Below are 116,046 nucleotides of genomic sequence, written 5' to 3'. Positions count from 1 at the left end.
GAATGTTCCCACTTGTTAACAAATCTAAAGCATCTGAAATGGGAGATTCAAGATAAGCAAGTCTAAGAGGTAGCAGCATAAAAATTAATAGATCAGGTTTAATGATGGTAGCGTTATGAAAATCAGTGTGTTTTCAGTTGTGAACCATTTGTGTGATTTCGTGTTAAATAAGATCCAGCAGGAGTATGTACATCAGCTGCACAGTTGATGGGGGAAAAAAAGATTAAAATGAATATGTTCTGTGAGTACCAAAATGGGTAAGAGTTGAAAGAAATGTGGATTAAGGATATGCATTTGAAGACTTGAGATGGAGAGAATGAATTATCTTCTCATCGAGCAGGGATACATTTGGCTTTGGAAGATGGAGCTCAGCTGTAATTGTGTGTTTCTGACCAAGATGTTACAGCCAATTTCTCTGTTTATTTAAGGAGGGACTGTTGATTTAAGTTAAGCTGTAGTTTCTGTCTTGTTATAGAAAAGAAATGGAAATATTGGGTAATGTACAGAAAATGAGGACTGATACATAGGTCAAAAGAAACTCCAACGGTTGCTTAGATTTATTTAATCTTTTTTTGTTGTTCTATTTTCATCATCACATATGTGCAAACAGAAGAGAAAAGATGTAATATTGTCAGAGTGATTTCTCTAACTGAACCTAAAGAAAAAAATACGAACAGAATGAGGTAACATGAACAAATAGATCCCATATTAACCATGCCATTTCCAACCACATTAAAGCATTTTTCTCAGTAGGGATAAATGTATATCTGTTATTAATAAGAATCATGGCTAGCAGCTCACTAATACATAGATGAAATGTCTGATATATAGCAAAGTACATACAGGCAGATGAGTAAAATATTGAGCACTTTAAAAAAGAGGAGGCACATCAGTTAAGAATAGAAATGATTATTACATTTCAGAGTTCTTTAAAATTTTGGAATATCTTACATCATTCTACAGCAGTAGGATTAGGATAAAACAACACTGTACAGAGTTACATTGAGTACATTTTTTAATGTTTACGAGTGGTAATTAATCAAAAGGAAATATCACATGGCTAAAACCAGAGGTTTGTCACTTGTGGACACTAATACTCAAAAATTTACGTTATTTGTACAACTCCAATTTAATAAAAAGAGGTGTTCGGATTTTTTTCCTTTTCCCTTTTTTTAATTAAAAGAGCCAACCAGGTAATTTGAGAAATGTACAGTGGTGTTTTATATTTAACATACTGCTACTGCTGTCATAAAATCTCATGGTCCCCTGCTCGCTCAGGGTATGATAATCCAAAACCTGTACTGCTTTAACCCTGCTATTTATCTGTGAAGATGGATGATACCAGGAGTAAGCTTTCTGGGGAGTTTTATTGGCCAGATATTGCTAGCTCAAATTGCAGATCAGCTTGTGCAAAACAGCTGTGAAGACCCGCATCTACAGGTCAGAAGACCTGCATCTCTTTTGATACACGAGGGCATATTATGTAAAAATTTGCTTTCAACACAAAAAAGAGATTCTGAAGCCAAATTCCTGTCTGCTAGAATGGGAAGGGCATGCTGGAAAATGGCATTACAAAGCATATAGTCAGAGAAATGGAAACAAAACTGCAGTGTCCTAGACGTCAGAACACTCCAGATACCGTCAGTGAAAGGACAAGATCGGCGCAGTGATATGCATCCCAGAAATGCAGGACAACAGCCCCACTGTAGCTTATTTCTATGAATACAGAGAACTAACACAGTAACAGTCCGTACCAGAAGGCAATAGTGCTGTGTTAGTGGCTTTAGGACAATATTAAATCTTCCAAAACATACAAAAATCTCCCTGCAAAGCAGGCTGACTTTAAACAGACTGCTAGTGGAGGATAATTCTATGATAAGGAAGACTGGCTTGTGATCCTTCTCAGGAAACCTGTTCAAAAAACTATCTACAGAGTTCTCATCATTAGAGAAATATGCAATACCTAACACTGGTTTGTGGCAGCCCCATAAGCCACCACAGAGAGAGATGATCACTTACTGACACAGGACAACTGTTGTGCAGCTCTTCACTCAACGCATTTATTACATGGAATTTTTCACACTATATATTGCAAGAGTATCCTATCCTAGTATCCTTAAATTAGCCTCAGCATTCTTAGCGTCATGTAACAGAGGATCCAACACTCCACCTCCCAGCAGCAGCAAAGGGCCACCCCAACCTCCATGTCAGGGCATGATCCTGCACTGCAGTGCAAATAGTCTTCTCACAAAGTTGTAACAACAGCTTAAACAGATAAACCCTCCCGAATAAAGATCTCCATACGTGTTAAATCTCCTACCGGCATGTACTTTTCTTTCATTTACCATTTGTAGAGGTAGAGCACTTAACATATGATAAAGTGCAGAGAGCTCCTGCAAGATGAGACCAAACTGAATACACTTGTGATTTATACAATTATACAATTGTGCTTTAGGCAAAATAGTACCATATCCAGCACTCTGTAAAGGGCTATCCAGGTCCTATCTTGGTTTGCCTATAAACAACAGATTCACTATATAATTTTTATGGTTTTTTTTTTTTCTTTTTCCAAAGCACTGAGCTGACCCTTTTGAAATTTCTGTAGAACACCCCTCTTAAGCAAACAGGGCACCAAGCTGAAGTTCAGTCTTTGCTTACATACACAAATTGAAAGAGCTAATGGTGTAACAAGGGTGCTGCAAACTCCCTTCTGTGCCTTGGAGGAATCTTACACTAGAGTGATAAGGATTTTATTTGACCCTTCAATTTAAAGTCTTTCCTGATTGTGATGAGTGACAGTATTTTCAACATGAGAGTTCGTTACAGGAAATTTTAGTGAAGGGCTCTTTTGTTCTGCCTTTACTATTCTTAAAGTATTGTCATATTGAATGCATGTATCTGTCAATTTATTTTAATGCTCTGACTGAGAGTTGTACCTGGTGATGAAACTAAGGTCCTGAGCTTTGTGTCTTTTTGAAGTATGAAGTGATGGGTTTGTCCACGTACAGAAAAAAAGGGATGTGTTGGAATAGCCAATTTTGCATTTATCCAAGGCTGGATTTAGCCTTAAGGTCTGGAAAAAAATTCAGTGTTTTCACCCTGGATTTTAATACTCTAATATTTCAGTTTCATTAATATTTGGGTACATTTATTTTACTGTCCTTATGGTGTCATTTCGCTGCATATGTCTTGTCATTCTTTAGATTGTAGCATTTACTATGAAGACTTTCTTTCTACTCTCAATATCTTGTTCTTTATGAGACTTATGTTATTTAACTACGTGTATATTTAGACTTATTTTAGCCCTTAAGTAACTTGACATGCCTCCCACAAAGTTGAAGGCACTTGTGTCTATTTACGGAAAACCAAATTTGACCCATAGTTTTCTTTGTAAATAAGGAATAAGGAACAACAAGGAGCTTAGGTCATTAGTTACAAACCAAGTCATTAATCGTACAAATTCATTGCAACTATTCCTTTGCTTATATTACATAGATACTTCAAAGCCTTCACGTCAATTAGCTGCTTAGCAACTCAAGCTTCTTGAATTTCCTTGATAAGACTCCTCTGTGCTCAGATTTTTTTGCTGGATGGATGGTACTGAATCAGAACCTGAAAACCTCAAATTACCAGCCTGATTGCTGTCTCTGACTTTATAGTTCTCTCATTAGTAACAATTGTGCATTGTGGAAGTATAAAAAAGGTGATAATGTTTGGATTTTTAAGAGTTGAGAGATCAGTAGACTTAAAAATGCTGTTTTATTATCAGTATAAGATAAAATGCTCCTCTTCTTTCATTCTTGTTGAAAATTTGTCATTTTAAAATGAAACTATCCATTCTCCCCAATTCATTTAGGTATTTTTTATGCTTTCCCAAAGTATTCACTCATATCCACTTATTTGATAATCTGCACAGTTCTGCTATAGTTTTGTATTTTAAGAGCAAGCGTTCTGTTTGCTAAAAGGAAGAAAGTTCAATAAAAGGGGAGAATTACATAAACAAGGAGAAGCTACCACATTTGTGTGAATTCATACACTACAGTATATTAGAACATGCAATTACTTTCAAATTAGATGTTGAAATTAGACTCGACATGGAAAATCAGTGTCATCTGATCGGTCAGAAAATCCAACTTTCCATTACCAGTTTTAATTTCCATAAATAGAAAATCTCACATATAGTGGAAATTGCATCTCAATTTTCCTAATTTCCTATGCGTTGTTCAGAGTAATAAAACCAAGAAAGCATTTGTAATGTCTCTCATCACTGCCAGAGATTTATTAGTGCAGCAGTATTAGGAAAAATAGAAATTACAGAGCCTAAGGTCACCAAAGGTTTGAGAGACTGCAGCCACTGATGCACATGTATATGAGAAGAAAATAATCTGATCAGTGAGATGTCGGAATGCTTTGGCTTGCTATGCTTGGCTGCTTCCTAAATGCTTCTGAGAAGGTCATCAGATCTTCCTGAGTTTAAGCAGAGAGAAAGGAAAAAATGTTAGTAACCCTTAAGAAAATCTTAAGAGTGGCCTTACAACCTGCTGGGTACCATGTGATACTTCATAATCTGTCTAAAAGGGAAAAAAAGACTTTTGAAGATTCTACAGCAAATGGTTTAACTCACTTTACATTTTTTATCCTTGCAGATTGCTTATTAAGCTTTTAGCAAATACGACAGGTGCCAGTATTACCAAATTAGCAAATACTTGTGCAATAATTCACTTGAGCTAATATAAATAAAGTACACAGAAGTAGGAAATGAACAATGAACTGACTAATGCAATGCACCCTTATCCTCAAAAAAGGCACCATGTAGGCATTTAGCACTGTACAGATTTACCTGACATGACAGACAAGAATTACAGTCATTTTGCAGGTACAGGAGATCAGCCTATTTGGATCTCTTAAGTATTCAGCTGAACACAATGCTGTGAATAGAAATGTAAGTGCAGAACTTGGATAAGCCAGATGATCTTGAAAGTGAGGAGATATTTTTGCCAATGCAGAAGTGACAAAGATATCTTTGAGGCAGATGCGCACATCTAGTATCCAAGTTTTTTAATGATGGCTTCACACAGTGGTATGCATTTTCTGCTGTATATCCAGAAAATGTCTGAAAATGTGTTGGTAGTGATTGACTCAATATAGAAGAAAGTAATGTAATAATTTATTTTAAGTAAATGGAAGCAAACTGGACCTAGGAATATCCTTGGTGCATTTTGTGAGTCTGGTCAAGTAAAGAAAATAAAATTGGAAGAATTCAAGTAGCATGGTGAATCAGCCTGGAAATTGAGGGTTGGTGAGCAGAGGAGACAAGAGGTCAATCTGGGCACACATACTGAGAGCAAATCCCTGAGATTCCCAAACCTCTGCAGACATCGAAGTGCTTTGAAAGGCACAAGCATTGTCCCTGATGAACCTGTGGACACAGAGGATAATGAACTCTCAGAAACTGAATTAGCAGTAAACAAATATAACCTTGTTCATGAACTACACAGGAGTTGGCATAGAACTGAATACTTGTTCTCTCAATTTGTTTTTTATTTTATTTTATTTTTTTTTGTGCAGGAAGTTACATAACAAAACCTCTTTTCTACAAGAGCATTGTTACAAAATAGTGTCCATGAATCCTTCTCCTGGCCCCTTCACACATGGACTTGTGAAATGACACTTGACTTTAGGCTTAAATAAAAGACATAGCTGAACCTAGGGTCCTAGTCTCATTTGCTGCTGAAGCTGGAAGGAATTACATGAGATCACAGAGTGCATCACAGAAAACACAGTTATGTGTTTAAGGTTGCTAATACTGATGAGCTTCATAGGATTAGGTCTCTGCTTCTACTACGTGATATGCCTTAGTAAAATAGGACTTTCCAGAAGTGGAGTGTTCCTTATTTTTAAGGCATCTAGGCAAATTATGAGGTGGTTAAATCAGTCATATTTATTCTTGTGAATTATTCACATTCCACTTTTATGAACATGAAAACAATAACAAAAACCCAGAGAATAAACCCTCACCAAAAGCAAGCAAACAAAACAAAACAGAACCCAAAGCACAAATAAATAAATAAAACAAAAACCTAAGAAAACTACTGATTTGGTCTCCCTACCAGGGTTCAGAATATCTTTTTTTTTTTTTTTCTGGTGGTTAAAATAGTGGCTTATTGAAATTAAGTTAATAATTTAAGGAAATGTATCAGTATCATGCAAAGGAAATAATTTTTGTAGTTCACTCTGAATATGAAATAGGATAAATACAATCATGTTTTAAACAAGTCATTTACTAAGTTGGTCAGAAGAGTTTTCTCCATAAAAGACCTTCAGTTGTAAGGACGGAAGAATTAAAGTCTCTTGTAAACGTAAGCAAAGAAAATGTTTCTTGTTTAACTCCTACTGAGTTCAGCAAAATACAAATTAATGACTGTCATTCTTTCTAAATGAAAGCAATTGTATTAACAAAATGTTTGATTCCCTCACCGGACTCCACTTGTAAAGGGAACATCCGCAAGACCTCAAGTTGACTGATCTCTGACATGAAAACAGGCCACCCACTGAAAAATGAATACGAAACAAAACATTGAATAGTTGTTCATCAAGAGGCATTACTTACTGTGTACTCTGACCAAACTAGGCTTTCTGGGTGTGAAAAACAGTATCAAGTTTGTATAACAACTATCATAATACAGATACAAAGCATGAAAGTAACTGTTTTGGTAGTAGTCTTTATTCTGTCAATTATTTCTTAATTTTCAAATGCTGGATTTTGCCACTTTAAAGATGCTGGTTTTTTTTCCAATTCTATGCTTATAGAATTCTATTTCGTGTCAGGAATACTGTATTCTATGTATCAGGAGTAGGATTACTACGTAAACTGAGATCAGCACACAATGCATTGCCCTCAGAAACCTCCCATTTATAGAAAGAGACATTAGAAAAACATTTGTTAACTCAAATAGATGATACTTCAAAGGGAGAAACTAAACTATTGTATTCAAAAACTATTCCTTTGTGCTTCTAACTATATTAAAATTAGAATGACTGAGATCTGCAAAACAGCACTAAGAAAATGAAAAAACAAAACTCTTCAATTTTAATTAGTTAAATTCCGAGTTAGTCAAAGTATTTTAGCCACATATTCTATTTCACTAAAGAAAAAAATGTATTTAATGGAAACATATCTATTTCCATAGCACTTTCCTGTGGACATTTTTGTGGGCATTTCTGACCAGAGAGAGAAAGAGTGGGGGTGAGAGATGCTGACATCTTCAAACAGGAGTGAGCAACAATGTATAATCGTATTTTAACCAGATAAAATGCATGTATGGGACAGGGAAAGTTCATTACATCACTACTGACCTAACAACTCACTACAATTTCGTTTTGTTTCAGAATAGGGTATGAGGAATTCATGATGACCAAAATTCTGATCCCGAACCATGGAAAGAAGACACAATGGAAGTTACATTTGCATATATCCATTGATTAACTTTAATTTTAGGTAAAGTTACGTAAATTCCAGAGCGATTAGTAAACACAGATATTTCTAGAACTGTAAAATTCCCATCCAGGAGAGCTCCCAAGCTCATTTCCTCTCCTGCAAGATAGTACACAAAAACTAATAGGTTTAACTGTGATTGAAGTCAAGGAAACTTTTGCATGTATGTACAGTTGTACATATGGTTCTGTGATTTATGGGCACAAATTCTGTTTGCCGCTAGCTAGAGCTGAATAACAGATAAAGATCTTTTTGTAATCCTAGATCTAGTAAGAAGTACCTAAAATACAAAGATTAATTACGACAACACTGGTTGGAGAGGAAGAAATAAATTCAGGTCCTTTTATAAACAATAATATGTATGAACTTACACAGTAATTAATTCAATATTTTTTGTGTTTCCTTTCCTCACATGTAGGTAAAAGAAATATCATTTGTTTTTAGACAAAGAAATTAGTCGGATAAAATGATCTAGTACAGTAAACATCCAACTAAACTTCATGAGGAAGTTTCAGAGTACACCCTTCTGGATATATCTAGACTAAAAGGGCCATATTTAGAAGAACAATATCATGAAATATGAATTGTAGGGAACCATAACAAGTCAAAAATAGAAGTTTACATTCATGTAGCTTACACTGTAGAATCAGAAGAAGATGCAAGTTCTGCCAACTTGGACTCTCCTTTAAATTTGGTCCACTAATCGAAATGATTATAAATAAAATAAAGACAAGAATTTTCTTCACTTTACTTAAGAACAAGCCAGTGTTCTATTTTTATAAAACATGGTTTGATTTTTGGATGGTTTTGTGTAGAATGCTGAATTGGACTCAGTGATCTTTTTGAGTCCGTTCCAACTCGAGAATGGTTCTACCTATCTACCACCATGAAGTTAAGCTCTCTACTGTGAGTAAGCCAGCAATCACATCAGGCTTATACTGAAATACATTTATAATGGTGATATCCAATTTGAAATAATACCAAACATTGGAGCATAATATATCTGTGATTAGGGCGAGACAGAATATTTAGTATTCAAAGAAAATAGGTGTCAATTTAGAAGCAATTTTTATAATATGTAGTGCAAGTTAGAGTATTAGCCCACAACAAGATCATTCTAAAGGCTAAATAATTCTTTGGATAGTCCAATATTTTGTCACACAGTTCTTTATGTAGTTAGGCTTGCATAGGAATCGTCAGGGTAAAGCCTCAAAAAAGTTACTGAGCATGTAATGAAAAGAGCAGACTGAAGATTCATAGTCATCCATTCAAACTGCACAGAATGAAAAAAAAAAAAATTACATGAAAAACAATGCACTACAGAAATGCTTTTGGTAAGCAGTACATGAAGGCTCAAAATGCATGCAACCTTCAATCTTGCTATCTGTTACGGAAATTTCAATAGAAGTCTTAAAATGATGGCTACCTTTGCATTAACTTCATTTAATGATCTCCACCACAGGTTCTCTGAGGGATTAATAGTGTTTGCTTTCTTCATGCTCATTTTCAGGCATCCTCTGTAGGAGACTGCCAAAAGCTATTACTAATGCAAATGAGAAGAAGCAGCTCTTCCTTAAACAGTTAAAAGCCTCACTCCCAATGCAGAATTTTGTATTATGTACACGGTCATATATTAAAAATAAAAATGAAGATGTTTTGCCCCCAAGATTTCTTTCCTTCTGAAGCCGGGACAGACAATTTGTATCTTACTCAGATATCAGTTTGGTGCCTGATAACCATGCTTAAGGCTGTTATAACTTGTGTTGTTGTGACACATCCATCCCAAGGATATGACAAGAATGCAAGTGTCCCTTGTCTTGCACATCTTCTCTAAGCATGGATTTGACTATACAGGAAAAACTACTGAGAGGTTACCTCTAGGGAAATAAAGAGTAGCAAAATAATTATTCTTACATGATTTACTTTAAGTACAAAGCATTCTAAATTGAGAAATACTTAAAAATATTTCTAAGCAAGTGATATCAGAAGAAGCTTAATCATATAAAGATTCAATTAACCAAAACAAAAATTAAGGCTTACTGTGCCTTTCTTGCACTGTATGAAAGATTTCTAAGTCTTCTAGTCATTCCATAAAACACAGACTAGAAAAAGAAGCATCTCTGGTGTCAGTAACAAATTTTTTTAATCACTGTTTTTTCTGATGAAATTATTCATGAACTCCAATAAACCACATTCAGTGCCTGAGGAGTGTAAGATATTTTCTGGCAGGTATCTTGCTTGTAAAAAGCTGCTCTTTTGCCAGCCACTATACACATCTTGGGAGCAGCTTTTCTCCCTGGATTTGAAAACATTTGAGAATAAAAGTTATTATTTCCAGTGCTTATTTGTGCAGTCTATTGAGTTTGCAACCACAAATTGTGTCAAGATAACCAAAGTAAGTTTTCTGTCTGAATAGGCTGCCTTGGAAGTCTTATTTATCTGAAGGATCTAGTCAGCGATTATCCTTTTCTATGCAGAATAAGCAACAGCATAAGACAAACAGGGCTTTCTACATTGGAAATAGCATTGCCTTTCTTTAATTTTTATTAAGTTGGCTAGATAAACACTAATTAATTTATGGTTAAATTCAGTAATACTGTGCCTATATTGCTAGCGGTGAAGAGTTACAGGATTTCATGTCCAGTCTGTCTCTCAGGAATGAGCCATTACCAGAACTGAGGTGACTGTCAAGAGACAAGAGTCTTTCTCTTCTGAGCACACCTCACTTCCATGAAGAAGTTCTCTCTTGACCTATGTTATCACATATCCACCTAGCTCTTGCCAGCAGTTCACTTTAAATATCCCATCTAAGTTGCAGATGCATGATTGGTGCTGGCTGATCCAAGGTAGATCTTTCTCCTTGAAGAAGCATATTCTCTCTCCTCTCTGGCCACCTACCCTTTCTGCTTTTTCAGCCAAGGCCAGTGCTTATAATGGATGGACCAGCAAGCTGAACCAGGTGAAAATGAAGCCAATTTTTGGATTTTGTGTATGTGTGTTTGCTGGATTACCTTTCAGATGAATCCATTCCATGATTCAACTGCCCACATGGCTGCTTGCGTGCCTACACTAGGAAATAGGAAGCAGCAGGGTTGGGTGCTGTTATGACTTTCTCAGTGTAAGTTCAGTTTTAGGTTAGTTAACTCTGACTATGACACCACACCCCTTGTCTCTGGAGAAATGGAGCCTCACAGAACCATATGGTTTAATAAACAACAGTCTAACCAGTACACAGCAAGTACAGATTAATCCAAGAAAGGCTCACCAGCTGCTTTCAAGGAGGTCAAGCAAGTTGCATGTCTGTTTACTGCTTCACTAAACATTCATTTTTTAACTGCTGATTGATAAATTCATAGACATCGATATCTAGAAAGCTCCCTTTTCTCTCCCTCAAAGAAAAAAAATAGTTCAAAATACTGCCATGTTGACAGGAGACTGCAGTGCACATTGTTTAATTGGTTGCCTGTGTAGAGGCCCAGTTTGCATAAATCACTGCAGAGAAATGGAGGTTTGGATTTTTTTTTATTACACAACCAAGTTTTCTAAAGATATCCTAATTTATTGTTCAGGAAATGGCACCATTGTTTACTTGAAACAGATACGTTGATTAAGTGGCCTGAGGGAATTTTGTTTTAAAGAGACAGGCTAGCCATTAATGTGAGTAAGAGTGTTGCATTCTTCACAACAATGGCAATTAGGAAGATATTTGGATTTGAAGATGGTTAGCAAAAATGATGAAAATCTTTTCCAAAAACTGATATTTCCACATGTTGAAAGCTGAAAATGGTCCAGCTGTTGGGACAGAACTCAGATTTCTCAAAAGTATTGCTTAATATCAGTAAGAAATTATCTAAGGAGAATCTCTGTAATTTCCATGGTATTAACTGCAATGCATTTAATATACAAATTAGGAGACCTGACAGGGTGCTATGTCAACATCTTAAATCCCTCAAGTTTAATTATCCTGTACTCAGATTAGCAGGATGTTGGTGAGCAGAAACTTCTCTCAGTTCCTTTCTCCATGAAACATCCCCACTGAATCCTTCCATTTTCTTTATCTTAACAATATCCATAATACTTCCACTCTCTCACCCTTCTTTCCAGGTTTCAGTCTTCCCACCTCCTCGAAACCCCTACGGACATATCTTCCCTTCCTTTTCCAAACCCTCCTGGCTTTCCTCATTGCACTTAGCTACCAAGAATCCCAACATCCTACAGGGGCTAAATTAAATTCTGCTATTCCAAAACTAATCTATTTTCAAATTAGGTCTAATTTCGTGCGTTACTGAAAGGGCAAGTATAATAAACCAGTTTAAGAGGAGAAAGATAAATCCAAAACATTTTACAACTGTACTACAATACTCAACACATAACACCAAAGAACTCTGCCTTGAACAAGGTCATGTTCCCATGCTTTCTGTATCTAAACAAATAAATGCTTTAACCTACTGTGGTGCAGAACTGACCTGTTCCACCATAGCACGACAGTGTGTGTTGTTATACAGTAGCTCAAAATCTCTGCTGTATGCAGATGTTGCTGTTTGCAAGATTGGAGAAGTGAGAGGCTTGTTAAGCAGCTAGTTGTGGTTCCAGATTGTCCAGCTAATTCATTGCTTGTCTGGACAGCTCTAAACTATACCAGCTGCTAACAGTCTCCCTTGGGATAATTTTCTAATTGCAGATTACCAGACACAGCAGGGCATCCCTTTCTTCTCCAGGGGTAATCCTTGTGCTGGGATGGAGGGAAGGAGATTTATGAACCAAGTATGCAAGCCTCAGCTTAGAACTGTCTGCATAGTGGAGACGACTAATAAGCTGGTGAATACTTGAGTGACTTCTGGTGCTTTTGTTCTTTGTCATATGGGGAAAATAACGTTTGCCAGGCTAAGAAGCAGCCTGTTAATTCAGTACAGTGGGTGTTGTATTCCAGAAGGGCTTTATCACAGCTTATTCCGGTGATTGGTATCTGGGTTTATACTAACTCAGGACTGAGAAGTTGTACCAAGTTCGTGTTTCTATGTCATCACTTGTACTGAATTCACCCATCTGATCCTCCTCACTTGAGAAAGACTTTATCTCATGTCTTTTCCCACACCACAGATCTGATCGTGAGGTTCTTGTTGCTACCTAGACTCAGACTCAAAGAACCTGAAGCTCCAGTCTGTAAGCCTAGGACATTATTTCAGATGGGAAAGTTTTAAAAGCAGCAGCAACCCTTAAAAAAAAAAAATCTTGTTAGTGGCTTCTTTTATTTCTCACCAAAAATATTTTGAAGCTTCCATTATAGTGTGGGACACTATTTTTTCTTACCAGTGTTTGGAAAGTGATGAAATCCTGTATGACAGATGACAAAACACTGAGCAAGATTTCAAAAGCCAGGATTTGTTTTGTGACTGGCTCTCAAAAACCACAAAGCTTCCAGAAATTTTACTGCTGACACCCATCCTAAGTGTATTTCTGTTGTGTGTCCACAGAGCATGAAAAGTTTTTCCTACCTGTTGCTTCTGGCAGGATTTTCTTAACCTGTCACTAGAGGGCAACACAGCCACTCATATGGTTACACTACTTCCATCTACTTCCAAGTAACTGCTGAAATTCACAGGTGAGAATTTCACTTCAAAAATTGTATTTTCTTCCTACAATACTCACGGTCAGGTGTTAGTCTTAATAGCTGCTTGTCAAATGCATTTCATTGGATGACCCTGAATGTTTCTGAGAGGAGAGCAGTCAATGCTGTTTACAGCAATAGAGCTTCATTTACCTTTCTTCATCATAGGGATCATTTTCCACTGCAGTGCTGGGAATGATATTGCAGTCAGTTTCAGCCTTGACACATGGTACCTGATTTTGACAATAGGAGATTCATCACTGACAGTTTTACACAGTATTTGGTCTTTAACTCTGACTTTTAAGAACAACCTTGTAAACTGGTATATCATTTGCCAAGTTTGGATTAAACTTACTTTCTGAAGAGTGATTCAGGAGCAACAGGTATCCTCAAGCTTTGTACTTCCTATTACAGTGCAGGCTTAAAACAATCACATAAACAAACAAAAAAGGCTTCTGTTACACGTAACTCATATTAACACCCCAAAGGATGACTTGTCTTATCTTGCAAGCACCTAGAATGGAAGCAATCTATCATTTTGAAGTGTTTTTGAAATTCCTTAAAACTGCAGTGCTCTCGTTTAACCATGACTCTCTTGGCTACAGTAAAGAGTGGTGTGATTTCAAAAGGAGATAATGCTGTGCAATTATCAAAGGTGTTTTTACTCATTTCACTGAGATTAATTTTTACAGCCCCCTGTCATTTCACAATGCTGCCAACACCCTACACAGAGTCATAGTTCTCTGATTTCACGTGATTACCGTGGGATAGTTTCCAAGTGTGTATATGTGGAATTACCAGTGAAATTATTTTCTTTCCTGCTTACTCAAATGGTGTCACCAGATCATTTTTCAAGGTGCCTGTATATATATATATATACACACACACACATTCAGGTCTCACATGTTGAAATGTGAGACCCATGTACTTGACTTCTGCCTCCTGCTTCTCCGAACACATTCAGTGTAACCCAACAGCTTCTCTCCCGTGCCATGTAGCAAATGCAAGTAACTGCAACCAACTATTAACATCCTTTAAGTAAATAATACAAAGATACCCATATTTATATGTCTTGTAAGAATGTTGTTTGACAAAAGGTGAGGAAAAGTCTTGTAAACTTTTGAGTGTTAGAAAATAGTGGAGTTTGAGTGTGGAACAAGGGTTATGGGGCTGCCACCTCCTGCAAAAGTCCATGCTAGAAGGAACATCATTCAACAGAAGTCTAATGGTGTGTACTCTGTTAAATCAAGTAGCTTTAAACACTGCATCCCTTGTCATATGGCACAAGGTAGTTCTTCCCATGAACTAAGGCTACTTAAGATGTCTGAACACAGATCTCTTACCACCATTTTTAGATGTTTATGCTTTTGGTACATTGGGATATAGATGCTTGCACCAAAATACACTGATGTTTTTCTTAAAGCTTCTAGGTTAAAAAGTAATAACAAGAACAAACTTTTTATTTATCAGAGCCTTCTATCCAGAATACAGGATATGTTATTTTGGATTGGATCATACACTGATTTGCTTTTCTAAAATCGGAAGGCAGCAGAGAGCATCCTGCTATGACTTGTAAAGAAAACTGTCCTTTGACTTGCTCACACAAGCTCTCCAGAACATACGAACATTTGTATTCCAGCTCATAGCTATAGCTACATTGTATTTTAAAAGAAATCTTGATGCCATCCCATCTTTTGGTGCAGGAACTCAACTTCATTTTTTTCTTTCAGCCTTTTTCAATACTAAAGAAGACAATAAAAGGTGATGAAAATGTGTCTGTGGTGAATCCCAACAACGGGATATCCCTAAAGCAACGTGGTTAGCACAAAAAACAAGAGAAGCACTTTATTTCGTAGATATAATCCAAGTGAATTTAAGCCTATTAAAAACTGATACTAAAGAAAAGCTGCCAAGCAGAGATTTTGTCAGATTTGGACACCCATATTCTCTTAGGAGTCGCTCTGCACACAACAGGCGTGGTTCAGCCCCTCCGAAACCTCAGGGGGAGAAAAACGAGGGGTAAAACCGCGCGGGGACACGGTGTTCCCTCAGGAGGAGCCCCGCCTGAGCCAGCAGCAGCGACAGCCGGCGGTGTGCTACAGCCCTTTTCTCCCCGGCAACCTACGTGGAGGGTCGTGAAAGGGAGGATGAGGAGCGAGGCGGCAACTTCACGACGGAGGGAGGCCACGCCACCCCCGCGCTGACGGGAGCGGCCCGCCGCTCAGGTGAGAGCCGCCGGCGGGGCGGGTGAGGGAGCTCCCCCTTCCCCTCCTCCCGTCCTCCCTCGGCCCCTGGGCGGGCCGGGGGGACCTGAGTGGATGGAGCCGGCGTCAGTCAGGGGCAGGGCGAGGCCGGGCGGCGGGGATGGCGGCCCCCGCCCGGAGCTGGGGCTGCAGTTGCGAGGAGCAGTGGCAGCATGCGGACGGGAGCTGGGGTAGGAGCGCTGGGAGAGTCACTTGCTCCTCGGAGGGGCGGCGGGCGGGCTGTGCCAGAGCCGGGCACCGACGAGCCCTCCGACCGCCTTCCCTCAGCGGGGTCACGGGTTTTTGGTTCGTCTGCTTCTTTCTAGGAGGCGGTGGGCGTCCTCTGCCTGGTCTCTCTGGTGTCCGCGCTGGACTACAAGTACCACCACAGCGAGGAGCTGGAGGCGTACCTGAAGGAGGTGCACGCCGCCCACCCGGCTCTCACCCACCTGCACAGCATCGGCCGCTCGGTGGAAGGTGGGTGCGGCGGGGAAGCGCCGGCTGGTTTTGCTGTATTGGGGATGAAGCAGCGTTCCCCTGCCGAGGAGGGGCCGCGGGGGTCCTGCGCTAACCGCGGGCGCCGGGTGCTCTCTGCTTCGGTCTCTCCTGAGTTTCCTCCGCCTCTTGCTTGAGCGTGAGTAACCAGCTCTGATGTCACCATGGCGCTGCAGCTTGGGTGGAAGTCCTCCCGACACCTATCTCTGTTCCGAGTAGAAAATACCGAGTGGCAATTTCAGAAGCAGGGCTGTTGCTCAGGAGCTTAAAACGCGTTTTTCCTGTAGGCTAAGTGCTCGTCCCAGGTGGGCTGTGAGGGAGTGTGTGTCTTCTAACCTGTCTTTTTGAACCATGTTCAAAACACCCACCCTCTCCTAGCCTTATCTGTTACCTGAGTAAATTGGGACAGAAAAGAAAAAGGATATCAAATACCATATAGAACAGAGGTTGTAAGTGAAGATTTAGGATTTCAGTCTCGACCCATATAGGAGAAATCTCACTCAGTAACCACCTTTCTGATCTTACGTGTTAAAACTTTTTTTTTTCCTCTATGATTGGTGCTTCATTGCAATGCTTTATTTAGGGGGTAAAGCTTTATGTGTTCTTTAAATGTTAACCTTTCTAATATCTTTATTAACATACTTAATGAACACTTGCCTAACTTTGAGGGAAAAGGGGGGGAAAAAAAAGGATGAGGAGATCTATTCAGAAAACAAATGTGAGGTATGAAACCAGATCATTATTTGGAAACATCTCTTCCTCTAATCCTACTTCATATTACTACAATTAAAGTACTTGAAGCTTGTTTTGTTTCAAATCTATATTATTCTAGGTAGATAACAGTGAAGAACACTAGCAGTTTATTTCTCCACATCCTTCCTTGTGTTATTGTAACTTCTGGTTGAAAAGAGTCTGGTCTATTTCAGCAGGGTAGCAAACAGCTGTCAGGTAGCTATGGACATGTGATCTCGTCTCTGTGCATGTCTACGCTCATTTCCAAGGAAGCCTTTTTATGGGAAGGCTCAAACTAGACAAGGAATCTTGAAGTTAGTTACACTGAGGTGTCCTTGCTTTCATCAAAGGCAGAATCATAGTGGATTATGTTTTTCACTCACACAAGAAGTCTGTACAGTTCCTCATGTACAAACTAATTATCCACATCTTTGTACCCCTACCTTGAGGGAACTTAGGTAATTTTTTATGATTTTTTTTAATGATAGAACTTGATTCTGACTTCTCTGACACAACCTCTGTTGGCTTATCTTTCTGCTGCTGGGACAAAAATCCTCGTTCAACCTGAGCCTGAAATTTTGGCTCTTTCATATCTAGACATCTGAAAGCAGATAACATGAAGTGTTCAACTTGTCTGACTTTAATTAGCATGAAAACAAACTGGAAATACATCACCTCTTGACTGTGAATGAGTAGTGCCCTGAAACTTTATTCAGACTTCAGTATTGCCTTCTGCTTTGTCAAACTGTGGGAAGGAAGAGAATTATGTGGGCTCTTGCTTGCTCTGTCAGCATATCTTCATGATTCCCAAAAAGATTACCAGTTACTCTTTATGTGCTTCTTGCACACCTGCTGTATTCCTCCAAATGGAATAGATGGACAGTAGAAACATTATCTGTATCAGGTAAAGCAGAGCGACAGTGGAAAAAAATAAAAATAAATGAGGGGGAAAAAAATTAGAAAAGTACTGAACTTTTTTAAGCATTAAAAAGATTTCTTAAGAAATTTGCATTTAGAGTCCTGTGAAATATGGTAGAGGATGGAACTGAATTAGGATCTTTCACTTCACCTGCTTGTACTAAGAGGAAAATGTTGTGACAGCAATGGTTATATAATTTTGGTTAAAATGAAACTTCAAATGTTGGTCAATGAGGTGAAGTTCCAGTCTCCCCTTCCCTGCTAAGCTGATGAAATGTGCAAGAATGCATATATGTATACACATGTTGTATGGATATAATACTGTTGTCAATTAGCTAAATTATGAGGGCAAAATCATGGATAAGAAACAGAATTTAAATATTAGAAAATTCAGAATGTGGTATAATAAGTCTCTTGTTATGGATGATTAAAATAAAATATTATGAATTGGAGTGGTGACGATAAAGCCACTAGATGTAATTTTACTGTTGCCGTGAATGGCTATTATTTTCAGATTGCTACTTATTAAATAACGTCATTAAATAAGGCATAGATTAATCTAGTATTACATACTGCCATTAAGATTTGAATTATGCCAAACGTGAAGTGAGAACTTGGGTTTTTTAATTTATTTTTTTTTATTATTTATCTTTGACTTGAGTGGACCTGGAGCTCTGCAAGGGTTTAGGATCTGACCTTGAAGCCCAGATGTGGAGGGCAGTATCACCATTTCAAGAGATGACTGCAGGTAGTTCAACAGAAATAGCAGAGAGCTCTTTATGCCAGAAGTCACACATGCTCCAGACATATTTAGGTCTTGAGCCCTTGTGGGCTAGAGTAATTTAGGTCTTGAGCCCTTGTGGGCTAACTTAAAGTTATGATGCTCAGGGCATCCTCCATTCGAATTATGACCATCTACCAGGATAGAGATTCTATAGAATCTCTGAGTACCTGACCCAGTGCTTAACTACCTTTGCTGTAAAATAACTTTTCTACCATCTAATTCGTATTTGCTTTGTTGTGTCTTTTTGCCATGCACCAGTAAGAAGGATCTGGCTTCATCTTCTCTATAATCATAGAATGGCTTGGGTTGGAAGTTAAAAATAATCTAATTGCCTGCCATGGGCATAAAAGGCCACCAGCTTAGACTCAGATCACCTTCTTGTCTTGCACGTGCCTTAAAATAGCTTCCAGGAGGATCTGCTCCAGGATCTTCCCAGGCACTGAGGTGAGGCTCAGCAGTCTGTGGTTCCCTGGATCTTCCTTTCTCCCTTTTTAAAAATGAGAGTCCTTTAAAAATGAGAGTGTTTTCCTTTTTCCAGTTACCAGAGACTTTGACTTTTCAAATAGTGGATTGGCAACCAAATCAGCGTTTCTCATAACTCTGGGATGCATGTCATCCAGTCCCATGGACTTGCACGCATTCAGTCTCATGAGGGGGTCTCTTACTTTCACTTCTCTTACACTAGGATAGATGTTGCTCCCCCAGTCTCCACCTAGAAGTTCAGAGACATTAATATATCTTCCTTTAGGTAGTGGAAAATTGTAGCTGTAACATCATCCAGGTCAAACAAGCCAACCTTCAGTCAGCTTCTCCTCAGACATTGTTCAGTGTTCTAATCATCTCAGTGGCTCTCTATTGGACTTTCTTTGGTCTAACAGTATCCCTCTTGCACTGAGAGCCTATAACTGGATATGGTAGATATAAATTCACTAGTGCTGACGGGGAGAATTTTCATTTCCCTCATGCTGCTAGCTTATGTTCTTGCTGATGCAGCCCAGCACAGAAGTTACCTTTCTGCTGCAAGAGCACTCTGCTGGTTCACATTTGCCTTATTGTCCCTGTGGATATCCCTCCAGCTCCCTGCAACTCATAGCTTGCAGACCTGAAACCTAGGTAGTCAATTTGCAGCCTGTGCAAACACGGAGTTATTGGATTGATAATCCTAATATGAAGTAGTTCTGTTCCAGGAGGAGGACTTTGTATTTACTTTTGTCAAACTTCATGATCCTTCGGTTGAGAAATTCCTTCAGCTTGTCAAGGCCCCTTTGAATGGCAACTCTGGCCCTGCTAACAATGTTAAACAGTATCAGCCTCAGTACTGGCCCCTGAGGAATGCTGTTAATGACTTGCTGTCGCTTGAACCACAAATTGCTTGGTCTCACAATTCAGCCTCTTTTTGACCTTGCTGTAGCCTACTGATCTAGTCCCCAAGTTTGCAAAGATACTTGGAGGGGTAGTTCTGACAGCCTCACTACGGTCAAAGTTAAAGAAATCCAGTATTCATGTCTCTCCCACTGAGCCAGTCAGTTCTTCGTGACAGCTAAGCAGTCAAGTGTGATTTACCATGGATAAATATGAGGGGAGATTTAGAAAATGTGTTCATTTGACATCCTTACACGTAAATGGCAAAGTACACAACAAAACCAGTACCAAGAACCTTATTGAAAAACAATGTAAAAGATGTTCAGTCTGTTTGCAGTGATTTACATCAACACATGGAAATTCACAGCTCCTCTGCCAGGTTACTAGGAAGAATGTATTCTAGATTAGCAACGGCCTGTTCAGTCTTCATTCTGTACGCTGGAAGAGATGATGTTCACTTAACTCATTTCACCTTGCAAGCTATTATCATGGAGTATGAGGAGAGGGATATGTAAATGCAGTCAAAAAACTTAAACAGGGGTATCAAAAGCAATAAATGAAACCTCAGTACCTGGCATGGATATCTGGCTTATGCAGGTGGAGCGTTGGGTACTGTATTCTGGGCTATCTCTACGTATGACTAATGATAGCTTGTGAAAGAGAAGGCTGAAAGAAAAAAAATCTCCCCAAACCTATTGATGGAGCAGATTAGTCAATGGCAGATGACAATTCCCATAAATGCTACAAAGAATCCATTTATTATGCAATTAAATTCTAAGAAGTGCAGTTCCTCCCTTCTCGGAGACCCATCTGTACAGCAGTGACAGGCACGTATCTGCCAAAAAGAACTTTGCTTTCCTCATGAAGTTACTTAAGGTCAAACTGTGCAAATGTGTGGTGGCTTAGGACTTGGTTTCTGATATGTTGCTTGAATAAGCTTGTAGAAGACCTTTGGCAGGAGCTGTGTTTTCTAAATCTGCACTGTATTCAACCTCAGTACAGCATGTATGCTCTATAATAATAGAGAAGACTGCACAGCTGTGTCAGTCTAGAGAATGGGATGCATTGTGGTCATAATTAACCTTGCCTGCCTAATGGCAACCTAGTGGAAAACAAAGACTGACTCTGTAGCTGATGAATTTTATGGTGTCTTACTTAAAAAAGATGACATTTCAGTGCATGTATTATCCATAGCTTTTTGTTGTTAGAAGTAATGTGCATTTATTTTATTTTTTAGAAGCAGATGGAGGGGGAGGGTGGGATAGCAAACTTAAGGATGATAATTAAGTAGTCCTGATGATGATCTTATTTGGAGAGGTTAAGCAACATCGAAACAGCTGAGTGGCTTTTGTAGTAGATTCATGCTTATTAAAATCTTTTTGGATACACTCTGGATTCAGATGAAGTTGATAGCATAGCAATTTCTTCTTGTTTTAGATCTATATTTTCTGGAGGCTAGTGTGCATTTGTAGATTTCTAGTCCAATTGGAATAGTTGTAAACATCTTCCTTAGGCCACTGAGCAAAGAAGGTTGCATTTGGTTCATGTTCCTTCTACTTTTACACAATGAAGATCTGACTTAGAAGGCTAACTCTTCTTTGGCCAATTCTATCATCAGAGAAACAAAAAGGAACATAAACTGGCCAGGTTTTATTCTAGTTTCACAAGAAAATTTCAGAAATAGGACAGCTTTGTTGCAAGTAGATAAAAGTTGGTATGTGCTTTTTTTTTTAAGGGCAGAACTATGTGATTTAATCATCCTGCTTACTATTAAATTGCTGTTTGTTGCTTTTGAATTGGCACATTCCATCCATCGATCTTGAGCACATCTCCAACTCTTAATAGTAAACAAAAAAAAAATATCTCATTTATTAACATTCTGCTATCCCTGCTCTATCATCAGAAGCTGATACATGCAGGCTATTCTTGCTTGGCTGTGCGTGTACATATGCATACATGTGTCTACAGTGAAGATGTAGTTGTCAGGGCTGCCAGCAGACCAGGTTTCTTGCTGGTTCAGAGGAGGTGCCTGTTGAAGCTCACCACATCACCTTCCAGCCCACATTCATGTGTTTCCCTCTTCAGAAAATAGAAGAGAATGCCACATGCCCAGGTCTGCATCTCATAAGCAGCTGTCACTCAGCTGAAGAGCACACTTGTAATGAGTCAGGGCTATGTAGTGCAGAAGGAAGTGTGTGCCTACCTTGTAATATAGTTGGAGAACCTAGACAGCTGCTCCAGATGTCATTCTGTACAGATGTCAGTGGGACTTATGCCTGAGATGTTTGAGGAGTTGATGCTGATCTGATAAGTGTGCTGATATTGTGTGATTAATGCCTGTAGGTGTTCAGGGGAGACTATTTAACAGAGAAGCACAAAATTCTGGATTATTTTCACTGGAATGCAACATCTTAATAATAAAAGATTGACTACTGTGTGTAGTCTATATATTGATAGAATTTGAGTGAAACCCATACAGACTACCTGGGGGCAAAATAGGAAGGCATTTTCAGGCTTTTCTCATAGTATAGTATAGTATGGTATAGTATGTAAGGAGCCTGGTCACTGCCATCAATACTACCATGAGCTGTAAATGTATTACATTTTTATCAGAAACACTTTAGGTTCCGAATGCTTTTAAGTACTAGAAAACAAGTTTTACTGCTGGAGGAAACAAGAACAATTCCAGTAGAGCACAAAGATTTTGTAGATATCTATTTTGGTTTCTTCTGGTTAGTTTCTGGGGTACTGGCACTGTGCTAAAAGAGAATGAGAAAGCTCCACCTAACCCAGTATACCTTGAGGTGAGTTTCTCAGTGCTACCCACTGATGTTTGTACAAACCATTGTGAGAACCAGTGCATCTAAAAAGAGGGAGGAAACATAAACGTAATAAAGATAGCTGTTAATTTTCAAGACAAAAAAAGAAACTGCCTAGAGGAATATCCACAGAGAATATGATATCTTTAAAGAGAATACTGTGGGGCTTTTTGTGCATTTACATTGTGAAAGAGGTGTTTATGTATACAAGAATATTACTGTTTCTTCCATTTGAGTGACTGCTGCAAATGTCCTTCCTTCTGTCTCCAGTCCTTGATAATGTCTCCTCTTCTCTTCCCCCTGCTTGACTTCCACCCCACAGATTTCCTCAGTCCTATGAATCACAGGCTCATCATGCAAGCATGGCGTGTGTAGATAATATAAGCATTGAGATTTTCAATGTTCATTTTAAGAAACAAGAACGAATGGGATGTTTCCCACTCTATGGGCCCCATTTAGAACACGCTAAAGTCATCTGCTGAAGTCATCTGCGCAAGTCTAGAGTTTCATTTAAAAACAGGCATTCTAAAACTTATCGTGATTGCTACTTTTACCCATTCTTGCTTCTTTTCTATTTTTTCCTCTGAGTGCTTCTTCTAGCAGTTTAGTTAGCAGAGTTGATTTAACTGCATGTGTTTTACATGTCTGACTATAGCAGAAGAGCCGCAGTACTTCCACCTTCTACAGTATTTTGACTACTGAAATGCGACATCGGTTGTTTGGATGCAATTAATCTTCTATAGCCAAACATTACACTTTTTTTTTTTTTTTTTGCCTGATAAAATGACCCCACACTGTCAGCAATGCTTTGACAGACTGCCTACACTTGCTACACAATTTTGAAAGAGTACTTAGCTTGAGCCAGTGTTGCACTGGCTTTGTGCTTGGAAGACGATTAAGACGTTAAATAAGTCAATCTTAGAGGTGTAGAAACTGACTGTAAGCATGTTCCAATTCTCTTGCAATGAAGGACAAATAACTTGCTTAAATCTCTTTCCTTACCTTTCCTATGAATTGGTCAGTCCTCTTTCTTCTATGTGGTCTCCTTCACCTAAAAAATAATGATTGAAGTGTGTGTGCATGCAAATGCAACTCAAACACAATTCTTATAGAAAATATTATCAATATTGAAATAGAAATGTTTTTTTCCCTGTGAAATTTACCAGATCAGAAATACTTCCTAGGAGAGGAAAATAAGGGGAGGAAGGAGAAAAAGACAACAACTGCTTGAAGGAAACCTGTCTTAGCAACATAGTCCAAATGCTTTTTGTATAAAAACTTTTCTTGTACTGGAATCATTCTGTTATAACTTTGGAAAGGAAATGTGATCTACTTATAAATAGTACATAGTTACTGTGAGCAGAGTTTATCTATAACCTGAGCTGTGGGAAAAATCACAGCTTTCCTGCCTTCTGTCTGCTTCTGGACAACTAGAAAGCAGGGAGCAGAATGTATTTGTTAAGCTCTTCTTCCTTTATTTAGAGTAGTAAAGGTCATAAATGTAGCTATCCTGTTTTTCCCTCAGAAAGGCTCTGCATGTTTCCACGTTTCCTTAGAAGTAGACAGAAGTGATGACTGGGTGTGATTATCACCAGTAGCAGTGCTGGCAGACTTCTGTGACTTGAAAGTACCAAGTGCAGCTGGTGGGCATAGTTTGATTCACGTCTGGTTACATATCCCTTAACAGGTGTTGGGAAAGTAAGTAGGTAGAAGATGTAAAGTCAAACATACGCTCCCTAACCCTCCACCTCCCAAAAAAGGGCAAAACACAGAGCTCAGTACTCTAAGAGCTTCAGTTACACAAAAGGCAGTTAGTTTACCTTTTTTTTCCCCCTCTTTACTTTCTGGAGGCTTCTGCTTTTTGGAGCTGTGTGTGTGTATATATATATATGTGCATGCGTGTGTATACATTTCCAACCATACAGATGAGAGGGGAGACCTTCACAGAATCGCAGAAGGGCTTGGGCTGGAAGGCATATTAATGATCATCCAGTTCCAGCCCCATACTGTGGGTAGGGATGCCAACTGGTAGGTCACACTGCCCAGGGCCCCTCCAGGGTCAGGAACATCCACAACCTCTCTGGGCAGCCTGCTCCAATGCCTCACCACCCTCTGAGTAAAGACTTCCACCTAACATCAAACTTAAATTTGCCCTCTCTTAGTTTAAAACCGTTCCTCCCTGTCCTATCGCTATCAGACTGTGTCAAAAGTCTGTCTGTATTTCCCTGAAAATAATGAAAATAGGGTGAATGTTGATGTTACCTCAGCGATGCGAGCTGAACTGCGACTTACAGTACAATGTCTTAGATTTTAAAACAAATTCTAGTCTCAGGCTTCCTTGGAAAGAGAAAAGATTGCTCTCTGATGCCTATACTTTTCCCAGATGATCAACCATTTTCCTCTTGTTTGCAAGGGGAGCGCAGTAATGCATCCCTCCTCCCCTACTCCAGGTGATGCAGCTTTGCAGGATAAGAGCAGTACACCTTGCCTCCTTCCTGTCCAGGCCTGAGCTAACAGGCACCTAGGGCTAACAGTGTTGCTGATTCTCAGTGTTTCCTAATTAAAGCTTTACTATATGTACTTCTGGTATTGTGTCCAGCTAGTTCAGTGAGTACAAATATAAACATACTTATATGTAGGCAAGATGCAACTTCTAACCCTGAAGCATTGCTTCCTTAGACTGTTCTTCTACATTTGGTCATGCACTGAAGAGATCTAGATTCTTTTTTATAAAGCTGGATTTTCCCTTGTGAATGGAAGTTGGATGTATGCAGTTGCTATTTCTGCTTTTTTCAACTTCTTATGAATTAGGTAGTTAATTGAAAGGAGAGAAAAATGTGTAGGTGTGGTTGTAGCTCTCTTTTCCCTCCCAGTGAAGAGGCTGCCCTGCTGGTAAACGGTTCCACTTTGGACACAGAAACTGCTATCATCTATGCAGTAATTCAGGCATGAGGGAGCTTAGATTATGCTTTAAGAAGAAAGTTCTGCAGCTTGATGCCCAGGACTTACTTGCAAATTCTTCTTGTTATGGAGAAGTTTCGTCTGTGGCAGTTGAAGTTATTTAACTGAATGATTGTAGGGGCTGTGTTACATGCTGAGTTCACAGTGGAATTAGGGCAGTTGAGTTATATTTCCTGTTTGTTCCTAGTACGTATTTTCTGCATCCAAGGGTCTCCAGTTACCTGAAACATTTGAGCAGGGAGAGCTTGTAGAGATCTGAAAAAGTAAAATTTGTGCTGAGGATAAAATAAAGAAAACGCTGTTTTCAGTAAAAAATAGAGTCCTACTGTGTCATTCAAAAGTCCAGTCTGGTTCAGTATTCTTTTCTTCATGAACAGCTAGAGAAAATTCTAGGAATATGTTAAGCACAGAATACTTCCCCAGAACAAATCAGGTGTTTCTGACAAAGCACATTTCCTAATTGTGATGACTTGAACTAGATTACAATACAAATCTTGCTTTGAAGCACAGTTGCATTAGGCTGGTCTTAAAATCCAGGAGGAAGCAAAGACCACCAGAACACACTCCCTTGACAAGAGAAAGGACTAAATTGCTTCATTTGCTGTTGGTAGTCACACTGCCTGGATTTTATGTTCCAGGGATGTTTGTTAAAATGGATTGCCTTTCCTAAAAGGCAGTCACTAATATTCCTAGAGAGATTTTTTTTTTTTAACCCATTATGAGAGAATCTAGAAGCAACTGGTTGAACTAAGGTAACTTATTAACTAAACCAGGAGCAAAGGTGATGATGATAACAATTGTATTGTTTAAAATAAATTAATTGATCTTGCATTTTTTCCTGTCCAAACTGTTTGATTAAAAAAAAAAAAAGTGACAAATACAATGTCTAGAGTATACAAAGGATGCTTAAGTAGATATGCTTAGCACGTTTCTTGGCAAGGTACCTCAACACACTGAGGCCCTCCATGTATACTAGTGGCTTTCGAGCCTTGTAGGAGGAACAGCCTATAGTGTCCTCCTGGTTTTCTTTTCCTTCTCTTGGCTTTGAGTGGTCTCCTCTGCCTTTGGCATTTAAAAAAACAAACAAAAACAAACAAACAAAAAACCTAGGCCAAATAAAACCATTTAATCAGGATAAATTACACTGAAACCATCCTCCTTCTTGTAGCTGGCTTGCATTATAAGCAATCACTTTGCTTGTGATAATCCAGTGGTATTACTGTGAATTGATAGTATTTCTTTTTTTTGTGGACACGGTTGCTTTTCTGAAAACTGCTAGAGTATACCAGTTTTACACTTCTCTCAGAAAATAATATAAATTACACGTCTGTAAATTTGGTTTTAAAATCTTGTGCTAATAGAAGCAAGAGTTGGTGAAGAGGATAAATGGTTGGTTTGGTTTCTGGGAGTGAATATGAAAGCAGGCAGTGTAAATAACAGAGAATGCCTGTTTAGGGTAATTCTATGTGTCCATGGAGTTTTCCCCTCAGCATTGAATAAGACTAGTGTATGTGAATTTAAAAAGTGTTCTCTTCTGGATTGTTTTTGTTTGGGTGTTTTAAAAATTTATTTCTATTTCTTGTGTGCAAATACAAGTGCTATTGTAGAAACTGCTCTGTGTTGGCAATTTTCCATGTTTTTATATATAATGAGTAGGATCAGCTTGATTATGAGAACTGGAAATGGTACTGCATGGTGAGCCTCCTTATCGATGATTTTCACTCTCGACTGCAACCTTATTAGGAACAGTGTGTCTAGAATATTTCTTCTGAAGTGTGATCTCTTTTACAGCTTCTCTATCAAGCAGGGTACTTGGGAAAGCAAAACAAGTAGTAAGACCTTTGGTCCCTTTCCCAGGATAAGAAGTGCTATTTTTTGGGGTATGGGCTGGGCACAGTAATCTGATGTTATCTGAGGATCTTTTGGGTTTGTTCTGCTTACCTATGCACCATGCTGAACACTGTTAGACTTGCACAATTAATGTATGTGACTGATCTGTCTTTAACACTTCAAAATACCTTGAAGAGTTTCTTATGTTAGAAGTGTCCTAGCTTCTCTTGGGATATCAGTTTTGTCATTCATTACTAATGGAAATCCAGTCCAAGTGTTTAGATAATCCTTTCCGTCAGTAGACCATGAGAATATGGTACACTGACAGCAAGGATAAACTGATGTCCTACAGTTGCTTATACATCTGTCTGACCCTCGCTTCAGGTATGTAGGTTGTCCAGAGTATAAACTGTACATCTAGAATGTCTATTTCCTGAGCAAACACAGCTGCCTTCTACTGGTTGATAATTTACGAAGTTTATATCCATGAAGGATACTTTTTTTTTTTTTTAATTTACTGTAGTCTAGAAGATGCTTTATACAACAGTCTGGCTGGCTTAAACTTGCATATTTGCTCATGTCTATAATGCTACTTCTGCAGTGCTACCTAATTCTAATTATTTATGTAACCAAAATCATTCAGCATGCTGCTAACTCTCAACTTCTGCTGGAATCTGAATCAAGTCGTGTGTGCTGTCAGGCAATCCTCTTGCAGAGATAAATTTTAAAATAGCTTTAGATTTTCCAGCTTGGATTGGTGATGGCAAATCTGAGTAGTTAAAGTCTCAGAAAAGAGATGTCCCACGCTGTTTGTAAGATACCCTGACACAGTTCCGCAATAAAAAGAAAACTGTCAAGATCAATTAGTATCTTCCATGGTAATAATTTGGACTTACACTAGTGTTGCATTCTAGGATGGAGTACCCAAAGACGTAGCTGAAGGTTGCCAAATACAGTTAAGGAAATGTTTCTAATATTAGTATGCACTGCTAAATGGATTAAGGAGTGTTTGAGGGATTGTGTGGGAACTGTGATACATCTACAGAAGAACTTACCAAGGAGCAACTCATACCATCCTGTCTCCCCGCAGTGTTTTGTATAAGTAATACACATGGCAGTTATTTGCATCATTCCTCTTTCTTCTGTCAAGCCATAATTATAGTAGTGGCTGCTTTTGCAGTGGAAGCTGTTACATCAGCTGGTATGTTTATTTCACTGCTGTTCTCATCGTGGAATCTAGGCTGAAGCTCTTCTGCTTATACTGGAATTGAGTATGATTGATACAATACAAGCTATGCCTAAGGTGTAACCACCTCTCTATTATGTTCTCATAGATCAAAACCCTGTTTATTTAGCCCCCTTCTTATCTTGCACTGCTTTGATCGCATGTTTTAGAGGACAGAAACATATATTTAAGCAATTTGTGTGGTGCACGATAGAATGAAGCCCTGATAGGTTAAGTTGTCAAGATTGCTGAAATACCAGTAGTGCATAGCAATCTGAAGAATTACAACAAAGTGGTTTATACTTTTTAACTGCTCTATACATGCTAAGATGGCTGTCCCCGGAGTTTAGAAACACATGTTTATGGATAAGCCACCCTGATGGTTTGCTACTTCTTGTCAAACATGAGGGAAAACTTACTACTTCTGCTTAAGAAAGAGGATATGAAATAGAAAGACATGTAAATTGTTGTGGCTTATTTAACATCTCAAGAGTATTGCTTGAGGTCCTTACTTTGATTTATGTAATGACTGGTATCATATTGTCTTCTTTCATAAGCTTGCATCATGTTTTTTTATAGGCAACGGAAATGGATCCACATAGATTCATACCTGAGCCTTTGATTTAGACATCTAAAAATTCAACTCTCCAGTCAAAGTCAGAACAAGTTTTGCATGACCTATGTTCAGTGCTGTACTACTCAAATTAGTTTTTAGTCAGATTTGGAGCCAGCATGAACTGGTTTTGGACTTTGTCTTCTAATTAGCATTGGTCTTTCTCTTCTCCCTGACTTGTGCCTTTTAGGAAGGGATTGCCTCATGGATAGGATCTGCAGAGATGCTGATCTGTGCTGAGGTGATGTGTAGCATCTATATGGTCAGCTTGGGAGAACTGTAGTTGGCATACTGCTTTTCATTAGTTAAATAGACCTCCATGCAAACATTTAAGCTGGTTGGCTGGGTCTGTGGGGTTTGGACAGCACATTGTCTAGTTAGTTCACTTCACTTCTGAGCCACAACTGCCTTTGAAATAACAACTCCGTTTTGTACATGGAACTATAAAGAACAATGAGAAGAGAAGCAGAAGTAAACTTCAGAACAAAACAAGGAGTGTAACCCAGTCTCCAAGGCCTACAAATAATCTGATTTCTTTCTCACTTGATCTGGAAATCAGTTTCAATTCTCTGTTTTAATTCCCAGTTTTTGTGGGTCTGTTTAGAATATTGATATCGTGTCATGAATATTGCCATGGCAAAGGTAGAAAACTCATCAATTAATCTGCTCACTCTACCAGAAGCTGTATAATAGGGCTTTGCTACAATGCAATTACAAGCACAAGTTTGTCTTGATTACTTGCAATATAGTTCAGTGATTAGCTGAAATAATTTCTGGTTTGGCAGTGAGGAATGCTTTCTCAGTGTATGTTCCGTTGATGCAAAGCATGGGAGGTGGCTTAGCTGTTCAACTATGAAAACAGAGTTATCTAGTGTTTACTGATTAAAGGAAACTTTATCTACTGAATCTTCTTATATGCAGTAAATTACTGCTATATGGAAAGAATCTTACAACATCCCTTGTAGGTACACTATCCAGTACTGCAGGCTGAGCAGACCCAGGAATTTATTTTAATTGTTAATGGTAAGCTTAATGCTTCTCACAAGCTGGAAGTGCTAGAAAATAATTGATGTCTCAGTTCATGGGAGTGTTTATCACTATGATGGCCCTCACGCACACAAACTGTGAACAGTCTAAACATTCATGCTGGAAAGACCAATTTAGATCAGTACTTAATGCTAGTCTACACTTAGCTCTTCCATGTGCTTCCCATGAGGACCATGAGGATGATCAGAGGGTTGGAGCACCTCTCTTATGAAGACAGACTGAGGGAGCTGGGCTTATTCAGCCTGAAGAAGAGAAGGCTGTGGGGAGACCTCATCGTAGCCTTTCAATACTTACAGGGAGCCTACAGGAAAGCTGGGAAAGAACACTTTGTCAGGGAGTGCAGTGATAGGACAAGATGTAACAGTTTTAAACTAAAAGAGGGTAGATTTAGGTATGTCAGGAGGAAATCCTTTATTCAGAGGGTGGTGAGGCGCTGCAACAAGTTTCCCAGAGAAGCTGTGGATGCCCCATCCCTGGAAGGCCAGGTTAGGCTGGATGGGGCTTTGAGCAATGTGATCATGTGGGAGGTGTCCCTGCTCTCAGCAGGGGCTGGAACCTGAATGGTCTTTAAGGCCTCTCCCAGCCCAAACCATTCTGTGATTCTAAGGCATTGGAAATGTTGTGGGCTTTTAAAAGATTATTGTTTTTGTTTGTTTTAAATCAGAATATATTTCATTTGCAAAAAGCCTTAAGTGACACAGAAATAGCTTGTAGCATTGACGGGTTCTTGTTGCTTTAGAACTACAGTGCTAATGCTGCTAAAAATATGGTGCTGTTCTACATTAGCTTGTAAGATACCCTGAAAAACCTATATGCAATGGATGTGCATGTCAGTCATCCTTAGTCAGATTTGAGATAGCTCTTGAGCAGCAGAGGCAAATCTCAATGTCTGATTATTGGTGAGAAGATCCTCCCTTTCTAGGGACTGCAGTACAGCTTGTCTATTGTAACTGGTTGGGTATTTTATATGCTACGTAATTAGATATAGGAAAGTAATGCAAACATAGTTAATGTATTGGTTGACTTGAAATCCTGATCCCACTTTCAACTGCTTCACTGTTTAGGTTACTGCTTTGTGTTTTTCATTTCCCATACAAATGATTTGAGGAAACTAATGCTTTTCGTTGACACGTATTTCATTTCCTCTGAGAGGGCTTTTGACACGTAATACACTCAACCTGTTGGCTCTAAGCTATTTCAAAGACTTGCCTGTGTGCTTGGTGCTCACTCTGATAACAGTCCTGGAGTTGGATGAATCTGTAACCTTATAGAAAGTGTATGCCTCCTCTGTAGGAAATAAGTGATCTACAGCTTAACCGTATTCACCTCCATCTAGAAGAGAGAGCTGGGGTACATCTCTTGTATAGGTCTTCTGCTGCCTCAATCTTATAGTTTCACCATAATCTTGTAGGTGCTGGATATGCTTTTTGGCACTGCTGCTTCACCTGACCATTGGTTGCCATTCCCTGGCCAGGGAAGCTGCATGTGGTAGGCTGCAGGTTTGAGCCTGTGATTTGAGCTGGGGTGGAAAGGCTGCAGTCAGAAGCAGGTAGGTAGCTCCCCGGGCAGCAGCCTGCGTGGCAACTGAGAAGCCAAACATTCGGGAGGAATGTCTGTTTTGTTGTTTTTTTTTTTAAGTTTATTTTCTTTTATTTTTCCAATAGAAGGAAGGAGAGCATGGCTTAGAGTGAAAGACTTTCTTGGTAGCTCACTATAGGTTACCTCTGGATGCAACCACGGAGAGGATAATAGACGCGGAAATTAGGTTCAGACTCTCATGCATGCTGGATTATGAATAAAAGCAGCATGTTTTCTTCCAGTACTGCTGTTTTTTTCTAGTTCCAAACATACTTCTGCAGTAAGACTTGTCTTGTTTCCACAGAATTGCACAATGGCTGGGGTTGGGAGGGACCTCTGGGTTTTGGAGGAGAAAAAGGCCAGGGTTCTGGGGGCTGGTGCTTCCTTTCTCTATGTGCATAAAAGCTAGTATCTGGCTTCTCCACTCTGTTGCTTGTCTAGACTTACAGAAGTTGAGCTTTTATTATTGTTATTAATGAAACAGTAGCTCTGCACACAACAAAGCTGAATAGCTTCCTCACCAAAGCACTGCGGACTCATTTCTGGATGTTCTGGATGGCTGCTTGCTCGCGTTGTCCTTTGTAGTGGATGTCAGTGGTGGCATCTCTCAGCCTTATGTATGCAAGGATTGAATAACAACTTCTTTGGAGTGACTGTGGACAACTAGGGAATGCTGACAGCACTCCTTGTTCAATCTGTCTGCTGGCATTGCAGTCTCATTGCTTCCTGATCCTAATTAACCTGAGATTCCAACTCAACCTGTGAAGTGAGCTTAGCTTGGCAACCACTGACTTCAGTTTTAGTCATCTCACAGTTATTTCAGTACATCTTGTAGTGCTTCTGGTTCTCTTCAACATGTCTCCTGTTTGCTAAGATACTACAATTGGTGCAGCACTCCTGTTTTCTTTCTAGCCATGTAACTGCCTCCTTGCAGTTGGACCACGAGGGTTATGGGATCTACCTGTGGGAAACTGTTGTCTTCCAGAGTTTCCTACAGACTTGATGATCCACAGTAGTGTAGGAAGTAATGCTCTGTATAGCTATTCTTGCTGATAAATAATAACAGCTGGACTCCTCCCATGTAGCTCGTGGGTCCCACTGAGCAGTGTGTGAGAGCTGGGGACAGGCAATATGCATGGAAGGTTTGGCCATCATCAGCCCATAGGCTGTGACCGCTGCCATCGAGGAACTGATCCGTTTCTTTGCTGCCATCTGCTGAAAGCAGAGCTGGCCCACCTCAGAGACCAGCATAGTGGGAAGCACAGTTGTGTAGAAGAGCTCTGAAATGCCACAATATCGCTACTAACAGTAACAACAACAAAAATGCCCTCTCTCATTTTCAATTCCAAAATATATACTTATTTTATTACTTAAATAAAGCTCAGCTTCCTGTGCATCTTTGATGATCTTAACTAATGCTCTTCCTGTTGCTGCTAATTCTTACATTGCGAATTTTTGGGACGTGTTTCTGTGCATGCCATCTCCTTTTTATTTTTTCCCTGAGCAGTAATTCGTGTATGTGTTCAGCTTTTCTACCTTGTCTTTAATTAGGGGGGAAAAAAAGAAAAAAGTTTGTTCTTTGTGACAAGTATCATATATAAATACTATACATTTGCTTGGTTAATTTGATTGACAATCTTCACTGTAAAATTTGATTAGAAAAATATATATATTTTTTTTCCCCAAGTCTATTTTCTACCACTGTTTAAATGTTCTTGACATTTCAGGATTCACCGCACGCTTTCAGTTGGAAGACAGAACAGTGGCTCCTATGACTAATTTAACAAGTATTCCTATAAATAAATCTACTTGAAGACACTATTATAGGATTGTCTGTGCAGTTATGAAATATGGGAACTTGTTGGTCTTCTTGATGATCAACTCTTGTGTACTTTTTTTGTTCTTTTAGTCTTGTATCATTTTATACTTTGTTTAAAAAATTGTCTTTTCCCCTTCCCCTCTTAAAGGTAGAGACCTGTGGGTTCTTGTTCTGGGAAGGTTTCCAACCCAACATAAGATTGGCATTCCAGAATTCAAGTATGTTGCTAATATGCATGGGGATGAGGTACGTTTCAACTTTTGCAATGTCACTTATCTCAAATATATTTACTAGAAGTTTAAGGTGAACTGCTCCCAGGTGTGCGCTGCGTATTATCAAAGTATACACATATTAGATCTTCGTCAAGATAGAGCTTCAAAGAATTTCAAGAAAAATGTTACCTTGCTACGGCAGAACAGAACTTATCAAACAGATAGAGCTTTGTCTTCTCCATAAGAGTAAACCCAAAGGCTTTAATTTTACTGGCAATGAATCAGATGTAATGGTCTGCTTGTTACCAGCTGGGCATGAAGTATGACTGATGGAACTCTTCAAATCCATCCAATAATTCTTGTGAACCACAAAATAAATTGTTTTTAGGAAGGCAAATTCTATTAACCTTAAGCTAGGAATAAATACATTTATCTAAGATAACATCTTATATGTTATATATAAGTGAATATAAAAAGCAAAGCAACTTCAGGTTTAATTTGCCTTGGAAAGAATGCTCATTTATTAATGATAAAGAAGAAGAATGGTGATTGTGAGATTTCCAGGTGTAATACGTAAATGTGAAATAAACCTCAAGCTTCACTCTTCTCTCTGATCTTTTCTTGCCTTCTATTTCCCTTATTCTTTAGCTTTCCCTGTTCTTATTAGATATGTTTTGGATAAAATTGAACTACGCCATATATTTCTATGTAGACTTTAATTTTAACGATAAAGAATTCAACAGAGAAGTGGCAAAAACTCTCTTTATACGCTAGACTGAATTCCTTACTTAGCTACTTTCCTTGGTTTTGGATGTGTATCCAGTGTAAAGTATTACTGATCACAAGCTATTTCTATTATCAATACTGTGTCTGAGCACTTGCATGCCTAGAGGCACTTGTGACATTCCATGCCAAGAATTTTCCCTGAGTTTGACTAATTTCACCTGGTTTAACAGTGGTCATGCTCAAAGTGCTGCTGGGAGTCTGACTGCTTTGGGATTTAACTCTTGTGTGGGAGGAAGCTGATTCACAGCCTCAAATGGATACATGGTACTGGATGCCCAAAACTGCAGTCTGCAGCTTGTGAAACCTGTTGTGTGTCAGCAGGGGAGTGCAGGGTGCTTAGGGATTGCAGCTGTGTGGGACAGTCCCTACAGACTGCTGGAGAAAGCTTCAAGACTGTGGCTACAGATGAGCCAGCTTTGGTGGAAAAGAGTTGGAGGGGAGAATGCCATCTTGTCCAGAATGGCCTGCCTCTTCAAATCTGCTGGAACTGGACAGAAGGGCAGACTCCTGCTGCTACTCCTTTTGAAGCATTCACAATGGGGCACTCCTGCTGCTCTTGCTACCTACAGAGATGTGCATAAGAAACTTTGGCTGTGGAGAGGCTCAGTGTTTACGTGCTTACATGGTTAGGTGTTGCTAGAGAGCGGGCAACCTGGCTTGCTATCTAGGATCTAGATTTTTAAGTTAACTTTATAACGAATGAAGAAAACATCTAAGTGCTGTTCACAAGCTTGTCTGAGAAGAGTCGTTCCTTGAGCTAACAGCACTGGAGCATTAGGTGCTGTATTATGTGACTCTCTAATGAGCTACGTTCTGGCTTGTTCATCAGACCAACCACGCACCTAGGAAAGATTCCAGAATTAAGGCTGATCCTCCTTGTCAGGCCCCCAACCTTTGCCTTTCTTTCTGCGTGGATATCATACTCAGTTGGTGTTTGTTTTTTCTATCTAACCATAAATGTGTTTCATATGGCAGGAAATGAATTCCTCATATAGAGCCGCATTGGAGAATTTGAATATTTATTCCCATAATCTAAGATTCTGCTGGACTAGTCACTGGGGAAGGATTCAACTTCCCCTATAATAGATTAAGCAGATAAGTTTTTCATTAACTGTATGACAAGCTCCGACTTGTGCTCCACAGACTTTCATAACTTCAGATTGCAGGGTTACAGCCTCATTGATCTCTGAATTCCTTTTGTGCTTCAGTGATGCTTTCCATAAGTGGTACACAGCGAGGAAATTCAGTTCTCTTCTATTGCTGATGCTCCCCTTTAAGCTGTCACAATAATACAGACAGCATTTACCTTTGATTCAGTCAGTAGGCTTCTCCTAAAAGCATTGGGAAGCCTGAACTGTGTGTGTGCAGGCTGTTCTCATGTGCTGCTGGAGGGAAACCTGGGTTACCTGGGGGACTACCAAAGAGGGAAGCTCCATTAGAGTACATAATGCTAGGAAGAGAGCACTTTTTTCAGAATTGGGGAGATTACGTTTAGAGTAGGTTAAGGTTTTTTTTTTTTTATATACCATAAAAATGGCTGGCCAAAGCTGAATGACTTTGTCTTGTGACAGCCATTGCCAAACAGAGCGAACTTTTGCCCTACATCCCCGGAGGTGCAACAGGAGACTTTTCCCATAGTTTCCGTGCTTGAATGAAGTTGGACATCATTTTTAGCAGTACTTATTTAGCCCACGCCAAACTAAAACTGATGATTAGCGATCGTTCTGTCACTTTGAACTGTGCTGGACTTGAGTCAAACTGGCACTAATAGGCTGCACAAAAGCCATAGGCCTGCCAAATGTCGATGAAGTTTGCACTAAAGATGAGGGAGGTTGCCTGCTGCTCTGGGGCCTGTTCATTACAGTGGTAGTCCCTGTGTTTGAATCAAAGCACTGATTCGGGACTTCAAACAGCTCAAAACAAATTAGAGGTTTGTCTGGTTTGGTTTTCAGCTGTTCCTCTCTGTAGGGAGCAGTGATGTGACTTACTGTGTTTTTGGTTATTCTTTTTTTTTAGTTGCAGCTCATTGTGAATTAGGCAGCAGCTCTCTCCTGTCCCAGGGCTGTGCTCTCGTTGAAAGAGTTTCTGTTCTACTTATATAGTTGCACATTCCTCTTTGGGGAAAAACTCATTCCTTGTCACACTGACCAATGCCAAATCCCCTGATGCTTTTAGGCGAGCAGCTTTTGACCAGCAGTACTGCTGACTGCACAGCTAAGCTGCAGGATTTCATTAATAGGCTCTTTCTAAACCATTTATATTTAGAAGAACTCTAAGGGAAAGTGTATTCCAAACAGAGTGTAAACTATCTGTGTGTCACTGCTTGTTTTCTGTAGTGTATTACAAAGATGTGTAGCTAGAGCAGCACGCTTATAACAAGCAGTAGCACCAGTCATCACAGAGCTCATCCCTTTTCCAGGGTCATAGTACTCATATCATCCTTCTCTGAAACCATCCCCTTCTAATAACTTAGTGCAACAGTATTTTGTCTCATTTTCATTGTATACTGGTGGGCCTGGACTAGACTACATAGAAGGAAAGAGTGTTTCTATTACTGGCATGCCTCATGATTTAAGTTCATGCAGCCATATCCTATGTTGTTATGGACATAACCATCTCCACAGAAGGGTTTCCAGATTAGAGTAGCTGTACTGTGATAATTGGAGCTCTCAAAACTACAGGTGAAAAAAAAAAATAGTGAATCTTTTGTAGAGGGTTGTGACTTTATTTCCAAAAGTGAATGGGAGCTGCATTTGTGCTATCAAAATATCCCCATATGATAAGACATTTTTTTTAATCACAAGGTTGGGCAAAAGGTTGCATTCATTTACTATAAAATCTGCTATAATGAAGTCTCAGGACATATTCTGCTGTCATTTCTATGTATTTTACAAGACATACTGTATGTGTTTATGTTTAATATATAGGGAGCTACTTTCTACCTGCTTTCAGTATCAGCAGATGCTATATAAAGAAGGTTGGAGGCACGAGGCATTTCAGGATTCCCAGCAACCAGATCTATTTTTTTAACCTCACTTTAAGGAAGTGTGACACTGCTGAGATCTCTTTCAACACTGGTAGGGCTGCTGCCTGCCCTCAGTTACCTTTCTGATCTCAACTCTCACCCTCCTGAATGGGAAAAGCAGTGACCCGTGTCTCAGCCAGGTGAAAGCTGTGCAGATCAGAATTTGTCCAGGCAGAAACAACTCACACCAGCTGCTAGTTCAAAAGCAGGCTGGTGTTGTGCTGCTACTTTCTTCAGTTGTAAAACAAACTGCAGTCCCCACACACGTGGTATTTCCATGGTGATCACTGGTGTAGAAAGAAATGGGTGTTTGCCAAATGGCGTTTGCATGAACGGTGCCTTTAAGACTGGTGGATTCTAGTAAAGTAGGACAAACACAATGGGGTGTGTCACAGCTGTGCATAATAATTAATGCTCTACAAGTGTTAAAAAAGAATGTCTTACATGTGTGGCATCTCAGCGATAAGCCTGAGGGCTGCTGGTTTCTCTGCTGTAACGTTGCTCCCTTACGTGAGTCTGTATGGGAGTTGGGGCTGGAGCAAGGAGAGTGGCAGGGCTGTGCTGTTCCAAAACAGGTCCTACCTGATGGATTGGATCTCTTTCAACATAGTTCAACTGAAAAAAAAAAAACCACAACAACAAAAAAAAAACCAACAGGCCATGGTTAAGGAAAGAATTTTGATCTTTAAAAAATGGGCAGAGTCTATCCACCCATAGTGCCCTGGCATTAGGTCTGTACCATGGAGTAATAAAAATGTTTCAAAACCAGAGGTGATGGAGTGAAGCGTTAGGGCGCAGGTACAGTCACAGCTAACCTTAATCTTTTAACAAGCTGCAGCTCAGGCTTCTCTAAATGCTTCAGCACCTGAGCTGGGCGATGATCCAGCCGTGCCAGAAGTGACTGTCAGTAGGCTTAAGGTGTGTGTTTACAGGAAGGGCTGTCACACCCTGCAGATCTATGTCCAGCACACATATGGCTCAGCCTTCAGGACTTCTCCTGGGGATCACTGAAAGCCTTTTCTGATGACTCTCTCCCTCTGGGGCACGCAAAGAAACTTGGACAGCTGAAAGTGCAGTGAATCTTAACACCAAACTGTCCCTAGAGGTGGGAAAAAGGGCTCATCTGAGCTATGGCAAAACAGTACACCTGGATGAGAGCCCATTGCCCTTGAGATGATGCAGTTAAAACCAAAGGCATGAAATCTTTGTTATGCTCCCCACATCTGTGTATTAGATGAGAGGCATGTTGAGGTGTCTGTCCTTCATGTTACTGTCAGCAGCCTGCCTCCAGCATATCGAGATTTATTTGAAGCCCTTACGTTTGTTTTGTTTTTTTTTAACCTGCTTGGTTCCACAGGTACAGCTGAACTTCCCAGAGTCAGGGTAAATGTTAGCTGGGCACTAAGTGCTCTCTGAGTGCTTGATCAAAATTGGACCCACACTTTCTCAAACTAAGACTCCCTTCCCCTTCCTTCAAACACCTCCACATGTGCCTGGTTAAGAAATCTACTGGGAGTTCTGGAGGTACTCTGGACCAAAGCAATACTCTTCTGTTGTTCTACCAAAATGGAGTGGTAATACACACAGAGCTCAGAGTACCCTCTGTGGCAGGTGGTAGCCCTATGCAAGGGATCCTATAAAATAGGATTGTTTAGTGCTCTATGTATAAACAAGCCTGGTCTTAACTCTAAGCTACCATTAACATCATCTATTAAGCAATGCTGAACTGCCATTATTTATGAACGTTATCCTTTTTCAGCCACCTTCTCTTTCTGCATCTTTCCCTTTCTTTTTCTGCTTCTCTACTTTTTTTTTTTTTTTTTTTTAAATCTTGAGAGTACTTTTCTTACCAGACACTGAGGAGACGTACTGTAGGACCAGGTGTTCTTTCCCACTCCCTCCACGGAGCAGCCCAGTCTTGCCTGCAGTTCAGCTCCCTGTGTGGTAGGGCTGTTCTTGTTTCTCTGAGTGCTTGCTTTATCTCTGATGCCCAGGGCCATGCTCTGGCTGACATCTCTCCCCTCCTTTCTTCCCCCCTGCCCTGCCTGCTTCCCAAGATGTCTATCACCCAGCACTGGAGCTGAGCTGCTTCTACAAGACAGGTTCTGTTGCATACCTTCTTACACCTCGCAAAGTAAATTTAGCAGACCTGTGGAGTGGTCTGGCTCCCATGTGCTGATTTATAAGCTGCCAGGAACAGGAGAAGTTAGGTATCTGTATCCCTCCATCCAAGTCCGTTTGCTGTAGAGTCCAGAAAAAGAACCACTAGCTACTGGAACAGTCAATGCATTTGTTAGTGCTGCTTCCCCCAGCAGATTAGTGGATGGGGCCTGCAGAAGACCTTCAGGAACTGACAGGTAATAATCAAATTAGGAACAAATCTACTCAGGGCAGGGTGAGAAAAGTCATTTTTCCTTATACAAGCAGGATTGCAGAATTGCTCAAGTACTGGCTCAGAGACAGTCATCTTTAAGTGTGATGCTTCTAGTGGTGTAAGCTGCAGCTTAGCAGAGCAGTTTGGAACTGCTGCTCTTCCATCCTCCTCCTGGGATAAATGTCAGCTGCTGAATAACTGAGACCCAGTTTGGTCCCACCCTAAGTAGTGGTGCAACTGTACCAACCTGTCTTCTTGCAGGCAGAGCTCCTGCTGGATAGTGTCTGTGTTCCCACTCATGTCTACAGCTGAAGCAGGATTTGTCACTTAAAGTAAAAACTGAACAAGATCTTAGTACAGCAAACAGCTGTGGACAACGTTTCTTTTCCTCTGATTTCACCTTCATTTATTTACCTTACCTTGTACCGGTTTGCAAGCAAGATGATGTTGATCAGTTTCCTTCAGTAATGTAACACCACATTTCTCAGTTTAGGAGGAGGGAAAGAATCATTTGTGGTACTTCAGTCTTAGTGGTGCAGGACTCATTCTAAAAAGATACTGAGACTCTGTAGCCTGGAATTAGAGCTTGCAGTAATTTACCAGACTCAATTCCTGGAGAAGAGTGGAGATAAACCATCTACGGAGCACATCCAGTTGCAAGTCATGATTTGTTCCCATTCCAGCTTGAGATCAGGAACATTGCAGCTCCCTTGAGGCATGGGTCATGTTGCTATAGAAAGAGCTCCCGGAAAGCGTGGTGCAGCGAGCGTGCCGTGCTGGTGGATGCTGGCACAGAACAACATCGATCTTAACTCTCTGAAATCTGCCAGAGCAGACCAAAGGGGGTGATGTCCCAACAGTTTCCATGACTTACCAAAGTTTATGTGAACAAAAATGGGTATTTAGCTTCCTTCTGCCACTGCCCTTTGAAACCTGACCTTTGAAAGGTTGCACCAAAAAGGCTCTTCCATCTTTGCCAAAGGATTTGTATGTACCCATTCCATTTTCCCTGTGCCAGTGTTTATGACAATAAAATGCCTTGTAACAATGGACAACAAAAGTGTCTGTGGCGTCTCTCTATTCCCTGTACTGGGAGTCAGCCTCTCTTGAGCCTGTATTAAAGCTGACTTCGCAGAAAAGGAGATGAACAAGGAGAAAATCTGGCTCTGTAGCACTCTGATAGATGGAAGGAGTCTCCTTCCTTCCCCCTCAGCTATTGCTGCCATGTGGTGATGCACAGCACCAGTGCTCATGTGCAGGACCCAGAGACCCTCGGGCTTTGGCACAGAGCTGACTCTGCAGAGCCTCTGAGATAATGCAGTGCTGCGTTTCCAGGCCCCAACAGGCAGCCTCTGCAGTTTTAGGTTTTGATAAGGCTGTGCCTTATCTATACAGGATTTAAGTAGTGTAGCTGACACAGTCAGTTTCTCATCACAGAAAAAGTTCTGGTTGATCCAGGTTTAAAATCCTTGTGAAAACCTTCTAGTGACTCCTTTAATCTTTTAAATTATCTTAAATGTAATTGGAGCGGGAGCATGGAACAAAACAGTGTTGACCAGAAGGCTCTTTCATGCCTATGTAATCCAGTTAAAACTGGAAACCATAGAAAAGCTCCAACTATTTATGTACAAGGTGGTGGGGTTTGGAATGTTTTGATTTTTTTCCTTCTTTCTACGGCAGACTTAAAAGAAAACTTATGCTTCTTTTACAGACTGTTGGGAGAGAAATCCTGCTCCATTTGATAGACCACCTGGTGACCAGCTATGGACGTGACCCAGCGATTACCCGGCTACTCAATAATACCCGGATTCACATCATGCCAACGATGAACCCCGATGGGTTTGAAGCTACAGTGGTGCCCGATTGTTATTACTCACGAGGAAGGTATGGGTGGCTTAGGTGGGTGGGAGTGGGTAAGGGAAATGGGTGTGGGGTAATAATTGGAGTTAGCCAAGAGTCTGAATCACACCGAGCGGAGAGAATAGCCCAGTGGATGTATTAGGGCTAAGTTTGGCCTCTGCTGTTCAGAAGAGTCACTGTTACAGGACAGTTTTTGGAAGAGTGAGTCACGCAGATGTTTGTATGTGGTGTGGTCAGAGAAAATTAGTCAGAAGGATATAACGACCTGACCTTCTGGGCAGGAGACCCAGGCTGTGAATAGAAGCACAATGACCTCTTTAGACCTTTAGAGTACTACAAAAAACAAATTGTCCGCCCACAGAGATCTTTTCCAGTTGGAGAACTATGTAACCCCTCTTCGTGTTTGCAGTTCATATTGAATGCAGATCCACTTAGTAAGAGGGAAAACTACAAAAAACATAGTTTGCTTTAATAGATGCTATGGAAAATAAAAAACCTCACATGGGAAAATGTAACCTAGATCTTGTACTACTTCTGCATTTTTTAACATAAATTGCAGTGACCAAAAAGGAGAGGAAAAGTTTAACTGGCTAGAAGAAGGGGAAGAAGAGGAGAGAGTGAGAGAATTGGAAGAAACGTCAAAGGAATGAAGTTGGAATGTGAAGAAAGAGCAAACTCATGAGCTAGTAGTTCTCTTGGACCTTTGACATCAGGAGCAAGGGAAACGGTGCTCTAGGTAGAAAGAATCCTGAGTTATCCAGGTGGCTAGTGCTTACAGAAAGCATACTGAAGTCTATTTTCTGAATGCTTGAGGAGATAAATTTCAATGGCCATCTTGCTTGCTCGCTGAAGGCACCAGCGTGCCCCAGTTTTCAAGTTTTGGGCTGGTGCTGTTGAGATGTGTATGGGCAAAATGGTAACAGGAGTGCCTTCTCTCTTTCCTAAGGTACAATAAGAATGGAGAAGATCTGAACAGAAATTTTCCCGATGCCTTTGAAAATAACAACAATATCATTCAGCCAGAGACTCAAGCAGTGATAAACTGGATAAAAAATGAAACATTTGTTCTTTCAGCAAACCTGCATGGGGGTGCCCTGGTTGCCAGTTACACATTCGATAATGGTAACTCAGGTAAGCCTGGAACAAGTCCTTTTTTCCACAGTTGATTCATTTTAGGAATTTTTGCTCTACCAAAGCAAAATGTTTAAGGTTTTCTGCAAGGTATTTTTCAACTTTTAAGTTGGGATGGGTGAGTTTTGGTAAACATCAAGGACAAAATAGGATATTAAAATTCACTGCATGCTTTGACTTATCTGGGAAGTTCTTATCCTGTGTATAAGACGGTGCCGTATGTTTTATCAGTAAAGAGAATCACACAATGGCTGTTCTCATTCTGCAGTTACTGGCACATCAAATGGTTACAGCAGGTCTCCAGATGATGATGTTTTTGTTCACCTGGCAAAAACCTATTCTTTCAACCATGCCAGCATGTACAAAGGGACTGGGTGTGACAGCAGACAGACCTTCCCAGATGGCATTACCAATGGATACTCCTGGTACCAGCTGGAAGGTAAGAATGTCCATGCTACTTTTTCAGCTACCTCAGATTCCCTCTTGCTTCTGCTACCTGATGATAAGGGCAATGACTGCGAGGATCAATTGGAGTAGCTAGTGAGAAATGAGTAAGCCAACCCCAACAGGAATTATCTGAGCAGAACACAGGTTAGCAGACTCCTCATCAGCAGTGACAAGAGTGAAATGAGACAGTTTCTGCTCTGGCTTTATCTGTATCCTTTCTCAGGGCATATATTGCACACATATATTGCCTGCTGCTCTGGACCAAGTTGAGAACCTCTCTTCTCCTTTCAGAAAGAAAACAAATGTTTGGCACTTATATTACTCTTAAAAAAAAAAAAAAAAAAAGATTACTGAAATAAATCTTTTTCATTTCTGTTTACACATGGCCAAATAGAATATGGGTCTTGTGAACTCTGGCCCTGAATGTTACTTTGGCATATTAAAGGGCTCCTGGGACAGCTCAGATCAGAGAGGCAGACTCAATGCCAACCCCTGAATCGATCCATCTCCGTTGGGTTGGGAGAGCTTGAAAAGCCTCGAGTTTTTGAGTCAAAGACCTACCCTTCTTCAACATTAAATGTCATCATTTCCAAGACACCACTATGCTTTAAAAAACAAGTAACTCTGTAAGTATTTGTGGAGTTATTAAGCTAATTTTCCAGAGGAAGCAGTAAATACAGGTGTGGCACTAAGGGATAATTTGTCTGTTTTATGTGCTGATTTTCTTACAGGTGTGATGCAATTAGCAACACTTTTCACTCCCCTTTTTCATCTTGCTTGACCTTTGGTGCTTCTTTGCAGTTGAACACTTTGCTTTATTTTCCTTTTAAGGTGGAATGCAAGATTACAACTATGTCTGGGGACAGTGTTTTGAAATCACACTGGAACTGTCATGCTGTAAATATCCTCCAGCAGAACAGCTGGAGAAATTCTGGAGAGACAACAAAGTTGCTCTGGTTGAATATATAAAGCAAGTACACCTAGGTGGGTACCAAATGGAGCAGGAGATAAGGCTGAGGCCGGGCTGGCGGGCAGAGTAGGAATGTTTCAGCAGCTGGGGCCGGTAGTGGGGCTCTTGGCTATGGCACAAACCTTGGGAGCTCCTGCATTCAGGGAAAGACCTGAATGATGAGCGCTGCAAGGCCAGGGCTGGTATGAGAGGACAGCTTATGGCTGTGCTGGGTGTGGGGCAGCAGGCGCTCCTACAGTGCTGCTTGGGTTGAATGTGTGCCTGGGCAGGAGTAAGGGATGGGCCTTTCAGGGAGCTGCCCTGGGGCAGTCCAAAGGTCTCTAAATGCATACATGCAGGCACTCATTGTTTCAAGGATCTTCGCTGTTTGGATTTTGTATTTTTAAGGCCTTTTTAAGTTGGGTCTGCACTTCACAGCTGAAACAGAGAAAATCTGCTTATTGAATCGGTGATATTTTGCAGTGAGTTAAAGGGTTTCCATAAATCTGTTGCTGATGTCACATTTCATTGCCATGAATGTCCAACTGTTTTGCTTATTGACAGTGCTCACTTTAGGGTAGTTTGTGAGAGTGCATCCAACAAGTACGTACGGTGCTTTCAGCAAATGAGACTTAGAAGCAAAGATTACTGGAACAGGTTGCCCAAGGAGGCTGTGGATGCCCCATCCCTGGAGCATTCAAGGCCAGGCTGGATGTGGCTCTGGGCAGCCTGGTCTGGTGGTTGGTGACCCTGCACATAACAGGGGGTTGAAACTAGATCATCATTGTGGTCCTTTTCAACCCACGCCATTCAACAATTCTATGATTACAGCGCTGTTTTCTAAAGTCAGAGGAAGCTACTAATGGCAACAGAAAGGAATTTGTTTTAGTTCCCTCCAGTAAGATTTAAGTACTGGTGATATTATTAGATGTACTTGAAATCATTGAAGTGGCCTTTAAGTACATCAAACAGCAAAGTCTGACTTTGCCAAAGAGGGCGCCTTGTCATATGTACACACTGTTATCTTTCATCTTCCTCTTTCATAGGAGTCAAAGGTCAGGTTACTGATAAAAACGGGAATCCTATTCCCAATGCAATTGTGGAAGCCAAAGGGAGGCCTCACATCTGCCCCTACAGAACAAATGAGCACGGCGAGTACTTTCTTCTCCTTTTGCCTGGGAAGTACGTGATCAACGTAAGTGTGCTGCCTGCTGGAGTTATTCTAATTGTGCTTTGAATCCTTGAGCACAGTGAGGGTTTTGAGTAAGCTGGACTTGCTTGAGTCAAATATAGGAGTTGTCAAGACTCACTGGCAGATTTTTCTTTTAAAATAATCTTAAAATTTGAGTCAGCAGTAAGAAGGTGTTTAGATGTGGTAAGATTTCCTGTCCCTGGGATGTCCAGAAATAACCACTCCACCAACTGGATGGTGGAGCCAGCTGAGTTGCTGAATTGTGCTGGGGCTGGCCTGAAGTGTTAGAGCTCTGAGGAAGCAGAGGCTGGGATCCACATAGCCCCAGGCAGCAGCAGGCTGACAATGCCATTGGTGACAGCTGTTCCCCTGAGGGTGGTGTCCGGAGACATTAGAGGGCATTTGTACAACGCAGTCTCTGGCAGGTGCCAGCCCAGGATCTGTCCTCCAGTGTGACTGCAGGATTCCCTCTTCTGTACTGCCTGTGGTGCTCCCGTGGTCTTTGAGCCAAAAAAAAAATCCAAACAGCAAAAAACCCTCAGCTGGTTTGCAATGAGAATCCTCCTCTGTCCCAGGAGGACTTCCCTCCACTCAAACATCAATCTAGTAAATTCCTCCTGGGCTTGAACATCACCTGAGAGCCTCCTCCATGCACTTGACTTCCTGTCCCCTTCACTGCAGCCTGCAAAAGGAGTATGGCAGCAGTCCTTCACTCACCCCCAGAGGCAAGCAGTCTCCATCAACAGCAACACCCCAACCCAGAACATCGTTACGAAGCAATATGGTCAGTTCAGTTCATCCACTGGGAGGCACTGACCCAAATAAAGCAAAATTAGCAGAGCCATGGGAACCGTAGGGAGAAAAAAAAGTGTTCTGTTAACATTCCAAGCTTTTGTTGTTTCCTCTTGTTTACCTCAACTTACGCTTAGAACATTTTTCCTATACCCTGAAACTGTAAACAAGTTTCAGAGTGGAACTCTGTGTTTAAAACCAAGTAAGAAATCTTTTGTGCTCGTTCCCAGGCTACGGTACCAGGATTTAAATCGATGCTGAAGACAGTGGACGTACCAGACAACACCGCTAACTTCAGCGCTCTGAAACAAGACTTCTCATTCCCAGAGGTCTCTGTCAAACCGAGACCCGCTTCGTGCCCCAGAACCCCCCTGTACCAGGAGCTCGAACGCTCGTCAGCTGCAGTAAAACCAACACTACATATGTTGGTTTTAGTGATGGTTACAATTTCCATTTTCAAATGAAGTCGGGAATTACGTGACGTGGCAAAACCCTCCTGCACAAATACGGCTTCTGAAACAAAGATTGTATGTAAGAGAATGTTTTTGTAAAGCTGCGAATTTGGTTTATAATCATGTTTATTTCATTTTGTAAAATAGTGCCTTGACAATCAAATGTTATACTTTAATTTGACTGTCCCTTTTCTACAATGATACTTTACTTCAAAGAAATACTGTACAGCCTATGGAGATGGTAACCATAAGTGTTTGCTGCACACTTTAAAGAACTTGCCAGAGGTTCCAAAACAAGTTTGGGATTGTGCTGCAAATGTTTCCCAGTGGTGCTCTGTTGGACCAGCAGTTTGTGTGCCCACACACGTGTAAGCAATTTCTCATAATAATTTCTCATAATAAAGCCACTACTATAAATGAAGAATGACACTTTTAACTGTGCTCTTTCCTGTCTAGACAAATGAGACTGATCAGGACTGAAATAACATCAGTAACACCCGTTCTAAGAAAGGATGCAGAGAGGAAGCAGTGGGAGGTATGTGCCGAAGGGCTGTGTGCTAAAGGCTTGGTGCCAGCCTGTGCCACCAGGCAGGGCTCAGAGGGAACAGTTTTCAACAGTTCTGGCTAAAGTCTCTGAAAAATATAGAAGTAGCCTTCTACAATTGTAGAACAATTTATTTTTTTTTTTAAACTGAATTTGATCTGGAGCAGAACCATAATTCAGAATGCTTCAATATGAATGGCTGCAGTAACAGCATAGTTGTGATTTGGTTTGCTTATTTAAGAGCATGTTTCATGGCCCTGTTCCCTTGCTCCTCAGCCCCTGTATGCCATACAGCAATAGCTGGAAGGTTCAGCTCTGCCAGGAGCAAGCCTTGTGCACAGGCACTGAGGGCTGTGCTACCAGCATGGCACAGTGTGCACTGCATGCACCACTCGCAGATTCCTTTTGCTTCAGCAGCTGCAAATAATTTCCAGGCTGCTTTGAAGCTGTCCAACATTTATCAGGTTAGTTAGTACCACTTCACATGTTTATTTTAAAACTTTATCTGCCCTTTTCTTAAGCAATTTCAAGTAGTCACAAGAGATTATGTTTGGAGATGCCTGTATTTTCCTGTACAGTCAATGAGATAGGTAGGAACACAGCTGTCCATTGATGCAAGTACAGCTCTGTAAACACACCACTGTTAGTAACCTGCACTCTTATCTCTCCCACTAAGATACTGAGATACAGCTGTCGCTTCTGTGCTGAAGTGTAAGTGCACATTGCTACAGGAACCCCAGTACAGATTCAGATTGACACGGATATATTTAAGACAGCAGACTCTCAGAGCCCTTGTTTGCCATACCTCTTGGTTGTCCACTTTTAAAAGCCGCAGAGCATTCCTAAGTCAGAGGACAGTACCAGTGCACAGCCTTGCTTCTAATTTTGTCACTTATGGTAGGAGGAACAGGAGTGTGCTGAAGTTAACCATCTCAAAACACGTGATACAGGAGGAGACTACTCACCCCAGGAACATGCACTGCTGTTCCACAATTAAAAAGATGCATGAAAATCAAGTAGCACTTAAAAACCATCAAATCAGAGACATGAAAAGAGCACTGCGAGGATATAAACATTTTTATTTCAAGCTTTTAAACAGATAAAATTTACATTTCCCCAGGAAAGGAAAAACTTGAAACACAAATGTAGTACATGTTGGAAATTCTTCTCGTAAATGTAACTATACTCTGTGCAATGTGAGTGGAGAGCTGTACCTTACTGAATGATCAGACAGAAGTACACCCAGTAAGTCAAGGGGGCAGCCTACACAAGTGGCAAAATTGCATAGTTTGTAAATTCACACTCAGCTGTCTACTTAGTAGTGATTTCAGCTCTGCAAAGTCAGACAACAAAGTAAGACTCTGCTTTGGGAAATGCCATTTGATATTTTAGGTGTTATGTCATCGGGATGGTGACTGCCATTAATTTAGCTCAAAAACAAAAACTGCCCCCTGAAAGCAACATCTAGCGAAACAGGAGACAACACTTCCTAAAGTGTCAACAACAACTTTTACACATACAATATAAGCCACAGAAAGACATTCTCTTTTTCAGTGCACCTGTGGTAAGCAAGTATACGTTAGTTGGAAGCAAGACTGCAAGACGCAACCCTCAAATATTCCCCCAAGAGCCCCCATGCACCCCTGCCTGCACTGTGAGTAACAAAGACAGTGAGCAGAGCTGGAGGCAGGCAGGAGCTGTGCTGCCCTGCAGGTCACTTACAAGTGCATGTGCTCAAACCTCTTTTCCACTGTCACATGACACAGCATCACCTGCCCTTCCTTTAGGCTGTGATGCACAGCAAAGCATCTCCTCTGCCTGGGATAAACACAACAGCAACTTCTGGTTAAGACGAGAAAGAATGTTTCAACCCAACCCTGATTCATTTATTCACCTCACTTTGTTGTTTCGTTATGCTTCTAATAATTTTCTACTCTCCCTCCTGTAAGAACATGGTTTACTGAAAATTATTCTTGTTGGTGCTTTCTCTAAGAATGAGGAACTGCTTTTTGTCCTCACGTTGGTCTTGTAGGGGAAAAAAGGAGACTTAAGACCTCCCTCCATGTAGTTTCACATGCATACAGAAATAATTTCAGAGTGACATCTAAACAAACATAAGGGAATTGGAACTCAGTGACAAAGTTGTTCCAGGCTGTTAGAAATAAATGCAACACCTCACCAGTTACGTTTTGTAGCATCTTCACCCTCTGTAAATCAGCCTCCTCACTGCAGCTACAGCCAGAGACTCAGCGTGGCAGAGATCACACTGCTCAGTGCCACAAACGGACAACACTCCATAGGAGCTGCTCTACAAAGCCAACCTTTGCAGCACAAACACTCGCTACCACCAGCAACCCAGCTACCTGCTTCACTCCCACACACTTCTAACAGATAAAGGCAACGGACTTCTGTTGTAATAGAGCTGAAGATCCAGCATTAAAGGTTCTCAGTTAATTTACCACTCACCAGCCCCAGCATTTCTCAGTATCAGATGCTGAACCAAAGCAGCTTTGGCAGCTGCTTCAGTATTTCACTACACACTTAGCATTCTTAGCTAAAGGGAAAAAAGCACCTAATCCAAAAATGGTTTTCTTGCACTCTATTTAAAAAAAAAAAAAACAAAAAACCAACAACAACTGTGAGTTCTTGCAGCAGTTGTACCCAGTTTCTGCCTACTTGAAGCCCAGAGACAGTGACCAGAACCGGGCCCTTCTCAGTTCTGTTGGTTCCCTCGTCTCCCTTGGTGACCTTCCCAAATGTGAGAGCAAGCACTGCCCACCAGAGACATTCACTACAACTGATCAGTTCTGGCCACCTTCCAGACCTGCCCTCCGACGTTAACAGCACCACAGAGCAGTGTGTGGCTGCAGTGGGAGACAAAAGCATTCCTACAGAAACCACCACCCAAGCAGTTTCCCTGTGCTCATGTCGCATCAGCTTTCCTCTCTACTCAGTGAGCATTTTACAGTTTCAACACTGAGATGGTTTTAAGGGAAGGAAAAATGAAAACAAAGGCATACGTCTTCCATCTCTCCACCTGAATATAGTCTGCATCTCTGTTTTAATGCTACAATTCCCTAAATATCCTTCTTGTAGCTGTGACTTACTAAGCATGTGTTTATCTGTACAGGTACCAACAGACCAATCCAATAAATTAAAGCTCACAACACTAACTATAAGCACAAGAATATTTACAAACTGCAATAAATTAATGATTAAAATGTGTACAATATTAAATAATGATCTCAAAGACCTCACCAAGTAAGAACAAGAGTCCACTTTCATGCCACAACGTTGCCAACTTTTGCACCGCTACACGAGGACGGGCAATGGTTATCTGCCACAAAGAGGAGAGCAGCCGACAGCTTACAGTCAGCGCAGAGTGACTGCATGGTGACAAACCCAAAGGTTCCAGCACATCAGACCAAACGTTGCTCTCAGCTGGGTCTTGGTCTGCCCCACACTGCACGTGTCCCCAGCAGCTGCTCCAATAGGAAATGAGACAGATGCCAATACCCCATCACTCCGCTCCCTTATTTGTAAGGCACACTTTTAAAAAAGAAAGCAAAAGACAAGAACAAACAAACAACAAACCTCCCTGGCTGTTAAAAATAACATTAAGCCAGAAAACAGAATTCAAAAATAAAAATTTACTCTGAGAGTGCAATATGGCCAAGAGTGCAGGCCCCCGAATTACCCATCTCCTTGGTACTGTATGGAGCAGCGAGTGTTTCCAGGGCTGCTCTGCACAAAAGAATATGTGCTAAGGAAGAAAAACTTTAGATCGCAAACGGAGAAGTCAGCTGTGCTGTATGCTCACGTTTTACCTTTTGCCAAGGCAGATTTAATAGGAGAATTAAACTGTTTCTGAAGGAAAATCCCAAAAGTGAGTGCTTGCAAACAGCAACATCATTGCTGTGACTAATCAGACATTTTTAAGAGCTGTTTTTTTTTTTTTTTCTTCAATATGGAGATCACACAAGGCAGCTGGAAAAGAATGCCCAGAGCAGGACAGCACAATTTGTCCCAGCAGGAACTGGGTTAGTGACAGCTGTTCCCCACAGCCAGGGTTCTACAGCAATCACAATGACTGCAGAGAAGGTATCAAACCGAAAAAGACATGAAATATTCATCCATTGCAGTGTCTCTTAAGTACGCTCCCCAGTTCATCAGCGCTTCTCCCAACTACACAAGTTGGGAATTCTCTGCCAGCTGCACACTGCAGACCAATGGGACTGCTGATCAGTTCTGACTGTAGCAGCACTTAACAGTCTCTGCAAGCTTCACTGTGCTTCAATTTAGCAAATACAAACGCAGAGAAATGAAGAGGAAGCAGTATTAATGGAGATAGGATCTGCACATAAAGCAATTCTTTCTTTGAAGAAACACACAACTGAGTTTTCTGTTTAGTTCAAATGAACAACAGTGAAGCTTCAGAGCTATCGCTATCTTTTTGCAGCAGCTTTCAGCAGTTAGCTCAACTGTACAACCAAACACCACTGACTCGGGTAATTTGGGAATTTCTTTGCAGATACACGTGTTTACCAAGTTTCTACTGTACACTTTTTATTTTCCACAAGGAAGTAACTAGGAAAATTAGTAGGTACTTCCCTGTATTCCTAGTGTTTCCAGTCCTGGTTTCCAGGCATTTATACTGGAATAAATATTTCAGGTTTCTGAGGTGAAAGCAACTGTAACACCACAGGCCTTTGTGCTGGCACAGAGGCACAGTTTTGTACTGGCGCTGTGTAGCTAAGGAAGCCACTCCCCCGAGGGTTGTGAGATGGTAAAGCACAGCACAACTTCTGCATTTAGATTTTATCTCCATTCTTGGAGGTTTCCTGACTCTAAGACTATTTGTTGGCCCCTGCAGGAAACAGCTGAACTGTGACTACCTGTCAAATTAACAAGCTGAGAACATCCAAATCCTTAGGATCATCCAAAGGAACAGACAGAAGCCACTTGTGCAGGAACCCTCCATCTGAAGATCAGATCAGATGAGAAATCTAACTACATTTTTAGACACTTTAGCTTACAGAGATACACTCATGCTATCTCCTTTGAATGCACTGCAGACCAAAGTCAATTAGCAGACTTCTTCATAAAGAAACTGATACATTTCACGAGGGTTTTGTGGAAGTACACTGAGGACATAAGAGCTAAAAGAGGGACGGATCCAGCTGGTACAAATTCTTATCTGGCCAAAAACTTTGCAGCAGGTTTTCAAAATCCTTGTGATACAGAAAAAAAGAGAATGGCAGAAGTTAGAAAAGCTGCTGAACTTAACAAACTGGGCGAAATAAAATGACAGAGCTTCTCTCTCTCTGCAGGTGCAGGTAGACTTTTTTTCTTACTATATTTAAGCAAGTGCAGAAAAAAAAAAAACAACCTATAAGCATCCCCTGCTGTTGCTGATTTGCCTTAAGTTTTAGCTAAGTTCCTCATTTATCTTTCCTGTTCACATCTTTCACACTCTGCTAAGATAATGAGGACAGTACAGACTACCACATCTGCACCGTGTTTCAAAAGTCTCTTTCTCAGGATATTTAAGAGGTAACCTTAAGACTGTAATTGGTCAGCGACTTCTCACAGTGTACCCAGACAGCCCTGAAGTTTACAAAGTACATTACAGAAACAAAACACACTGTACCCTCTCCAATTTCCAAAATCTTGAATGTTACTTTCTACCACAGCTTCCCTGGTTTCCCAACAGGCATCCAAAAAATCTCCTTCTCGAAGCGATTTAATTTTTCAGGAGTGAGGGAAACAAGGCTCTATTTTGTTCTTTTATTGACTTACTCAGATGGTTCTGATTCTGCCTGGTGCTTTCGCTAGGCAACAGATTGTGGAATGTAATCTTCTTTCTTCTTAACTGATTTTAAATGAACTCTTCAAATGTCCCTCCTCTGATCATCGCCGAACAGGGGCTTGTGATATTTGTAGTCAATACCATAATTGAAACATTACTGACTTTTATGCACAGTAAAACACCTGGAAAGTCAGACACTGACCGGTAGGAATTGGTTACTTCTACTGAGAGGGATTTAAGATGTTCAACGTTAAATTAACTAGCAAATATCAGGCTAAACTTTACAATTCCAGTGCATTTACTTCAGCAATGACTTTTCATAACAAACGTGAAGACACCCAAAATATTCATCTGCAATAAGCATATAAAAATAATTTCTTACTCTCTTATTTGCTATACCAGTTCATGAGTTCCTTTTGTTGCTTTCCATCGCCCTAGCCAAAATAAGTGAGAACAATCATTTGGATGGGCTGCCTGCACACCGGGCAGGGTTTGTTCCTCTTCTTCAGTTTTCTTGCACACGTAAAACACGACATGAGATGCCCTGTTTTGCCATGTACTATGCAGCCATTTTTTGGCCTGCTTTGGCATATGACACAGGGCTCTATGCTGCTAACAGGCAGACTGGACTCCATACCTTCCTCTCTGTCTTTCATTTCTTTCTTCTCAGGTTCCTTGAAGTCCTCCTGGCTGCTGCAAAACACGCTGCTAGACGTAGATGGCTGAGAATAATCTTCGCTTTCCTGGGACTCAGATATCTGTACTGCTTTATCTTCGTTCTCCTCCACAGCAGGTTCTTTATCTTCATTCGTTTTCACTTTCTTACAGTCAGGAACATCAAAACCTTCGTCAGATTCCAGGTGGAAAGAACCTTCTAATTTGCTCTTCACCAATTTATCGCTCTTCTCATCAGGAAGCCAGTCCTCGCGGAGGGCCCAACATCTGTGGCAATGTCGTGGAAGTGGAGGATTCATTTCACTACATTCAGGGCACTTCCAATAGTCCTTTAGTAAATTAAAGGATGAAACAGCTTTAGCCACTGAGAATGCTCATTACCGAAATATTCTGAGATCACTAAGAATTCATTACTGCTAAAATAATAGCAGTTTGGAGTTACCAACAGTTTTAAATAAGAATTCCACTCAGTGCCCAACTCCATTTTATAGTCCTGGATTAAAATAGCCTCACTGTCTATTTTCTTCCTTCTTACAGTAGATTTACGAAATAGAAGTGTAATAATACTGACTTACTATTTCTTAGCCAAAATTTGAGAAATTTCTTTCTGGCAAAATGGCCGTTATTCCTATGACTTTCAGCAAGTGGAAAACGGTGGAGATTGGAGGGACGCTGACCCTGGGACGCTGAGCTGCTGGTGTGCAGAGCGGCCAGATGAGGGCACTCCGACACAGCCGGGCGTCGCTCACAGCGGCACCAAACATCAGCCATTAAAGAAGAGTCGCATCACTGCGTCTCAGAGCTTCCTCCGTACCATTCCAAAAATAAGCCACCATCTCATTAAAGACACCCTTTGCTTGTAAGGACAAATACCCTCCTTAGAATCAGTGCAGAAGGGGAGAGAATTAAAAAGCTTCTTATTTGGAACTCCTGAAATGCTTTGTGCTTTGAGCTCTGAATAGCATCAGCAAAATCAAAAGCCTAAGAGACCAATCCCTAAAAACAGAGTACAGGTATCCTTCTACACATAAGCAGTGCTACATTTTCAGATAGCTAGCCCTGTGTTTTACACATGCAAAGTCCCCAGTCTACAGACCATCAAGGAACAAACATTTCAGGCAATTCTTCAAAATAGCATTCTTCAAACTTCAACTATAAAGAGCAACAAATGAAGATGCTTTTGAATTACAGCACGTATTTTCTTCATGCCTGTATATTTTGCTCCAAAATCCTGAACTTCCTCCCCCACTACAGGAACCTTCTCACAAAACAAAAGCCATCTCATCATTTTACAGTACTGTTCTGCAAACAGGTGTGCATTCACATCTTCATGCTACAGATTGGCTGACTCAGGCTGGACAATAAAACTAGACATTATGACTTAAAGGAATAGCATTTTTATAATATGTTATGACTTAATGATTTTTTTCCCCTTTCTTTGTTTTGTTTTTCCATTTTGTATACAAAGCTCAAAATAATTTCCCCCCTCTAAGAGAGTGAAACTGTAAGTTAGTATTTTTCTTAATGCACCAGGGAAGTTACTGAAACATTTTTCAACAACATTCATGTTTTGGATTCATCTACATGCCTCCACCTACTGTTAGTTCACCCAACTGATGCTGCTTTGCCAGTCAAGATTTTACTCACAGCTAGAGAAATCTCTGGATCTTCATTGAATGAATCAGAATCACTATCTTCATCTTGATATATAGTCAGCTGATACACCTATTAAGAATACAAAAGCACTGATGTAACTGACACTTGGCATTCAACTAAAAATCTGGTTTCTGATAGACTACTTTTAATAAAATGCAATAACAAGAAATGATGCACATACTCTCTACTATAAAGTACCTCCACAAAATTTGATGACGAGTTTGGGGATGAGGAAGAATCTTTCACATTAGGAATGCATTTTGAAGAAAAACGTACAGCATCCAGACAGGAAGAACCACTCCTAGAGAAGTGGTTCTACTCAATGCTGGTAGGGCCACACCTGGAGTACTGTATCCATCCTGGGCTCCAGTACAAGAAAAACATGGAGCTCATCCTGGTGTAAAGGGGGCCCGGGGTGGGGACAGACCCAATGTATAAAAATATCTGAAGGAAAAACATAAAGATGACTAAACTAGGTTTTTTTTTTTTGCCCAGTCATGGGCACTAACTGGAGCACAGGAGGTGACTGATTGAACACAGACACTGGCTGCCCAGAAAGGCTATGGAGTCTTCTCCTTGGAGGTCTTCAAAAGCCATGTGGGCAAGCAGCTCTAGGTGGCTCTGCCTGAACAGAAGGATTGGATAGGGTGATCTGTAGAGGCTCCTTCCGACCACCAGCTTCCTGTAATGGTCACTACTGACTGTTCTTGGGAGCAGGGATCACTTCAGTCCTTTCTTCCTCCAAAGCAAAGGAGTCTTTTCTCTCCACAGCACTCTAACTCACTGTAAATCACTACGGCCAGTCCCATTCCTTCCCTCACAGGAATCATGATCATGTATGCCCATGTCTGATTCTGCCTTTGGTACTTACTTGATCTTGCCATGAGCCAATTCAGCTCTTAAGTAAAAGAAAACTAATACAGGAAAAAAAAATATATATATATATTTTCCTGCTTCCCTCCTGACAGCCCAGTATCCAGATCTCTCAAAAATGATGACAACAGCTATAACACTGTCTTCAAGCCTCCTAAAGAAAATTTCTAAAACTGTATTTAAGTATGCCTCTATAAAACATATGTATTCACTGAAGCAAATGACTTAGAAATACTCTTTTGCAAACCGTTACCAGGAAAGTTTTCATTCACTATTAAGTGTTGTCAAAAGTTCAACAGTTCCAAATGAATGCCTCTAGAATTAGTTATATAAGGACAGTCTCAACCCCAACTAGTGAGTTGGAATCAAACGCGTGGATGCAGTTTGTCACTTAGTACACCTGAAGAATTACTTTCTTGTTGGAATCTCAATATTCAGTGTTTGTTAAATTTCCTTCCCTCAGCTCTAAAAAAAAAAATAAAATAAAAGTACCTCATCATCTTCATCTGTGAGCTCCTGTCCTTCTTCATTATGGCTATAGTCTTCTGAATAAATAGATTCAACTTCAAACTCTACACTAAACTGGTCTGAAACAGAACCACTTAGCGAACTGGCATCAAGATCCTGAATGAAAAGAAAGAAAACACACATGCAATCTCACCAGACCACATCCATAACCATTACTGTTAAGATGAGAAGAAAAAAAAAAAACAACCCAACAACGTAGTAGCTATGGAAGAAATGAGAACAGCTGCTGTTAGATGGAATAGCACTTAGGAGACAAACGGATTACAGCTGGCTAAACAAAGCTAGCTGAAAGCTTTTTGTTGCCTCTGGAATAGAGGGCGCAGTCAGCCCATGGCCACCCTGGAGACTGCTACTATTCTTCCATGAAGGCTCTCCTAACAAGTGTGAGAACACATGCTGTCTTTTAGCACGTTCATTAAATTCTCTATTTTTCATCAACAAAATAAGGTATTAGCATACAGTCTGAGCTTAGTAATTCAGAATACAGCATATGACTAAGAATACTACCAGCTTAGATCTTCAGCAGCAAAGCTGTAGTGGAATTACCAGCAGCCTACAGCTATGAAGAATTACAGACTATCAGTAACTACTTTTCTTCTTTCATCACTCTAAGAAATACTTATTTTAAAACAAAAGGTATCTGACATCTCTCCCATACTGTGCCAAATACTAAGAATTTCCCTAGTTTTTATGAATATTGGTATTTTAAAAATGCTCACTTCAGCCTTGTCAACAAACCTAAGAAAGATCCCATCCCACCCACACATCCCCTAACTTCTCTTTCCTCAGACTCAGATGACACAAATTAATTACAAAGACGATGCTTAAAGATGAATATTTGCACTTGTGGTAACTGCAAACTGTACCACCAAATGAATTAAAATAAAATACATATTCTGACTTACAGGAATGGAAACAGAATCTGTAGAATCACTGCTGTTGCTTCTGTCACGGCACAGCCCGCTGACTACACACCATGAGAGACTTTCATCAAAGGTCAACGAGATGCTGTCCGACTTATGACGTTTTCTTCTGTCACTATGCAGATCATCTGAAGAATTTTCTTCTGGGTACATTCAAGAATCTTTATTACTCCAAAACATCTATGCAATGTGCAGGTTTTTTTTTTTTTTTTTTTTTTTTTTTTTTTTTTTTTTTTAAACAGCAGCTTGAAATATAATTTACGTAAGTAGAAATTCAAGAAAAATAAAACCATCCAGAACTAAGCAAAGGCACCAGAAATTAACTTAAGACAACACAGTAACACCATGAAAGGTGAAACATTCCTGAAACCAGCAATTCACAGGCTGGCTTTCCCTGCTTATGCCACCAGTTTTTAAGTGGCAGCCTCCACATGTAAGAAACAAAGTAACTGCACATCTGGAAGCATTTTTACCCCTTTTTACGCACGACACTCATAATAAGACTCTATTAAATTTAAACAATACAGACAGGATTTTAATTGTACTAACCCCCTCTACAGTCAGAGGGCAGAAAGGCTTTCGGGGGCTTACAAGGCCATCCCAGAATTTGGAGGGAGATGAGTAACTTGCTCCCAGATCAAATGTGTGAAGAAGACCTCATGTTAAGCCAGATTCAGGTTCAAGTTTCAGACACCTCAAGAAATTAGTATCAGCACTACATGCAGTTCTATTTACTCTGAATTCTTCTAATACTTCATTATGCAAATGAGTTGGACAACACATGAACAAGAAAATCTTCAAGGCTAACATACTATATAAAAACTGAAGCATGAAAATACTTCAAATCGTACTTATTAAATATGCTTAGTCTGAAAGCCAAAAAGCAATGCTTTTTTACATACATCATGTTTTGATGCATCAACCTACAGCAGCATAAGCAGTAGGGAGACAGCATTTATGGGGCAGGTAAGTCAAAATTCAGCTCCACTGACTTTTAGTATGTTTGATAAGAAAAAAAATCTTAACAAAGCATTACAAAGTCAGTATATATGCACAGTGGAGTGAAAATTCCCCATGAGGACTGACAACAGGCTCAGCAGACCTCAGTAAGAACCTGCTGTCCCCTACAGACGCCCTCTGCGTGCCCCCTCTATTGCCCAACTTCAACCTGGCCCTGTGAAACACGCCAAAAGAATCCACAAGTGTCCAAGTCTTGAATCTTTCATTGTAAAAGAAAAGAGAACAAAACACTTGTACATACTTTGAGACTTCTCTTACTTTCCCTTGGTGCTTCTTGGCTCAGCCCCTTTTCTTTTTCCGCCCTGAGAGCCCCACCAAATTTGGTGCCCCCAGGCCCAAGGGTTGCTCCTCTCCATCGTTGTCCTCATTTAGTTGCCATGGCTCCATGCTGTACTGATACTGTACCACCACAAGTTTGCTATACACTATGAAAGCGGCTCCAAGGGAGCCGCTACCATCACAATTTAACAATAACAGTGGTTTAAAAGGAAGATTTCCTATAAATTAGAAAAAAAGTGTATATAAAAACACTATATTAAAAGAACTTTTAAGGTTGTAACAAACTAATAAACGGATGCAAAGGCAAGAGTTAATAATCAAACCTACAATAAGTAAGCACAACACAGGACCTTACGTGCTCTGGGTCATGCCTAAATATTACAGGTGATGACAATTAACTGTGACTTTCCATCCCTTCATCAGGTTTTGTTGCAACATTAAAATGTTCTTTTAATTTAGTGCAAACCACTTATCAAAGCAGCACAGTTCTTGGACTAATAATATAGAAGTCTATGCTGAAGACACACACACAAAAAAAAAAAAAAAACAAGAAACACTACACAAAAACTAAGGAACTTTAAAATGTTCCCAAGCAAATGAAGAAAAAAAAAAAACCACCTATGCAATGACAGGAGGTCATCACTGCCCAGTTAGTTCAAGTGTCAACTCATGATGTAATGGAAGTGATGAAACAAAGTCGTGTAAGGAATCTGAAAGGGCAGCATTTAAGTTCAACTGCACAGAACACCTCTGTGGAGCAATTTAAAGTTTTTGCTGACCAACTTCTTATTTACTCATTATCAGAAGAAACACTCCATGGTCTGCAGATGTATTTGCTAATGATTATTAATTAACCACAATAAAGAAGAACTAGAGACAAATACAATGCTTAAGTGGCTAGACCCTTATGAAATGCTTAAGGAATGGTTGGGTAGCTAAATGCATTCATTACCAACTGAAATCCAATGAGAACTGCTTTTAGAGCAAAGAAAATGTGAAGTATTGTGGCTACCTATGGAGGGACCTGGAATGCACTTGACTGCAGTAATAGAAACAGAAGTGTTCTCATTATCAAGACAGCTTAAGTCCTGCTAACGTGAATAATTTGGGTAGATCCACAAGACAAATTACTCTGCTACCTCACTAATACTTCTAACTAATCCAAACTGTAATGTGACACTGGAGCAGTGCAAGAAATTGCCTATCTCTTCCAGACTGAACACTCTGGTTCAGCAAACAGAGAAACAGTGTTTGTTAGCATCGCTCAAGGCCATTAAGGCAACAAGATGTACTTGTCTGCTCACAGCAGTCATGACACTGAAAGCTCTGCATCACGAATCTGCACATACCAGATTCACTGTGTGTTCTCCTCCTAGAAGATGTGGTTGGCTGGGAAATTGCATTTGATGAAGCCTCCTTCTCTTCTACCTCTTGCATGGATTCCTGATCAACAGAAATATGGAATAAGCCCACACATGAATATGAGGTGAAGATCAGAATTACTCTAACTGCATCCAAACAATTGACAATATAGAAATGAAACAGAATTTACATCTCAGAACATAAAAGATAATATTAAAGATTACCTTTAGTACAGTTTCTTTTTCAAGCCGAAATTTGGCATCGTCCTCAGGTGGAACAGCCAGTGTAGAATCTGAAAATAAGCAGTAAAGTAGCACTGAATTTTGTTATTAATTCCCTTCAATGAATGTACCTTAGCTGCGATTCTGCAGATGAAAGAATACATGTACAAAATATTTTTACATTCCTATGAAGTGTATTTTACTAGATACCATCTCACATGAACACTGAATTAAATGACATACAACAGAAGAAAAATAGACTGTTGTTAATTATGGATCCTTATTACCAGGTAGACTATGAATCAATCAATTATCTTCAAAGAAAAATTATCTAAATTTAAGTTTGCTATCATAAGGACTAATATCAAGAGCCCTTAAGAAGACATCTCCAGCTGAATGTGCACTCTTAGAAAAAATTAAAACCAATGAGTGCTGTAGTATGGATTTAGAAACCCATTCACAGAACAGCTCCCACTATTTAACTTCTGCTACACTACTTACATTAGCCAGAAATTACAGCTAATGTATTTTATGCTGCAGAAAAGTTATCAATGTTTTAAGTATGGTTTTTTCCTTTTAAAAAAAAAAAAAAAAAAAAAAAACAAACCAACACCCAGAGGACTCAGTGTTGACAATGTTATCTTCTAAACGTACGTCACTCCATTTTGGAAATGAAAACTGAAGACTAACAGAACAGAAAGCATTTGCTCTGACTTCGTTGTTGGCATAGGCTCACAAAGCTCATTTCTGGAATTAAACATTTAACACCACAAAGTTTTAGCAGTAAGAAATGCGAGCAGCTTTTCAATCGAGTCCTGTTTGTGCTTCATCTGGTTCAAATCCCGTAACATTATCCAAATGCAGTTTAGAACCTTCCCAACCCCCCAAAGAAATACTGTTTGCTTTAATTTGCCTTCATCTGTGAGCACCGCATAAGGCCCAGCAGCTAATTATGGAGAGGCAGATGCTATCTGATTACCAGATGAAAGATGCATTAACATAAGTTACATTTTCTCTTCTGCTACTTCCCAAAACAGAAGGCTCTCCCAAACGAGCTTACCTTGTTGACTGATTGCTATCAGATTTCTGGAAATCATGGAATATATTCTCCTTGGATGGGGATAAAGAAAGATGATGCAAGTTAGCTACTTTAGAGTTCATATATACATTCCACACTTTGCTGGAAAGTTCTTCCATTTTTTTTATTTTTTTATTTTTAACTGTGATAATTGGAGATTGCCCAGCAAAGCAAGGCAATTCCTATGACAAACATAGAAAACAGTTATTCTGAAGTGCTGAAGCACGTTCAGCATTGTTTCACTCAAAGGAAAAGGAAGAGATTTTATCCATCTCAGTAGAGTCAAAAGAGCATTAGCTTCTAAATGCACTCAGAGAACAGAAGAGTCGCAATCCTTTTGACAAAGAGCCCCTAACAAATGAACATTTATTTCTAACGAGAGGAATTCCGAATCAGTGCTTTTCAGATAGGACTCCTGATAAACTGTAGAGTCTTGCAAGACAAACAATTTACTCAAAAGAAATGTTAAAATACTGTAGCAAGGCTTGATTAGTGGCTAGGAGAACACACTGTGATAACAACACAGAACAGTAGTATGTAAACTTCTAAAGCCTACGCTGCTTCTCACATATATCAGGCCAGGAGTCTGGTCTTAAATGTTTCTGCAATCCCCTTGCAGCTGTTACATTACAGAAGAGAATTTTCTTTCACCTTGGGATGGTCTGCCTGAGGCTGCTGCAACACTTGCAAATGTGTGGAACGTTTGGGATTTCTTGATTACAGACACAAAGGTTAGTTCAGAGAAAAAGACCACATCAAGTGACAAATTATGAAGGAGAGCTTACCATTTGTCAAGCTATAAAGAATTAATACAAGGCCGTACAAATTGTGTTCTCCATTATTTCACAACCAGATTCTCAGAAAGGAATTCCATTTTACCTGTGTTCTTTTACTGAAAAGCTTGTTACTCCAAATAAATCCCCAAGAAGATCATTTGCACAGTGCACAATATGTTGCTCTTTTTCATCGTATAACTGTTTAGACATAATATATTGTCCAAGATAGAATATTACCTGCAAAACAAACCATAGACATTATCACATACAGAGGTTTTGTTCTTTGAAGATCAAATACAAGAGAACACATTAAACTGTGATTTGCTCCCCTCACTCTGATCACCCAAAACTCCACCAGAGCTGCTATTTTCACCTATTGTTCCCTAACAATTATTCAGCCAGAAGCCTTTGTAGGTGTTGAGAAACTTGGTAAACACTGCCTACCGACTGAGCAGGAAAACTCAAGCCAATACCTTGTTTCAACACCATTTGTGAAACCCACTGCCTCCCCATCAGCCAAACCAGAAAAACAATCTCCCTGTATTTACTGTAATCTACCTTTATTAATTTAAAGTTCTCACCTCCTTCATAGTAAAAGTCTCTTTTTCTGCACCAGCTAACTTCAACAGCTTCAACAACAGTGGCTTTGGTTTAACCTGTGTGGAGATGAAAACAGAATTACAGCATGCAGCAATTATTCACTGAACAGCTCTACAGATAAACACAGATTGGTTTCCCTCTTCTACATTAACCTGACATAAAAGATACACGGTACGTGATAACCTATCCAAGTTTTTGGCTTTGCAAAGTTAAGCTTAAGACCTCTATGACTGTCAGGTCCAGAGTGCAAGAGACAATGCAAAGATTGGGTTTCCGTGACACTGTATGAGGCTGTGGTTTCACCCATGGCAGCCAGCTCTGCCCCTGAATCTCCTCTCTTGGGACAGGCAGACAGACCTCGTCCTTCCCACCATATTTCAGTCACCCCTACACCCACAATGCCCTCCCACATGCTGGGCCAGCATTTCTCTCCACAGCCAATCTGTGAACAATTCCTGGGGCAAAGGGAGAAAACGCTCCCAAGTGATTCTTCCCCCTCCCCCTTTTTCCCCTCTGGCTGATCCCATTCATTGTACTGTCCTCCAAACAGCTGTGCCAGCACAATGCAGGGGACGAGAACCAGCTGCAGAGGAGCCACAACTGCAAGCAAGGTGCCTGCATGACAACTGTTGGAAGTCCCTCAGCGCAGTAACAGCACTGCCACTTTAACAACAGCACAACGATTCCGTGACCAGGCTAATTTTAGTTATCCTAAAATACTCCCCCAATAAAACATGAGACAAGGAATAAATCTTTAAAGGAAGACGGGAAGCTTCCCTATATTCCATTTCAAACATTTGCTACAATTAACATCAAGCATTAGTGCGTTAGCAAGAGATCAGTTGCAAGAATCACGCATAGAAAAGCCTGCAGACAACACCGTGTGCCTACTCACTCCCATTCTAAAAGCTTCAGTTCTTTGGAGCACGCAGGACACGGCAGCTTCACAGAGGAAGCCCACGCTAACTTATGGGGCGAGGAAAGAAAACGTGTGGGAGTGTAAACGCCTCTGGATCCATGTAAGAGCCTCATATGAAAGCAGAGGAGAGAAGCCCCCCAAGTGGGGAGCGCACAGCCGGCATCGCCCCGCTGCAGCCCGCCTGGGCAGCGCCACGCACTCCTGGGGGCTCCGACTAACGCCTCCTTACGAAGCCCGGTGTAACCGAAAGCAAAAACGCCAAATTTAAAACCCTCAGCTGCGCCACGATGGCCTTCCCACACCCTGAACGAGACGCTCATCTTCCAGAGCTCATTACTCGTTTTGAACCGCTTCGCCAGGAAACTCGTATTCAGCTCGCCCAGTCCTCACAAGCAAGCAGCCTGCCCGCCACAGAGCTCTGGCAAACAGCGCCCGGCCCCCCACACGCGGGCGGTTCGGTTCTGCTCGGCTCTGCCCCGCTCTCACACTGACGGGACCGTATCCCCGCACCGCCTGCCCGCGAGTACTGACCAGAGCCTCCTGCTCCGAGGCGCTGACAGGAGAGCCGTCCGTCAGGGAGGTCATCTCGGTATTGCACATTTGCCTGCAGTCGAGGGGACAACAGATGCCACGTCACGTTACGTCACGTCACGCAGCCCCCGGAACGCTACCGCCCGCACAGCGCTCGCCCCGGGCTCGGGACAGCCGGGTCATGCGGGCTGGGCCGCCCTTATATAGCGCTGCCAGGAAGCAAGTCGGGGCTTGGCTACGGCCGCCGCGGCCCAACATGTCCGAGCATGACCCGGCGCGGCGCTGCCGAGTCACCGCGGGGCGGCGGAGCGGCGCTGACTCACGGCGCGGCGTAGAGGAGGGCCGCCCCGTCCCCGCGCCCTCAACCCCCGCCTGCCCCGCTCTCCGACGCTTGCGGGCGGAAGCTGCGCCGCTCACCTCGGCCGCGCTCCGGCCTTCCCTACCGGTCCCCCTCCGTCCCGCCCCGAGGCGGCCGCCCGAGCGGCGTCTCGGCTCCCGCAGCTAGCTAGCCAAGCCCCCACGCACCGCCAGCCGCGCTCGCTTCGCCGCCCGGCCCAGAGGAACGCGGGCCTTACGAGGCCGCAGCGAGGTCCGCGCCCCACGCCGCCATCTTGGCCGCGCGGCCCCCCACTCCAGCGCCCCCTAACGGCTGCGGGGCAACGGCCGCGTCGCGCGCAGCCCTCAGGCGGTGCCTCAGCAGCGCGGCTGTCGGGGTGCCGGGGGCACGGGGCGGCAGGAGCAGCGCTGAGGGAAGGGCTGCTGTGGAAGGCTTCGCTCTGCCGCCTTTTCCATCTTAATAAAGGCCGAGGGTCCTGCTAACAGCCCTAGTGCATTCAGGGAGACAATAGTGTCGTGCCTGGCTAAAACGCAACTGTACCTTTGGGTGATGATTTGATTAGCGGTGCTCATTTTGGCCATCTTTTTTTGCTGATATTTGGCAAACTAGAAGGAAATATTACTTCCCTAGAGAAATGAGCAGTGTGAGCTACGTTCCTGCCCCCTCTCACTCTGTAATTTTGAACATAAGGCTATTCAGGAGCATGTTATTGGGGCAGACGCTCATTAGTTGCCACGCTTCAGTCAGGACTGATTGGTTATCGGTCTGTCTCCCTTTTCTCATTCTCAGGTTTATTTGCCCCCAGTGACACTTCAAAAATAATTCCGAAGAGTGAAAAGGTTTGTTAAAGAACAAGAATGCTGCAAATGGTGTGTGAAGATGGGTAGGAGCAGAGCAGCTCTGTGAGATTGCTTTCCCATGACAACTGACTTGTTCCAACAAGTAGTGGATAACTGCCTGGACTTGTCCACTGGCCAAACACAGATTTCCAGCAACAACAGAACCTCGGAAAAATTCCAGCCTTGGTTTACATCGAAGTGTTTGTGTGATGAGAGATTTTCAGGGCAAGCTTGCTGTCCTTGTAGAGTGTAAAGCTCAAGGCCCAGTGAGGGATGGCTGAGAAGCTGCAGTAGGTCTGCTCCATGTAATCGTCCCTGTTAGCACCGGAGCATTAAGGCAAACAGACTTTTTTGTTTTAAGTGTGTTGTCCTGCCATCAGCAAAGTTAGCTATCTGATTGCTTCAACACAGCACACAACTTCCTCAGATCCTTACTGAATTCCTAGTCTGGTCATCAGTAGAAAATGAATTCTATGCAAAAACGTGGTAGAACTGAATGGCTACAGTGAGTAGATTTAATGCTGAGTGCTCCATCTTGTCCTTATGTGGTAGACAAGCAATGTATCACTATACATAGTGCATTTTACTGACTGAAAAAAAGAGTACTTCATAAAATGAATTTCAGAACAGCTTGGGTTGGAAGGGGCCTCAAGCATCATAAAGTTTCAACCTCCGTGCTGCAGACAGGGTTGCCAGGCACTAGATCAAGTAGTTGATCAGATTGCCCAAGGTCCCACCTAGCCTGGCCTTAAACACCTTCAGGGATGGGACATCACGCTCTTCTGAAGACGTATCGCATTACTGAACCATGTTTTAAACATGATATTGTTTTGCTCAGGCTATGTGGTAATAAAGATTTTTCTTTTTTTGTTATTAGCATTACATTTTCTACATGAATATAGATGTATTAAACTGGTGGCTATTATTTTCTTTCTCCACTTCTCCGCCAACAATCATCTCATGACCGGTGTATTTGTGATCAAGTTGTGATTCTTTAAGGAATCACTTTTCTTACCTCTCTATTAACAGCTAAGACGGGGAAAAAAGAAAAAGCAGTTTCGGTCTAGAATTATTATCTGGCTTCAAGGTTAACCATACCTCTTTTCTCAGACAGACTAATCTCAAGGAAGGAGAGGCTTAAGTTGGTAAAATATGCTGTTTATGCTTTGCTAGAGAGATAGGGGATATTTTCTGACTTGTAATGCTGCACCACTTTTGTCCCATTTGTCACTAATACAGCAGATGCTGTTTCACCAACATGCACAATTATTTTCTTACACCTGATAGTTCTGGACAAGTATAACTAAAGGTTTTATGAAGGGTGAGTAATAAAGCCTGTATCCTTTCTAAATCCTTTCTTAAGCCTTAGCAGCTCTGTTAGTGTGCCAGAAAGCTGTGATCTGAGTGTCAGGCACAGCAAGGTGAAAGGACAGAGGAAAAAGGATGCTGAGATGGTGTCTGCAGCAAGGCTCACTGCAGGGCTGCCTGCCACAGCTACGACCCTGCGTGCTGCTCAGTGGGTCGGTGCACGGCTGTGTAAATATCAGAGAAAGAATTCTGTTGTTTTCTTTCTTGATGTTCCTGTTCTCTTGTGTAAGAAAAAAGTACACATAAGAAACATGGTTTAGAGAACTCACCCTAACTTGCTAAGCCAAGACCTACAAAGTATTTGTATAGAGGTCAGTCAGTACCATCAGAAACTTTATGCTATAAATGACATCCAAATTCTGTGCAAATGAAAAGGAGATGCAGCCTTCTGTGGGGTAATTTTGAACACAGTAATGCAAAGTGGAAATCAAGGGGAAGGCTCAGCAGCTGGGAGAACACAAATAGCACATTCAGTGCTCTTGCAGCTGTTAAGCAGGGAAGGCTATGCTGTATTTTGCTGTTAAACAGGAGCTGTGCCAGATACAACTTTCCACATTTTGAAAACCGTAGCCTTACTTCAAAGGGACTGGCAAAGGCAGTGCTAAGCAGAAAGTTTTTCTGACAGCTGGTTAGGAGCTCTCACTCCCTTCAGCCAGGCACCACCGTTCTTGTGAGCACTAAAAGCAAGCAGCCCCAAAAACACCTGGAGCCGAACCAAGGCCACATCAGAAGACAGCAGGTTTTGGTTTTTGTTTACTCGAAATACACATTCCTTCATGCTTTTGGGAGACGGTCGTAGCGTCTGGCTGCCTGCCCAAATCTGAGTCTCGTTTGGTTGCAGCTCAGTCAGCCTGAAGCAAAACTAAACAGAACAGTAATGTATGCTGTCAAAAACTGGCAAAATTATAAACCCATTACCTGGAACTTCTACTCAGCGGTGCCCAATGTCTAACGTGGAATGAAACTTTTTATTCTTCTATTTTTCTCTCTCTAGTATTCAGCTCAGTCCTTGCTTTTGAAAGAAGCTCGTGGAGTGGTTCTGGAGAACAGAAAAGGAGAAGCTTCAGGAAGGAGGTCTGTCTCCCAGCAGCTTTGGTGACAGCTATCGCTGAGTGATAGAAGAAAGCCAGTTTTTCTCCTACTCTTGTTAACCAGGGGTGAAGTACGTGGCTGGGAGGTGACCACGTCCTGCTCCCCCAAGCTGAAGCTGTGAAAATTGAGCAATGCAGCGACCTCTCTCTCTGTGGGACTTGTTTGCTTCTAATTAGATCAGAGAAAGCCCCGTTTAAGCAGATTAGGACGGCACCAGTTGAGTTTAGAAGTGTTTCATTAATTCGGTGTTCCATGGTTATTCTGATGTCAGTCTGTTCAGGGAGTCACCCAGAAGGCTGCGTACGGAGCTCGTGTGAAAGATGGATGCTTTTAGGAGCTCCCAAGGAGCCCTGCAGTGTGTCCACGTTCTGAAATATTCTCAGGGGGAGCCTCGCTCCAGGAAAGGCTGCAATTACAAAGTGGGCAGAGCAAGCGCCGTCTGCTCGAGGTGCCGCGCACGGGCAGAACCACAGACAGACAGAACTATGGCTGGGGGTGAGGTCAGCCTGACAGCGCTGTTTTAGTCAGGCTGCAGTTTGGGTTAGAGGCGGGGGGAAGATAATAAACGGATCCTAAGTGCCTGGCCGTGATTTCAACTGCTCGTTGCTAGCAACAGAGGCCCGCAGGGCGTTTCGTTACATGTCACCAGCAGCTCCTTAACCCGGCCCTGCACTGTGGTCTGGCCGTGGATCTCCTACCGTTGTCTGAGCCCCGCTGACGTATTTGTCCACATCTCTCCTGCCTGCTCCCGTTATTGCTTTCGAGCTGCGTATTGCACAAGAAATAATAGTCTTTATTTTGGAACTTAAAATTGCTGTAACTCCCTCCTTTGCAGACCTGGTGTGTTCTGCTCCACGTCATGTTTGGTTGGTGCAACCCTTTCGCGGTATGATTTTACATTACACAGAATGAGCTACCTATTCTGAAGAAGCCTCTGCATTTCCCTTCTGCTAACGACAGATGTGGCATGTGAATTACAAAGTCACCATTCTCCTGGTATCAGATTGATCTCTGCTTTTGAAAGCATTGCTTTACTAATACAGCTCTTAACATACACGGAGTGAAACAATACCAGCACTTAGCCAAGTCGTTCGGAGCACTTTACTGAAAGTCTTACCCACTCTAGGGCAGCAAGATTGAAATCTTGAAGGTTAATGTGAGTAATCTCACTCCAGGAGTCCCTAGCCATCACAAACAGGCTTCCTTATGCATCTTCAGTGCGCATTCCAATGCCTACGTTGGAAATGGGTTTATTGAGATAAGTTTGCTCTGAACTTCTTTGAGATTAGGTCTCCTCCAAATCAGGCATGGATGCATATGTATCCTGAAATAAAATGTTGTACCCAGCTCAGTCATCCTTTTGAAGAGTCACCTTGCTTTCTTGGCTATCAAACCTATATCTTTTTTATCTATATTCAGGTATATCCTGATGAAATGGCACCTCACCATCTAATTGCTACAACTACTTGTTGCTTAGCAAGAAGACAAGTTTTTTATGTTGTCCAGTTTTCTGCCAGTGAATGAATACCTGCTTTAGCACAAACATGAAACAACCACATCTAAGTAAGGAACACTGTCACATCACAGAAATACAAAGGCTCTCTCTGGGCTGATGGAGCAGTACCATTACCACAGGGTGCGAGAGAAGGGGTTCTGCAGTTCTGCTAGGAAGGGAGCTCTTTCAGTGCTAGTTCAATCACCTTTCAGTGTCTGTAGTGGTATGGACTCTTCTGACTGATGTTTTGTTCACCTTATGAAACTAGCAAACTGAATCTGCAGACGTCCTGGAACATCCTGAATCACAGGCAGAAAATCAACCTGAACTCCAGCTGAGACCCAAACCAAGAAGATGGCAATTTATGGACTGCTAATAGTGAGCTTGTGAGCTTGCACACGCTGCAATGCTTTCTTTGTCAACAAGCAAACTGTCATGTAATTCTTTGTCCAGACAGTGGTTATTCCAGTCTTGCCCTTTTCCCTTCAAAATGATGTCTGTTTGGTTTGAAAGACTCTCTTATAGGAAAAAAGACACAGAAAAGGCAGGCTTTCTACATTTAGAGTCAGCATAAATACAAAAATGACAAGAGGGGAGAGTACAAAATAAATTCACCGATGAATCCCAGATAGTTATGGACAAACTTGCACCAAGTTTTCCCTTTGCCTAGTTGCAAAGTAGCCTGTGATACAGCGCTTTGTACCCCGGGTGTCTTGAGCTTTACACAGGAAGCAGGGCATACTAGAGAGGCAGTCTTCCTGAAGCACATTGTCTTTTATTCTTTAAATTTGCCTACCACAATGAACATGCAGTAAAGTATTATTAATAATGATTGTTATTGTGTTTCCAGTGGTGTATTAATGTTCTGATCAAAACAAAGATCTGAAAGGGAAGAGAATGTATATAGAACTTATTCAACTGCCCCAACATTCATACAGCCTCGTTATCATACAGTTGCACTTTCACCTTGAGTGATCGTTTCCCAAATTTCTTCTGGCAAAGGTTTATATTTCTGAAGTCTCTTAGAATTTGCATCTTTCATTTTTATTTATGGCTGATCACGTGGTTTACTTCCTGCATGCTACACGTACTTGAATCTTCACAAAGAACATAACTAATCATCTTGCTCTCTCTTAGCCATAATCTACCAGGATTGTCTAAGTGCATTATCAATATGATGTCATCAGGTTAGTGAATGTTAAGGATGTGATACAAAGATTTATTCACTGATGTTCTTAATGGGTCCGTTGGGACCTCTTCTTTCCGTCTGTCCTCAGGGTTTGTCCCTTGCCACTAAAACATGGAAAGCACCTATTTAGCCTTCGCTTGAATGTCATTTGTATCAATTTCCCATTCTGCAGCTGCTCACAGCACATCTCAAAGTTCCTTATTCAGATGTTTGCTAAGAAAGGGCCTGGGAGGTAGGGACTGAACCTCATCTCCCAGAATTAAGGAACCATGACTGGTGAGGAAGAACAAACTAGGAAATACTTTCGTGCTGTAACAGAACATGCAAATGTCCCTGAAGATCTACAGGTTTCTGCAAAAATTATTTCTCCTTCAACAACAATCCAACTCAGAATAAAACCATTTTTCTGTTGGAGATGTATGAGGCCACGTGTGAGGGGATAAGCACGGTACCCAGGCCTTTCAGCTACAGCTGTAGGGAAATTAGCGGGTCGAGAAAACAGCTGGGTGTTCCTGGGAGGCCTTCTGTAACCTTCATAAACACAGTTCTGTTATTGCAGCCTGGGTGATTAATCTGCTCGTGCCAACTTGGATGACAAAACTCTGGTATGTGAGAGTCACAGACTTCCCCTGAGTCACAGGAAAAGCTCTTGTATATGTTTTCCACCCTCAAAGCTGCAGTGAGAAACTAAGAAAGCAGGATTTGGGCATTCTGGAGATCAAGTTATCTTTTACATACATCTCAGAATTTCTCCACTTGCCTCCTTTGGTGTCTCTCTCCCATTACTTGCATATTCTTTGTCTCTTTGACCCCTATATTTTGATAGCATTTTCATAGTCTGTTTTAAATATATGCCCTCTCAACCTTTAAAAAAGTAGTTTCATACCAAGAGCTTGTAAGCTGATTTACTCTCATGCAAGACTAACTCTTGCATGTCTTCATTTCTCTATCTAAAAATGTTTCTACAATTGGATTAACTCAGAAGTACAATGCAGGAGGGTTTATTCTTTTTTACTGTTTTAATGTCCATATATTTGACACCCTGCCTTTATTTTTTTTCTTTTTTACTGTAGAGTCTTCATAGGTCCTGTCTGAAAGTCACCTGGTGCTGGCTGCCAGTGTGTTGTATGTTTTAGTCCAGGGAGGTCTCTGATGGGCCCAGCTGTGCTACAGAAACTTGAACAAGACAGGTAGTTGTTGAAGGGGACTTGGTTTTGTTCCAGAGTAAGTTTTTGGTTCTGACTAAATATGAAACAGGAAAATGAAGGGGAATCCCCACACTTGCTGCTCTACAGATTGAAACCTCTTTGTAAAGGACAGGATAACATCCACAGTGTTTATCAGCAAGGCAAGGTTTGCAAGGAAAGAGGATATACAAATCCAGCTGGTGTATGCATTTTTGAAGGGTGTCATTAAGGTTGTTTTTCTGCCGTCTCCCCGGCTACATTAGCTGATCTAACAGCGCTCTATTTACAAAGCTTGCCTCACTCAGCCTTAGAACATGCAGACTTTCGAAGTTTTGTCCGGAATGGTTTGTGAGTGATTCTGCCATCTGGTGGAGAAAGGTTGTTCTTTTTTTTTTTTCTCCATTTTAAACATGCAAAGAAAGGCTCTTGGAAATAAATTTAGAAAACTTTCACAAATCCGTTGATGCCACTGTAAAAGCAGGACACAAGCTGAGCTCTGACTGCAAAAGAAAAACGGTGAATATCTGTTCTATGCTTTGTTTTATTCTATTAAAGGCTTAATTTCTCAATTCTCTCTTGCCTTCCAGAGCAAGAATGTCCATGGACATTTTGGTATTCTTTCCCTCAGCTGGTTTCACGGAGTCTGTCTCAACACCCAGATTAGATCAGCCATCTCATTATTTTTATCTATGGTAGCTTTGGTTCTGTGAACTTTTCTTGGCAGCTCCTTCTGCCTTTCTTGTGTATCCAGAGAGATATGCAGGCACTGGATTTTGACTTTTGACCCAACTTACTTATCTTAAAATCATGTCATCCAGAAACGAGCCAAGGCCAGGTGACACAGCATGAGAGAACATTTTGAGAGAAATGGACCGTGGTAGTGTTACTCATGAGGGAAAAGTTCCAAACCTGCCTCTGGATCTGAGAGAGATTCCTACATCATGACCGACTTGGTTGTCAGAAGACAAGCCACAGATACTTTGCACAGACAAAATAAGCCTCACACAAGCATATTCAGAAATGCAGTGCAGTAACTTATGTGTGAGTGCACATAAGTGGCTTTCTACGCCAACAGACAGGGTCTAGAAGATTCATGAGAATATTTGTTTTTCTCCAATTTCTACTGAAGAAGGCCTAGTGGAATACAGACCATCCCTTTTGGCAGATACTTCGCCTTTCCTACTCTTTAACTCTTGCAGTGCAGGAGATGTCACTATAGGGCAAATAGAGCTGCCGGGAACTATTGACTTGGACCTGTTGTCCCTGATCCCTCATCAGCCACACTATCTGCTCACCTTATTTTTCAGTTAGATCAGATCCCCGAGGTAGTCCTGAGTAGTTCCACAGTGGCTGGGCCAGGTCACAAATGGGATGGTGGCAGACAGGTGGGCAGGGAAATGGCAGGATCTGCTTCAACTAGCTTAGGCAGTAGTACTAGTGCTGCCAATATGCAGACAGCTCGATTGACTTCAAAGCATACCACTGCAAAAGGGAGCTGCCCTATTCCCTTCCTCCTCTCCTCACTGCTGGCTGTTGGATTGACTCAGCTATCTTGCTTAGTTAAGTGATGCACTGAAAACATGTCCTGAGCTCATTTAACGCTCCACACAATGGTCTTGCCAGGAGCTGTGAATTCCCAGCCAAGCTTTGGCTCATTTGACCACAGAGCTATCTGATTCAACAGCAGGGTATTTACTTTTATTTGCCGCCAGTATGTCAGCTTGCTTTACCATGCAGTCAGATAGGCATGAGACATCACAAGGAACACACAGCTGGAAGCAGAGACCAGGAGATGGAAATGGGGTCCAGGAATAATCCCTTCTAAAGGCCATTTAGTGGTCTTTCCCTTATCACCTCACCGCACCTGGGTGTCCTGCCACTACCTGTGGTAACAGTCACTTGGGCTGATAATCCCTGCGGTATCTCATGCGATAGAACCAAATTCCCAGAAGTTGCCCTCAAGTGCTGCATAGGGAGAAGAGTACATGCTGCCCTACCCACCTATTTCTGTGTTGCAAGGAAGCTGAAAGCTTTCTTTGCAAGGAATGTTGGGCTGATTATACCTGCAAAGACACTTCTGATGGGAATTTGCAGACTGTTCTGTTTTATAGCTCACTTACTCTGTACTTCAAGCTAAACCTGTTCTCTTCTGTGAGAGCTTCTTTGGCAGTGCACATCCTGACACCCAGAGAGCACGTCTCAGCTGTGTGTTTTGCATTTCACTTGCGCAGCTGCTTAAGAGAGTTTTCTTACTGATAGCAAATGCATACATTTTACTGCAGCAACAGAATGAGAAGGGAGGATCTCTCATCACACAGCTAAATCTTTGCATCACCTTCAAAGCTTTCTCCCCACACAGTTCCAAAATTATGATCTTGATATTTCTTTGCTTAGTAGCAGGCAAGATTTGCTGTTGTTAATATAGCTTTGATCAAGTAGTTCGAGCAAATAAAGCTGTTCCAGTTCCAGACAGCACTTCCCCCTGCTGATTCCTTTCTTAGCAAAGCTTACCACCCCCACAGCACACTACAGGGCGGGATCACTGCCCACATCCCAGCAGGCTCAGATCACAGTCTGGCACGCTAAGCTCTCGCTCAAGTGGCTGCATCCAGATGAAACTATGGCACTGGCACACATTCCTCCGTGCTGACATGGATGGGAAAGGACAATGGTCTCTAGGAGAAGAGAAGCCACAAGCAGTTGGGGAGCAGTGGTCAGACATCACTGTCCACTTGGTCCATGCAGCCATATAACTATTTTAAAGAAGACCAAAACTATAACTCCAATAAAACTAAGAAAACTTTATGGTGTTCTCTATACTATACATGGATATCAGCCCTCCATTTTTGCTAGGTTTTGTTTCCAGTTTTCAACACAAGTGGAGCCTCTCAGAAGCCATCTATTGCTTCCTCCCCTGCTACAACCCAATCATAGCAAACCACTTTTGCAGAAGTCTGTCCCAAAGTTTATTTCATTTGTTCATAGCCCCAAGATGTTAAATTCCGCTAGTAAGTAAGGATATCATATCCTAAAGTAATGCATTTAAATATCTTTGTATATATTGACTTGACTGTATTTTTAAAAGGAAACCTACAAGTGCAGGGGACTGCTTATCTTGCTTTTACAGGGTTCTGAAAACACTGACAATACTTAACGATAAGAGATTTAAACCCAGCTTGCCCAGGGACAAGTAACAGTGAGTAGAAAATTAACCAACCTTTGACAATAATATCTCACTGACTTCCAGCTTGTGTGACACACTGTGAACTATTATAGGCTGTCACATGAGTAAAGCTGTCTTCAGGGAAGGAGAAGCAGCTGATGCAGCACAGACTTGTTCTGCTAAAAGGAGCAGGCTGAAAACCAAGGCCAGCATCAAAATGTCTCATGCAAGGTTGAGGTCTGAACAACAACCAAGTACAGCTGGTTCTGTAATCTCACACCTAGTTCTGCAGCACCAAAGCACTGCAGGTGCTGAGCAATGCGTGCTCCATCACTCCATCACTCTCCCCACTACGCATCCACTGTGCCATCAGCTGGACCTCCTGAGGCTGCAGGTTAGAGCATGGCCCAGCATTTGCTTAGAGGTATAACAGTGACCTGTCCACCCCTAGTAAAAGCAAACTATCCACGAATCAAATAGCCCTTAGGGGGAACTTGGATTCTGTTTGGAAACAAGTCTCCTACATCTGTCCCTACTTTTATATTCATAACATGCAAACCAAAGTCTTACGCAATGTGAAGAAGTGGGTCTCCAGAAAATGACACCAGCAGAAAAGCATGGGAATATTGTTTATCCTAATCAGAATCAAATTCTATGCATTTAGAAAAGTGGGAAGATGTTTTCAGAAACATCATTGTCTAAAGCACGTGTGACCTCTGCTGTTGGTTTCTCCTTTCAGCTGGATTAACAAACAGAGCCAGCCTTAGCCTAACCATCACAACAAATATATTTAACAGGCAAACCAGCCTGGATCCCAGAAGACCCTAACGATCCCTTTGTGCTCCTTAGACAGCAACATTTTATCTTATGACAGCTGATATTCTAAAGCACAGTGGGCTTCTTCCACTCAGCTAGGGGATAGAAACATACACATCTGTAAATAAACTACAACATCTTAATAAAAGCTTTTCCTATGCAACTGCAGTGTACTATAAAACAAAGCCTATCCAGTCACTGCATTTAGCTACCCAACAAACAAACAAACAAACAAACAAAACAAAAACAAAAACAACAGTGCTTTCCCCCCCAGAGAGTAAGAGAGTAAGAAAGTGGAAAAGAAAAAAATATTACAGAATAAGGAAGCAGCACAAGGACTCTGCCTCACTGTTAAACAGCATACCTCATTGATTTGGAGACCAGAAAAATGACAAACTTGTCAACTATGCAGCTTCCCTTCTGGAAAGGCTGAGCACATACCATTCTCCATTAAGTACAACAGAAAGGGAAGAAGTTGACCCCAACAGATCCAGCCCTGTTATTCAAAATCCTAAAGGTGGGGTTAGGTACCTAAACTTAGACTCTATACTCATAAACTTGCCAACATGCCTATATATACAGCGTATCCATACGCTGTAAACTTCACTCAGTTATCTGTTAATCCAGTCTTGTTTTCTTTTTGTTATTATTACTTTTTAAACACACAGTTTCTTCTGTTCTGGGCATGCCAGGGCTGTGATAGCTCCGTGTGCTCCACCCAACCAGCAGGTAGCTCCTTTAAACAAATTTGTCTCACAGCCTCAGATTATAAAGAAGTAAAAATACAACTGTTTTCTGTGCCAAGGTCATTAAAAAATACGTTCTTACACTTAACTTCAACCAGAGATCTCCTTCCTGCACTTCCTGGATGTGACACAGCCATCTAGAGGTCTAAAAATAATCCTGGCCATTCAGACACACTGCCAGCCTGCATGTGTATCCTGTATTTATGTGAGCTATGAATACAATTTCTGTCTCAATTGCCAAATTCCCTAGAAAATGGCATAGCTACACTTCATACAAAAGGGCAGACTGCAACAGGAAAGGGAGTTTTCTTATGCGCCTCCTAAAAGGAAATGGCAAAGACATTTTGAAAAGATGGGTAATTGCCTACCAATGAGAAGGGAATGCATTTCGACTTTTGTTAGTTTCAGTTGTACCACAGATTGCAGCAATGACCCTCTGGGGTGGATCCCCTACAGCAGAGCTGACTGGACACTGAGTATGTTTTATTCCCCAGAAAAGATCCTTCAGCCATCGGAGGAAGATACCAGCAAGACCCAAGTCAGCCAGATGAAGGTAGAAACAGAAACTCAGCAAGACAATCACAGAATCACAGAATTGTAGGGGTTGGAAGGGACCTCCAGAGATCATCGAGTCCAACCCCCCTGCCAGAGCAGGTTCCCTACACCAGGTCGCACAGGTAGGCGTCCAGGCAAGACTTGAATATCTCCGGAGAAGGAGAATCCACAACCCCCTGGGCAGCCTGTTCCAGCGCTCCGTCACCCTCACCGTAAAGTTCTTAAGCACATTTGTGCGGAACTTCTATGCTGCAGTTTCTGGCCATTTCCCCTCGTCCTTTCTCCACGTACCACTGAAGAGAGACTGGCCTCACCACTCTGCCCTCCACACCTCAGATATTTATAAACCTGGATCAGGTCCCCTCTCAGTCTTCTCTTCTCAAGGCTAAGCAGACCCAGCTCACTTAGCCTTTCTTCATAGGGGAGATGCTCCAGGCCCTTCACCATCTTTGTGGCCCTCCGCTGGACTCTTTCCAAGAGATCCCTGTCTTTTTTGTACTGGGAAGCCCAGAACTGGACACAGTACTCCAGATGAGGCCTTACCAGGGCAGAGTAGAAGGGGAGGATCACCTTCCTCGACCTGCTGGACACGCTCTTCTTAATGCACCCCAGAATGCCATTGGCCTTTTTGGCCACAAGGGCAGCTTTGTTATAAGGATGTTGTGGCAGACAGTATCAAATGTCTGAAATCAAGGTAGACCACATCCACTGCTCTCCCCCCATCCACCCAGCCAGTGACAACATCGTAGAAGGCTACCAGGTTGGCCAAGCATGGTCAGACAAACTAATAGGGAAACAAGATGTTTTCGTTGGACCAGCGAACGTGGCTGAAAACACAGAGGGCAGCTCTCAGGCACACAAACCGTCTTCTGTACTCACAGCACCACCGAGCGAGCTGGAGGTGGAACAATAGCTCCCTTCTCAGGAAGGTTATGCACATCTGCAGGAGGAGTCTGGGAAAGACTTAATACTGACTGAATCCAGCTATTTATTTCTTTTTGCACGGCATTCATGTGTTCAGTTATTAATAACAGTTAGTTTAAGCTCAGTATGTCAACTACTACAGCATAGCAAGAATTCATACAACTCAATTTTTGCAATACCTGTTGGGAGGTAAGCCGACAGCTCTCCCTCGTGCTTAGCATGGATCTGTCTGGTGAAATGGCTCTATGTAGTACAGTAAGTAGGATTTCTCATTACCCAAGATTGTACTGGCTCCTGTTGATGGCTTTTCACTTCATGTTCTTTACCTTCACTATCGTTGCTGCAACTGAGCTGTCAAATGGAAGGCTGAGATTACTATCAGAGTACCAGCAGGAGGAGAACCTGTATGCAATAGAAATGCGGTGCTTCTTTGTATCTACATGACAATACTGTAGGGACTAACAGAACTGCATCGTCCCAGTTAAGAGTGAGGTTTTGCAAAACGAAGGGTATCTTCACCACTTATCCACTCTAACTTTCCTTTACTCCCTGTTCCTCTTTTGTTTCTAATTAAACAAGAAAGTTGGGTTATGAATGGCTACCAAAAAAATGTTGAGGCAAAAAAACCCACTCAAATCAACCTAAGCAAACGCCCCAGGTCTGTAAACCAAAATACACTTCTTTTAAAATCCAGGTGAAATAACCGACTGCAAACCAGGGAGCAGAACAGACATCCTGGGAGAAAAATCTTAAAACAAAAGGTAAATTGAGGGACAATCAGGCTTGTTCTCTGAATTCCCTTAAACTCTAAGTCCCATGTTTGTTGTCAAATCCCAGGAAGACACAAAGCTCTCTCACCTATCTGAGTGAGCCTGCTTTTTCCCTTCTCAGCACGCTGGTGAATTGCAGGATGTTTATAAATCACTGCTAAATTTAAGGACAGCATGCCAGTCTTTGGTAGCACGGTACAGCTCAGGAGCAAGTCTCTTCTCAGCAGCTCAATCCTATCAATGCAAACAGCCTGTTAATAGAGCCAACATTTCCTTTTGATAGAGTTTGCAGATAATGCAAACTAGACATTGGTTAGACATTACCTGTACTCCAAAATGCTATAACAGTCTTCTGAATCTCCTATTACATAGGCCACAACTTTCAAATAAAGTTTACTAATATGGGCAGCCCAAACAAGGCTTTCAGGCTGCTTTAGCTGTCGCGGGCATTCATTTCATGGAATGAGACAGAGAAAGGATGCATTCCTGCTGAATCGAAGGTCTGTCTTGAAGGTGGATTTCCTGGAGAACAAACCACCCTTTGATAGGTTTAGCAGCAGCACACCACCCTCCTTCAACCTCATGCCTGAAAGAGAAGCTGCTCACCCAGCAACAGGAAAACTCCTCTGGCACAGTGCCTCCCAGAGCCTGCTGGAACACACACAAAACCAGATGCAAAATCTGTCAGAAAAGTGCTGAGTTATCAAAGCTAGTGCAAACACCAAGCTTTGTACTGAGAATCTGTCCGTTGGTGAAGGCACATTTCCTATCACTTTGGGGAAAATGAGAAAACTTTGCACCTGCATTTGCAGTATTTGCAGGGACAGGGTTAGTGAGCAAAGATAAAATATGAGTCACTGGTGGGGTAAGCTAATTGGAATCATCTGCATCTGCTCTCATTTTTAAATGCCACCCTCTAAGCTAGTTTTTCCCCTGGATCTAGAATAGTATAGCTTTTTAAAAGAGAAGAACATTAACATAAGCAGCAAAGCACCTGATAGGACCAAGGTGCAACTTGTATCTACAGTCTTTTGTAGAACATAAAAACAAAAGCAGAAAGTAAATACCATGCTTTGTATAGTATGGCTTCAAATGTGAAGGCACACAGAGGGTGACACTACACGTTGTTAATGATGCCAAACTCTGGTTTCTCTTTGATGAAAGCCAAAACTGAGTTAAATACATATAATTAGCAGGAAAACAAAGTAGTAAAAACCAGAGCAAGCATCTCTCCCCCCTAGATAAGCACCAGTGATTTTTCTGCACCATTCTTCACCAGCACCATCCAGAGAGCATAGGGCCATTTCTGCAGTGGGACGAGGATGAAGCTTGAGCAGTCAGGAAAACACACACAGTATCTCTGCAGAGAGAATCTTTGCACTGGGGATCTTGGTGCAGGACAGAGAGCAAGACAGGACATCAGGGACTGGGGCATTCAGAAAGGATTTTGTGGGGGATATTGAGAAGGGAGTGAATAAAAGCACGCAGGCAGCCTGTATGTGTGCAGGCACGTGCATACATACGTGTGTGGTCCATGATCCTGCACAGGGAGGGGAGGCATGCAGCCTTTCTCATGTGCCATGAGCTCAGCCCCAAAACATGCAAGTTCCCCTTAAGTTACTCAGGCAGAAACCCAAGCAACACTATTTTGTTCTACACACACCTATACTCTGAAAGCACAGACGGTTCAAGCAGGAGATGAGAAAAACGAGGACAGTTCTCCTCCTCAATATGCAGGGATCAGTCAAGCATTAAAAATTTATTTCCACCTTACACATGGCATCCAAAGAAACAATACATATAAAGAGATCACTTACCCAGCAATTACACAGCTTCCCACAGTTAACATTTTGAATCATATGGCAAAAGTAGTTCAAGATACTTTATTAGTTAGGGACAATAGGTACATCTCAAGGGAGAGTTCCTGAACATACAGAAACAATCATGTCACGTAGGTGACTGACATGACTGATATGCCCCAGAATCAGTCAGTATTTGTAAAGTTCCATTTTACACAATACCACTCACTTTCTCCTGCTCCTCTCCTTACAGTCTTTTGTCTTTGCAGGCATTTTGTTCTGTTCATTCTGCCACTTTAAGTGTACATCAGTCCCATCTCACACGCTGCTGTCATACAGACTTCTAATTCAGTCACCGTTCCCAAACCATAGGAATCTTTATGGCCTGTCTACATTTTAGAAGAACTTGTGCACAGCACAAATTAATGCAAATGGTTTTCTCAGAGCACTTACTGAAAGATGTGCATCTAGAGACTGTCCTGTCTGAACACATCTCTCAGCAGTCTAGGCTCCATTTTTAAACTAATTATAGAATTACAAAAACATATACAAAAATTCATCCTTGGACCAGAACAATGTCTAAGAAACAGTAGAGATGTAAAGTTATTCAGGTATTTCTAACTCTGAAATGTTATGGAGTGTTGCAGTGCAAATTCAGGTTACACAGAGTAATATTTCTTTCTAAAATGGAGAACTGTGTAACAGAATAAGTAATTTCTATGCTTCAGAAGATGTACGTTGTTTCTTACACAAAGACTTAGCTCCTAGGAACTACGTATTTCTGTCCACGGTTGTAAACGTCCATACCTGTTTGTGTTCATGTAATTCCCCTCTTTAAATCTGCTAGAGGTAGATGAAGACGAAATAAACCCCAAAATGTAAGAAGATACCGCAAATCAATTCTAACCTTGCAAATCTAGACAACATATGCTTTCACCAGATTTACTGAGCGCATTTATTTTTTATGTCGTATTTAAAATAGAACAGTACTCGACTTCTTCCTCCCATGCTGTCATATCAGCGCTTGGTACTGGCACAAAGTCGTTTGCGAAGCGTTCCTGAATTAGCACAGAGCCACCAATCCCAAATTACGCCCTCCAGCTGCATCAGTGCACTGCAGCGCCCGCATCCCCAGGCCGCATCTCGCCGCGCTCAGCGACCCTTCTCCATGTTCCTCCACGGGTATTCTGAGCACGGCTGCCCACCTGCATGTGCTGCAAAGCATTCGGCGACCACCACGAAATCAGAGTTTTTAGCAGGCTCGCCATCTCACATCAAGCCTTGTTTTGGCAAAGAGAAAGTCAGGAAGCGGTAGCAGGTTTTGTAAAAACACTAATGAATGGGTCGATGCCCTGACAGGTTAGAAGAAAAACTGAAGATAGCTGTTTAGATCTCTTTTCATGTTTATCTGTAGCTTGGCCTGGGGTTTCAAGTTTTCCAGCATCTCCCCTCATTTGTCAGCGCATTCAAGTCAAGCATACAAGAAATAGGAATGAGCTCAGAGCTCTCATTACAACAACAAAACATGGGAGATTTCCTCTCTGTCACCTACCAGACAAAAGGGAGGAAGCATCGCTAGGAACCAGAACATCTGCATTACAGTGCCTCCAAGTTTCTTCAGATCACAATACAGGCATGATCACAAATGTGACATTACTTCTCTGTCTCATAACAGCAGCCACCACCATCTCATTTAGTATGCAAAAAATATAATGACTGCAGTAACATTTCCACAGCAATTTGAAGCGTGCCAGGTTCTTTGTTAAGTTACCACTTAAATGTAATGAAAACGATTGGACAGAGTGAGATAGGAGAACCCTGACATTTCACATCATTCAGTTTGTTTGCTTTAGTTACAGAATAACCATCCTGGCAGTTAAATTCAAGCCACCGTTCTAAATGAATGAGGCAATTCTGTGCATTCTAGAATCAATGCAGATTTAAATACTCATTGTCCCTCACAACGTAACATTACTAAGCCCCAGAAAGCCCTGCTTTATGGACGCTGAACCAATTTACTCTTACTGCTTTCCTGCTCGCTAAGCTTGAAGTGCGTGTAGGCTAAGATGCCAAACAACGTGCACAGAATGCCAAGGCCTTGGTTAACAGACAGGGGGTCCTTAAACAAGAGGCACCCTCCCAGCAGGGTGATGCAGAACTTGAAGTGCCCAAACATGTTGTATCTAAGCACCTGTTAAGGATTACACAAAATCACACTGACATTTGCAGTTAACAGAGAACGTTTAGGAATTTGGCTAGTTGTGCCCAAGACACACAAAGGTGTATGACATTCAACTCATGTAGGATTACCATCCCTGGAGGTGTTAAAGAGACATTTAAAGGTGGCACTTCAGGCCATGGTTTAGTGGGAATGGTAGTGACGGGCTGATGGTTGGACTTGATGATCTTAGAGGTCTTTTCTGACTGTAACAATCCTACACTTCTATGAAATAAGCTAAAAAAAAAAGAATGTGCTTTCCCAGCTTTATCATATAAAAAAAAAAAACAGGCAGGTCAGAAACCGGTTTTCCCACAGTAAATCAATCCAAATGAATGCTAACATAATTGATATGGAAACAGGAAAGGCAACTACTGTTACAAAGGATACGTGACAGGCGATGTATTCCCAATGATCCAGTAAATGGACAAGTTTACCATAAAGGCTATCACACCAGACAGCAGTACCATTATCTGTGGATTAACGCACACAGTCAGCAACCCCACATACTTCTGACCTGTAGATACATTCCAGGTTCCTTTACTTTCAGATACAACATATCAGGAAAGAGAAACATATCAAGAACAAAAATAAAACAATTCCGTGTCAGTACAGACAAAATTGGATGAAAGCCTTACCACAGCAGAAAGCGTCCAGGGCCCAAATATGCCCCCTTCTCCAAAGACTGGTTCAAAGAAGGGAATGATGAACAGCAGCATGGCCGAGGACATGGGTGCCTGATAGTACAGCAACTGCATGGAGTTTACCTGCAATTCATGCTGCTTTGCTCCGACCCACTAAGATCAAAAGAGAAAGCTGTTAAACATCAGGAAAACAACCCATAATTTGAGCAGAAGCAAACCACCTGCTAGCACAGAGGGTGTCTCATCTTACACAGACAATGCCATTTAGACAGACCGGTGAGTGCTACCACCCACCTTTGCCAAACCAGATACTTGTCTTTTGTGATTACAAACACACGGAGCACAGCCACAGGAGAAGAAAACATCTTCTGAGTCTACCTTAGCCCTGAAGACACTCAGATGAGCTCAGGCCGGATGGGGCCCAGAGCAACCTAGTCTAGCTGTAGGTGTCCCTGTTCATTGCAGGGGAATTGGACTAGATAACCTTTAAGGGTCCCTACCAACTTGAATGATTCTGTGATTCTATGAAAGGGAACACAGTGAGACCCCTCTCAGCCAAATGCCTGGCACCTCAGCTTTCCCTTCCTTCCTGACAGTAAGAGTTACACTTGAGGATAATGAAAAAGGAACAGAGCTGGAAAGAAAACACCAGCTCCCCTTTACTCATGGCAAATTCAAGATCCTGCCTACGAAAGAGGCACCTTGGTCAGGGCAAAGTTGCAGTACTGCAAGGGGTTCCTCCGACATTTCACTCTGGATATACAAACATGCTTGCATGTATACTGCCTTCTAAACTGCTGCCTCTTTGAATGCAGCAACTTATGCTCATTTCCAAAGTAATACATACTTCCACAGACAAAAATGGTGCTGTTTGTTGCCAGGAATATTTCTAAAGCTATATTAAAATATTTGACTACCAAACGTGGTGACCCTTCCTCCTTTCACATCTCATTCGTTGGCAACATGAATTCCAATATACATTTGCTATTTAAAAAAAAACAACAAAAACAACTCAGGTACCATCACTTCCCCAGCTCACAGCCACCTGAAGCTACTCTGCAGCATCTCTCTCTCCCATTCTGCCCCAAACAGGACAAACCACCACTATTTGTCATCTCGCATTCCAGAGCACTCTGTGCCTACTGCAATCAAAGGGGCTCAAATTGAGACATCATCTCATTAGCAGGACAGGGGCTGCTTTTAGAGCTGTGGCAGAGGATGCGTTGAAAAACAGCAGCGGAAAGAGCTGAGCCACTCTGTGTTCTTCCACGACAACTGAGTAGAAGGTTACACTGGGCTTTATCACAGAATATCCTGAATCTGAAGGGTCCTGTAAGGAGTCCAGCTCCTCATGGGAACACCCAAAATCAAAACTCCAGTACTTGGGGCCGTGCCCACTGCCCTGGGCAGCCCGTTCCATGCCACCGCCTTATGGTGAAGAACCCCAACCCCAGCTGCCCCTCCCTTAACACAGCTCCATGCCGTTCCCTCGGGCCCTGTCGCTGTCACACAGCGCAGAGCTCAGCGCTGCCCCTTCGCTCCCTGTGAGGAGCTGCAGCCGCCATCAGGCCTCCCCTCAGCTCCTCTGCTCCGCGCTGAGCGCACACAGGGACCTCAGCCTCGCCCTCCCGACCCTTCTCTATCTCCGTAGCTCCAGCGCAGCCTCTGCGGGAACCACGGAAGGATGCTGACGGAGCGTCAGCAGCTCAAGGACACTCCGCAGGAAGGCCGGCAGAGCGATGCCACCGCCGGCAGCGAGAGCAGAGCGCTGGGCACCCCGCGCGGCACCGCCCGCTCCGTTCCGGTCTGAAGAGCGCGGCCGCTCCCGCAGCGCAGCCCGCCCGCGCCCCCCGGCCCCGCCGGTACCGACCACTTGATAGAGAGAGGTGACCAGGACGCCCAGCGTGGCGAACACCGTGCCGAGGGCGCTGAACTTCACGTCGTAGTAGGAGTTGAGGAAGACGCCGAGCGTGATGGGCACCTGCGGGACGGAGAGGCGTCGTGGGGCGGCGGCGTTGGCTCGGCGCGGCCCCGGCCCCGCGCGTCCCCCGCCCCCCCTGCCCTCACCAGGGTGAGCTTGATGCGGAGCGGGAAGCTCTTGCCGTAGGCCAGGCTCTGGATGAGCACGATGACCGGCGTGGTCATGGCCTTGGCCAGCTGGTAGGTGCCGATGGTGTTGCTCTGCAGCGAGAGGTTGGTGAAGACGACGAAGCCGCAGAAGCTGAGCGCCAGCGGCAACACCTGGGCGGCCCGCAGGCTCTTGGGGGCGAAGGCGCCGAGCGCCTGGCAGAGGTAGAGGCCGAGCCAGGTGATGGCGAAGTGCACCAGCGTCAGGCTGAGGTTGGGGAAGCCCAGCCGCACGTACAGCCACTTGTTCAGGAAGACGATGCAGATGGAGGCGGCCAGGTTCACCAGCAGCCCCGCCGCCAGCCGCCCCTGCGCAGGCACCCAGCCCATGCCGCCGGCACCGCACCGCAACCGCACCGCACGGGACGGGACGCCGCGCCCCGCGGGGCGGCAGCCCCTCACGGACCCGAGCGGCTGCGGCGCGCAGCGGCCGGACCGCCACCAGCCCCGCCCCGCGACACGTGGCCACGCGCCTTCCGGCGGGAGCGGTAGAGCTGAGGGCCGGGCGGCTGAGGGCAGGGCTCGCAGCGCGGCTCCGCCCGCACGGGCTGCGGGACAAAGGGCGGATGGTCTACACCCGGCAGCGGGCTCCGATCGCGGTGCGCCGCCCCGAGCAGGCGGTGCGGTTGTCAGCAGGCACGGATGACGAGGGTGGGCCTTTGTCTGGCGGCGGCGAGCGCTGAATTAGCGGAGCTGCTGCCGCTGTCACGCCCTCTGTTAGAGCTGCGCCCTCTGCCCTCTCCCTTTAGGGGAGAAGCTAGACGCATTTACGCATGTAAACGTGCAAGGAGATTTCTACACGAAACGCAGAACCTCGCGCTCGCTTCCGGACACGATCGCTTCTTCCCCAGGTCGGGATTACCTCAACCTTTGAGCGACTGAACTGAGCCCTTCAGCAACGCTGTCTCCTCTGTAGGGCCGCCAGGAGCCGGTAACTTTGCTCTTCGTTGGATGTTCCCCCCCGCCCACTGCTTCTGCCTTCCCCTCCCCTGCTTTCCACACGCTGCCTCACTTTCCTTTTCCGCTGCAGCCCTGCATTTTCTTGTACTGCTGAATAACGCTTCCCCTCCACAGGCAGCTCCTCAGCACGTACGCGAAGGAAGTCCACACAACACCACCTTGCTATGTGTATTGGCAGTTTAGATGTGAATAAACAAACATTTTCTGTTTGTAAAGCACATTTATTAGAAAAAAAAAAAGTTACAAAAGAGACTGTGTGACAAATATCCTCTCATGTTGGTCAGGACTTCGAAAGTGAAATCTGTATAACTGTGTTTCTTGGAACAAAGATCAGAATGAATTACACAACGAACCAAAGTTGATCAAAGTGTCCAGACTTCACGTTCAAAAGTTTTTGCAGATATCTAAAAGAAGTTCTAAGACTGAATTTCATATCCCAAGGGATCGAGGTCCTGGTCCAGAAGCATCAGAGAAGATTCCCTCAGCTTCTGTAAGAATTTTCGGAGTTCTTCTTTTGAAAATACCTAAGAATTAAAAAAAGTACATAATTGAGTTATATTTATTTGCAAGGAATTGCACTGGTATCAAAGTGAATGGTGGTTTGCTGAGCTACTCAATGTCTTCACTGATTTTTCGTCTAGAAGAGTGCCCACAACAGATCCATATTTCAGAAAGACATTTGGTATGGGACCGGGAGCAGTGGCAGTACTCAAACCCACAAGGAGTGTCCAGATAACTCTGTCTCAGCTACTACACAAAGTACTGGGGAACTGACAAGTTTAATTTTCCTGTTATTGCTGGCAGAGATATTATAAAGGCAATCCATGCAAATGCATCACAGTGTTTTTCTTAGTCTCGATGTTTCCTATCTGGTTTCTAATCCTCTACCTCCATCCAACACAGATGCCTTTTGGGATATGTGATTTTTGTGAGGTATGTATTTCGGGGGACTGTATTTGGGAGTCTTGGAGGGAGAAGGTTGGGTAAATCAAATACCCCCAAGTGAAACCTGCTTATAAAATGCTCTGAAGTGTAATGGAGAAAAAAAAAAATTAGAATGAAATACAATTTTATAGTTCAACTTCTATCAGTTCAACTGCTGTTATCGAAAAATTGGTACTCAGAAGAACTATTTTGCCATCACCTTTGGTGTTTCAAAGTTAACGCTTGGATTCCTTTTAATCAGCATAAAAAGAAACTCTTTACTACTGCAGTGAATGGGAAAAGATGAAGAAACTTAGGATGTTCAGTACCATATGGTGTCTTCCTCTCTGTACGGAAGCTTCTTTCACAGCCAACCCACGGAGCTTTTAATTAGAAGCCAAGCTGCCTGCAGCTCTCAGTAACTCACCGTATAGAGCTTGTGTCGCTCGGATGCCACCATATCAGCCAGCCTCAGGCATTCCTGGTACTGCCCAGTACTGTGCAACACCGTGTGCAGTAAGAAACACATCATTGGCAGACACAGCTTTCGCAGCAGAATCATCTGATGTGTTCGTTCAGGGTCCTCCTCAGCATCCTTACCAAAGCACAATATACATTAGTCTTACAAACACCCACCTTTAAAAGGCAACATAATCAAGATATTTGTAGTGTCAGAGGCAAAAAAAAATCAGGACTAAGCCTAAACTGGAGTGCCAGATCTGGTTTATATCATACCTGAAGGGGAGTGACCTATAACTGGTGACAGCAAGGCCAGAGAGAATTATTGATAAATAGGACATTGAACGAAAAATGGCAAGGGTACAGCTGGATACAATCCAGCACTTTGTGGCCCGTGGCATGACATTAAAAATTATTTTACCTCTCTAACATCAACCATCCATCCTCCATCAACAAACAGCAACACGTTGTACATCTTCTCCTTGACATCACTTGTAAGACCATCCAAGAAACTTTTCCAGATACCATAGTCCACCTGGCAAAGAAACAGGAAATTATCTTCTGCTGGACAGAGTGATTCCAAGGCTATTGTAGCAGAATCTTCACCTTGTGCTTAACAGCCAGCACTGCTGTAATTTAGATTAGAATCTTCAGCCAGGGAAGAGTTAATAGAAAAATCAAATACTCAGACTTATTTATAACATTGATAAACAATACATTGTAGCGAATACTTAACCATACGTAATGCAGTATTGCAAATAAATCTGAGTCACACAGGAAAAAAGTATGAGAATTTCTTGTGCAGTGGCTCTACTACTGTTGTACTGTTTTCTACTCCCTCTTTTTGGCACATAAATACAGTATTTTATAAATAGAGTTCTTAGGCAAAAGGAATGAGCAGACTTCTGCTTCATTAAACTAAGACTGTCTCTTAAGCAAGAACATAAATGTTGATAGTAAATAACTTTTACCTACCTCGTATTTTTTTTCTTTATGTTCATGGGCCACTTTTTCAGTGAAACTTGCTTGTGGCAACAAAGGTGGCTTCTGTGGAGCTGAGTTCATGTGTTGAAACCATTTACTGAAGATTTCATGAGCTTCCTGCATTGCATTGGAAACAATGTTTGGACATCTGTTAATTTTGAGTACAGCTCTTACTATTCTGTAAACTTTCAGGTACAGTGTATCCAGGAATAAGATGTTTATTCAAATGGCTAAAGCTTAAAATGTTACCAGCAAAGCAAAGCCACCATTATTTATATTATTATCACATTAGTATTTATTAATAACTCGGAACACAGTTTATTTAAAACTCACCAAATATGCCCTTATACATAAATGTTCTCTTATAGCATTGTCATCTTCAGCTGGAAGAGAGGCTTCTATTCCCTGTTCTTCCCATTGGTTATATATCTCTGCTATAGAATCTTGAGGAATCTTCACAAACACGTCTTTTGCAGCTTCATGCTTCTTGGATGCTATAAGAATGTGAACTGAGTATCAACAGCTGTGCAATTCCCATACTTTACCTACATAAACTGACAAACTGTATCATAGTTAAGTCACTATAAGGAAAAAAGATGCATTGTACAGTGCTATACTCTATTACACTCATGCCTTTTAACAGACAAGATGCAAAGCCAGATCAAACATATTGCCAAGAGTCAATGAGAACAAAACCAACACTTAAAAAGTCTACAGTATTTGTGAAGTTGAGTACCCAAGAACTTCCTCATGATAGCATTGCTTTGCTTGAGTGCTTCAGCCCTCTGTGCAGGATCAAATACGAGCCAGTCAATTACATCTATTTTCAGCCGATCTGCCTGTAAAAACCAATGTATTTATTAGAGTCACTAACATTTAAAACACACAGGTGGCATTAAATATAATAAATCTACTCAAAGAAATACTCAAGCTTCCAGAGATCTTTGGACAGTCTTACAATGCATTAATAAGAATCATTTTATTCACACCTTTTATATCAAAAGCTTAGGAAACAATCTCTACGGTCTAAATTCATCCAAAAAATCCATTTCTAAATACCTCAGAAATTTTCAGACCAATGGGAAAGCATCAGATCTCAGGAACTTCTATGAATTACCAAGCATAGAAACCTTAACATGAATGCACTGTATAAACATGGTTTATTGAACCCTTGCTATAAACTTTAGGGTACATTTGGCCTGGGACCAGTTTTCCAACTGTTGCACTAGGTAAGCTGCTTCATTAGCTCAGAGGGCAAGAGTTGAAATTTTTTATGAAATAGCAAAAAATTTGCTCCATGTTTACAAAGTATCAGGGCTTTCCAAGCACTACTCTGGAAATAGAAGGCTAGCTATTAATAGTACCTCATTGTCACTTAAGTATTGGATTGGATCCAGCTGACATTCAGTGGTGATGACAAGGAACCTGTCAGTACAGACTATGTCTGTAGTAGCTGGAACATATCATTTGAACATGGAATGAAGTACATCTGACATCCAAAGTATTAATCCTTATAATTCTTAGAAGCTACAATAATACTCTGTTCTCAGCTACAACATATTTTGTTGCAGATATTTCACAGGCTTCACCTCCACTTACTGCTCTCACAGTGACACACTACTAGCGACACACAACTCAAGCCCAGAAGATCAAAGAGAAGCAGAAACAGAAGTTAAGCATTCATGCAATTCATCTCCTTGCTTGGCCACATGAAAAGCATGTTTCTCTCACAGACTCTCTCAAGGCAATTTCCAGCAGTGTTTAAAGAGAAATATGGAACAGATGTGGCGAAGGACACTGTGCTTGATTGCAGATTGGAATAGCTCCCTAACAAAGCATACTCACCTCTGTTGTGCCTGTATTCAACATATGATCATGGTGACTGAAATCCCCAGCATCCTTCTTGCGGATGTTCTCAACAACAGTTTTTGTTATGGCTGCAACATCCAGGCCTAGGTGAAAAGAGAATTACACAGTGGGGATCAGAAATTCAAACTTACTGCTGAATGAATTTCAGACTGGGGCTATGGACCTTATTTCTTTCACTACCAGTAACTGTTACTGGGCTGGTCACACTCTCACTGCCACGCTAAATTAGAGGCTTTTGAGATACGTAATTTATTGCATGTATTTTAGATGAATAATATCCAAGATAACAGAAAACACCAAACACTCTGTGCTGGGGACCTGCGTGCAGATATGTTTGTCAAACTTCAGAGCACATATTTAAGACGGGCAGTTAGCATTTAATTTCTGCTATGTTTGGACATGATCCACAAGCAAAAGTGATACTTAGCTTATTTTAGAAATAGATTTGCTATTCCAGATTACAGGAAGAAAACATAATGTAGAGCACATCTCACCTGCTTCTTTTGCTAATTCAAGACAGTGGTGGCGTTGATCGCTTTCAGTAACATCTTCTAGAAACAGAGCATACTGGGCAACAGCCAGCTCTGGGGGCAGGTGGCTAACATAAAAAGCTATTAAGTCTGTGTGCTTCTCTGATATCATCCGCTGAAGAATAGAAGGTAAATATTAAAAAAAAAAAACAATGTTCCTCTATGTACACATCTCAGTTATGAATATTAAATAACGTGTAAGCCAGATTCCTAATTGTGTGGGTTTTTTTCCCCCTCATAAAGAAGACTCCACTTGTTTCTCAGCTTCTAAACAAGGGTCAATAATCTCTGACAGTAATGCTGTATATATATATAACTCAGGCAAACCTCCATCCATCTATTAGGAGAGCACTAACTCTTTCCACCATGTAACCTTTACTCTCACTTTTTCCTCCTTAATGTCTAAACTCAAAGAAAACAAAATAGAATTCTGAAGGCTTACCTGAATGTAGGTCTTTAGGACTTCAACAGAAACTTCCTCCTTATTGCAAACAAATATAAATTCAATTTTAAATGAGATAATGTAGCAAAAAAACAGCAAACAAACAACCCCTGAACACCAGGAAATACCAAGGACAGCCTGAACAACGTGAACACCTTCAGCTAAGAACCAAGTGTTGATTTCTGAGCCATCATTTTAGTTTGATATGGTTATCTTGTGTCTATGCAGATTTATGTTTAAGCAATAACAAATTAGTGCTATATCCCTCACCAAAGGTTTTCAGAATTTAAAGAAACATCCACTGAAATGTATTTAGAATTACTGTTCAGCCCACAAGATGAGTTTCTCTTGTTGCAGCTAACAACTAAAAAATCTAAAGCCATTGGATCATCAGGTGCTGCAATAAAGCAAATCTAATTCACAAAATAAAGTGAGCTGCCAGCCCATCTTACGTTTAATTGATACAAATATTACTGCTGCTGACTCCAGTGCTACTAGTTCATAAATCTACTGCATTCAGTCGTAGTCAGTCTGTAAGCTGGAAAATGCTAAAACCACGCAAGCTGACTTTTGTCAAATTCTTATTATCATCTGTGAGTAATGCAAAGCACTGCAGCATTCAATAAGAACAAGCTTGCCTTATTTTTGTCTCAGCACTTTGATGCAAAAAGTACCTGAGGAGATTTCTCTAAGTTTTCTCTACAAGCAAGAATACTAAAAGGATATATAAATGACATCAGGGATTTTGATCTAAGCGTTTATATGAACTGTACTCAAAACTGTACTCAAAACATCAAAACTAACTTCAAAATATATTTTGACAGGGGAATGAAGCAATGAGCAGACATAAAAAAACAACACAATAACTGAAAGCTGTGTTGAAATCAGCTACAGAATATATACATTAATATTTTAGCAAAAGAAATACTATTCATATGTATGCTTCTAAATTTTAAAGTAATAGAAAAGTGGGGCTTTAATTACTTGTGACTGCCTCTGAAAAGAGTAATTGCAGCTCTGCGACTCACCCTTATATTTAGCACAAAGTGCCTAGGTAGCTAGCAAGCTGGATGTGGTATGTATTTGTAGAAAATACAATGGTTTTGGCTTGGACCAAAAGGAACTAATTGCCTCAAACAAATGCATTCATGAACATCCAGTAATAAATACAATTCCAAGGGCAGTGCCTGAGCCAGATTATTTCAGCTGCTGTATGTAAATCTTGAATTTTGAGTTAGGTCCTTTCTTTCCCCACACAAGCTTCTAAATAAAATCTGCCTTTCTCAAACAACATTTTTGAAGCTGATCTGGAGGGGAGGAGACGCTCTTTTTTAATGTTGCCTTTAGGATCCAATATCAACAAACACACTACAGGCACGTAGCTCCTCATCAGCCTGGTAGTAATTTCCCATTACAGCGCATATTTTGAGTATTTAAATACATTCATCCGAATTCAAAGAGTGGACATTGCTACAAGAACTTCACACTTACCTTAGTCTGCTGGCCCAAAGTGCGGAAAAACAGAATAAGGTGTGTCATGAAACGAAGGAGGTGCCCTGGCAGCACACTTCTGTCTTTGGAAAGCCATCTGCTGAATTCTTCCATCAGACCTGTAGCCACCAACCACACGTCTGTATCAGTCATACCCCAGGAAAAGCCTAAGAAATATTTCAAAACTACGCATCTATTCAACTAATATAGTTTAACCTTAAAAGCACGCTAAAACAGAATTGCAACAGCTTGGCTAATATTTATCTATTTGGCTTTAATATCTGCTGTATGCATTCTGTCTGCTCTATGCATTTCTTAGACAAAGTTGCAGCAATATTCTCACATACATTCTGAATCATTTACACGATTTCATGACCGCCTCAAAAACTATTTTGTAGGTCAAGCTGCAGAAATTCCCTGTAGTTCTCAATTAAAGAATCAGCTTTGCTTTTAGGTGGAGTTTGCCTACTGTGCATTTCCAAAACCCATTCACAGAGAAGTTTCTGGAAATATCACCAGAAATAATGCAGTCGGTTGACATTTAAAAGTCACTTAGAGAAAAGCTCACCATCCACATCTCCCAGGATAATGAATTTCTGAATCACACGATAGTGTTCTTGATTCTCCTCTATAACTCTCTGGAGAGGAAAACAGAAAGTTCAAACTGTGAATAAAATCTCATGGCACAACATGTTAAAAAGGAAAAAGAAAAAAAAGCAAATTTGTAAATAAAGCAAAGGTTTCTTAGAGGAAAAAAAGCAGCTCTCTTATTTCAAAGGGTGTTCTATATAAAAAAAAAGAAAATGCACCTGCTATGTCCATGTCAAATTATAAGAAGATTGACAAACTGAAAGAGCTAGAATATAGATATGTGATGTTAAGGCTTTCACAAAAGAGATCCAAAAATAAGGGCTTTTTGCTTTGAACAGAATAACAGTGTATCAGGACAGATTCTACAAAGTCATAAAAGCTGCAACATTTTCTACCAATCCTTAAAGAAAAGGCCTGTGAAATGTACTTGAAGACATTTTTCTGTTGGGAAACTAAGGCATGAAACAGAATTCAAGTGCACCAGTGAAACTGGCTGGTGGGAATAGCCAGAAAGGCCATGGCAGCTGAGTGCATCTGGCTAGCTGCTTCCATCTGTAAGCTCTTTATTTGACCCCACCAAACATAGTTTCAATTTAATCTTTACAAAAATTAACATATAAGTTATCTATTCCAGCTTAAATGAAATACTCTGTGTTAAGGACAAATACAGTATAGTAAAAAATATGTGCTTTTCAATTTTGAAAGACCTGTTCTGAAATATACATGCAAACCTCCTACAAAGAAAACCACAAGCAATCAATCTTCACACATTTTATCAGAGCGTTAAAAATGCCATTTACACTGTCTGCTTTGCACGTCTGACAGCAATTTGTTGTCCACTGTTTCTTTAGCACATTCAATTAGTTTGGCAGGTGAGAAACAAGACAAAACCTGTACCTTCTTCATCATTAAAAGGTGGCAGAAAAATCTATTTGAATTAAATATATATTACAGGGACAGAAAACCTCACTGTTTCATAAAATAGTGGAGAAGCACAAACCACTGTGTAAGTAAAAATAGCAAACAGTGAGGAGAAACTGTAAGCAATATATACCGTTTTGTCTGTTGCCTGAAGTTCTTCAAACACTTTTTCTGAAGTCCAGCTTTAAAAGTAAAAGAGAGAAGGTTAAAAAAAAGAAACACAACACCATCACAAACGTTGAATATTGTGAAAGGATCCTTTGTTGAGGGTAGGAACATAATTGCTACCTAAAACTTACTTGGTTTCTAAATACTCTCTAGGGAGCTCTTCCATTTCCTCTGCAGTTACTACTGATGTTCGTATTTCCTGCTCCACAAGTGTATCCACCATGACCCTGAAATACGCCCAAACAGTGTCCTCCCAGGTGTCACAGACTGGAAGAAGCTGTGCATTTTATACATCAGAACAAAACAGAGCAGAAACTGTTAGAGATTGAGAACCACCAGAATACAAAAACATCAACTGTAATTTAAGATCAGGTTTTTTGCTGTCGTAGCAGACCAGAAGCTTTCACAAACAGCAACCTTTCCTTCACTAACTCAGGATAAAACCAAAAATCCTTTCACTAAAATAGCGATCTAGTTCCTTGATTATTTTTAATCAAAAGTAGCCAAAATAAAAAACTCTTTTACCTCCTTTAACTGGTGGCATCACTGTGACACCATTCCCTCTTTATTGTAACAGTTCAGAAAACCAACCCAGATGAAAACAATCCACTCTTCTGCTGTGACATTTTCCAGCAGGGCCACCCCTCCTTCCCTCCCTGCTTTATGTCATGGCTGCACAAGTCACAGTAGAATAATGAGTGGTGAAGGAATGAAGGAAGGGCTCTGTGGCAATGCCATCTCGGAAGTGTTTGAACTGTGTTACTTTATCCATATACTAAGAAAACATTGAGAAAACTACATACAAACATTCCCATTATACCTCTAAAATTATAATAGGAAGTTTAAGAAAAAAATCTGAGAGATCACTGAGCAAGAGAGCCTAGATAGTGCTATTATACATAGAATAATGTGCTAAAACTTTATAGCCAGTGCTTATCCAAAACTTACTAGGCTCTTTCAGCAGTGAAGCCCTGGGACAAGTTCCAGACACAACAGTGCACTTCAGGAAACATTTCTATCTTACAGCAATTTTAAAATTACTGAAGTTACAAAAAATATTGACTTTCATTAAATATCTCTTTCCTCTGTCAAAAGGAGGTAAGCATCTTAAGCACTGTACTTCAGTATAACTTTACAATGCCTCCTTCTGTAAAAGAGCTCATTTCAAACTTCAATGAATAAAAGAACTGTAAAAATGCACCAATAATCTTTCTTTTATTTTGTGAATCATTTTTATTTCTAACACATCGTTCCAAGACAGAGAGGGAAAGGAGGTGTCAAGCCCCTCAAGTAGGAGACTACCACTGATTAACAGCAGGTAAACTTTCATTATATTGGCTGTAACTTTCCTCGTCACCCTTTTATATGTACTCTCCCCCACCCCCCACATACACACGTTTTTGTGCTCTCCTTCTCCTAAATAGCAATTTATTTACATACATGTATTAAAAACATCACTACTAAGGAGAAGGTGAGCACAGAAAATACCTGAGGGATTCAAACTAATAAGAGGAAAGAATTACTTAAAACTATCAATAGTGAAATTTGGTTACAGAGTCATGTCTAGATACATCAACTTGTCTAATGTGTGCAACTTAAAACACTGACAAATCAGAATATGGTACATGAGCAGAAAAGTGGCTGAACAACCTTTTAGGTAATACTAAAATTTCAAATCTAAAACAACAAAATTAGAACTGGTTGTACTGATAGTCAGCAAGAATAGTACTAAACGAGTCTATCAAATATATTTAATTAAGGCACAAAAATCCTACAGAGAGCATGTCTGCTAAAGCAGCACTGCTTGCTACTGTCAGGATTACTAAGTTCTTGAAAGCATATTAAGAAGTATGTCTTTATGGTGTTATTATCACATATAAAAACAAAATGCACAGCTGTCAAACACCAAGTACTAGGAGGCGTGACATACCTGCTTGAGGTTTCCACTGAGTGCTGCATAGATTGCTCTCTCATATCTGTTAAACTGCTCCTAAAATAAACAGTTGAAAAATTACCTGTGAGTTAAAAATGCTTCCTGATCAGTTAAATTTCATTAGAGACTAATCCGTTACAAAGCGTTCCATGCACTTAAAAAGAAAAGTTGGAAAATGATGTTTTTTCCTTCCCCATTCAACTGAGTCCAGATGGAAGCCAGCATCAGCAGCTTCACTCTCAACCAAGTGAAAATGACATTTCCAAAGCCTTAAAGATTGATGCTGATTGGGCAGATTTCTCACTACAGGAAAAATATATTATTTCAGAAGTCCTCTTAGAAACATGAACTGCAAATCCCACAAACAGTAAACTAAAAAGGCAGGTTTACTTAAAATCATGTTACTGAGTTCAAAGAAGTTCAACATGAATACCAAGCAAATTAACATTATCTTACCTCTTCAGCCATACGCCAACAACATATTTTCCAAATGCATCTGTATGGATTCCCTTCAACAGGCTGTACCTCGTTTCCTCCTTGCAAAAGATAATAATAATAATTTAAAAAGTTATTAAAAAAACGAAAGCAGTAAGATAAAAGTCTATTCTCTGTTATTAACCCTATTTCAATCCCTTTGAAACTCTTTCCAATGCTTATCAATGGATTGGCCTGCAGGGTAGCTCTTCTAGCAAGTTTGGTAAATACACATCTTAACATGACAGTACTTTAAGCATTTAGTTGCAATTTAGCCTTAAAGAAAAAAAAGAAAAAAGGCTTTGACCTTGACAGTATAAATAGACTATTTACATTTAGAAAACAGAAAGTCAGGGGGCAAGAGAACTTTTAGTGAATTTTTATATTTTAAGGACTATAAGCATCTAATAAATGCTACTGCTTCAGTGCTGCTGCCAAGCTGCATGCCTCCACATGACAGTGTGCATCACAGGAAAAAAACCAACACCATAACAGCAGGCTAGGTAGGTAGGCAACGCTCCAAAACAAGGTTAAGACACCAGTGAGTTGTACAGAAGTACAATGGGATATCAGAATTTGAAAAATAGTAAAGCAGTATGCCTTCCAGTCTCAGGTGTGCATAGCACTCAGACATGTTCATAAATCCTTTGCTAAATCTAGCAGAGTCCAAATACTGTAAAACCGTGTATTTTTTCTCCATTTACCTTTGCTGAACTCTTTAGTCCTATTTTATCTTTTGAACGACAGATAGAACGTTTTTGAGTCCATAAGCAATAAAATATTTGCTAGATGATTTAATGACTTTCAACTGGAAGAGAGGGTTGATTTATATCAAATATCAGAAATTCCTTACTGTGAGGGTGGTGAGACACTGGAACAGGTTGCCCAATGAGGCTGTGAGTGTCCCACTCTGGACACACTCAAGGCCAGGCTGGATGTGGCTGTGAGGAACCTGGTCTAGAGGGAGGTGTCCCTGCCTACAGCATTGGGTTGGAACTAGAGGATCTGAAAGGATCCTTTCAACCCAACCATTCTATAATTCTAAATGGCAGAAGGTTCTCTGACATTGAGAAAACACGTACTGAGACATGAATGGTGGTGGTGAAGATCTACACAGAATTCCTAGACATCTGTTTTCCTAGCTGTTATGCTTGTATTAAAAAAAAACCCCAAAGCTGACTTTACTATGTCAAGTGGATTCAGTGAACTCGTACCTTCAACTAAAACCATTTCATACATGTTAAATGTGATCAACAGACAGGATAGAAGTATTTTAGGCACGAGAAAGTCCCTTAATATTAAAAGAAAGAGCTATTTCTCTTTGCTAAAGAGAAAACCCCCTGCTTATTTTTACAGTTCTCAAATGCAGATGGAAGAAAATACCTCCATTTATGTTGGGATCATGATACAATTTCCATCCTTCCAAAGTTGCAGCTCTCCAGGCCTGACCACATCGTTTGCATAAGCGCTGTGCCTGAAAAATAATGGATTTTTTCTGCTATCAACTTCATGGGGAAAAATGTAAACATTATTAAAATCATTCATTTGTGTCGAGATTGTACTAGGCAAAAAAGAATCTTAAACTCAAAATAACTGAAGGATTACAAAGTAAATAAAATGTAATCAACAGTACTTTTCATTAAATGTTCTAGTTTTTATCAATACTTATGTATTGATATCAAGTTATAAGTTTACTTACGTAAGCTTAAAGTACCACCTTGTTGCTTAGATCCCTTAACCATCTCTTTACCTACTTTTCTAATTGATACAGCTTGCCAAACCCCTTGCGTGCTGCTAAAAATAGCAAGTCTAACTTTCCCATGATATCAATAGCCTACTCACTAGCACTAAGAGGTTTAATTCAAAGCTATTTTGAATAGCATGGAATGTAAAACAGAAACTGTACATGGAAAAACCTCTAAAACAAAGCTTGCTTACAATTCTTCCAATCCTACACTCCTGGAGGAAAACAAGCAAACAAAAAAAACCCCTAAAGATTATCTGATGAGTCTGACTGGTATCGCTCCAACACTGACAAAAAGCCATGAACAGCTGGAGACATTGCAGTGTGTGGGCATGGTTTGTTTTGTCCAGCTCCACTCTCTTCAGATTGGAAAGGCTGCAGACAGACAGCCATTTTAGGAGTGGTGACAAACAGAAAGAAGAGGCAAGCTGGTCAAGCTCACATAGCATGTATATTATCTATCTATTGTAAGATAAATAAACCAAGGCTGATTCTTGGTTTTAACTCTTTCAATAGTGAATAAGAGACTCCATGCTTACTAGATAGTAGGAACACTGTAATGCAACAACTGAAATAGCAGATTTATATTCATACGCCTCTGAAGCAACATGGACTTGTGCCCATAATATCAAACAATGAATGGACAGAGCAACAGAACACCAGCAAGTAACCATTTTCCTAATCTAAGGTCTTGGACACAGGAATCTGAAGTCCCTTTTTCCTTTCCGTTATCCAAATGTCATTATATAAATATAGAGCCTAGTGTAAGGGACTGAGCTTCCAGCTGAGGCCTTCAGACTACACCACAGTACAACTATTTACATTAAATCACAAAAGCTGCTTTACAATTGGGAATCTTTATTCAGAACAGCTTTAGGACCAGAACTGCCAGATGTTACTCAGATAAGGATTAAGGCAAAGTATACACATTGTATATTCTGTAAGAGCAGGCAAGAAGCAGAATCATAGTGAAAGGGTGAATGGAGAAGAATAGTACACTTTCTAGAATATTCAGATAAAGTCTATTTGAAGTTTTTCCTTGTGAAGACACCTGGCCACACAATAAAGGTTAAAAAAAACAACAACAACCCCAACAAAAAAAGAAACCAACAAAAAGTAACATGCTAGCCATGACTCTTCCTCAGTTCCATTCAAATCACACAGCCAAGGGGACATCAGAGGAGCAGAGCAAGCAAAGGCTGCTTAATTAAAAGCTATTTCTAAAGAAAGCATACACAAAAAAATCTCTCTTTAGTTACAAGTGCAAGCATGTTCCGCTCCAAAATATTAATTTAAAAGTTAGTTTATAAGCTAATCTACTAATTATTAGACATGAAATTGGGAAGTTATTTGAAAAATCTCATGTCTTTGGCAGTATTTTGTACAAAATCATTAAGGTAAAGAAAAAAACTACATTATCAAATAACGAAAATAAACATGCAACTTTTTCCATAATGTCTATTCTACACCTGAAGTTACTTCGCTAAATGCAATATTTTTTCCCACCACTGATTTAGCATCACTATCAGTACAGACAGTTTATTGAAAATTAAATCCCTACAAAACAAAATTAAATAGACATTTTACTACATAGCTTGTCATTAGCTTTAATAGTAAGATTTTAAACACGTTAAACTAGTTAATCAAGAATATTCTTTAACTTTCTTTGGCCTACCTCATCTGTCATCCCTGCTCTGATAAGAGTGAAGAGATACTTCAGTAATCTTGCATCATCTTCTCGATCCAAATCATCAAGTGGCAGTTTCTGCCTTATGGGAGCATCTGGATCCTGCAAGGGAAAAAAGGAACCATCCATCCATTCACATACTGCATATCTGCCTCTTCCAATGAATTCCTGTCCTGCTTTACAATTTAGAGTCACATTTTCATATCGGCACAACATGTTATACAGCCCACATAATATCCAGCATGATACTTCCTTGTCTTTCTTATTTCCTTTATTCCTCTTCTGTCACTGTTCCTATCAAAGGGAGACACTGTAATCCCTTTATTTACTTTATCATTATGCCTTTGCCTCAAATCTGTCATCTTCCAGCTCTTCTCACCTTCAAAAATCTTCTACCCTTCTTCATATCAACCTACCTGTCTGTCTATCCTTCTCCAACTTCTCAGCAGCCTTTTCATAGTAGTTGTACTTGCTTCCATTTAATGCAAATATATCAAGATCTGATAATTTTAACCATTATGCTAACCATCCAGCAACTTCCAACTTCAGCATTCACTAACATCCTCTCATCAGCTAGCTCCTCATTGCTTCACAATTTCCGTACTGATTTTCCAACTGAATGCCTTGCAATTTTTAGATACTGCAACAATTTATAGATAGCAAAAATCACCCCGTCCCACCAATTCTTAGAAAACAGCACATATGCTCTGTGTAAAGCATTCTGAATGGTTTTTATGCCCATTTTGAATCCAAGTCTTATATTTAAGTAACACTTACCAACTCTGTTACCAGAGGTCGAGAACTTCCCATGTACGTACTTAACTGTCGCTGCTTCAGGATATGCAGTGTATTCTCCCTGGGAGCAGTGAAATGTTTTTGAGAAAAAGAAAGGATTTCTAGCAAACATGAAGGCATGAAAATTAAAAAAATATTTCTGGATTGGTGGAATAGGGTTACAAGAAAGACATATTTGGTTTGGTTTGTGTATCAATGAACAGTGTTATTGTAGCGACAATGTCAAATTTCTTTAGAAGTGCAACACTAGAATCAATTCATGTGGCTTTGACTTCTTCCAAAACCAGTTTCAATGTATGTGAACTATTGATTGATTTCTGCACAAACAAAATTTCCCACTAGCATTCAGCATTGTCAGTCTTAGACAGAAATACAACTCAGGATGAGCACATGATTCCAGAAGCCTGTATTCACCTGTCTTCAAAACAATGTTTATAGTAAGAACTAGAATCAAGAAGGCTTTGCTTTCTCCTGCCTTAAAATCCTTCACTGATAATAAAGATGGCAATAATGACTTCTGGGGAGCAATCAGTGGCAAAAGCAATGACATGAACTTCAACAGGCAAAAGTTCAAGCCAGACAAAGAACTGAGCACAGAAGAGAAACACATGAGAAGAGTTTTATCCAGGCTGATCAGCAGATGACCATTTCTTATCGTGTCTTTTTATGAAAAATTAAACTGTCATCTATGTAAAACTAAATTAAATTGTTTTGACAACTTTCTTGTCATCCTCTCCTCCCAAAAGTAGTACATGACTTTTGAGAAGTCATACCTGAACTGGGGAGAAGCTCACTTTTTACATCTAAGAACTTAAGGAAAAATGAATGAACAGACCAACTTTTTAGTAGGCTCAGGACTGATTCTGTGTCTAGTTCTGTGAATATTACACTTCAGGAAGCATGGATACAATCAAAGTAAGTCTGAACTCACCAATATACAGATTTTGCATAAAACTCAATATTATCAGAGAAGTTCCCAATTTCATCCTTGGCAATGCTCTCTAGCCAATCTACCACCAGCTGGAATGAAATGCAATAGGTTTTTTTAGAACAAACACACAATAAATAATATTCTGTCTTTCTCTCATCTCTGAATCTACTTGTAATCTGCACAGCAATCCAAGGTGTACCTATCCTAAGACAAATTCACTCTAAGTACTCAGTTTGAAGGTTGTTTTGGCACTTGATATATTTCTCACTAGATGCTGCAGTTACTACTGTGCTATTTAATAGTTCCTTAATTACCAACAACAGTTTCAGATGACCTACATTAGAATAGTTCTTTGCCTTCCATGCTCTCCAGCCCAGCCTGAAATATTGCTGATCTTTAGAAATCAATATTTCTGCACATACAGAAAATAACAAGCCTAGATGAACATAAAGAAATAACTACTTGAAGTAGCTTAACAAAATGCACAGAGCTCATATTTTCTAAAGCTGATGTAATTATTAATGTCATAAACATTTAAGTGTTTACTCATCTATTACCATTTTCACCATAAAAATTCTGTCCTACCTGGCTTTGTCGAACAAGGGCATCTTTCTGAAACAAGTTGTCTACATTCATCTTTTCACTCGCATTTAAAACCTATTTCAGAAAAAGTTTATCACCACTTCATGGAAAAGAAAAGTTACCACACAAACATGAATATCAAACCGAACACACATTAACTTCCAAATTTGCTGTAAGCTCGGCATGCTCCCCTCCCCTGTCCCTTTTCAGAAACAGATGATGCTACACACCTGTTTTATTTGGATGACCTACTTTCTGTCACACTAAAATCTGTAAAAGACTGATAATATAATTGAAATGTATGGCCACAGAAAGATTTTACACAGCAGATCCACCAATTCCACTGACTGCTCTCATATTATCACAACTGCAATTCATTACTTCGTAAGAGGAAAAGCCCAGACATTTTCCCAGAGCTCATATGAGCACTAACCATGAACAAGCAGAAAACAAAACAAAACACACACACCAGCCCCAAGCCCTGATCCTTCTTATTGCTCTCCTGCATGAAGTTAGCCTTCTTACAACAGAAGCAGAAGAATACAAGCGTTTTTCTAAGAAAGACAGATAGGAAGAGACTTTTTTTTGGCACAGCAGAGTTTAATTTAAAAGCACTGACAACTTAGCAGTGGGAATCGTAGAGGAAGCTATTTCATGACTGAGAAAAAAACAACTACAGTCATAAATTTTACAAAGGCTGAGTTGCTTTACTTGTTTTGTCTTCCTAAGCATATTCTGGCAGTAAAGGCTGGAAACACTGTACTGATACACACAAGAAGACTACAGCTGAAACAAGAACACTCCAAAAAATTTGATTTCTCTTGAGATAAATTGGAATCAGAATTGCAAAGCACCAGACAGCTTGAGACCACATGCTCTTCTAGGCAAAGCAGAATTATCTCTGCCCCAGGGAACATTATCACTACAGATGCAACTTTTAAAAATAAATATATCGTAATTTCCAGTGGATTTTCCAAAGGCATGAGGAATTCTTAATGAAATAAAGCAAAATACACTTGATACAAATGTTTAAACTAGCATTTTCAATTTGGAATTGAATATATTGTGAAAGGTGAATTCAACTATATGTAGAATAATTTAATATTTATCTTGATAGTAATTAAATCAATCTCATCTTTGTTTATCTTCTTTTACCTCTGAATTTTGAGTGGCTGCAATACTGGAATTATTAAAAAAATAAAATGCAAGGATGCAGCTTTAAAACGTATCCTTTAAAAACAGTAGTACTATTCTTCACCCTCAAACTTACTGTGATATCAAAGGCAGTTTCATCTTCCAATGCAGATTGTATTCTGTCCCTAGAAATAAAAATGAAAAACCTTAACTACAAAAATAAAGCTGGAACAATTCAGGAGAATGCATAATAAAAGCAAAAGCACTTAAAAATCCTTTCAAGTGTTTTATAAAAATACTACAAGTTAAGAAAGCAGCAACAGGACCGTTAACAACTTTCAGCTCCCATAAGGAGACAGTAAATAGGCATCACGATCAGCAGTTAGTTCCACAAACAAATTAAAAAACAGGCACTTAATTCCTTTACTCTGTACTTGTTCTCTCATATGCAGTATGTCTAAGAAAGTTAGCTCAGTGTAAAAAGGCAACGAGCTTTTCAAAGAAATTACCTATAAAGTGAGGACAACAGTCTCCACGTTACCATCTCCTGCTTGAGAAGCCACAGGACACTGGCAGTTTTTGAAAATTTCTGCTGTCCAGGAGTTGCTCTGTAAACTATCTTCCCCAGTATGTTCACCTGAAGTAAATAAGCACATACACAGTCAATACTGCTCATCACTTTTATTTTTACAATCCCTGCTGATAACGAACCATCAGTCTACGGTTCATTATTTAAAAAAACAGACTTCTTAAATGTGATGTTGAGAACTCTACTGCCAGCTTGTTAGGAATGCAGTAGAAAGCTCTTAGATCACCACAGTAAAAAGCTCTGAGAAATGAGTATTTTTTAACCCAGCTCACTATCACTAACAAAAAAAAAAGATCTATACACCACCTCATGCTTGCCACTTGCAGTGGAATGGCAGTCAGATGACATTTCTAGTATTTACTAAGCTGCACAACAGGCATTCCTGTGCCAAAGCAGAGGATGAGCAAAGAGGGATGCTATTCAATGCCAATGTTCGTGACTAATAAGACTGCAACCAGCTGGAAGATTTAAAGTGTCTAAGTTAAGCACTGTGACTTTCTCAGGATCAGAAAAATGGCAGTGCAATTTCCAGAAGGGATGGGAAATTCAAACAAATAATAAGAAAAAGACCCATCCAAGCAAATTATTTACCTGGTTATTACATATACTTTCATACTCATCCACAAGATCGAAAATGGTAGTTGATGTATGTTTCAGGAAGGAATGCAGAAAATCTGAGTACATGCTCATAGTAGCTAGAATATACAGAAGAAGAAAGCCATATAAGATATGATGTGGTTAAAAATCCCAACATTAAAAAAAAAAATCCTTCTGATGCCGAAGTATCTCATCATTAATAAATGTTAACAAAGACAATGATGATATGAACTGTTTATACCTCATCAAGTCAGAAGAATTTACCAGCTAATATAAAAAGATACATAGAAGCTATGAGGTAAGTAAAATAATTATTAAACATTTGCTGTAAATCTGTCATCTGAGTTTTAAAGACAAAGCTGATTCTACGTCTCCACAGAGCTAATTCAATTTGTGTATTACATCACCACAGTATCCCATTTCTGTCATCAGGTTCCACAGAGAACAAACTGGCAAAGCTCCAATAACTGGAAAAGTAAACTTTCTGAATTCTTTAAACTAGACTGTTTCTGGCATAGAAATATCTAAGTGAGAAGATACAGGAAAACAAGATTATGTATTTGTTCAACTGTGATGAAAACCTCAGATCATCTCACCAGCTTCCCCAGGATCATCTTCACGCAACAGTACAGCACTCATGGTGACATCTTCTGTCATGTCTAGATTTGTAAACATTCCTGTTTGCTGAGGTGAGAGCATTGCTGTCCAGTTACTTTCATCCAACTAAAAGCAAAACAATATAAAGAAAATAAACAGCAAACTCAGACTACTACAAGGCTAGCTCCAAGGTTTTTTCATTCTATGTGAGTGATACAAACAGAGCAACTCAAAAAATTAGTAATGAAATAAGAAGACAGTCTTTAAATAAGGCACAACTATAATTTTAAGGAACTGTTCTCAAAAGAATAAAATTTTAATCTGGAAAAAGAACATTCTCTTTTATTTCAGGAAATAACAAGTGTGTATGCTAATCTAACCAGACCCTGCATTTTAAATTCCTCTGTACCATTTTTTACCTTAAACATATATAACTCCATCCTTTCACAGTCTGTTATGTTAAACATTTTATTAACTTAGGATTTTGTTGACTAAGTTGTAAAGCAACTGTGAAAAATTAAGCAAAATAGATAAAATTTTTATCAGAATCATTTATTTCAGTCTTTCAATCTTCTTAGTGAATTGCTCAAAACACTGATTGAATGAAGCAAGAATATTAAAGTGGAGAACAAGGCAAAGCCACACTTTCTTGGGTGTATTTTAGGGGAAGCCTCTCTGACAGAAGGGAGCAAAATGGTCAAAAGAGAAAATAATCTACACATACACTGTATAAACAGGATAGCTTCCCTACATCTGTTCTAGTGACAGCAATGGCTTTCTCAGCAGCAATTAATGACACACCAGGACCCAGGGATATGACCATGGTTGATTCTTTTTCCTGGCTGTTAAAATGCTCCCAGTCCAAACCAGAAAAAACAGAGAACCAGACGACACTGCTGTAAGTCTCTTAAGCACATCCAAAAACTGTGGACATATAATGTGGTGTTCATCTCTTTATGCCCCAGATTCTATCCACAGTGTTTCGCCTGCCTGATTTCTCTCTGCCATTTTTGCCCTCTATCCGGTCAGACCAGAATGCTGCAGCACTCCAAAACATTCAGACCACTGAGCAAATATAACTCAATTCCAGAAAAATTATACCAGCTCCCTGTGGGAAATACAAAAGAGTCTGATGAGTGCTGTAACCCACTAGCAAGTGCATTGCCACAAGATGTCCTTTTCCCATCAAACTCCTGTGAAAGCTTCTGTCTAGTCCCGAACTTCTTCCTGCTAAACTATACTGGATTCAGGTCAGAGCACTAAATACTCAGAAAATGCTATTTACAGAATATCAAGAGGCTCTGAATCACAGGCAGAGCGCTACTATTAAGAATTTTATCAGTATTGATCAAGAGTCAATAGGATCCAGAGCCATACATCTCAAAGAAACCAATGGGCTGCCACAAACTAAAGAAACAACCAAAAGGAAGAATGTATTAAAATTCACATACAGAAAAACATGCTGTTTTGGGTCAATTTAAAAATAAACAGATAAAATAGTTCAGATGTACCTACTGACGACTTTTATAATCATTTGTTTTACCAAAGATGTAACCATAGAAGATAACTAATGCCATCTAAAAAGTAATTAGAAAAACTTGCTCTGAAGTTCAAACATTAACATGCGAATGAAACTTACTCCAGAAGAGTACTAAAATAAGAAAAATTCTCAAGGTTCAATTTGCTGACAGAATAATCACCTTTGAAGAATCTGTAAACAAGCAAAGTCAAGATTTTTGCAGTCACAAGCTGATGTTTTAAGGACCAATTTAACATATATGGGTATTTAAGAAGCCCTAAAAACTCTTCATTCCTCACTACATCATCTCAAAGAACATCACAGTAATAAATAACAGTAGTATCAAACTTCTATAGAAGCAGTAATAACAGTAAGCTTGTTCCACTTGCAGTTTGTCCCTGGTGTAAACTACACACAGACACAGTAAACTTGTAGCTTCCTTGACGTTTCACAAGAGCTAAAGGGAAAAACGTGCTCTAACTGCCTTACCATTGACTGATTGCCAAGCAGACCAGAATTCTGCAGAATCAGAGGAGATTTCCCTGCTGCTCCCAAGATGGTAGATGCGTCTGTCTGCTTCAGAGAGCTTCGAGATAGTGCAGTAACTGGAAGACAAAAAGCTTTCTTTGCAAAGAGTCTTTAAGATCACAATGCTCTATCATGGAACTCTTGATAGCAATCCTGTTATGGAGACTGAAGTGTTTATGAAATCCCTACTCAGTCATGCAACAGCCAGATTGACCAGATGGAGAAATAACTTGCTTCTGTCCGTATGTATCTTCTTTCCATCACAAGGCTTGAAACCCAGAAATACCAATTAGAAAAGAAATATGAGTCTTAGGCCTAAGTATTTTGAAATAATGAGGTTAACCATGAATTAAGGAACTTAATAGTCTACACATAGTTATGCTAAGGCTATATATGTATAACTAAGTCTGGAGCATCTCAAGCACTAGTCTTCCAAGCAGAACACACGTAAACCTGACAATAAAGCACACCTATTGTCATTTCAATTCCATTGGAAATCACAGAATGGTTTGGTTGGAACAGACCATAAAGATCACCCTGTTTTCCAACCCCCTGCTGCAGGCAGGGCTGCCATCCACCAGATCAGGCTGCCCAAGGAGAGCCCATCCAACCTGGCCCTGAACTTCTCCAGGAATGGGGTATCCAGACTTTTCAGGGCAACTGGTCCCACTGCCTCACCATCCACTGACTAAAGAACTTCTTTTAATGTCAATTTTAAATCTCCCTCTTTTAGTTTAGAACTGTGGCCTCCTGTGGACCTGCACCAACAGATCCACATCCTCTTGTGCTGGAGGCCCCAGAGCTGAAGCAGTCAGTTTATAAACATAGTACTCCTTTTAATTATGTAATAAAAAACAAAATAAGACTTACACGGCTGGCGAAACAACGAACTGGAAGTTCGGGGAATCATCTGGCCTCTGGGTGTCATACATCCAATACTGTCATCCAGGGATGTAAGAACTGATTGATTAACAAGTTAAGAAACACTCTTTAGCTCTACCTAAAATGACTGTGGCAGCTTGGAAAGGAAGATCATTTTAGTGGGACTCAAATTAATAAGAAGGACACATTTCAGACTAAAATAGAAAGTCCCATTCACTTATATCATAAAATGTTTCAGCAAAAGGTTAAAAGCTGGAAGGCTAGAAGGGACATTCCAAAATACGGTTCAGAAACATCAGCATGACAGGCGTGGGATGTCCTGGTCCTCATAGTTGCTTGGATCAAAGAGAACACTGTTCCATGAAGTGCTGCTACATCCTGCATGAACCATAACAATTAAATCTCAGTGCATCAAGAAAGGAATTTTCTCCCATTCCATGACACCAATGACTTTAACTAGAAGGCAATAGAGTTCAATGCTCTATGTATGGCTTACTAAGGAAGTTGCTAAGGAAGTGCTGGCATAAAAGTTCCAGTGCCCCATTTTATATCAGCTTCCAGGTTCCTGTGAACAACAATACGATCAGGGCCAATATTGTGGTTGCAAGAAAAAGCCTACCCCAAAAACAACCAAAAAAAAGGCCATCAAACTAAAATGGAAGGATGAGCTTATAAGCTTACGTACTGGATTCCTTTGCTATCGTAATCAGAAAAAAAAAGCATTATATTAGGTGGCAATTTATTAAATATTTCTTTTTATTGTATATAACTGGGGAAAAGAAAGTTCTGTGGAAATCTAATCGTGTGTACTTCTCTTGCTATCATGGTGCCTGAGAAGCTATGGTGCCCTGAATAAATACACCGTGATGACATAAAACGTACACAAAAGATCATAAAAGCAAACATATTTTAACAGGGAGATGAAAATTCAGGGAGAGAGTTGGCTATGGCTCACATAATTCTCTAGGCTGTCATCAACCCAACATCATAAGCCCACGAAAAAATATAAAACACCATACTATAGAAAGAGTGAGCACAACAACATCCCTGCCATCAGAATGGTCCACAACTGAGAAAAATCTATCTAGATATAGTCAAGAATTGACCATAGAGACACTTTGACAGTCTCTTACTCCTACTGAAGTCCACTAACTAATCCATTCCAAGATATAGCCATGGCAGCTTTGACACGGTTTGTGATTTATGAAAACAACAGAAGGAAAAAGGAGAGGAGAGAAAATTTCCATTCAGAAGAAATACTTCTCTGTGACAAAGCAAGTCACTGCATCTCTTGGCTTATTCCTAAGCTCTCTTGTAAAGGCCAAGTAATTCACTATGCTGCTGAAAGAAGCAGGAATATAAGGACATTATGAATACAACACACAACAACTGAACAGAAAATAAAAAGCCTCTGTAGAAAAAGGATACTGGAAACTCTTTTCTGAGAGCTTTGTTTTCGGCCAGGCTTGGCCATCTCTGTACTGAGGGGTGACAGTACATCTCCAAAACTGCTTCTGGAAAACAGAAACACAAAGTAAGCAAAACACATCCAAGCAAAACATACAGTATAACGTTACTCTCTTTAGCTAATCTTTTCTTTCAAATGCTAGTAACTTCACAGCAGTGATTCAAAATCCCAGTCAAAAAGAAAATAACATCCCAAAACCATGATTCTATGTTTTTTTCTTCTGTCCATCCTGGGGAAAAGACTAAGGGGAGAATCTCATTAATGTTTATAAATGCCTAAAAAGAAGTGGAGATTGGAGGCAAATAGATGAGGCCAAGTTCTTCTCAGTGGTGCAGTGTGATAGGACAAGGAACAGTGACCTAGAACTTGAACATAGGAAATTCCATACTAATATGCAGAAGAACTTCTTTATGGTATGACTGACAGATCACTGGAACAGATTACCCAGAGATATTGTGGAGTCTCCTTTTATGGTGATATTCAAGACCAGCTGGATGCTTATCTGTGCGACCTGCTGTAGGAACCCTGTTTTAGCTCGATGACCTCTTGATGTCGCTTCCAAACCCTGCAATTTGTAGAATCATAGAATGGCCTGGGTTGAAAAGGACCACAAAGATCATCTGGTTTCAACCCCCTGCTATGTGCAGGGTCACCAACCACCAGACCAGGCCGCCCAGAGCCACATCCAGCCTGGTGTAGAATGCCTCCAGGGATGGGGCATCCACAACCTCCTTGGGCAACCTGTTCCAGTGCATCACCACCCTCTGGGTGAAAAACTTCCTCCTAATATCTGACCTAAACCTCCCCTGTCTCAGTTTAAAACCATTCCCCCTTGTCCTATCACTACGCACCCTTGTAAACAGTCATTCCCCCTCCTGTTTATATGCTCAAGAAAAAAGTGTAAGAGGAAAAAAAAAACACACACAAAAAAAACAACCAAACAACACAACAGCATAAAGTTTAATCTACGTCTTACGTAAACACAACGTATAATACTATTCCACTGCACTTCATGAGGTTGGTACGGCTCCTCTAGAGGCCTCAGCCGCATGGAGGGCCGCGGCTGCCCGACAGGGCCGGGCGGCGCCGCCGCCCTTAACCCGCGTGGCGCCGATGACGGCGGAGGACAACCGGGAACCCGCGGCCCTGCCACCTCTACTCACCTGTCCATGGCGGCCCGGCCCCACTCGAGCGTTCCCGCCTCCGCCGGCGCCGGCCCTCGGCACGGAAACAGAGGCCGCGCTTCCGGCCGTGAGCGCCGGGGCCGCGATGCGGCTGCGCGCTGAGCCTGGCTGAGGGGGGCCGGGCGGGGCGGGCGGCTGGGAGGCGGTCTCTTGTGCGGCTCCGGGAGGCTGAGGTGACTTAAAGAAAAACGCCCTTAGCGCGGAAGTTGTCCCGGTATCATATAACCTCTTGTGAAAGTGTGAGGCAACAACCTCCGTGGCAGGGGGAAAGTCGTAGGAGTAGCACGGAACTGCAACGTTACGCGTTTAACGTGTTTTAGTTCTTAACGCTTCCTCAAAAAACGGAGTAGCGTCGGTGTGAAGTACAAGTAACGCACAGATTAGTATCTGGATTGGTTTTCTGGCGCTAGCCCAAATTCCAGGACTGGTCCTTTTCCAGGGCAGAAAGCTGGAAGCGAATGAGAGATGAGGAAAAGAAAACTCTCCCCTCAGCGCTGCCTCCATTCAAAGTCCGAGCATAAAAACTGAGCAGAAGAAACACAGCTGAAGAGAAACTAAGAAGGCTTTCAAGAAGCAGAGCATGCATTTCTAGCACGATATAAAGGAGTTCAAATTTAAATTATGAAATGGATTTCTGAACTGCCGCTAAGTATCACATGTTTGCATCAACACTGATCCTGACCGCAGCCATGCTGTCATAATCTTCAGTTTATGAGAGGACAGCAGAGCTCCACACTGCCAGGTTGGGTGAGCAACGAGACCTGTCAGCTAGCACCAACAGGTCATCCCTAAGGAATGTGCTTCCAATAGCTGTACAGAAGGTTCATGGGGCTTAGAGGATGTACAAGATTAAAATAAGCAAACTAACTCAAATAATTATTAATTTAAAATAGGAAAAGATTAAGATAATTTGGATCTGTCACCGTGTGTCTGAGAAGCACAACAGTAGAGCCGAAGAACTTTGTTGTATTGGTCTCATTACAAGCAGTGAGCCCAGTTTATGGGAACTGAGTTTAACATGTAGATTTTTGTACTGCGTGCGGGTGGTTAGTGTATCTTCCCTGCTAGATTTAGAAGTATAAGGATGCCACGTAATATGAAAACATAACGATTACTGACCAGAGCAGGAACTGTAAATTCCACTTTGATTTCACTCTGTATCCAAGATTCCAGGAGCACGCCCTTCCTGCTCTACCCTTCCATGTTACAGTAGCCAAAACAATTGCACAAATTAATTAGAAACTACGCTGTTCTTCAAATGAAAGAATTCACCTCACACCACAGTCTCAAAGCAAATAAATTCTGATGGCAATGAACTTCCTTAAAACAATGAAACTGTGGAGCACATTATGCAGAACTAGCATTTCTTGAGGCCAAAGTGAACACAGCAGAGTTATGAAGACATTCCTTTCTCCATTCACAAGTCTCTCCCTAAAGAACATCTCATTGAAAACAGGAACCCACCCTCTGCCTGATGACTCAAGATCATGAAAAAATAAATGGTTTTGGAAGGTCCCTCAGGAAAGACAAAGCACCCACACTTCTGATTTTTCAAGTCCAGATATTGCAACACTGAGAATACTGCAAAACATCTTTGCTTATACTTCCAGACTGAGGAGAACATAAAGTTTGACAAATAAACATTATTCCAGAGTTTTAAAGAACAGAGCATTTAAATTAAGCTTAAAGAATCTTCAAATCATTCATAAGCCTTTCAAAGGAAAGACTAAAGTGCTTGATACTCAGAAATAAGCTTTTCTAAAGCTACCTTAGGGAACTACATACAACTATGTTTTGTTATGTATTTGAGTAACTTTTTATTTGCCTTCATTCTTCTCTGCATACACAGGCAAGATAAAACAGCTATAAAGTAAAGTATAACAATGCTGCCGGAATAGCAGTTCAACATTGTATACAAAGCTTTCTGTCTATGCTGATGTTTGGCTGCATCTGCATATTACAATTTAAAAAATAGGAACTTTAGACAGCTCTATACAGCCTACTCTTTCACAATTCAAAACTAGAAATAAGTTTCCATTGTCTCTAAGTCTAAGACAAGGCCTATCAAGTACTAGTTTGTTATCGTGGGAAGATTTCTCCCCTTCAAGCTACCAAGGAGACTTCAGGAAAAATTCATCAAGTTTGATCCACCCATAATTTTAGTTTTATAAAAGAAGAAAATCCTCATCTTTAGTGTTTACCCTCGAGGAAACAGCAACTCTAATTACAACAGTACAGGCGAAAAACACAGCTTTAATCAAAATTCCAACAATATTCTGTTCCCACCTCCTCTTTCTAGCATTGCAGTATCAGTACACATTATGAAACAAACTTAACATCTATCTCTACAACACTTTTCCAGAAGTTATGTTTTTCTTATGCAGAAGAGCAGTAGTAGTTTGAGTTTACAGTGCGTTCATTTGGGCTTCTGAAAACATCTTACAGTCTCAAAATATTCCTGTAACTTAGGCGAGTAGACATTCATTTCACAGAATAATTTGAGAATGAAGAAGGGCATAAGCAACAAGTCAGAAGAAATAAATGTAGACTGAAAAGTCCTAATAGGAAGAGTGCAATTTCATTAAGTATTTCAGGACATAAACATTACTTTTTCCTATAGAAAGCTCAGACATTTAAAATACTGACATACACCAATTCCAGATAGGTAGGAAATAAAGCAGTCAACCTTTGTGCGCACTGTAAGCATAAGCTAACTTTACAGGCAGTAATACACATGTATTAATAATACTGAATTTGGAAAATTACTGCATTAGTTTTCTGAAATGAATTATGCAGGCTTTTATCCAAAGCTTTAAGAGAAGTGTTCTGTTCCTACACAAGTAGTTCAAGTGTGAACTTTTTAAGTGCGGTACAGAAAACAGTTATCCTGAAGTAAAAGTTCTCAAAAAAACTTCAGCAGACAGGATTCTTTTCTAGAATTAAATGCTTACACAGTTCCAATTCTTGGAAGGAACTGGATGTTCACTTCCACAGCAAGAACAGTTTTGCATACTGTAATTACTTAGATAGGAAGAAAATAATTTCATGTTTTTTCCCCTTATGCTTCATGTCCATCACCTTGCATCACTTTGCCAGGCATCTTCCCTTTAACAAGTGGGACACCATTTCCTTTAAGGCTTTCAAGGAGAACAATAATGGTTTTTAGTTGCCACCTGGGTTAACATTCATTAATTTTGCAAGTCTAGCCTGAGTTCTAAGCATTGGTGAAAGAGTATTTTGCTTATTCAGCAGAGTGTTTGAATGGGAAAGCATAGAGTTTCTATAAATTTTTAACTTCCCTGTAGCTTGATCAAAACAGACTACTCCTAATGCTGAGGCATTGTATGTTTACTACTCCACAGAGCAACCAAGAATGTTTCAGAACAGAGCTTTCAGTACAAAGCCTGACATTCCTTATAATCAGTACTTTTTGGTTGGACACTGAGACCAAGCAAAGGCCTCCTGTGATGTTATCCAAGAATTTTCTCTTTCCCATCTACTGCCACCTGTACAGCTGCCCAGAAGAGAACCACATTAAAAAACAGAGATAATGACAACTGGGACATAAAAGCATTGTAAAAACTGAATAAGCAGATGTTGAAAGTGAAAGAAGCAAAAGGAGGAAAAATACCTTCCTCCTTGACAAGCTAATCAGTATCAAGGTTAAAAGAAAAAAAAAAAACAACAAGAACAAAAAACACTAAAGCACCCACTGCTCAAACCTAACTTGCCCTGGGGACCAATCAGAAGGCAGAGTGTACCAAAATACATTTATGGGGATCAGCCACATGTTCTGATAAAGGGGAAGAAATTTCAGTCTTAATTCCAACTCTGCACAGTGAAAGACTATACTACCTCCATTAAAAAATGGACAAAAATACCAGCAGGATGGATCATATGGCCTCTTTAATTCACTTTGGGTAGTGAAGTAGCTAAGGCTGGGAAATTCTGAAATAAAACTGAACTGATTTGATTTTGCAGGAAGGAATTAGAACAAGCTCTGATAATTCCGTGCCAGAGAAAAAAAGAAAGAGGTACCAAGTATTTGGGCGTGACAGTTTTCAAAAGCACAGTCAAGATCAGGAGATCATCCATAGTCCATGCATTCCACTTTAGATCTGTTAATACTGTTGGACTGTGAAGTCTGCAAAACTACACTTAATACTTCAAGAATGCTCTTCTGCATATTTCCCTGAAACCAAACAAATATGGTTTAATCGTCCAGAAAAATCATGTTTTCTCCCAAGATAC

At 41.0% G+C, this 116,046-nt stretch overlaps 4 protein-coding genes and 1 long non-coding RNA gene across 8 annotated transcripts; 2 read left to right on the top strand and 3 right to left on the bottom strand.

The window, feature by feature from the left end:
• The first annotated feature begins 14,929 nt into the window (after window positions 1-14,929).
• CPM (carboxypeptidase M) lies at window positions 14,930-47,173 on the top strand. Of its 2 annotated transcripts, none has more exons than XM_085220954.1 (9): window positions 14,930-15,328; window positions 15,673-15,823; window positions 33,678-33,775; window positions 41,638-41,810; window positions 42,733-42,917; window positions 43,186-43,356; window positions 44,196-44,348; window positions 45,360-45,508; window positions 46,528-47,173. In XM_085220954.1, the coding sequence occupies exons 3-9, from the start codon at window positions 33,761-33,763 to the stop codon at window positions 46,759-46,761; spliced, it is 1,080 nt and encodes a 359-aa protein (XP_085077080.1). In that variant the 5' UTR covers window positions 14,930-15,328; window positions 15,673-15,823; window positions 33,678-33,760; the 3' UTR covers window positions 46,762-47,173. The 2 variants fall into 2 exon arrangements, with proteins under 2 accessions (XP_085077080.1, XP_003202099.1); XM_003202051.5 differs by lacking the exon at window positions 14,930-15,328 and adding an exon at window positions 15,367-15,537.
• Window positions 47,174-48,352: 1,179 nt separating this feature from the next.
• MDM2 (MDM2 proto-oncogene) lies at window positions 48,353-65,193 on the bottom strand. Of its 3 annotated transcripts, none has more exons than XM_085220924.1 (11): window positions 65,069-65,193; window positions 64,544-64,616; window positions 63,075-63,149; window positions 62,597-62,730; window positions 61,700-61,749; window positions 60,643-60,710; window positions 60,406-60,499; window positions 57,740-57,900; window positions 56,799-56,930; window positions 55,425-55,502; window positions 48,353-54,106 (listed from the first exon to the last, which is right to left on the bottom strand). In XM_085220924.1, exons 2-11 carry the CDS (start codon window positions 64,610-64,612, stop codon window positions 53,537-53,539), a joined length of 1,431 nt encoding a protein of 476 aa, XP_085077050.1. In that variant the 5' UTR covers window positions 64,613-64,616; window positions 65,069-65,193; the 3' UTR covers window positions 48,353-53,536. The 3 variants fall into 3 exon arrangements, with proteins under 3 accessions (XP_085077050.1, XP_085077063.1, XP_085077057.1); XM_085220937.1 differs by having other exon boundaries at window positions 57,740-57,897; XM_085220931.1 differs by lacking the exon at window positions 65,069-65,193 and adding an exon at window positions 64,961-65,011.
• Window positions 65,194-80,764: 15,571 nt separating this feature from the next.
• Window positions 80,765-86,142, bottom strand: SLC35E3 (solute carrier family 35 member E3). Its single transcript, XM_010707960.3, has 5 exons — window positions 85,753-86,142; window positions 85,556-85,666; window positions 83,680-83,838; window positions 83,432-83,514; window positions 80,765-83,006 (listed from the first exon to the last, which is right to left on the bottom strand). Exons 1-5 carry the CDS (start codon window positions 86,140-86,142, stop codon window positions 82,820-82,822), a joined length of 930 nt encoding a protein of 309 aa, XP_010706262.1. The 3' UTR covers window positions 80,765-82,819.
• Window positions 86,143-86,604: 462 nt separating this feature from the next.
• On the top strand, window positions 86,605-90,064 carry LOC109366221 (uncharacterized). Its single transcript, XR_002112405.3, has 2 exons — window positions 86,605-86,743; window positions 86,887-90,064. It is a non-coding gene; the product is annotated as an uncharacterized LOC109366221 (long non-coding RNA).
• NUP107 (nucleoporin 107) lies at window positions 86,973-111,922 on the bottom strand. Its single transcript, XM_085220913.1, has 28 exons — window positions 111,775-111,922; window positions 110,572-110,657; window positions 109,132-109,221; window positions 108,223-108,338; window positions 106,214-106,340; window positions 105,612-105,715; window positions 104,941-105,068; window positions 104,568-104,616; window positions 103,301-103,372; window positions 102,716-102,804; window positions 101,767-101,845; window positions 100,978-101,091; window positions 98,942-99,032; window positions 97,541-97,620; window positions 97,082-97,141; window positions 95,283-95,428; window positions 95,117-95,165; window positions 94,040-94,109; window positions 93,472-93,590; window positions 91,981-92,019; window positions 91,503-91,653; window positions 90,985-91,091; window positions 89,876-89,978; window positions 89,473-89,633; window positions 89,131-89,256; window positions 88,577-88,690; window positions 88,124-88,291; window positions 86,973-87,296 (listed from the first exon to the last, which is right to left on the bottom strand). Exons 1-28 carry the CDS (start codon window positions 111,780-111,782, stop codon window positions 87,189-87,191), a joined length of 2,754 nt encoding a protein of 917 aa, XP_085077039.1. The 5' UTR covers window positions 111,783-111,922; the 3' UTR covers window positions 86,973-87,188.
• Between the last annotated feature and the right edge of the window lie 4,124 nt (window positions 111,923-116,046).

The sequence above is a fragment of the Meleagris gallopavo genome, chromosome 1 (genome assembly GCF_905368555.1).
Source record: "Meleagris gallopavo chromosome 1, MGAL_WU_HG_1.1, whole genome shotgun sequence".
NCBI classification, from domain to species: Eukaryota; Metazoa; Chordata; class Aves; order Galliformes; family Phasianidae; genus Meleagris; species Meleagris gallopavo.
This window is presented reverse-complemented; position numbering and strand designations above follow the sequence as displayed.

Excerpts from the sequence above, each read along its gene's own strand:
- CPM (XM_003202051.5), top strand. Across the intron at positions 15,824-33,677 it reads CATCGGCCGCTCGGTGGAAG|GTAGAGACCTGTGGGTTCTT; the intron begins GTGGGTGCGGCG and ends CCCCTCTTAAAG. Across the intron at positions 44,349-45,359 it reads TATAAAGCAAGTACACCTAG|GAGTCAAAGGTCAGGTTACT; the intron begins GTGGGTACCAAA and ends CCTCTTTCATAG.
- MDM2 (XM_085220924.1), bottom strand. The coding sequence starts at position 64,612 with ATGTGCAATACCGAGATGACCTCCCTGACGGACGGCTCTCCTGTCAGC. Across the intron at positions 63,150-64,543 it reads CCTCGGAGCAGGAGGCTCTG|GTTAAACCAAAGCCACTGTT; the intron begins GTCAGTACTCGC and ends ATCTCCACACAG. Across the intron at positions 57,901-60,405 it reads GAGAACACACAGTGAATCTG|AAGAAAATTCTTCAGATGAT; the intron begins GTATGTGCAGAT and ends GAATGTACCCAG.
- SLC35E3 (XM_010707960.3), bottom strand. The coding sequence starts at position 86,142 with ATGGGCTGGGTGCCTGCGCAGGGGCGGCTGGCGGCGGGGCTGCTGGTG. Across the intron at positions 83,839-85,555 it reads TCACCTCTCTCTATCAAGTG|TGGGTCGGAGCAAAGCAGCA; the intron begins GTCGGTACCGGC and ends TTTTGATCTTAG. Across the intron at positions 83,007-83,431 it reads GGGAATACATCGCCTGTCAC|ATACAACATGTTTGGGCACT; the intron begins GTATCCTTTGTA and ends ACAGGTGCTTAG.
- NUP107 (XM_085220913.1), bottom strand. Across the intron at positions 97,621-98,941 it reads TGATCCCAACATAAATGGAG|GAGGAAACGAGGTACAGCCT; the intron begins GTATTTTCTTCC and ends ATCTTTTGCAAG. Across the intron at positions 88,691-89,130 it reads ATAAAGAAAAAAAATACGAG|GTGGACTATGGTATCTGGAA; the intron begins GTAGGTAAAAGT and ends TTTCTTTGCCAG.